The following is a 121,896-nucleotide window of genomic DNA, read 5'->3' as shown; positions in this document are numbered from 1 at the left end:
TTATTTATTTTATTTATTTATCCATCCATATATCTATCTATGTGTTATCTTTTATACTACATTATAATGTTATAGTATGTAGAATTCTTAGTCGACTATAACTTATAGACGATCAGGGTCCTGTTGCATGAGAAAATAGAAGTACATCTTTCAGTAATCTCCAATTCTTATAACTAGCTGGTTACAAAAATATTATTAGCTAGTATTTTCTCATTCAATAGGCTCCAGTTGTCGTAGTTGTCGCTAAGGGATCCTTGATTGTTAGTTCAAATTACGTAATAAGTCTTAAAAATGATAATTATAGGAAGTATACAAAAAGTTGAATGGTTAGCTCTACTATGACCTGCTTACTTGCTCGCTGTGTCAGGTCTATTCAACATCGGTGAAGTTGACGTAACCGTTACATGAGTATGAAGGAAAATAGAAACTTGTCATCATTTGAAAAAGAAGTTTTACATAATCGTTACTTTGAGACAACATCCTTTTAACCAAACCCTCCCACAAAATCTCGCTCTGCATTATATAAGTCGTCCAGAACACAACTCATCTATTCTATTCCAGAGTAGGTCCAGCTTTGCAATCTAAAATCTCAACCGCCTGCACAGAAAAAAACTAGCTCAGCCACAAAGAAGCAACTCCAACGCCCGTTATAGAAAGGGTCGGTGTGTCCTGTATAGGAAGAACAAGACGGTCCGAGATGTTTTGCCTGCAAGGTGGGTCCGTAGGAGAAGAAAAAGGAAATGTGTAGAGAGGAGGAGAAGAAGAAAGAGGAGAAGGAGGTAGAGGATGAAAGGAAGTGGTAGATAGAGAAGAAGGTGGATGAAGATACGAAAGAGATGTTTCATGACAATTTGGTTCCATAAAAAGAGAAGGAGATGTGGAAGAGGAGAAGAAGGATGAGTTGAAGAGAAGTGCTGGGAGGGGTTGGAAGATGAGGAAAAATAGTACGGTAGTACATGAACAAGCTGTACAAGATGAAGGAGGAGAAAGAAGAAGCGTTAGATAAGGAGAAAGAGATGTAGAAGAAGAGAACGGATAAGTGCATAACCAAGTGGTACAAGATGATGGAGAAGAATGAGAAAAAAGAGGAGAAGAAGATAAATGGAACATGAACAAGTAGTACAAGATTATGGAGAATAAGAAACAAATAAGTTGGCGGAGAATGAAGATGATGGTGATTATTGAAAGGAGCAGGATGAGGATAAGAAGAAGAAGATGAAGGAAGAGAAAGAGAATGAGAAGGAGGTGGGAAGGAAGATGAAGGAGTAGCGTGAAAAGAAACAAGAATTTTGAGAACAACCCATAAAAACAAGAACAAGAAGAGCTAGATGTCGTAGAGGAAGAAGAAGATTCTGATGAGGAAGAGGAAGAAGGAGAAGAAGAAAAGAAGTGAGCAGAAGAAACAGGAAGGGAACCGGGAAGGTTTTGATGTTAGTGGGGGGGGGGGGTAGGTTGAAGGAGTGCCGTAGCCGTTGCCGAGGTGGGCCGCCCAAAGTAACAGTGTTGATTACATTAGTTGAGCAAACTAATACAATTAATTTGCATGCAGGCCACGTAGGGACGCGGTTGGCTCGACCAAGAGAGGCCAAGACATTTTTGTAGAAGGGTTGCCGGGCAACCGAGCAAGGCGCAAAACCCCGTGACCGAGCCGAGCCAACTTCCATTGCAAAACACCGAACCACCACTAGTTCCAGGCCAAAGTTTGTTCGCGAAAAATGTCTTGGACCAAACTCAGCAGCGCTGCGCTAACTACTTGTCGGGCCTCTGTTTTTGTTGCTAATAGGTTTTGTTGCAAAGTTTAACTTTTGCTAATAACTTGTTCTTGCCCGGGACAGGTTGCCGGCTCGGGTATGAGTTATGGACCGCCTCGAGCCTCGAGCCTCGCTACTCGATCCACAAATCACAAGCCGCACTTCTCAAACTTCCTTTCGACTCCAGAATAACAATGGCCTTACTTCAACTCCATAATAACTACTCCAACGCACATGAACTAGTCCTCCAATACATTATTATTAATGCTAGCGCTAAACTTCTAGCCGGGCGGTGCGTTGCGAATATCAAATACCTTCATAATCAAACACATGTGTACAAGTGTGTGTGTGTGTGTGTGTTCACTCCACTAACAGTTTTCGGCAACTATGGAGCAGATGCTTCAACTCTTGAACTGCACGCTCAGTTGAGCGCGCTCAAAGCACAACTTCCAACTCGCCTATCAAAAGTCTTCATTACACTCTATTCCCAAGCACTGTATAAATGCTGCTGGATATATCATAATATATGATGTAGTAGGAAAAGTTTGGAATTTGTTTGGATGAAAAAGAAAACCCTCGAAAAATGAAACTTCATCTTTATCTATTAGAAGAAATATGTTTCAAGTATGTGAAATATGGAGAGAAAACAGTTCTGAAATTTCAAAATTAAAATTATTATGAGAGAAACAGTTACAAATTGACTCAGCTCCATTAAGGCAAAATGCAAAGAGAGCACAGTAATTTTTCCCAAAAATGGAGTTATACATCGAGAAAAGAAGCAGCTTTGAATTCAAAAACACTCTAAAACTGAAAGATTAAATATATTGCTCATTGCTTTATAAAGCAGAAAAAATTGTGAGTAATTCCAGTACAAGAAGATCTAGCATAATGTTTCCTTGCCTACAAATCCTCCAATATATTAACAATAAGATGAAATGAACAAAATTACGTTTCAAGTCATCTGTGGGTTATCACTCCTGCCTCATCTATTGGAGGAATAAGTTTTAAATCTGTGAATTATGAAGAGAAAACATTTCATGTTGATGCTTATTTTAAGAGAAAAACAGTTTCAAATTGATTTGATTCCACTACGCAAGGAGTGCAATCCTGTTTTATCTATTAGAAAAATATTTTAAAAATATGTTACATATGGAGAGAAAACAGTTCTCAAATTTCACAATGAAACTTATTTATGAGGAAACAGTTCCAAATTGACTTAGTTTCACTGAGGCAAAATACAAAGAGAGCACAATTTTTTCTCAAGAATAAAGTTATACATCGGGAAAAGAAGCTTTGAATTCAAAAACACTCTAAAACTGAGAGATTGAAGATTTTGATAATAATTGCTTTATGGAACAGGAAAAGTTGTGAGTAATTCCTGTACTGAGACAAGAAGATTCTAGCACAATAATTTTTCGCCTACGAATCCTTCAATTATCAATAATATGCAATGTACAGAGTAATTAAATAATAACGTCATTATAGTTCCACAAAATCTTTCGGACTGTAGATCAACGTTAATCATCATAACTGCAAGTCCAAATATTCATGAATATTCAAATTTATTGATTCTCAAAAAAACACTCAAAAACTTAATAACCTTAAAAACCTTAATATTACATGCGAATAATTTCAATCAAATAAACCAACATTCATCGAATATTGAGGATAAAACAGGAGAACTTTAAATCTCTCCCCAATATGCAAAGTGTAGTTATGACAAGCATATGTGTGATTACGCTTGAAGATGATGTTCAAGAGTGTGTTTCTTATTGAACAAATGATTGATAAGTGGAGAATAACTTTAAAAACATTGATTCCTCGTGGCATTCATAATGTGAGTATTTGCGGCTCTTATTCCACCAGAAAAAATCATCATTGTTCTCTTCCATAAGCCTTTCACTCAAATATCATCTCTGAATATAGGTACAATTACTAAGAATCTAGTTTAGAAGCCATTTAGAACTTCAATGACTTTCATAATAATGTTTTTCCCAAGTTTCTTGTAATGTGACGTCTAGCCAGCAGACACAATATTTGTTGTTTTCATGAGATAATTCGATAGATCTACCCTATGATTCACTCCCATACTTTTTGATAGTTGTTCCTCATGTGTTTTATGAGTCTCTATCACAGATAATATTATAGAGATTTTAGAATGATTTGGACAGGTTTGCAAGCATTTGAATTTGTATCAAGCTTATCACAAGCCAAACAATAACGTCATATTTCCGTTTTAAAAGCATAGGAAATTCATATCCAATAAGATATGTGATTCGCATATCATAATCCAAATTGATCTCCCATTATTTAGTCTGCCTATTTGATGAAAGTATCAAAATAACGAAATATCCACCCAAATATTGAAATGATTGCTCACAGAAATTTGAACAGACTGTATTTTTCAGGTCACTTAGTAATTGGTCACTTCTTGTTACCGATCAGATTGTCATTTCAAGCATGAAGTTCCAAAATAGAGCCACATAAAAATTAAAATAAAATTTTGTAGTCTGATCATCTACTGGAAGCAAGATGGGAACTAGTCATGTTAAAATTAGTGAACCTAAACCCCATTTCAAAAGTGAATTCTCATTAAATACGGAATCTTGTACGTTACTTAAGCTCCTCTATTCATTATTCAGTCTCAATACTGAGCATACAATTGAATTTTGTCAGAAATTTTTGATCATATGAAATGCAATGCGTTTTGAGAGAGCCTTCACATCTGTGAGATCGGAAAATATAATTGATTCCTCTCAAATCTCTGAAATACGCAAATTCTACTATCTCGGAATCGAATAAGTTGAAATATTATCAAAACGCATTGGGATAGTATGGGGAGAACGTTAACTTCAAAACTCATTTCAAAGATCTATCTGATAAAATGTTTTTATATTCCCTTCATAATTAGTTCTCAAGGCGTCTCTAGGAGAATAGTCTTTGGCCTGGTGACCAAAGCCAGGAGACCAGTATTTTTATCGTTGAGATAAACATGTTCACAGCGGTGATCGATCATTGGAAGTAGAAATTATTAAAAGAATAATCTCTTGAGTTTCTAAAATAACATAGGCCTACGCCCTATGATACGACAAAATAGAATGGATTATGCTATATAACTTAACATGCTCTCAGTTTATGAAGAGAGAATGTTTATGTGAAAAGTAGCTCATTTCATTATTTGTAAAATGTTCAACCTTTCTTCTAAGTTTCGTACATCTGTACATTTCCATCCCATCATGAACGTTATATTAAGAGACGTATATTCAACCACTACTATATCCATGAATCTATCTATAACCTCATCGCATTTTGTTCAATTAATTTGTAATTTTTTCACGAATGAACAATCTCATCCATGCTCTGAGAATTTCAGCGGCTGAAATATGTGTATTTTCTAGATTCGGAGCGAATACGGCTCCGAAATTAAGTATTTTTTATGAAGCTTGAAGAGTCAGGTGGTTTTTAAACTCTGACAATTATTCTGATGGTCTGTGAGAAGTATGCGTTTGATTTGTTATGTCATCAATATAGAATTCGTCAACTTCGAAGAAATTCTCAACAAATTCTACTGTAAGCATGAAATGCAGAGTTCATATAGTTAAGGTTTTTTGTGGAAACTCAATGTTTGAATGAATTTGACGTTCTTCACTTCTTCACTATTTAGTGAACGTATTTGTCTACTTTAACCGATTTCCTAGTTTTGAATGATACCTATCCTACGATGGATTCAACTCATTCCAAAATCTTAAAAACCATGTAGTTCCAATAGGCGTTTTTAATCTTCTAGGCTTACTCTAGGGTCCATCGGATGTTTTTCATTTCTTAATTAACAGATATTAAATCGGTCTCTCAAGTACCAAGTGATATTTGTTGATGCAGTATAATTATAATCGATTTACTCTGTACTTACAATATTTTAATTCATGACTATCATTCTTTATAATCATAATTTTCCATTTTTTTCAATCCTGATGAAGTTGTATTAAAGTTTATATGTGTGAAATTGATGATGAATTTTATCCAATCATTGTATTTCGTAATCTTCTTGCCTTTCAATCTAAGTAAAACTCATTCCTAGTCATGAGTTGTTCAATTACATTCTTATTCGCTCTATTCAATCTAAGTTCATGGTATTGAATTATTCCAAAACCTCGGAAAACCTCCCTATCCACTTTAGAAACTGACTTGGGAAGTTATTGACAATGATACTGATAAGGTTTTTCATGTTCTCAAATCACACTCTTACGTTTTCAACAAATAAATCATTATTCAAATGTGACCTCGTTCAAGTTAATCAATGGAAACGTTTTTTATGAGTTTGAATAATATGCCTACTGCCATCACATTCTCAAACATTAGAAAACATCATACGGATGAGGATGGAGATATATTCTCTATATCTCAAATACCATCTCAAGATGTCATTACGCTCCAAGAACTGAGTTTTCTCAATTTTCTACGTTTTCATAGAAATCTTTAATCTTTCCGTGGCCATTCCAATATCATTTTGAGTCAGAATCCAATTTTCCTTCCAAAATAGTTTCAAGAAATGGGCAAGATTTGATGAGTTTCCTATCTTTTGAGTGAGGAAATGGATGAAAATTAGGAAGTACTGGCCGCAAGTTGACAGGAACTGGAGGCGACCAACACGAACGTGGAGACAAAGGAAAGATCGTGATGAAGGAGAAACGAACGAAGGAAGGACGGAAGGAAGGCAGAGAAAGTGACGCAGTGGTCAATGGCGTCGCGGGGGGAAAGGGGTAAGGCGTCCCGAAAGGGCGCGGAGAGGAGGCGGAGCCCTCTGCGCATATACACTGCGCACTCCCTCCATCCATAACTGAGTGCTTATACGCAACGTGGAAATTGTAAAAAAAATATAAAAAAATGTTGAAACAACCAGTAAAAAAGAAGGAACACGGGGAAAACAGATAATTATTTCAGAATTAAAAGCGGAGATAAAAATTCAGTCATCGGGGTCGCATATGGGAGCGATGCTTCGCGACAGTAGCCGTGTCGGGCCTCTGAGCTCCAAGTCGTTTCGTTTCTTCAGAAAAACTGACTGACACTTTTGTTTCGGTGTGTGTTTTCGTGCCATCCAAGAAAGAACACTCGAAGGGGGAGGGAGGAGAAAGAAGAGCCGAAGAAGGAACGCCGAAGTTGTGTAGTGGTGGGGGTGGGGGTGTAGTGCGAAAGACTACCCTAAGGAGCCGTCTTTTCCCCTCCGTGCGGAAAATCTCAAGAACGCGCCGCGGTCGATATAAGAAAATGACGTCATCGTGCTTTTCTCGCACGCCATTGGTCGAGCCGGCCAACTCAACAAGGTAAGATATTGCCAGCTCTCCTCCTTATATTGCCGAAGGCGATTTCTGCCTCCTAGCCTTCTGTTCTTGCTCCTCACACCGATCGATGAATAATCCTACACAAAAAGTGAAGCTTCACTCAAGGCGGGCTGTAAGAAGCGACACACATTCAAGGAATCAAGATTGCTGCTACAAACATAGCACGAGATAAATTTCATATCGCCAGTTTACTGTACAGAATTCTAGACTGTTCATTCTGAATGCTAAGATTGCATGGTTGAATTCCCAATTTTCTATTTTTTCTTCTACTGAATAGGTCCATAGAGAAACAATAGCGTAAGAGAAACAATAGCGTATTAAGGAACAATAACTTATGCTATTGTTTCTCTATGATAAGCCTATCCGAGTTTGATCAGTTGGGACTTGAGAGGCTCCAAAAAACATTTAAAAATTCTAAATAATTAAGGATAATATTGAAATTTAGTAAATTTCTAGACCACGGTTGATAGACTTTGAACAAAATATGAATGATAAACAACGGCAACAACTGGGTGCGGTTAAAATCATGATGACCACAAAACTCGATGATATTCTTGTCCATTCTGGATAAGTTTTAGAAACTAATTTTCAATGAAAGGATTCTTTTGATGAAGGATTCCTGAGATCACAGGATTTTGTTTCACAGAAATTAGGAAAGTATTGAAATGTTCAAAGATTATCAAGTATCCATGAGCGGGTATACCTTATGCCATTTTCAAAGACAGTCATAAATAATCCAATCATAACTTAATAATTCCGGTTCGTTCACTTCCTCCATTTGTTTCAAATGAACGAATTCATTTGTTCACTTTCTACTCTGCCGATTATTTCAGCTTCTGCAATTTTGAATCTCAATAGAGTTTATGAATTCATAAACTCTTTGGAGAGTCTTTGGAGAGTGAGATGACTTTATTTATTTGGATGTAGGCTTTATTTATGTTTTGAATAGAATATTAAGAATTGTTCTTCATCCTTGGAATTGAGAATAATTTCTATGATAATATTGTTTGGTCAAGAATTTCTGCAATAATTTTTGCTGATCCGCTTCGGATTCACAATAATTATTATCCGTGGTATCCAATTACAATGTATTTGTTCTTTTCGGGAAACGAATAATTATTAATTTTCATACCTGTGAAACCGTGAATATATGATAAGATTATTCTCGTTCAATTTAAAAATATTCAATTCTCTGTATTATTTGTGGAACCCGCGATAATCCGGATGTTCGATACGCAGTTATGCAAATATTCTTACATTCGGTGATAGGAAATATACTTCATTCACAGTATCCTCACTATGTATCCACAATTTGAATAGAATAAAAATATTCTCAAATTTCCGTCATAATTTTTGAGATTGGATTTGTTACAATAAAATATGATAGCGTTGAATGAGGAATGAAAATTTGACAAAGATTTGATCGTAAATGAGGTGCAAGAATGATTAAGACTCTCTAAAATGAATTTTCATCACCTCAATTAAACCTATATAAGATTAATACAGTTTTAAGAATGTAAAAAACACCAAAAGGTAAGTATTCATTCCCTTATTAGACTAGACTGCTTAAGACGTTTTTGACAATTTCTTATCATTGTGAGAAACGTCCGAAAAGTTTTCGAAGTCGAATAATAAGAATTGTTCTTTATGGGACCATTATTGTAGACAACGCTAACGATTTAGTTATTATAATGAATATTTTCAAATTATACTAAGGAATCAAACGTGGAATATTCTTTGTTCAAAGATTTGATATTGTAGGTACCGAAAAGTAAGTTGTTGTTGAATCTCTGTTGGATTGTCCAGTAGATTTTTTAGTGGAGAGGTTTTTTTTCAACCACTGTATCTCTGATCACACTTTATTATTCCAAGGTATTTATGGTGATATTTCTGTCGACAAACTAGGAGAGAATGGAGTATGAACTCATTGGATTATACTGGTTGATTTGAATTATTAAACTTGAAATTTATTAAATCGAGTTAGCATATTAGATTTTTGATGGAATATTTGGAAATGTGCATAGCAATTTCAAGCCTATGCTGATGTATTTCAAAACTATAGAGCTGTGTTTTGCTATAGAAGTGTTTCTGTAATAACATGTACATAAGAGTGTCCACTTGTTTCGAGAAAAATTCGATAATGATTGCAGAATACAAAGATTTTTATCGACCATCTTGAAAGAAAGTAAATATTGAAAAATTTGTCCAATTTTCAGTTCAGTTTACAGAAGGTGAACTTGCGAGTCCCATTGAAATAACCAATGATCCCATTACCAATGATACTTTCATCTGTCTTATTCGATGTGTATATAGTTTATTATTTGATTGCTAGTTGGTCAAGTGAGCCAAACAGAGTTACAAAGAGAATAAGTTAACGTTCAACCGGTTGAAATCGTACAAATCTTTCGATTTCATTGGATGGGAATCATTGGAGTGATAAGTCAAGTGTATGAGATATTGGAATTATACATCGACAATGAATTGTTTGAGGAGGTTATCAATCACCATCACCGGTTATAGTATGAAGAAATAATGTCGAATAGATGATGAATCAGGAGATTCAAAAGATTGAGGATGTTGAGACAAGAGCAGAGTCAATGATTCATAGAAAAAGGTTACTTGGTAAATGCATTTTTGAAGAAAGCTACGGGATCGCATTCTATGTAAGGTAAAATTGAAGAGAGAAATGAATGCATTCACTCAAATAATATCATTATTCTCAGGAAGATAATGACTGGATATCAATGATAAAAAAAAGAGCAGAGAGATGATGAAAGATGAATCTTTGAAGTAACATGGACAATATAAGTAGTCAGATAAACAAAGGAAGTAGCTTGAAAAAGTTGTAAATCGTCGGTTAATGGTAATTGTTCATGTAAATAAGAACACAATCATCGCTTTATTGATGAACAGGAGGAATAATTTAAGGAAGATGAACGAAGGAGGACGAGGAATGAAGAGGACGAAGAACGAAGGAGGACGAGGAATGAAGAAGGATGAAGAACGAAGGAGGACGAAGAATGAAGGAGGACGAAGAATGAAGGAGGACGAGGAATGAAGGAGGACGAAGAATGAAGAAGGACGAAGAACGAAGGAGGACGAAGAATGAAGGAGGACGAAGAACAAAGGAGGACGAAGAATGAAGGAGGACGAAGAACGAAGGAGGACGATGGACGAAGGAGGACGAAGAATGAAAGAGGACGAAGAATGAAGGAGGACGAGGAATGAAGGAGGACGAAGATTGAAGGAGGATGAAGAATGAAGGAGGATGAAGAATGAAGGAGGACGAAGAATGAAGGAGGACGAAGAATGAAGGAGGACGAAGAATGAAGGAGGATGAAGAATGAAGGAGGACGAAGAATGAAGGAGGACGAAGAATGAAGGAGGACGAAGAATGAAGAGGACGAAGAATGAAGGAGGACGAAGAATGAAGGAGGACGAAGAATGAAGGAGGACGAAGAATGAAGGAGGGCGAAGATTGAAGGAGGACGAAGAATGAAGGAGGACGAAGAATGAAGGAGGACGAAGAATGAAGGAGGACGAAGATTGAAGGAGTACGAAGAACGAACAGGAGGAATATGACAAGAGTTCGAGTAATAGAAGATGGTTGAAAAATAAAATAAGAATAAACACTGCATATAACCTGATTGATAATAATCATATGGCTGATTGATAGTAATCTGATTAATAATAATAATCAAGAAATTTTGTTCTGATCAGTATTAACCCTTAAAGCATGCGCGTAGAGACAAGGAAATTTGTTTCTACTGGTACATAAGGTTTGATAAAAGAAGTCTGTTCAATCAGTTACAACAAAAAAAAACATTCAACTGCTCGAGACATTTCAATTTATCCCTGATCACAAATATATCGACTTTCCCTTCAACGAAACAACAATATTTGACTGATGAAGGAAGTCCAGACCATCAAAACACAACTGAGCTCGTCCAACTGAACAAAATAAATACAACCTTGATTACAAACCAACAATATGAAGTGACAATTGAAATGCCTAAATCTAGAACATACAACAACATGATAAGCTGGACATGAAGTATTTCAGATCATATTCCTGATGAACAATCTAATTTAATAGGACTCTTGCGGAGCACGGGTTACGTGCTAGTAAGAAATATGATGATTATTAGTACTGATAGATACACAGAGAAATACTGCAGGAAAGATTTGTTTGAAACCATTTTCAAGAAACTTATAATTCGGGGTTTTTACAGTTATAGGATTCACGAGCTTCACTTAATTTAAATTCTTAATCAACCAATGACTTATCGATAACAAGACGAACCGATTCAGACAGTACTGATACGGAACTTCGATTACTAGCGATTTCTAGTCACTCTTTTTAAAAGTAGAACACAACTTTCACACTCGAAACGCGACCGATCTTCCACTCACTGAGAATCGAATCGAACTGAATGGTACAGATCGATCGGCAACCCAAGGATCAGGTTTGATGTGGATTGTGGAGATGAAGGGCGGGCGCGACAACTGTTCGAAAGCAGTCGCGAGATCTGTGAGAACCATGATTGACCTCGCGAGATGCCGCGCTAACGGGTTCCACGAGATGTGAGAAGGTTCAAAGTTCAGATGCGAAGATCGACGGACAGGTCCAGTGGTGACCTTCCAGCATCCTGGGAACGTTGAGAGTTGCGGGACCCTTTCTTGACCAGTTTCCAGACCGGGACGGGAGCGCTGGACCTGGTCCAGAGTCAATCAATCTTGCACCCTTCGAGGGCGATCGGCATCTTTACCCCTTTCTTGATCTTTGGCTCAGCAACCCATTGTTTACTCGGTTCTAAACTTCTATTAACATCACGAAAATGGTAAAATATGCGATAAATGTTATTCTTGTGATCTTGGGGCTTTGTAAGAATAGTATCGTCCTTATTCTTGACTGGAACTACTATAATCATCAGTAGCTGTATTAACTTCGCTTGGTTTTATACCTATTGCTCTAATATTGGATTGATCAACTAAGTTTTCTTCTCACTATTAGTCCGGTTCAGCAAAAAAGCAAAATTCCAACAACTAGTAAGTAGTCATGAAATTTGTAAAATAAATTCGAGATGACTTTATTTATTTGGATGTAAGCTTTATTTTTTGGGGTGGAATATTAAGAATTGTTCTTCATCCTTAGAATTCAGAATAATTTCTATAAATAACAATATTGTTTAGTCAAGAATTTCTGCAATAATTTTTGCTGATCCCCTTCGGATTCACAATAATTATTATCCGTGATATCCAATTACAATGTATTTGTTCTTTTCGGGAAACGAATAATTATTAATTTTCATACCTGTGAAACCGTGTATATATGATTAGGTTATTCTCGTTCAATTTAAAATATTCAATTCTCTGTATTATTTGTAGAACCCGCGATAATCCAGATGTTCGATACGCAGTTATGCAAATATTCTTACATTCGGTGATAGAAAATATAACTTACTTCATTCACAGTATCCTCACTATGTATCCACAATTTGAATAGAATAAAAATATTCTCAAAGTTCCGTCATAATTTTTGAGATTGGATTTGTTACAATAAAATATGATAGCGTTGAATGAGGAATGTAAATTTGACAACGATTTGATCGTGAATGAGGTGCAAGAATGATTAAGACTCTCTAAAATAAATTGTTATCCCCTCAATTAAACCTGTATAAGATTAACCCAGTTTTAAGAATGTGAAAAACACCAAAAGGTGTAGCTTTTATTTTTTATTCAATCCCTTATTAGATTAGACTGCTTTAGACGTTTTTGAAAATTTCTTATTATTGTGAGATACGTCCGAAAAGTTTTTGAAGTCGAATAATAAGAATTGTTCTTTATGGGACCATTATTGTCGGCAACGCTAACGATTTAGTTATTATAATAAATATTTTCAAATTATACCAAGGAATCAAACGTGGAATATTCTTTGTTTCAAGATTTTATATTGTAGGTACCGAAAAATAAGTTCTTGTTGAATCACTGATTTTCATCGACTATCTTGGAAGAAAATAAATATTGAAAAATCTGTCCAATATTCAGTTCAGTTTGCAGAAGGTGAACTTGCGAGTCCTATTAGAATAAAATACCAATGATTATATTCGATGTGTATATAGTTTATTATTTGATTGCTAGTTGGTCAAGTGAGACTTAAAATATGCGATAAATGTTATTCTTGTGATCTTGGGGCTTTGTAAGAATAGTATCGTCCTTATTCTTGACTGGAACTACTATAATCATCAGTAGCTGTATTAACTTCGTTTGGTTTTATACCTATTGCCTATTGCTCTAATATTGGATTGATCAACTAAGTTTTCTTCTCACTATTAGTCCGGTTCTGCAAGAAAGCAAAATTCCAACAACTAGTAAGTAGTCATGAAATTTGTAAAATAAACTTGAGATGAGTGACGTCTCTCAAGAATGGTGCCTCGTTGAAGTAGCTTAAATAATTGGAGCAGCTTTGAAAATTTTTAATTATTGGATTTTGAGAATTATCTTGGCGTTTTTATTTTTTGTATCAACAACAATTATGGGAATAATGTTTTATGAATGATAGTCTAATGGTTTCATAAAAGTGTGATATTATTTTCCGAATAGAATATTCTAATTTTTTGAATATGACATAATTCTCAATTTATGTAACTCTATTAAATAAAAAAGAGTATAGAGCTGCAAACATTATACATTGTAGAATGTCGAGAAAAAAACTACGTGTAGGATAAATAATTGACTATGTTAAATTCAATCAGAATATTATATGAATTCGATTTGATAACTTTTAGAGAATTTTATCCAAGATCCTTCACCTAAAATTTGACGACAATCCAAATCTCAAACTGAGGATATAAGGTTCTCGTGTTATTGAAGGTTTACATTAGTTATTACATTTTTACTCTCTTATCAAACCTTAAAAATGTCCAATCTAGTTAGAAGGTTCTAGTGCTACTCTTGGACAGGAAGTTTTAATACTCATTCTTATTGCGTTACAAAAATGCTAAATTTCAACAATCTTACAAAGCTATAACTGATTGAAGTAATTATTCTTCAATTGAAGTATTAGAATTTGAAACAGTAAATAATTACAATTCATGTAATTCTCAACTGATCTAAGCCTGTCGATCGATCAAAATGATCATCCTACTGATATGAAGTTGGTGATCCCGAGAAGGGTCTCAGAATTACTCGCGATTACTTTTTCTGATGCTAGTAAGATGCTGTACAACCAGTCTATCAGGAGTTAGAGTCCGATCTTGATTATTCTCAGACCTGTTCAATCAATTCTAAAAACAACCATTCTTTTCTTATAGTTTTCTTTCACATAAGACCTCATGGTTACGTAGTAGGGTGGAAGTTTATCCCCGCTATATAGCCCTTTTCTCACTGTATTGTCGAATTCGTAAATCAATGAATAATGATTCGTGTTCTTAAGCTATTCACTGGAATTCGCTTCCACTATTCAAAATTTCCAACAATACTTCAAATTCATCCTCAATGTAGCCTACTCTGAAATCTAGTTTTCCAGTATGAGTGTATGTGCTCAATAATTGGTCGCACAGACAAAATCATCAACTTTATTTCTTATATCATTAATAGACAAAAATATATCCGATATAGGAAAATCATGATGATCAATGAGAAAACTATGGAAAACAATCTCAGCTAGAAGTCTGATTACATTATTATGATTCAACGTTTGTGTATGATTCAACGACATGGCATCATAAGCCAACTATCCATTCTATAGTAATAGGAGGAGAATCTTACAGAACAATCCACGCTATGTTACAGGCGTTGTTATTATTGGTTGCTATTAGGCGTTGTTACAGGCATTGCTATTGTTATTGGTTGGAAGAAGACTCACCCACTTGTAGAAAGTAGACTCTTTACAGTGGGCGTGTCCTGATTTAACAGGTAACACGTCTTCGGCTAAGCTTTCATTTAATTACACGACACATCACCCTTCAATAGCAGCAAAAGTGAAATGAGAATAATCATGTTCATCTCCGTAATGGATACTGGATCTGAAGAAGTAGTAGTACAGTATTAGCTGTTGAAAATTATTGGAAACTTCTTGTCAGCTCATAGCCGACATAACAAAAGAAGTTGATCATATTGATCTTGTGATAGATAATGCATAATTATTATGATCTATCAATCAAATAAATTAATAATTTATATCATCCCTTCTACCTCTTGCCGCCCAATCCATCTCTTGATGGTGGTCTGTAATAACTACGATCTTGAAATAAATACAGTAAATCCAATTCAATTGTTTATTTCAACTTGAATAAATTGATTATTCAACTTAAATTAATTATTGGCATTAAGGAACAAAGTAAAATCTCACCAAGTAGCCCATTCAACCATCAACCGGAAACAGAAGTTATCTATGGGGTCACCTTCGTCCCAAGTCAAGAATTCTCACCTCTAACCCTTCCGCCATTTTGAGGAAGTCAGCATTCTACCTGAACGCAGCGACAATGGAGCGGAAAAGAAAGTAACTTGTCAATGTGATGCATTCTTCCTGCTTTCCGCATGAATGGGACATTGTGCAGAAATGACTTGTATTCATAACAGCGGCATTAATTAGGTGCAAGGGTTTGCGCAGCAGAACAAAGGACAAGATCACTTCCTCTCGGCTCATCTCGTTCGCGCGGTAATGAGTGGGGTTCAGAGAGGGATAGAAACAACACCAAAGAGGAAGGAGTGAGTGAGAGATCCCTGTATTGCCAAGAGTTCTTGCCTGCAGTTTCTTGCGAGCCGAGGGTTCGGATTGCTCGGCAGCCCTCCACCCAAGGAAGCAATTGTTCTTCTGCCAGAGGAGCTTCCTACCAAGCCGTTTTCTTCGTCCACAAAATTTATCTTCGGTGATTCAGCTTCAAATAGGATGTGGAAGAGAGAGAGAGAGGGAGAGGGAGAGAGAGAAAGAGAGAGAAAGATATATGTAATGTACATGTGTAAGATAGAGAAGTAGTTGGGAGTGGCTGCGAACTGTGAAGTATGACTTTCCCCTTCGGCTTAAACTGAAATCGCTGTCGCTACTGGTTTTGTACCCAAGTAAGAAGCATTGCTCTCCCCTAGATATGTGTAAGGACAAAACCTGCTTCCCCGATGTTCAATCAACTGTAAAAGATTTACGTTAACGGTATAATGGCTTTGGAGATGTGATGTATCCATAAATTTGGAAGGTATCAATAACAGGGGAATGCAATTTTTTGGAACATAAATGATTAAAGATTATCATAAAAATGATAACTAAATAGGAATTGACTCTATCAAGAAGAATAATTGACACAATTTCTCATCCTCCTATAAGAGAGTATTGACAAATCCTTTTTAGATTACATGCATCCCTTGTCTTCGCTTTCAAGTTTGCAATTTGCAAATCCTTTAAATCAATGCGAAGAACCCATTTGTGGATGATCTATTTTGTGTATATTGTAAATCATCAACATTACCATAATTTTTCATTATAATCAGGCTAATAGCTTTCAAAGTTATGATGAGAATTGAGAATTAAAAATATCATCATAATTAATCCATGATAATTTTTTTCTATAATTAATTATTATTATCTGTTGATTATCAGTTATCAGTTTTATTTAACTGATCATTCTGATAATCGAAAACTCCTTCATACTCATGTATAATTCGTCCCAAAAAAAAAATCACAGGAACTTTTTTCTTCCAATTTCTTTGATGAGAAGTAGTGCTGGAGGCCCAAGATCACAGGTATCACCTTTTTATATCACTCTGGTCAATAAAATTCTTTGAAGTCCTATAACTTATATCTTACCTGACATTTCTATATGAGTCCTATATGAAAGATCTTACCAGACATTCCTATATGAAAGATTTTACCCGACATTCCATATATGTGCTCCGTTAGTACGCTACAACAACCAGTAGCTCGACAGTGAACAATACTCATCCATTCACGGCGGTCTCTTCCCTTACAATTTTCTCTCGTTATCCGTCTTCCACTGTTCCTTCCTCATATTAAATTCGACACGAAGGACCAGCGGTGGATTAGTCGTGCGAAGAAGCGAGGAAGGACGTGATAATGGAAAGGCGATGGGAGGGTTAAGCCGTGAAAGCTGGGCCGAATCTTGAATCTGACTAAATCCCATGTCTCATAACCTTTTAGACGTTTCGCCACTAAATTGGAATACAGATCCTGATAATTCTGCACGCCGTTATTGAATATCTAGCCGACGTCGTTGTTCCTTTCAGCTATCATCAACGTGAGAAAATCTCAAATCCAACATTATTCAGAGAGCTATATGATAATATATCAAGAACACAACAACAAACTGTTAGATATCGCTTTTATCTCATTAAAACTATCACCTCTGAGAATAGATCTGATTTCAAGGACAATAAAGTAGAGATTTATTGATGCTACACAACACTGTATAAAATAAATTTACTTCAAAGATGAGTCCCCTCATACTCAATACTCCATCAACATATCACAAGAGCTCTATGATTTCTCCACTGTTTGAAACTTTTACTTTAGTGTATTGATTCATTTCAGGAATCATCACAACAGTGTGTGAGGAGGATCTTAACTAATATCACACAATACATTTCAGAAACGTAATGAGATAATAGCTCTGATCATATTCTCAAAGTCTCAGATATGGATACATTCCTTAATCGTCTCTTCACCCTAATCTAAGTCTTGTAACGTTTTGTGGAATTACCTTCTACTTCTTGTAAAAAATATCTTCGTTGTTCAAATCCATGTTCATTATGCTTCTTGCTATTATTGTCAATGTTGTCAACATCTCTATGAATCATCTCCATATCGATAATCTTGTGTACAATGCGTACATATCTGTTCTTGTGCTCAATGCTCAGTTCACCTTCAATCGAATGCTATTCATAGATTTGCTTGAACGTGCGAGCTATCCCCAAGGAGCATTCCACAGTGAATTGTAGACTCTATTCCTGTGATCATGGTTGCCATGGTGACAGAGGAAGCGCAATAATGCCGGATAAAGGATGTAACAGAAGGCGCGGAGAGAGGAGTTACTCAAGGCGACGCCGAAGAGCAGAGGTGTCAAAGGGATCAAGTTATTCTCATAGATTGACTCTCACGCGGGAGGAGCGGAAGAAACAGTTCTCAGATCGATGATCTGATATACGGCTGACGCAATATCTACTCTAACTGTTTCCGCTATTAGAGATGAATCATGGGATGACGATGAAATTTATCCAGTACAAGGAGTTGAAAAATTAGTAAAATTCAATTTTTGAATGAAAACACTTATTTTCACTGACATTGACACTACTTTTAACTTCAGTTCTCTTTTTCTAGTTCGTGCACTGGACTGCAGTTTCATTACCAGTCACATTCACTACAATAATGGAATTTTGGATATATTATTCAAGAGTTCTAATATATTGATTGAGGAGTGTACTTAACAGAAATCATGATTCATCTACGGCAAATGTAGCTCAGAAAATGTAATAATTGATTCAATATCAAGTACTCGACAAATACTTTTTATTTTAAATTTGATTTAATTTTAAAGATTATTTTCAAAATTAATAATGCTATCGCATTGATAACGATAAATGTAACAATCAATTGGAATCCATTGGTTACATGAATAGGCTACTAATAACGATGAGTGTACTGTAAATTGATAATGAAGCAACAACTGGTTTCTCAGCGGTGGTTATAACAACAGTTGTTATTCTTCTCAGATGTTGGTTTTCTTATCAATTCCGAACCGCAATTATTTATTAACACACTAATTTGTTTTTTTAAACTCCGACGTGCAGTCCATTTATTATTTTTTATGAAAAAAACGAATAAGTTCACTTACTTACCAACTGGGATACTTTTGGATTTTTAGAAACTATTCTCAAATTAGTTCAAATGGACACACTGTTGAAAATGGGTTCTTGAAATCCGAAAGTAGTCCAGTCAGAAAGTAAACTAAATCGCTTATTTCATCAATGATTAACTGCATGTCGCAGTTTTAAATAACAAAAGATCTTTCCATTCAATACATGTTTTTATGCTTCAAAGGAAAGAATACAACAGACTACTAAGATGGTCTCAAGGCGAATGTTTGTTTGTCGTTTATTTGAAATACTTTGCTTTTGCTTCGCATTCCAAGGTTCGAAAAAATGCAGTAATTGGAAACTTCTGTATTTAAAAAGGGGTTTCTGCAATATTGACTTAAAAGCTTGGCCTTTTGAAAACTTAATTACTACATTTTGTCAGTTGCATTTATTTGTCATAGATGAATCATGTTAAGTAGGTACATTCGACTTCATCTCAAGAAAAATAAAACCATCAGTTTCTATGACAGATGGTAACACAGGATACAGTTCTGCCTCTATTAACACGTAAACTGATTCCAAGCATAAATCAGTTCCAACGACTCATCATAAGCTGCACATAAGCAGCTGTGCTGTTGAATATTTTGATGATGTCATTCAATACACGACTAAAATTCAGACGACGACGGAATTTCATCCACTTTTCGCAAGGAAACCCGGTTTACTTGGGAAATTGCTCTGGTCGAGCGGCGTAATGAAACGATAATGCAATCAGCCGATGTTTGATCGCATCTAATTGAAGCTATTCTAGCCGGCCGACGACATAGAGAACCGTAGCGCTGAGCGAAAGCCGACCCGACGAAAGACGCAAGAGAGAGAGAGAGAGAAAGAGTGAGAGAGAGAGAGAGAGAGAAAGAGTGAGAGAGAGTGATACCGAATGAGACAAAGTGGAAGAGTAGATCCCGTAGGGAATGTCTATCTATCCATCTACAGTATCTGCGCAAGATAATATTGCTGTTAAACTTGTTATCCGATCCATCTCTCCACTTGCTCATCCTTAGAGGCAACAAGAGTCTGCACCGTAGGCCAAACAACAGGACGCCTTGAGTAGATGTTCTCGTATGTAGTAAACTCCCATCCCTCCCATTCCAGCTCCAATATCACACGACGTCTGACAAGGATAGACGATGTTGGAAGTGTTCCAGGAAATGATGAAGATTATACACTATACAGTGACGTTGAAAGAAGAAGAAGAAGAAGAAGAAGAAGAAGAAGAAGAAGAAAGAAGAGAAGAAGAAGAAGAAGAAGGAAGAAGAAGAAGAAGAAGAAGAAGAAGAAGAAGAAGAAGAAGAAGAAGAAGAAGAAGAAGAAGAAGAAGAAGAAGAAGAAGAAGAAGAGAAGAAGAAGAAGAAGAAGAAGAAGAAGAAGAAGAAGAAGAAGAAGAAGAAGAAGAAAGAAGAGAAGAAGAAGAAGAAGAAGAAGAAGAAGAAGAAGAAAGAAGAGAAGAAGAAGAAGAAGAAGAGAAGAAGAAGAAGAAGAGAAGAAGAAGAAGAAGAGAAGAAGAAGAAGAAGAAGAAGAAGAAGAAGAAGAAGAAGAAGAAGAAGAAGAATGAAGATGAAGATGATGATGATGATGATGAATAAGGAGATGACAGCTGTGATGAAAAACGAAAAAATCACGTTAAAAGAAAGCGAGAATACATCGTAAAAGTTTTGGTGAGTGGAAAAGTATATGAATAAACAAATTGCAAAGAATTGCTGATAGATATGTGAGCCAGGAGTTTGGGAATTGAAGGTGAGGGAAGAGTCAAATAATGTTGGAAATGCAAATACCGTTGAAGAATGAATGAACAGGAGAGAATGCGCGTTTGAATGGTTAGAAAGTCGAGAGAAAAGAGTTTAAAAGAGAGATGAGAATGAAGCAAAAACCAGAGCAAGTGAAAAAGGTAGATAAAGATACTAATTGATATTGTATACAGAGTGATTCTTAATTATGATAAAATAATTTAATACGTGATAGTAGAGGTAAAAATAAGAAAAAAAGTTGTTATAAACGTAAAGTTGTTATATCCATAACAACTATCTTGTTATAAAAGTTGTTATATCCATAAACGCTTCATTAGCGAGCTATACAGAGTGAAAGATTTCGCCCGGAATTCAGTTCGTCTGGTGAAATACACCGATGCTGAATTGTTTGGGGACTAGTTTTTGAAAAACTTATGCTGGATTCAGCATAGTATAGAAGCTGTAGTGTGAGTAGCTTTTGAGAAAAAAAGTTGAAATATGCAAAAAATCTAAGTAGAAAAACACAGACTTCTACGTTTGATGCCCAATAGCGTTTGATCACTAGCGTCAGGTGATCAATTTTCATAACGGCAAGGAAAGTTGTGTGAGTGCGCCACACCAGATTTTTCATTTTTAGCTTCAAATTTAGATAGTAGATTTTCAGAGTAGTAATTATTCTGAACAACATCAATCAACTCCATTGAGGAAAAATCAACTGAAGAGTGCAAAATCTGCTACAGTAAAAAATACATCGCGTAGTACAGATTACTGCACAGATGAGGAGGAACTTGCCAAGGAGACGGAATGGGTGAGAGTAAAAAATGGGAGATTTAAGAAGAGGAAGCTGAATACTACGCTTACCCTTCCATCAGAAATCCATGTTGGGAAAACAATCAACTATTATAAGGGTGAGAAAGAACAGCAACACCAAGTCAAAAAGAGTCCCCCATTACCACCAGTAATAGTGGATGGCATTAAATCATACAAATACTTCCATGAAAAGTTGGTTAAGCTACTGCTACTTGGAGTAGGCAGATTCGAACTTAGTAAATGAGGAGGATTATAGATTGCTCAAAAATGAGTGGATAAAGAGAAGTTTACTTGGCATTCTTATGAGAACAAGCAATCAAGGCCAATCAGAGCTATGGCTAAGAAGCTACATCACTAATGTGAAGCAGAGAATATTGTGGAGGACCTCAAAGATAAAGGTTCAAAATTCTGAACGCAAGCATGAAGCTTAAATGGAGAACTAAAGAGCCACTAGATGATATGTTCATGCTTGAGTTTGAAGCAGGAGAAGATGTAAATAAAATTCACAAAATCTCCAACATAATGGGATGCAAGGTAAGAAATAGAGGCAATGAAGAAATCGAAGCTCATTGCTCAATGCAAAAGATGCCAAGCATATGGACACACCCAAAAATATTGCTTTAAAGAGTTTCGTTGTGTCAAATGTGCTGGTAAACACAGCTCCAAGGATTGCACAAAGGCAGCTGGAGAAAAGCCGAAATGTATTCATTGTGGTGGAAATCATCCAGCAAGCTATCGTGGGTACAGTGTTGCTGTCTAACTGCAGAAGATGCAAAGCAAAAATATAAAGCTCCATTCAGGACCAATCATGCAAGTGGATCGCGAAATGAGCATTCAACTCAACCCATACCTGTTTCTTTCACCGAAATAGAAACTACGAGATTGTCAGCATTCGATAAACCCTCATCATATGCTGATACTACAAAAAAAGGTCTCGATGAGAAGATCAACAAAAATAATCAAGGGGATGGAGTGCTACAAACTTTACAGCTGATACTAACCAAGCTGGAAAAGCAAGAAGCACTATTATCCTCCTTTGAAAAAAGGTTACAGAAACTGGAAAGCAGCACCAACCCGACTGGGAGCAGGAGGAAGCAATGAACCACACACTGAAAATCATGGCATGGAATGCCAATGGCATTCTCCAGAAGCAGCAAGAACTGGAATTAGTACTCCATAACGGAAAAATAGACATCTGACTTATTTCAGAAACACACATGACAAATCCTATCTCAAAATCAGAGGCTCTATAACATACCATACTACACATCCAAATAATTCAGCAAGGGGAGGTAGTGCAGTTATTGTGAGAGAAACAATACAACACACTGAAGAAAAGGAATACCAAACTGATGAAATTGAAGTTTCTATTGTATCACTGGAGCTCAAAGGATGCAAAGTGTCATTAGCAGCAATATATAGCCTTCCAAGACATGCACTAAAACATCGAGACTACGCAGAATTCTTGAAACATCTTGGAAGAAGGTTCATCGTAGGAGGAGACTTCAATTCTGGAAATACCCATTGGGGCTCCAGGATAACCACTACAGAGGGTCGAGAACTGTTTAGTGCAATCCAGCAATCCAAATGTGGAGCAATATCAACTGGAAACCCAACATACTGGCAAACAAACATAGGAAAAATTCCAGATCTGATGGACTTTTTAATCATCAAGGACTTCTCCACAAACTACATCACAATTGAAGACAGCTGTGACTTGACATCAGATCACTCACCAATCAAACTCACATTAACCGAGAGTGTTAGAATTTCTCTGTAGTAGATACACAAACTGGGAACAATTCAGACTCTTACTGGAGGAAAGCATAGATCTCAATGTACAGCTTAGAAGTAAAGATCAGCTTGAAGCGGAAATTGAGAAATTTGTGACCTCCATTTAGCAAGCAACCTGGGCATGTACATCAGAAATGAAAAGGAGGACTCAAGGCGAAAACTATCCTTCTGAAATAAAAAATCTTTTATTACAGAAGAGAAGAGCAAGAAGAGAATGGCGAAACACTGGGGATCCAAGAGACAAGACTGTGCTGAACAATTTATTCGAGCAGCTCAGAAGAGAAATAAAAAATCTAAAAAATGAAACATTTTCCAAGTATCTCACTGAGCTGACTAATGAAAAAAGTACTGACTACTCCCTATGGAAAGCTACAAAGTGCATTAAAAAGACTTGAAGCCAAAATGCATCCATTAAAAATGTGGACGGTACGTGGGCTGGAGACAATAGCCCACAAATAGAGTGCAAATTTATGCACAAATAGAGTGTGGCCGTAGTCGAGTGGATTAGATGCTGGCTTTGTAATCCAAAGGCCCGGGTTCAAATCCCAGCCTAGGCAGGATATTTTTCTCGGGCCACTCCAGTGTTTCGGATGGACACGTTAAGCCGTCGGTCCCGGCTGCCTAAAAATCAGTCGTTAGGTCATGTCAGAGGCCCTTAAATTGATCAGTTGCGACCTGAAAACTCTGACACCAGACCTGAGCCAGCCAGGTCACACGATACGCAAATTGTACACACTCACTTCAATGCTGTGACTTGATGGACTTTTTAATCATCAAGGACTTCTCCACAAACTACATCACAATTGAAGACAGCTGTGACTTGACATCAGATCACTCACCAATCAACGTTCCATCCAGGCCAATATCTCTTTTACCTGTTGTAACGTCCTTTTGAGGCTACATGTGCTCAGCTGTAATATACCAAATTCTTTATCTTACATAATTACTGCTTATTATTATTATTAGAGAAAATAAACAAAAATCAGCTAGGTTTGCAAATCATCTGGAGAACATCTTTAAAACTGATGACAGCTATAATGATGATGAACATCTGCCACATACTGTTCAAGAATCAGCAAGGATCACACCAGTCACTGTAATTGAAGTGGAAAATATGATCAAGAGTAGTATCAAAAACCAGGAAGGCACCAGGGTTTGATCTCATAACTGGAGATGTATTGAAACAGCTTCCAAGGAAGGCTCTCTTGAAGCTTACATTTCTCATGAATACATCTTTTAGGCTGAGATATGTCCCAGATTATTGGAAAGTTGCAGAAGTCATAATGATTTAAAGCCTGGAAAAACACCACATGATGTTACATCTTACAGGCCAATCTCTCTTTTACCTGTTGTAACGTCCTTTTGAGGTTACATGTGCTCAGCTGGCAGTCGGTCGGTAGAACATGTGAAGATTGAATATTTATGATAATTTGACACCTGCTGTAATAAAGATACCATATGGTCCTTACCAGCTCTTCGAGGAGCTTAATATACCAAATTCTGCTATCATTTGCTGCAAACTGCTGCTGCTTTATTAATCGGCAATATTTACCGCTGCATTGATTGGCTCCGCAATTATAGATGTAGAAGAGGCTGTAATACTGCTTCGACTTAATACTAAGACCTTGTATTTCAGTCAGTTTGATTTCAGTGAATAGGTTGAAACATTTAAATAAATCTTGAGCACGTATTATTTCTGAAGATTTAGTGATATATATATACTGAAGATATACTGTATATAGCTGATTTATCCAACTTATTAGATGAAGAAGTTGGTTGATAATTCTATCAATGTGTCAATAATAATAAATAAAAATACTAGTACAAGATTGGTAATGCATGAAGACAGGATTAAGAATGAAAAGAGCACCATTCAATCAATAAATATATAATTACAATAAAATCAACGAGCAAAAAATAATATATGAAACAAATAATACAAACACAATATAAGAAAATACACAAGAAAAATATCACAGATGGCTCAATCAAAACTCTTATTCTGCTTAATAGCATCAACTAATAACTACTGTCATGATTTTTATATCAGCATACATTTTACAGATTTCTATAGCTCAATTATTAGACTCACTCCTGCTTATCGAATTAGAATTTTATCATTCAATATTTCAATAATATTTGATATTTTAAATATAAAATCTCAGGGTTCAAGTTCGGCCGTCAGTGGAAGTTAGATAAATAATTTATCTTGTGAACTTTGAGCTTCTACAATTTTTATTATGCTAATGATACTGGTATTCAAATACATTTACTGAGCATATTTGATAATTTCAAATAGTGATATATAATTTAGCATTTAGTTCTCATATGTATTCTAAATATGACTTCTCCCTTATTTATACTACTTGTGTAATAATGTTTAAATCAAGCTTGATTTTTAAGAAAACCTTCGACGAGCTAGCTTTATGAAATTTCTATTAGTTCGTAGCACTGAGGGCCCTCTCAGTAGATTATTCTGTAACTCACGTGCAAAGATTTTTCACAAATTTCAAAGATGTAGCATGGACTCGCCTCCTGTGTCCTATGCCTTTCTGGTGGGCTGCTGTCATCCTCTCTAATGGGGATATTTAAATTAATAACTCATGTCATAAAGCAACTCCACTGAGTTAGGTTTATTACTTATTAAAAGTTTTTTGATACTTAAACTTAGATAAAAATTAATTTATAAGGGAATCAGTCTATTGCTCTCATGATGGTTGGCGTGTTGGTCGGTCTCTGGCAAGCAAGTGGGGAGTTTGTCTTCCCCTATTCTCCTTTGATGATACTTCCGATTCTAAATTTGCATAAAATTTAAATATATTTTCCTATTGGTGAATTTTAAATAATCTGCGATGACGCAATTTAATACTGTCAAATATAAGATGAATATTTCTATCCTCAACTTTTATTTTATTCTAATTATATTGTTTCATGCATTCTACAACACTTACAAATTTTTATAATTTCAATAAAGCCGACGTGGAGATTTTGAGTTAAATATTTTTAGCGCCGAGCAAATACTGTGCTCTGATTGGTGAACAGTCAGATTCGGCTCGAGTGTACAGAATGTATCAATGTGCGTAGAAAAATTAGATCTTACTTCCTTTTAATTTTTTTTATGTTTTTGTGTTTTTTATTTGCTCACATATATCAATAAACATTTATTTTTACTTTTCAAACATTCACATCCTTTATTTTGCATGCTATAAGTTACAAAACTTGTCCTCGTCTTAACGAATGCTACTTAGATGCAATTATTTTGCTAGCAAGTATATGATTAAATTGTAGATGTTCCGCTTGATCTTTATTGATATTGCCAACGAGCATTGTTTATATTGTAACGCTCCTTGGGGGGTTCCTGGTTTTTGACTTGAGTAATGCCCCAGACGGAGACATCACACAGGTATAAAATCTTACGCTGAATCCTCGGTGTTGTAATCTCAAATTTATGAGTGTGGATGAATACTACAGAACACCAGACTGAGAGATTCAATATAAGATTTAATTTAATAGTCCAAATCGCGGGAGGCACAAACTCCTGCACACCCTTGATCTGTTCAATGACTATCTGTATGAGAATAATATTCTTCGCAAGTATGAGTCGTCGTGTAGCAATTGCTAGACACTAGATTCAGAGACCTTAAATTATTACCTGTATTGTAGACAGTGTACAAAATCGAACAGGTCGAGCAAGGAACTTGGTGCATATAATTTGCGGGAATGCGCCACTTATAAATTCCGACGGTCTAGGATAGGTTTGATAGACCAAATGCCGTTCGGAAGATACTTCATAGACAGAATCTTTCCAAGTTTCAGGCTCTATTGTGTGATTATTTATACTGTAGCTGTTTCTGCTCTGTGGTAGGAACCTTTATTCCTAAGTCGAGGTAGGGCACAGATAGAAGCTGATATATTAGCAGGTAAGGACAGAGAACGTATGATCTCGATCTGACCCTACTTAATATTTCCACTTAGATCTATTCCTTAAACAAGATTTTGGTCAATTATTTCAATGATCGTTTTTGATTGGGGCTCAACAAGTACAAACGTGCCAAACACAAAATCTGAAGGGCTAAAGAAATAATCGAACTCAGGAAATAAATTATGAAATTTGTAATATAATGAGCATTAATAATAATTAATAAACAGTACAGATTCAAGATTTGATAAACAGGGTTTGAATAATTTTCTGCGGACAAGCTTATTTGAATTAGTGCTATGATGCTGGGCTATCATGCACGTTATTTTTACAAGGTTTAAAAATTCTTGAAGATAAATTATGATTCCAAACGATTTAACTAGAAAATATTACAATATTTGAAATTTAATCAGGGTCATGGTTCAGGCAGATAAGGACAGTTAAATGACCACAAAAATTACAATTATAATTCACTACTTAAGCTAAAACGCTTTCAACGTGGCCATTAATAATTAGCGAAGTAAAATTGAAGTAAATTTTTGTACTTTTCGAAGCGAAGGGTGGGGCCCCATGAAATAAAAGAGAACTCACGTGGTTTCTTTGAATTAATTTAGATTCGATGGCTCGTCCAAACTTCAATCTTCAGCATGTGGGAGAGTTTTTTTTTTAGAAATTAATTATTTCCTTCACCAATCAAAAATGAACAATAAAATTTAGATTCATGGAAGTAATCAATTGATAGAATAATTTTAAATAGAATAAAAAATATTTCATACAAGAGATTCTTATTACATTAATAAATAACAAAAAATGAATATTACAATTCTTATCAATGATGATGCTTGTATCATGACCATGCTTGCTTTTATAATATCTAACATGTTGTATATTTCCATTAATAAATTATTTTAACAATAATAAATATATTCTTATTTTGAAACTCTAATTCTTATTACACAATAATTATTGGTTTTCAGAAGTAATTATATCATCGTTTTGAAACGTAAGTTCAGCAATACAAATAATTCATTTTGACTAATTTCTTGATTGCATTCAAAACAGCTGTTCACTAACATGAACAAAGTTGTAACCTCCAAATTTGATGGTTGACTATAAACAATCTACAAATTAATTGTGATAAATAATAATTTTCAATAAATATTTCTTCCAAAATATGCCGTATAGAATGGTGCTCTTATCTCAGTCTCAGCTGTTCATAAGTATAATCTTCATTGCTATCAGGTAACAGTACATTTGATACTCTTCCTAGCCTTTGACAATAATAATATCTTCTATTAGTTAGATTTATTTTATTTCATGGTCTCAATAATTTTAAGATGTCACAATATAGAACCTAACCTCAAATTCACATAATATTATTATTATTTTATTAAATAATTGAGAAAACGATTTCCATTTCAAATTGTTAGCCATAGACTTAGAATTTCTAGTTGTTATCGTCTTATCTATATCTTTGATTGATAATATCATTGGTGACAGATATTTTTGTTATTCTGTCTGGGACCCAGTAATTCATTTCAATTAAAGAAGTTTTTATTGGTATCAAAATGTACTGTCAGACTGTAATCTCAAAACTATTTGGAAAACTGATTTCGAAAAGATTAAAGCCAATTATAGAGATTAAGAAGTTGATACCAAAACATCAGTTCGGATTTAGAGAGAAACACACCACCATAGAGCAAGTCCACAGAATCACCAATTTAATTGAGATGGCTCTTGAAGAGAAGATATTTTGTAGTGCAGTATTCCTGGATGTTGCCCAAGCATTTGATAAGGTGTGGCATAGAGGCATATTATCAAAATTGAGAACTATGCTTCCAATTGAATACACTGGAATATTGGAGTCATATTTAGTGGGGAGATATTTCAGAGTCAAGCAGGAAGACGCCTATTCAGAAGAGCTAAAAGAAATTGGAGCAGGAGTACCTCAAGGTAGGGTTCTTGGGCCAATTCTATATCTACTGTTTACTAGCGATCTACCGGAGTTGGAAAATGATACAGTGGCAACATTTGCTGATGACATGGTTGTACTAGCTCTGGGCAACAACAGTCAGGAGTCTATGAAGAAACTTCAAGATGCTGCTGATGAAATATCCAGTTGGGCTAGACTGTGGAAAATCGAAGTGAATGAGACCAAGTCTCTCCAAGTCAAATTCACAAACAGAAAATTTGAGCAAATTCCCCTAGCCATCAATAGGAAACCTGTTCCATTTGCTAACGAGGCCAAATACCTAGGCATGACTCTGGATGCAAGGTGCATTGGAAAGCACATGTGAAGAAGAAGAGAAGAAGTATTTAACCTATTATTATATTAGAAAAAAAAATGCTTATTAGTCTTTTTAGACTAGATTGCAATGGGATTTGAAGAAAAAAATTTGCAGAGGTTTGGAGCTGTATCTTCAGAGGAAAAAACGTATTGTCATCTTGTTCTTCATCAGACAAATTCCTGATCAATACAACGCTCCATTGTGGGCAGGCATTTCCACCAGGCCAAAGGAGTGGCAGCTAAGAGGCTACGCACGACTAGGACTAGGAGTGGAGTTGAAGTAATTTGATTCTCAATCTGCTGTGGGAGGAGGGGGAGACGTTGGTAGATAGGAAAGTTATGAAGCACACGATGGACAGAATTCACTGGGATAGGATGGAAAGACGTTGGAGGAGCTGAGAGGCAATGTGTGACTGAAGTAGAAGTTGAAGGAATACAGGGGACGAATTCCGCTCGAGTAGGAGGGAAAGACACCAGTAGATGAAGAAGCTATGAATGTTTATTAGAGCAGGCGGAGTACAAGAGACAAATTTTGCTGGATGAAGAAGGAAAGACGCTGGAGGAGCTAAGAGGCAATGTACAGCTCGAGCAGAAGTAGAAGGAATCGCAAGGACAAATTTGGTGGAGGAGAGAGGATAGTGCAGAGAATAACAACTACGTTGACAACGATTGTGAGAGGTTTGGTGTGATGGGGGGAGGGGGAATTTGAAGAGGAAACCGAACGAGAAACTTGGGGAATAAAGGGACCGGCATCCCTGAAGGGGCCCGTCCGCGACTAATAGCAAAACCAGGCAAGGATAATGTCGCAAGTTAGTTTGGGACAAAGCCGTGCAGCCGGTACTCCTTCCTTCCCTGCGGACCTCGAAACTATTCTGGGCTCTCCACCACACTGGAGCCTCCCCTGCCGCCGCACGCACACCCACAAGCCACCCAGAATTCCTTATCTGGCCGGGAGAGACCTTTGTCGACTGCGAATTCCAGAACTGGCTGACCGGCACCCAACTATTCCTATTGTCGAAGCGCCTCCTCGCAACTTCTGTTAATCCGATCTTTGACAGGCAATAGCGTCGCCAACTCACGGCATGCCCAACCCCACAATCATCCTGCATCTACAGCTTTCACAAGTCCAACTTCTGTCGTCATATTCAACCTCAACATTCACTTGAAATGAATGACATGAGTTCGTGCTTTGTTCGTGCAATTCTCTAGAATCTATATCCATCTTGTAACATGCAGGATGAGATGAATAGAATAATTCCTAAATAATCATACTGTTCATAAAATAGGTTTTTGTTCATGCTATGAATATAGAGAAACGGACTGCTTTGCGGATGTATGTTTCCATCTACAGTATGCGAAATACTAAGCGGCTATTCGTTTGTCTCTGCTAAAAAGTTATGGCAAAAGTCGATTCATTATAGGCCTAATGACAATTGAGAATAATACACACAATTCCTTCATCAAAATAGAATATTTCTCCTAGGGTGTCCAGTCGAATTATGATCATATGAGAGCAAAATCATTCTCCATTTTAGTATTCATATTATTATATTATATTTAATATTAGTTCAATGAAACTATTATTCTGAAGATTCATACTTCCAGATTGGTCTGTTACATTACCAACATTACCCCACGGAAAAGGCACTACTATTTTTCATATTATCCTACATTGAACCCAAGCTGTTCTACTAAAATTGTATTATTTTCTCGATTATTTCGAGATGACAACCTACTCACTCTATGTATGCTCCGGTTTTAATGGAGCGTTTAAAGTGTCTACAATCAGTACTTTATCCGGTTGAAAGCGTTACTGAAATCGGCGTGGAACAACGCTACAGGAGACAATTAACAAATGTTTATGAGAAAGACATGCTAAACCTTCCCAACTCAGTCCGACTAAACTCACTTAACTTTTATGCATCGTAAACTCACTGTAAAACATAATATCTCAGAAGAATTCCCCTCACTGCCGCAGTACTTACTTCAGCAGTATCAACAATAATCTTAGATCATTAGAACATAACTGTTCCTGTTCTTGCTTATTTGTTTTGTGTAAAATAGCATTGGTAGATTGAACATAGTCATTGTACCACAGCATTGTAGGAAGTGAAACTTTATCAGTGAAATTTACCATAACAAATTCAAGTTTCTTAGACAGTGAAGAAGAATGATACGATTTGTCAGTAGTGGGACAATAATACATTACAATAACATTATACAAATGGAAGCTACGATGATTTATTTCTTCATGATTTTTCCCTTCTCCATAGACTTTGAAGGTCTAGTCAACTTAATTAAAAAATATGTTAACATGCTTGAGTCTTATGTATGGAAAGAGTTGCAAATTTTGCTATTCTACTATCTTCTATTTATATATTTACAATAAAGTATTTTCTAGCAATGGATATTGGAAATAACAGTGATTAGATCAGAAAATGCAGGATACAATATTATCATATTCTTCTCTGATTTGGGATACTGTTATAAGTGGTTATCATCATCTACATCCTAGATAAATACAATATTATTTCAAGCAGACCAACGTCACGTTCTTGGCTTGTCACAATTATACCACTTTATTGATCATGAACATATCAAGAACATAATCTCTATGAACTACCATGCATAATATTCATGATATTTTGAACATTATGATGGCTCCTTGCATTTTTGCGTAACTTAGTTTTTGCACTCACTCCAATCATGTAGATTGTAAATAACTGATTTTCAATCATTAGGATCTCATAGCAAGTGTTATCAAGTCAATGAACGAGTATCCGTAGGCTACATAAATATTGAAAATAATTTTTTTTGAATATGTAAACCATGCAACCATGCTTATTTCGTTGCAGTGCATGTCTTTGCCAAATATCCACAATACTTGGGTACCGGGTACTTGGATCCTTGGATGAATGATGAGGGATGGAAAAGGCTGTGAACAGGCTACGAAAATTCATCCCGATCATCACTTTTTGAGATGTGACTGCCTGAAGTTTCAATTTTCGGGAAAGATCATTTCGAGTTCGGTAAAAGATGAATTCCTGAAATTCTGAGGATGATTTCCTTATAATATTGTTGATTGAATGAAGAAAAACCCTATCGAAATATCTGTTTCTCGAAAGTTATTCTATTTTCAAAGAAATGAATGAAAATAACTTTTGTTGATAATTTTTTTATAATGAGGTAACTTTTTCAGCAGCACGACAAATTTGATCAATTCAACTGAAATTTTGGAGCAAAATAATTGACCTGTTGTCATCAGGGGAAAATCCTCAATTATTGATATACAATTATTCAGTAGTGACAGAAGACAGAAGTATTCATAAGTGGACTGAGAATAATAATTTGGAATAAAATTATTCGCTTAATCCTAGCATTATTATAGATCATATAGTATGAAAATACATGATGAAGGATGATCAATCTCAAGTCTGAATGCGATAGACTTGGAATTATGTGCGATATACTGATTTATCATGAATAATATTCTTGATTCAATCACTATATTCGCTGTCTCGTGAACAACAAATTTCGAAATGTAAGAAAACGTAGACCTAGTTATGTTGGGTTCACTTTCGCCTTTGCTTCAATAATTCATATCTTCTGCTTTCAGGTGGCTTTCAAGTAAAAATGTTCACCACAGACGTAAAACAACTGTCATGGTTGATATGAATGTGTTCTGGTGGTGAACTGGTGCCTGCCGTGGAAAAGCAGAGAAGTGGTCAAGACGAGGTTGAATAATGGTCTGAATTCTATTTAGCTCCTTAGGCTGGTCGGAGTGCGTGAGTTTAATGTTATTTACGCACCCTTCTCCTGCTATGACATTTTAAACCAGAACATCAATCTTGCCCATCCCTTTACCCCTTTCTCTCCCTTTATCACACCTCGACCTTTCTCCTCTTCTTCCCTTCACCTCCTTCTTCTCCTCTTCCTTGTCTGCGATTATTCATTACTGCTGCTATCTTGTCTGAGGTTGATGCTCGGCTCAAGGCTTACCCTTCCTTCATCCACGAAAATTCTGTGGAGACGATTAATTGCCTCAGCTCACTAGCAGGCTAGCTGAAACGTTGTGCCAAAAAATATGTTCAGAATGGGTAATTAAAAAAAAGGAAATATGGCTGGTTCAAGAAGATGAGCTCAGGAGTTGGATTCAAATTTAGTGGAGAAGTGGAGGTGGCATTGTGATGAATATTTGTGACGGATATTTGTTACATTGTGACGGATATTTAAATTCGAATAATGAATCAATGCCAATAATTTATTCTGAAGTATGATGGAGCTATTCTCAACTTGCCGATTTAGAGCAAAAACACCTCTTGTGGTAGTGAAGTGATATCATGATGGATATTTTTCACAGCATGGCCTACCTCGCTTTTGATGCTGGTTTGGAGTAAAAAAAGTCCATTCGAAGACTCTCAATGGTATCATCTACCGTATTCATTCGAAAATTAACTTATGAATTTATTTTCCACTGCTCAAGAAGTATTAAATGTCAAAAAGCCTTGACTTCCATTTCCATGAAATGTTTTCTTACTGTTCAATATTTTTAAAAACTTTTTTTTAAAAACATATGTCAGCAATTAAGCACTACATCCTTCTTAAATTTCTCGCTTAAAAGTGTGAAGAGATATGAAAATAATTGATTGCGCGAGGAAGAGAGTGCAGTCGACCATCAGCTTATCAGATAAGAGCGACGAGTAATGCCGAGGGATTTGCAAAGTACATGAGACTGCTCACTATGATTTATGAAGACAAGACCGAGCGCCCGGGTAAGGGCCGGGTAAGGGCCTCGGAGAAGGAGGCGACCCTCATCCTCAGCCATCAGCCCTGAGGTGCTGCAGCTAGGACAGAAGGGAGTTATTAATTAACAAGCGGCTACAATGGCGCCGGGATTTCACCAACAACAACAACAAGAATCGAGAGAAATAGTGGTTGTGAGGATGAAAGTGTGGTGAGGTTTCTAGGAGGAGAGGAGAAAATTTGAGGAGGAGAGGAGAAAATTTGAGGAGAAGGTCTAAGGAGGAGTTGTGTTTTGGGGGTGAGAAGAGTCGCACTACCCCGTTAAGAATGTATTAGACCTTCTGATGAAACTGCAGTCGAAATTAACCAGGGATTAGGGCGCATTAAACATACATAAACTGGCAACAATAAACAGGGCTCGACACAAATCGGAGTCTGGCGACTAAACTTGCCAACCAACCGAAAAACTTGCTCTTCCCTTGACACCCGTTCATGAATGTGTTAGTGTGCGTCTTTAATAGCCCACATTAGTGGACCTGAGGATTGTGATTTATTGACTTCAAGTTTACACACTATGACTTGGAAAATAGAATATGATTTCTTGTCAATGCACTTTTCGTGCATATGTAAGCTTGCTACATCATAAATGCATGATCTAGTATTGTCTACTCTAGTCTAGATATCTGTCTAGTGCCTGACAGTTCTTACATTCATGATTTTGAATCCTACTAAATTTGAAGTTAATTGTGATTTTTCCTCCAACTTCAAATTTTAATAGTTGAGATGATTTCTCTGGATTGTGCAATAGATAACGTGAGAATTGTATTGGGAGCTCCTAGGCTGGCCATTAACGTTAGAAAATGCATGATAAACATGCATGTCACACATATGTCATACATTGTTGTGTCATCACAGCTGTGATCACTGCGAAACGCATTGAGCAAATTTTTTTTGAGGTGCGGTTATTGTAACTCCAATTTTTTGTTTGTTTCCACTTTGCTGCTCTATTCGAGGTTGACTTGTTTTTCTACCATCAAAATTTGTAATTTTCCAGTGGTTTATTTTTTGTTATTGGTTGTTTAATGTCATGTTGAAAGCCTCTCGCTGATGATGATCTTGCATGATAATGTGTGCATGTGTATGTGCATGATAAGCATGCATGACATGCATGTGCTACCATTAGTGGCCAGCCTGAGACTATTGTATTGAGCACTCTCGAGACTATTAAGACTAGGACAGTTGTATAGGAAGAATTCTAAAAAGTTAATATTGGAAGAATAGAGTATTATATCCTACTCTTATTATAGGTACCCTAACCTCAAGTAGGTATGAATATTTCAATAATAGTAATAATGACGCAGGTATGTTTCTAGCAAATAAGCTCCACTCTTTCAAAAAACTTTTCAAGGCTGCTCACCTTAACGTACAATCCCTCAGTTGCCACATTGATGAACTCAGAGCAATCTTCCGTTTTCAGGACTTCAATATAATCGGAATTTCCGAATCATTTTTGAAGCCTAGTATTTCATCAAATTTTGTTGCATTGCCTGGATATAATCTTTTCCGGAATGATAGATTAAATAAAGCTTGTGGGGGTGTAGCAATTTATGTGAAAGAAGGTATCAAAACAAAAGTTTTAATCACATCTAAACAAGAGTATTGTTCCAGACCAGAGTTTATGCTACTTGAATTATCCTTATCTAGTACTGATAAATTACTCGTTGGTATCTGTTATCGCCCACCAAAAATAGGTCATTTCACAGATTTCGAAAGTGCCTTGCTTTCTCTTATGCCTTGTTATAACCGTATACTAGTTATGGGGGATATGAACACCGACTTGAACATGACAAATCGTAACTTTGACTACTTTCAACTGACTACAATTTTCCAATGCCTAAACATGACTATTTTACCTCTCGATCCAACTCATCATACTAATGAATCAGACACACTCATTGACCTTCTCATTGTTAGTGATCCCAATGAGGTTGTTCAAGCAGGCCAAATCTCAGTCCCAGCTATTTCTAGACATGATTTGATCTACTGTGTACTTTCCCATAAGATACCCAAGCCAGAACAGAAAATTATCACTTATAGAGACTTCAAAAACTTTGATGAAGCCGCCTTCCTGACTGATGTGGCTCAGACTCCATGGCATCAAATTGAAGCATTACCCTCAGTTGATGACATGGTCAAGACTTTCGAGAATTGGACTTTGACTTTGTATGACAAACATGCACCTTATGTGACAAGGAGGATTAATAGAAAACGACGAGTACCGTGGATGACTGAAGACATACTTAAGATGATGGGACGTAGAGACAAAGCACATAGAAAATTTAAAAAGACATTTGACTTGGACAGTTTGATAGAGTATAGGAGCCTTAGAAATAGGGTTAAACAGGAATTACGGAACTCAAAGATTAGGTACTTGAATTCGTTTATGACAAACAATAGACAAGACTCTAAATCACTTTGGCAGGGAATAAAAGAATTCGGGCTTGGCAAAGAGAAATCGTATCCACAAATTGACTTACCATTGAATAATATAAATGACCATTTCGTTTCACACTCTAACCAACGCGACGAAGTTGTCATTGCTAATCACATTGATGATCTTGAAGAGCAGGTTACAACTTAGATTTACCAATCACTGATCAATTTCATTTCCATCCAATCTCAGAAGAAGACACTTTCAGAGCAATTCAACGTATTCATAGTAATGCTATGGGTGTAGACAAAATTCCTATTAAATTTATCAAGAAGATGTTATTTGCTGTTTTACCACCATTACATACATTTTCAACAAGTCACTTGAAGAAGGCATTTTCCCTGAAAACTGGAAGTTTGCTCTGGTTCGCCCTCTAAATAAAGTTCCATCACCCAATAAAGTTGAGGATTTTAGACCAATCAGTATTTTACCTGCATTGTCCAAAGTGCTAGAAAGACTCATTCATGCTCAAGTTGTAAAATTTCTAGACAACAATAGTAAGCTTCATAACTTTCAATCAGGCTTTAGAAAATTCCATTCAACTGAGACAGCTCTGCTTCGTGTCACTGATGATATAAGGTTAGCTATGGACCAAAGAAAATGCACCATCCTCACCCTATTTGATTTTTCTAAAGCATTCGATACTGTTGATCATACAGTACTTCTAAATAAGTTGGCTATTCTTGGTTTCAGTCACAACTCGTTAGTTTGGTTTAAATCCTATCTATTAGGTAGGAAACAATGAGTATCTGTCGGTGACAAAAAGTCAACTTGGAAAAACGTTATGCATGGAGTACCACAAGGTTCAATTTTAGGCCCTCTCCTCTTCACTTTGTATGCTAATGACCTTTCTTCCATTATCAAATTCTCCAGTTTCCATACTTATGCAGACGACCTTCAAATCTATTTAAGCTGTCCCATAACAAAAATTAATGAAACAGTTGGAATAATGAATCAGGATATCAATTCGATAGTGGAATGGACAAAGAAAAATGGCCTTAAGCTTAATCCCATCAAAACACAACCCATTATAATTGGATATTCTCGTCTTATAAACAATATTGACCTTGATCGATTCACAAAATTAGTGTAGACGGTAATGACATTCCTTACTGTAGCTCAGTTAAAATTTAGGCATTATTATGAATAATACTCTTGACTGGTCAGAACAAGTGAACAAAACTTGTAAAAAGGTATTCTCAGCCATGCATGCATTGAAGAAAATGCACGATATCCTCCCTAGAAACATTAAATTATTATTGGTTCAATCTCTCATCTTCCCACATTAATGTATTGTAATTCTGTTCTTAACGATATGCAAGTCACTCTGAATGATAAACTACAGCGTTGCCAAAATTATTGTCTACGTTTCGTCTACTCTCTCCAACGCCATGATCATATCACCCCAGCCCACATTGCTAGTTCAACATTAAAGCTTCCCGATCAGAGGCTTTTTCGAATAGTCAAGCTTGTTAGAGATATCTTGATATACGGTAATCCGAACTATTTTAAAGATGATTTCAAATTTGTCTCTGAAGGTAGGAGGATAGATGCTTCACATACTAGAACCGGAGAAAGTACTTTAAGGATACCCAATCATCGAACTACTATTTTCACAAAATCCTTCTTAGTCAGTGCCTGTCGTGCATGGAATGCACTTCCTGTTTCTATCAGGTCCATCGAGAGCCGAGCGAGCTTCATCCTACTTTAAAAAAACATCTTTTGGAACAAATGACTGAAACTGTCCGGCCCTAAACGATCACATGACATCCATCCCCCACCCATCCCACAAATACAAACCTTTAAACCATGTTATAGAACGAATTGTATATATATATATATATATATATATATATATATATATTATATAAACTCATGTTATTTCAATTATCCACTGCATAATGCTGTATATTACTGAAAGTTGACTTGTTTTTCTACCATCAAAATTTGTAATTTTCCAGTGGTTTATTTTTTGTTATTGGTTGTTTAATTTCATGTTGAAAGCCTCTCGCTGATGATGATCTTGCATGATAATGTGTGCATGTGTATGTGCATGATAAGCATGCATGACATGCATGTGCTACCATTAGTGGCCAGCCTAAGACTATTGTATTGAGCACTCTCGAGACTATTAAGACTAGGACAGTTGTATAGGAAGAATTCTAAAAAGTTATTATTGGAAGAATAGAGTATTATATCCTACTCTTATTATAGGTACCCTAATCTCTTTCAAGATTACTCGTTCGATATTATCCCAACCTGAGAACCAGCTTTCGACTCCCAGAACCAACTTGGGAAAGCGAGAGAATGTGAAGATGATGATCACGATAAGTTAGTTGATGTCACATGATTAATGAATGCGGATTCCGTCTGCTACTGATAGCCTTCCTTCCTCTCCGTCTCTATGATCTTATCCTTCTAGTTCTGATTCTTCTCCTACAAACAATCTCACACATTTTGCATCTCCTCCGGTTTCTTCGTATCTTTCTTCTTCTTATTTTTCTTTGCTTTGTCTTCGGCTACTTCTCCTCTTTTTGCCTCTTCTGTTTCCTTGTTCCTCCTTCTCTCCCCCTTTATTGTCTTCTGGCTGCTTCTTCAAGTCTTCCTTTTTCGCCTATTCCTTCTTATTCTATATTAGATTTCCCCCCTGGTCTTCCTTTTACTTAATATTTATCTTCTTCCAAGTTCTCCTTTACCCTTCCTTACGCTCTTCCATGAACATTCTTGTTATTCAATATATTATATTTTTCTTTCTTTCTACTCCAATCCTTCCCTCTTGCACCTCACATCTCCCTCCGCTCACTTCTCCTCCTTCTCCTCCCCACTTTCCTCTTCATCCGATGTTTTCCTCTCCATTCATTTTTCTCTCTCTGCATGATCTTCATCTCTCTCACCCACTTCCTTTCACTCCTTCAACAAATTCTCATTATTCGAATCATCTTAATCCACCTTTTCTTCTGCATTCGACCTTCCTATTTCTTCCTTCTCCACAATGGAGTATTGCTCCTTCGTGAATTTGCCTTGGCGCACAAGCAAAGCTTTCCTCCAGAATGAGATCAGACAACAGCAGAATGAAGAGACAAGACAACGCCGAAGAGAAACTGCTCGATAGAGGGTGCAAAACAAGATAGGAAGAAGAAGAAGACGAAGACGAAGAAGAAGAGAGTTGAGACAGGAACTTGATTAAAGCCCCAACCCGGAGCGAGCATTACAACTTTGGTCCGAACTGAACTGACAAATGTCGTCCAGCGGCCTCAATAGAACAGCGCTGGTATCCTCCAAAACTCCTTCCAGCTACCTCCTTCAAACATCGGTCCTCCTCTCCCCCCTCACCCCCTTCCTTTTCCTCCTTCTTCTCCTCCTCAGCATCGAACTAGTCTTCAACTTGTGCCTGGCCTGCTTGCTCGTTCATTTCGCAGATTGCAAATCACCTCTCGTGGCCAAATTGCTCCCTTCAGCTATCACCTAATCACATACAACGCAACGCGCTATGCCTATGCACAGAGTTTCTCTCTGCTCTGCTTTCTTCCCTCCACCAATTTCACTCCCTGCTCTTCTAGTTGTACTTCATATTCTGCAACAACGACGCTTCTATTCAATAACGTCTCCATTGATTATTTCCCTATTTCTTTCCATAATTATTATTTACTGTAGGTTTCCCTTATGTTCCGTAAAAAATCCTTATGTTGTTTATCAATACAACTATCTTTTATAAATATATCAAGATATATATTTTATATATTATATAAAGATATAATCCAGATTAGTAAATGAAACTAAACTTATTCATAGTTGATGAGTGTCATGATTTTTTTTGCTGAGGGTGATGCCCACATGAGCTCTAGGCTTGTGTGTGGGTAATGAGGCGGATGATAAGCTTATATAAAGCATGCCTCTCGCAATTGCGGAAAATCACAAATTGAAGTCTATTCATCTTATTACAAAAGAAAGGCTACTCCGGCATTATACTCTCTGAATGTCTTAGTCATAACATGACTAGATAAAGCAAGATGTAGCATGGAATGATGAAGACCAGAGCATCTGGGTTAGATTCATCACTATATTTGATTCAGTTGCTTCGGAATACTGAATTAATTTTTCAACTCTTTCTGCTCTATGATGTTATCAAGAAGGGCAACTCTTACTGCTCAGTGAAGTGACCATTGAGGTTAGAAATTAAATCCAACTTCGTTTCAAATTTACTGAACATGGTGTACTGCTCAGCGAAGTGATCATTAAGGTTAGTAATTAACTCCTACTTCGTTTCAAATATACTGAACATGGTGAATATAATAATCAAGGTGGAAACATGTTCGCAAACAAAGTGGATTACATTATGATGATTCACATTGTTATGAATACTCTCTGCCAAGAAATTCGACAGCTGTCATGTCACTGATACTAAGGATTGTATTCATTTTATCATGATGCTGTCGTTAATATACAATAAAACAGTATCGATATCAATAGTTCAGTTAGTAAAAGTGGATCATTTGTCGATATTAGGGGAAAACATGAATATAATAATTTGAGAAAAGTTTTGATCTGATTATATACTAAGAGAGGCATCTGAATTCATTCAGATCGAAGACACAAATGGAATAAGTTAATCGACTGTCATTTACAACATATTCTACTGATGATTCAATGAACTCGATTTGAATTATACAGTAGCTCAATTAACCAAACACCCTTCGATGTCATTTGGCCTTATGGGGGATGTGCTGTTCTCTGCCAATAAAATACGATAAGACGTTAAAAGTGGATTAGTAGGCATTTCCTGGTTGCGATAAGGGACTCTGTTAACAGGAGTTTGGGCTTCGGGTTCGGCTGTGAGGATAGGCCTACAAGAAGTGATATTACAACATGGAAGGAACGACGGCAGTCATATTATAGGCTGGGACGTGGAATTATGAAGTCCCCTGCGAAATACCATTTCCATAAAACTTGAAGGGAAGGGCTAAGCTTTCGCCCTACGACCGCCGAAAGGGAGTAATCAAGTCGTTTACTTAATTCATATGCAGGCTTCGTCTCCTTTGCCTGTGGACCAAGTGATAGCCTTCCTCACTTCCATTTCCTTCATGTCTTCCCTTCTCCACACCCACCACTCACTCCTCTCACAATCCATCTGCTTAGATATGCAAATCCGCTGCTAAGACCAACTTTCAAGAAAAATATGAGACGTGAGTCGTACCCTCCCTGGGTCCACCACCAAAACTTTGCCCGCTCCAGTCCAACTTGCTCTCATGCGCCTCCTTCATGAGGCAAGACAGCTTAATGGACAATGAATTATTATAGCTGCCAACTCCTTACGTTCACAGCTGCCGTCCTCGATAAGCCGATCTAATTGGAGCTGTGAGTTTGTAATATAATACATTTTGAAAACAATGTAAGTGGATCCTTCATTAGAAACTTGATACATGTTCTTATGATTATTGTCGTAGGAAAGCTTGGTCAAATTTGGTAATTCTGGGAGACTCTTACTCGAAGAGCTAAGAGCTTATAATCTAATATTCACGAATGATAATTTAATTGAAAAATAAAAACATATTTATTCAATTGTTGATTCAGAGTTTACGCAACAGTAGAAGCCCAATTTTCAAATCAAATCAAATCAAAGTTTTATTCATCAAAAACAATTAAAATACAAACTAGAACACTATAACATTTAATACAATCAAAACAATGAAGTTTTATGCATTGAATAATCTCTCAATATGCATAGATAATTTAATGAATTAATAATAACCCCACTATAAATGATATGTTTTGGGGAATAAGTTATAAGTTGCTTGTTGCGTGTTAATTACTATTCACAAACCTCATTCAGTGATATAGGATTACATTTTTTTATATTTAAATTAGTGAAACTTGAACTAAGTGAAACCCTAGCGTAATTGGTAGCACCCGCGATTCATGAATGGAAGTTTGCGGGTTAGAGACCAATCAAACTCATTCTTTTGCTGAGAATTTTCAACTCTGATGGAGATTATTCATGTAAATTCTACCAAATATTGAATAATTGTTTTGTTGTCTTATGTTTCCTTGACATAAATGAGATTGTATTTTGAAACACAATATTTTCTCCGGGCAAAGCACGGTTTACCTGCTAGTTTATTATACAAAGCGCATCATGATGAAATCGAAATTCAATAGTTTCTGTGAGTTGCATGTTCAATATATTTCAATTGTCACTTATGAGCTCTATTCAATACACTTTTTTTAAGTATTTGAACACGACATGCAGTCAATTATCAAGTGAATAATTAAAAATTGACTACAAAGCAGCTCGGAATGGATCAAGAAACCATCACATCACCTCTATTCAATCTTTCCAGGAATTGTGGACGGGTGTTCTGGAAACTAAATTACTTCGGAGCTTGAAAATCTTGGAAGTAGTTCTTTGATGAGTATAAGTGAATATCTGAAGAGAATTAATTATCTAAGATAGGCATATCGTAAATGTCTATTTCTTTGTATATTCTAGTATATTATATTATACTTTATATTGTAATTGTGATTTTTGGCAATAAATTCAATTCAATTCTCAGTCCTTCGATCAAGCTCTTAGTTCATCACAAAAATACATTATTTGTTGCTTTCATGTGAAATGATTCTGTTCAATTGATCGCATTATTCATTCGAAATATGAAGGCAGACATGAATTCATCCTCATTCGATTTCTACTTGAACTCTTCAAAGAACCCAAGAACCACTTCCAAGATTTTCAGGCTCCGAAATAATATAGTTTCCAGAACACCCGTCCACAATTCCTGGAAAGAAAGATTGAATAGAGCACATAAGTGGCATGATTGAAGCAGCTAGCCGTTTGGAAGAATAATTCGTGGCTTGATTGCTGGCCAGCGACGTATAATCAACGCAAATTGAGTCTTGCATAATTAGCCTTCATTCAGAAGTCTCACAGGACCATGAATCTCTCTTCCCACTTCATCCCTTAGCGACGCAGGTGGATTATTGTAAGTCAAATATTATTCAAATTGCTATCCTGCGTTTCCCTTGAATAGATAGTATTTGAATGGTATCACATATTTGGATCATGAAGACGTCAATTATGTGTAGAAAAATCATCCGCAACATAATCTATCTTGGAAAAAGTGATGTTGAAATTAATCATTTTTCCAAATGATACTTTGTGCGAGCTTAATCAACTTGATTGTATTGATTCTTGTTAAATTTTGATATCTCAATTTTGGAACGTTTTGTGTTTCAACTTCTCTATAAAAATTCTGATTTATGAATTTCAAATTTTGCCAAAATTGTACTTCATTATCAAAATGTCATTATGTCATCTTAGAGGGGAATTTCAACAATGATTGACTAGTTTATAACTAAACAGTTAATAACTTTATCCAATATCTTGGATAAATTGATTCACAATCATGAATAACAAGCATTATTTGATTGGGAGCGTTTGATATTGATCAGAGCATAATTTAAACTATGATTACATCCAAGTTTCTCAAATATATATTACAGAATGTGCATAAAATTTATTGCTATTGAGAATTTCCTGTCTGTATTTGATAAACTCTTGAATATTCAAAAATATTTCAGTACTCCATGATACCTTCCCATTATGAGAACAAATAAAAATCAAGTTGGATGGAAGTGTTTTTCAAGAGATTTAACTTTCTTATGGATAGATATATTCATCTTACAATCAATTTATTTGGCATTTCTCATTCCATGATCATGTTGTTGTTGTAAAGTTGTTGGGAATTATGAATATCATTTGCTCAATATATTATATACATTCTACTTTTCTCGGGTTTGCTTATTTAAATTGAAAATTTAATTTTCCGTAGACAAGTTTCGAATAAATAGGATCTAAATACTCGAAGTTCAATGAATGAACGACTTGCAGTTTATTTGGAAAAATTGACTCGTTAATTTATCGAATTTCAAGTGAATTTATAGCCGCAGTTCGTGATGGAATCCAAAATTGATATTGGAATCTAGAAATTCCAGTTTCAATTCTCTTCCTGATCAATTCTATTCAACAGGAATGTGGAATAATAAGAGGAGCCTCCAATTCATCTATTACAATGCAGTATTATTGTGTATTTTGCCTTTCGGAGAATGGATAATTCTAAATTTGATGTATCTGAACTGATCATTCTCGTACAAAAGAAGAATTGCCGACTTGAAGATGAGAAGAAGACTAACAAATAATGATTACCGTCAAAGACAACTAGAACAACTTGTATTCCTTGAATAGCGTCTCACCCTTCTGTAACAGGTTCTTTGTTCTTCCCTGAATATTTTCGTCAAATCTGACTGTGTTCTCATCAATATTGATGCTGGATGCTGATGTCCCGCCCGTGCTTTGGACAGAGAGGGGTGAAGCGGTCGGTCCAGTTTGGTCCAGTTATCTCTCTTTCACACACACCTCTCTACTGTGACTGGGATCTTCTCAGACTCCTGGATCTGGGGTTGAGGATCTCAGCTTCCAGCATCTCACGACCCGGTGACCTCTGCTGGTGACCGGATCTCTTTCCCACTGTTCCAGAATCACTCGACTCTGGTCCAATGATCATGGTCAGGCAAGTCTTAGGAGAGTACTGTTTCTTGTGCTCAGTCGGTAAGACGATGTCGCTGAGAGAAGAGTTAGGATATGATCGGTATAAGTAGGATTCTATTTATTTGTGATTGTTACTGAATTATACTATTCAGTTATGGAGTATCTTTGGTGAGTTTCGTGATACAATAACTACTTGGTAAAGAGGTAAGGACATAACAGTGGAGTTGAATTTTTCTGAAAATTCCTTAAAGGGTGATTTCAATAACATTCTTACTGATTATCTAATTCAAATTGCTTTCCAATTGAAATTCTATCATTATTATTGGCTACCATTATGGTAGGCCTACATGATATAATACGATACATGATATTCTGATTCATTCAATCTATGATAGTACACTATGTTAATGAGTTGTCATTTCTATGGGGAATACATTCACACTATCAGTTGAGTTAATCAATAATTAATGACTTCTATTTCAAAGTAATCTCTACAGTACAAGTAGCATTCATACTGAACAAAACATTCATCGATGAAAGTTATTTATTTAACTGAGTTCTATCACACAGTAGAAAGATAATTATTCCTATAACTCATATTCCTAATACTCCTATAATGTGTCAATCAATGAATGAGAAATAGCGCTTTGTTTTCTCTGATAACTTGACGTGTCTTAGATTTTCCAAATCAAGTGATTATTAGTGATATGTTTTGAAGGATAGTCAAGAATCTCTTAAACATAAAGAATCCAGAAACGAAATTTGATACAATTTTGTGAATATGTTAAAAGTAATATTCGTATCATGAAAGTAATATTACCGTATGCATGAAGATGTAGATAGAGTCGATACCTATCTCAATCTGATATTGTAATAATACGTGAAGAAGTTGAAAGACCTCTATAAGAATCAGAACAAAATCGTTAACATATGCTGTATGGAAAAATTATCAGGTTTGAAAGATTTCTAAGAAATATTCTTGAGCCTAATTTTCTCCTAAGAGCCTTGGGCTTAGATCAATTCTATCAACAACTTGATAATTCAATGGATCGATGGTTGGAACATAAAATTTCAATGCTAAAAAAAATGTTATTTCCAGTGGGCCCTTCATGACTGAAAGATTAGGCTACTAACATAAAGCTGTCCATCTCAAATTAACTGTTTTTATCAGTTTTCTCTTTAATGAAATAATTAAAGAAAATGTATACTTCGATTTGAGGTAATGTGAGAATTCGACAAGGAATTATTGTGTTCTTATGTCGAAACTTGTTATGCTAGCTGCTGAGCAGCTCTAGCAGGTATTGATTGGGAATGGAGCGTTGTCAGAATGATGGCGAGCGGCTTGAAGCCTTTGTATTCGTCACTTGGTCAAGACGCCCGGGGCCGACGGCCGATTATGAGGCGGCGCGGGTTGAGAGGAATGCAGGAAAAGGACCACGGAGTGGAAGTGATGGTGGGGGAGGAGGAGGAAGATCCCTCCTCTGCGGCGGTGAAGGCGAGCGAAGGAGCATTTCTTTTCTTGAGGCGTCGTGGGGCGTTAGGACGCGCATGTCCGTTGTTGCCATGACGACGCTCTCCCACCCTTCTTCAAGGCGCAAGAAAACTCTCAATTTCTTATAACTAAAGACGCTAGTATTGATTTTAGAGAGAGCGCTTTTCCTCCCTTCGTTCCTTGAACTGCTCTAATCCTTCTCCAGAGGAATTAACTGTGCGTTGTTGCTCTCCCGTCTCCTTTTGATCTCCTCCTCCTTCTCCACCAGGATCTACGTCTTCATCCTCCACGAACAAAAGCCATTAATTAGGTTGCTGGCAAGACTCTGTGAGCTTCCTTAAGAGGGAGCGTCCGTGCCAGAAGGGATGTCACCCCCGTGTGCCAAGTTGTTGCAAACATTCGCACCCGAGTCGTTCCTTGCTTTGCAAACAAAGCCTGTTTAATACAGTACTTACACGCTTCAGTTATTAGAAGTGAATCTTCTAGTTGCGAAAACATGTCGTGTGACCACCTTATGTGTGTCTAGGAATCACCCCTTCAAACACAATAAACCGCACGTGCTAAACCTGTTTGCGAAATATTTTCCAACTCGGTAGGAGGAGAAAAAGTCAAGTACGCTCACAATTCTGCATTGTTATTCAGTGAGGTACAAAACGTATAGGCTATCTGTAGAGGAAGACGGTTCTTTAACAATCAAACAGAATTCAATTCTAATATTGTATCATAGTTCAAGTTTAATGGTACAACTCCAACTGATGGTAGTATTGCTGATGGTAATATATATCCCTAACTGATGGTTGAATATTGTTGAATCCAGTTTTATTACTCATGGCAATACACAAGAAATTGGTTAGTGAGTGATAGATAAATTTTGGTTGTATGAGATAAAATTGTATTTGAGTTCCATTTTTTATTTATTCATTTAGGTTGGCACGAACAATACAAAGATCGAAAAATAAAAAATCTGGTGTGGCGCACTCACACGACTTTTCTTGCCATTATGAAAATTGATCACCTAGACGCGCATCTCAAGTCTACTTATAAACAAAGATCTGAGCCAGCTGGTGACAGGACAATAACGCTGGAGACATACGAGGTCTGCTATCTCTTCATAGTGAATCATTTGATATAATCAACAGTTGCCAACAGTTTGCAATTGGCTAATCACATTTTCTCGAATTTCGTGCTTATTTTCAATTTAAGGTGAAAATGTTACTAAACATTAGGCTAATTGTAGAGATTTCCATGCTTAATCTTTTCCACTAAAATTTTTTCGTTGAAATTGTATCTGAAGCCTGATAATTGGGAATCTAAAATCAATCAGGGCGTAGCTCCTGAAAATTTTACTGATATGGGACTTAAACATACATAAATGTTACATTGATTGATAGACATACATACACATACATTGATTGATAGAGCTTATCAATGACTATTCTAGGTATGAATTTAATCAAAATCGTTGGAGCCGTTTTTGAGAAAATCGCGAAAAACCCTGTTTTTGACTACATTTTTGCCATTTCAGCCGCCATCTTGAATTGCATTTAATAGAAATTGCTCGTGTCGGATCCTTATACTGTAAGGACCTTAAGTTCCAAATTTCAAGTCATTCCGTTAATTGGGAGATGAGTGATATCGTAGATATCTCGTGAGATACACACGCACACACACACACACACACACCACACACACACACACACACACACACACACACACACACATACACACCCACACACACAAACTTACAGACCAATATCCGAAAACCAATTTTCAAGGGGACCTTGAAACGTATAGGAATTTGGAAATTATTTTCTTCAGAAAGCAATACTTTCCTTACCTATGGTAAGAGGGCAAGGAAAGTAAAAACAGGCCCAGGCCCATTGCCCAAAACTTCTTCAATTTCTCTAATTTAGTTTCAAATAGTACAAATATTTTACATAGGTTATGTCCATTTCAAATTCTACACCAAATCAAAATCTGAAAATCTAAATTAGAATAAAACAAACAATTTTTAATTTGGATAGATTGATAATATAACTTTCGTAAAAACATGAAACAAACACTTTGAATTCACAAAATAAAGAATAAATAGAGTTATGTGTTCGGGTTACATCTTGAATACATCTATAATTTGAATAATTTCTCCGATCATTTATTAAACGACCTGTATTGGAAGAGTGTATTAGGAAATATATTTTTCATTAAATGATTAATGAAGTGACATATTTTGGAGGGAATTGTCACTCTATGCACTAAATAACAGAATATAATTGGAATTTTCAAAATTTCACTCGGTTTCAATATTAATGTTTATTTCAAGTTTCAAGATTGGCGGATGTAGTGATTGTTTGATTGATTTAATAAATAAACTTTCATTGAGATTTTTAGTGAGACTAGGCTTGACTGTTTTTTCGAATGAGACTGGCTCTATATCCATTCAATATAGTAAAGTGAAATCACCTGTTTCTATTTGAATGTCAACTAAAAATTAAGTCACAAAACATATTAACATTAAACTTCGATTGAAGTCGAGTCTTAATTATAATAACCTGTAATGAAGATTTTAGATAAATCACATTTGATCATGATGAACTCGTCAAATATAGCTAGCATACTCCATTGGGACCTCTGTCAACCTTAAATACGAACTATCCGTGAGCCTGCGTTACAAAACCCCCACCTTTTGCCTCGTTTCACACTCAGCCAGCACAAATCAAAACTGGAACAGGCAGTGTGTGGAGCACAATAGCCCAAATTTCTTACAGCCATGATTCACACACAGGTCGCCAACCCCGGGGTCTACCGGTCGTCAAAAATACCACCATGGTTCATGAACCGGGTCTCCCAGTACCCCCACACAAAGGACAGGTGGCAGATAAAGCCGGCCGTCCCATAATTAATCGCCGATGGATAATCAGATGGAATTAATTAGCGCGCGCGAACAAATCAAGAGTTGGGCACAAATCATATAGAAAAGGCGACTGCAGTCCGAGGGTGGTAGCTTCTGGACCCTATTTACTGGTGGATGGTATAGAATGGAAGCCCATGGACGTATTTACTGCGGTATAGTAGTTTTGCTTTTGATGGTCACTGGTAATCATGATGGATGACTCCACACTCACACATTCACTAATATATACCAATAAACTCACACTCATACATTCATGCCAACTACTAATAGACTATCCGTTTGTGTGAGTGCAAGAGCATTGCGTGTGTCAAATATGTGACTGACAAAAAAACTTGCTTCCTTCTCGTTCTAAAGGATCGTTCAGTAATTTGAAATTTGAAATTTATTTGCCAAAAAATTCATACATTACAAAAATTTGAAATGAGAGATTATATGAATTTGAAGATTGTACATAGTATGATTTGGTTGTATTTGATATTGTCGAAGATGTCAAACTTCAACAAATGAGATGAATATTATGCTTGTCAGCATGAACAGCCTTATATTCCCATCAAAGTAATAAAGCTCATGATTAAAAACCGTTGAATGAAAACTTTCCAAATCATCGATTATATCTATATCGAATCAGAGTTTTCAGGAATGTATATTGATAAAAAATCAATATTCTAATTCGTGAATGTTTTTAACTTATAAATATATACTTCAATAATCCTATTTTGAACTTTTTGGTATTATCTAAATTTGGGAGAGAAAAAGTCAAGGTATCCTCGGTTTTTCTTTCCTGGTATGTGCTTTTTGTGGAAATGAAATACATTAATCAATAAATAACTCTATTTATTGCTGAGCAGTTTTTGAATTGAATTTTTTTATTGCAACAGAATAAACTCCATCTATTGCTGAGCTGTTTTGCAATGGGAAGTTTCTGGAAATGTAGAAACATCATCATTGAGTAGTTTCTAAAGAATAGTGGAGTTTTGCCATCATATTTCGAATGGAAAATAACAGAAATCTGTAAATGAGATGCTCTCTAATCTCACTCTATGTTCCAAATAAAGTATTGTAACGTGCTACTTTTTCTAACAAACTAGATTTTTTTCCAAACTCCTGGTGCTTCTTGAACGAATTGAAGACAAAAGGAAAATGAGAGGGAAATTGACGATAGGCCAAATTCTGAAATGACAAAAATCCAAATATCATGTTAATAACCAAATTCATGCTAAATAACCATTCAGTCCTAGTCATTATCCACTATGTAATTAGTTGAATATCACTTGTAGAATACTCAGAAGCTGAACCAAGGACTCCTCAAACAATGGCGGAGTACAGTATAGCACACTGAAAGTGTGCAGCATTGTTGTTTGGAATCTTCACCTACGTACACACCGACAAGCACCTCACCCTAGGTGGTGGAAGGAGAAGATGAGATTCCTGTAGTGGCTGAAACATCTTTGCCCTGGATATTGATCCCACGTCTAGGAGCCGGGACCACCTTCGTTCCCCAAGGACCTTCCTTCTATTTACACTAGCAACAACTATCCCATAGCAATTTCCAAAGGTCTCCGGTTTCAAAGGCTCTCACTCTCTCGCTCCACTTTTGCTGGTCTGCCCTGCCCTGGCCGGTCGGTGGAGACTCAAAGGCTTATTTGATCAACGACGCTCATGCATCATGATAACTTTGTTCACAAGAATATCCGAGAAACCATACTAACTAGGTACTCAACTACCAGGTACTGGATAGGTAAATAGATTCCACTAACTCAGAAAACTATGAATAAATGAAGAAAATTGGATACATTTTTTTGGCTGAATGATGCTCAAATGGAATTCTCTGCGTACGTCTGTCGTTAATGTATAAATTTGAATAACATATAATGAGTGGGAAAATGTCTTCGATCTTCGCATGAACTCAGTGAAAATAGGAAGACTGCTATCATATTATTCTGTGAACAACAAAATAATAAGAAATGCAAGCATATTCTGTGTAACATCATAGTCATACTGTGTACTGTGATACTGTGTACTACATTGAACGAAAGGCTAATAAATCCTGAATATTATATTCGGGGCTGATTGAATAATGAAAAGATTTGAAGCTATATGGTTCAACACACCAATGTAAATCCAATGCAGTTCAATACCAATGTAATAGTCAAAACTCACTTGAAGGAGAGAAAAAAGATAAAAACTCTAATATTGAAAATTGCAAATTTAAAGTTGGAAGGGTGAGACTGAATGATATTTTTTTTTTTGCATAGTCATTAACCCAAATTAGCAATATAAAAATATGAAATATTCAATTCATTGTGGGAACTAACAAAAACCAATCATTATTATCCTGTAGCTGTAGCGGTACTGAGTAGTCTTGATCTCTTGATCTAGAAACCAGTTTCAACAACCATTTTTAGGGTCAGTGCAGAATAGACTTGAGAAAAAAATCGAAGAAAAAGAGCACCCTCCTTCAGAGGTCAGAGCCTGTCTGGCACGCTTCAACAGCAAGGGCAATTGAACTTGTATCTGAAGAAAACTCTAAACAATAAATTAAACAGGTTATCTTTCAAACTAATTGATGAGATAAAGTGGGATCTTCAATTTGGTAGGTACTGTAATAGGTGAGATTCATTGTACTTATCCACAATGAAAACACTAGAATACATGGTCTTATATCACAAATCAAATTTAAGAAATTATTACAAACATGTTATGACATATTTGTAACACACAGATGATACAACCACATGTTTTATGTTGGTGTCGAACGGTATATATATAGTATCCTATTATATAGAGCGAGCAATTTCTGTATATCTGTTTATATTTTTACTTTCCTTGCCCTATTACCATAGGTAAGGAAAGTATTGCTTTCCGAAAAAAATTAAGGTACCCCAATTTCTAAATTTCTATACGTAGCAAGGTCTCCTGAGTCCAAAAAAGTGGTTTTTGGGTATGTGTGTGTATGTGTGTGTGTGTGTGTGTGTGTGTGTGTGTGTGTGTGTGTGTGTGTGTGTGTGTGTGTGTGTGTGTGTATGAGTGTATGTGCGTCTGTGTACACGATATCTCATCTCCCAATTAACGGAATGACTTGAAATTTGGAACTTAAGGTCCTTACAATATAAGGATCCGACACGAACAATTTCGATCAAATGCAATTCAAGATGGCGGCTGAAATGGCAAAAATGTTGTCAAAAACATGGTTTTTTCGCGATTTTCTCAAAAACGGCTCCAACGATTTCGATTAAATTTATACCAAAAATAGTAATTGATAAGCTCTATCAACTGCCACAAGTCTCATATCTATAAAAATTTCAGGAGCTCCGCCCCATCTATGCAAAGTTCGATTTTAGATTCCCAATTATCAGGCTTAATATAGAATTTAAACAAAAAATTTTGAGTGGAAAAGATTGAGCATGAAAATCTCTACAATTAATGCTCAGTAACATTTTCACCTAAAATTGAAAATAAGCACGAAATTCCAGAAAATGTGTTTATTCAATAATGCAAACTGTTGGCAACTGTTGATTCTATTAAATCATTCACTATGAAGAGATAGCAGACTTCGTGTGTCTCCAGCGTTATTGTCCTGTCACCAGCTGGCAGATCTTTGAATAGTAGACTTGAGATGCGCGAGTACACTTGCTTACCATATCTCGCGAGAAATCTAGAAATTTTAATTGGTTCAATCAAAATGATCTGATTTGTTGAAATGAGATGGTATATATCATAATATTCAAAGTTAATCATTATTTAACAGTTCTAAGTGATTAGTAAAGTGTTATTTTGTTATTCAATTTGGTATGTGAACAATCTAAATTAAGACTTTTATGTTTTCAAATATTTGGACTGAAAATTTGACCTGAATAATTCAAGTGTAAGGAAAATAACCTACTTCTTGGAAGATCTATAGTGTATAATTCAAAATTCGGGGAAGAAACAGTTTTGGTCTGTGCCTCTTAGTCCTTCTCCAATCATTCTAAAGAATTGAGTTCTGTTTATCAATAAATAAATAATGAGTGAAGTTCGGTGCCTCGATATTATAATTAAAAAACATTATAAATTCAAGTTTTCAGACAATATTCTAATTTTTTTATTGTGATCTTGAGGCTACAACTATTTCACATGCTAACCATAATGCCATCCCCTAGCTCTTTCCAGTGAGTAACTGATACATGAGTCTCTGATTCGAACTTAGCATCAATTAGGCTTTCGGTCATCATTTGAATGTTATATCATAGAATTATACCTCTGAACATGATAATCCCAGTGGTTTGAAGTCACTTCAATTGAACATTTTAAAATAATTCTAAATGATTTATTCCATAATCTAATCAATGACGAATGATCAAGCCTATTGTAACAAATCTAATAAAATATACATTATTTATTATTATTATTCTCAAGGATTGAAACAGAGTATTGAAATCTCCACTCCACCCAATGAATGAATTATTTGAATTAGAATCACTTATTTGGATTAGATGGATATAGATTCTAAGCTAGAATCTCAAATTCAGCAGATTATTTCGATTGAGGTAACGCTGTAACGCTGAAACGGATGGGTTTTGGCTACTACAAGTTCGGATTACTTTGAAAAGTAATTCTTTTAAGTGATTCAGTTAAGTCTAGTATTTCTATTTATTCGAAATGTCCTCAAGTGGGCTACCAAAACTGGATATCAATTATCTTGAAAATGGGTGAAAATTGAGTGAACCAATAAAATTCCCTTTGATTCGTCTCATTACAAGTCCAAATTGTTCGAGTGCCTATTTCTGATTCCAAAGTGAGCGAATAATAAGTTGCATCTCTAACATACATACATCTGTACAAATTTCTCCGTATATAATTTCATCTCGCAGAATTAATGACAACAATCCTTGTGTATCATCAATTCTTCGTTGTTCAGTCGCTGAATTATTATCCCGAAATTAAATTCAGATTCACTGCTCAATTTTACTGTTCCCAAATTCTATGGAAAACAGCGCTTGTGGTTAGTGAAATACACATACAACATTATTATATTTATGCGTACAGAGAATCGCGTAACGAGCGTCAGTCGACAGAGACAATTTGAATTGATAATATCATAATTTAATTTGATTAGTCGCGATCTGAGTTCACTTTCCACATTTATATTAGTTTTGTTTTGCTAATGTGGGCCTCATGTAGTAACTTTAACAGAAGTATTCTGTCATATTCATATGTAACATGCACACTCACATCTTCATGTGAGAGTCACTGACTTTATTATTGAAATTTCGATGAAAGCTGAAATCATTTTTGATGTTGTTTGCAACTGGTAGAGCTATCTATTTTTAGTTTGTTTCGGACAAACACACGCGAAATCTGAATATGTTATCATTGCTTTTCGTGGATGTCAGTTTGCAAATTATTATTCGCTACATAAATATTTGTTCACAAGCAATTAAAGGATGGGAGCAGAGATTGAGTTCAAAACAATTTCTCTCCGTTTAAGTTCGCTATTTGAAACATATTATTTTGAGACTGAAAATAACTTGTATTCAACCTCTGTTGGAAACGTTACCCGTGTCTCTCCTGGAAAATACAGCATATGTATGTGAAAAGGAGGAGTTGAGAGAAATAGGACCAGACAGTGAGAGAAAGAGAGGGATTGACATTGAAGAAAATGAAATTGATCAACATTGAATGAAATTCAAATTTGAGGTCTTACTCCTGCAAATGTTAATATCTGTGATATGTGAAGCATGATTCGAAGCGAAAAGTGTGTGCTCCAAGTTGTTTACTAGTAAGCTTGTCACAGACAGGCCCACGACATTTATGTTTGCATTCATGGTCCTAATAAATCTGGAAAGTAAAACATGAAATAGATATAGGATTAATTATCTCATGACTAGCTTTTGCCAGGAGCTATAACTGACTTTTGGGGTGGAGCAATTTTGAGTAGTGGCTCACCAATCTATGTACGGCATTATTATATTGTAGGCTATAACTGTTCAAATAGAGCTCTGAAGGAGTAAATGAAATAAATACTCGATAGCAAGAGAGAATTCCTGTAAAGGATAAACTGATCAAGATCCCACTTTTGAACGTTCAAGTTTTATAGGTTCGAGTTTCACGTTTCATAAAAGTTCAAGTTCTCTCTAATTTGTGAATTCTTCTCTTTCCGTAAGAGTTGTAGCAATTGGGTAGATTTTAGCGATCAGCCCAATATTTCTCTATTCTACCGGATCGGAGTCGTCTTTCTGCATCAGTGATTACAACCTCTCAGTGTATTTTTGGTAAATCGGATACATAAGTTTTAAGTAAGTTATGATATAGTGCGTATTTTGTTATGATATAATAGTAAAAATATGATAAAAAATCAACCATGAACTGTACGAGAGGTTTACATTTTGTATTGTGAATTTTCTCTCGTGCCAATGATAATTTCATTTCATTTTCTGTTTCAGAGAACATGACCGCAAAAAATACAATTATGTATTCCATGACGAATATTGATGATATACTAATGGCCGCCCGATGATTTACGGGATTCAAGATGGAAATTCATCAAATCCCAGAGTATTGGAATTAGTAAGCTAATGACTTAGTTGCAAATGCTACTTGGTGGAAATTCACCACAGAATAGAGTATTTTTCGAAATGATTCACGTACTTTACTCACAAGTAATAGCGATAGTGGTGTCAATAATATCTCAACCATGATGTAAGTACTGAATTTCATATGATGTAAGTTTGTTAGCTCTGACTCACCTTCTCCGTAGGCCTTTACTTATTTCAACCGAAAAGTATATTATTCTTCAATAAATTGTATCTGTGTCTCGTCTGGAAACTATTTAATGCTGAGTTTTTAATTGGTCTAAACTAAAAGGCTCATTCTCAGTACTTCTGTGTTCCAGTCATTTCCATATTTTTCATTGAGTTCTTGAATTGTTCTCTATGTTCATTCCAGTGTTCATAGTTTTTCCTAGTAGAGATGGTTAGTCACTCCTATTCGAGGGCATGGTCTATAACAATAAATCATCAACCAATAGGAGTCCTTAAAGCTGATGCATGTGCAGGGAACCTCTGCCTATCAAAGTCTTTCGTTCCGTCTGCCATATTCTTTCTCTTGTGAATTGAACTAGGCTACCATTCTAGTTCTATCTGAATTAGAAATTAAATATTATGCTACAAATGGAAATAGCCTACTGTAAAAAAAGTAGCGCTGTCATTCAATCGTTCACGGGTAGTTTCTCCCGACCAAAGGTTGTGTACGACCTTGTCGTATATGTATGAGCAACTTGGTAGACTGAACATTACAGTCTGTACCTGAACGCTTCAAACTATAATTTTATATTTTTAACTGGATAAGAGTAATTTTCCAATTCATGGAGCTTTAAAGTATGTATTATGCAACCGACAAACAACAATAAATATTACTTCATCATGATTGAATAATTCAAAGTTTAAAATGTTTCCAACGATAAAAATGTGCTCATGTACTGTAAATACATACTATTATTGTGTTGGCTTTCCCACTTATTCGATGATTGGAAATCACCACTCAATAGATAATATACTATTCCTATAATCTCAATATAGTGAATGAGTTCCACTTGTGTACTTCCTTATGTATCATATATTGGCTATAGCTAAATAGATTTTTCGATTTTAAAAATTTATAAAATGAATCTAGAATTCCTGCTGGAAGAATAGCTTGTTCTCCAATCCCAATTTTCAAAAATATGGTTATTAAAATACAATATTGACGAATCCTCAACAACTAAAGACCCGATACATGAAGTCTCATGATTTGAAGTTCATAATACTTCTGCTAAATTGAAAAAGTCCCATAATAAGATTAGCCTAGATATGAAGGATTGAGTTCATCTGAATTGATGAAATTCATCCCTGGACTCAGCTATTGGACTCATTCCATGTCAGGGTGGGCTACAATATCCTGGTCATACAGTCTTAGGCTATTCGGTTCAAATCTTAGCAAAATCAATGATATGTAGCCTACTCATTGTCATTCCGGTTTAATTTATACTTTGTTGCAATGTTGAAAATGATATTCATAAGTGTCTTGAGATACCTATCATTGAGCCATCCCTGAAAAAATTTTACAGTAAGTAAGGTTATGATAATAATCCAGGAATATCAGAATATATTATGAATGAATTATCATGGTATTATTTTTTTTCTTATTTTTGTGACCCACAATAATGAGCAAATTACTCGTTGAGTATGCGACAGTCCGACAGTTGAATGTCGAATGACGGAAAATAGCAAAGTCTATACTCACATACGCGAATGCGCCGTGAGATGGTGAGGAGAGGGGGCAAATGCTTGGACAACGCATGTGCGGAAAAACAAGTGAAAAACTGCCGAGAAAAATAAGCAAAAGCTTAGACTAGGTCATGGACAAGGAATGGAGGCTGCATTTTTCCCTCTTTCCCTATGCGAGGAGGCAAAAATTCCCTCCTACGTCCTGCATGTTTTCTAGTGCATTCTTTCATACGTCACTCGGTCTGTATACGTCATAACCCATTCCATTATTTTTGCACATACCTCCTTACAACCATAGTAAACAGCTGGCTTTGATTTTTCCTGTCTTCATTAATAAATTGACCTGTGGCATTCCATGTATTATTCATCAATGAATTCCATCGAACGGAAAAGCTTTTCTCTAGTTTCCAGTTAGATCAGAGATAGATGACTATTAGCAATACTATACATTCAATATTTATGGTTCAATGATATTTATAAATACCAAGTTCGAAACAAAATAACTAATTGATCATTCTCCTTGAAATGTTGATTGCAGTCTCCAATTGTTTAGTTAACTCTTGAACTTCTCTGAATAGCTAACTCTTTTAATAACAAACATTGAATGCGTCGTATCCCTTTGACACTTCCAGATGAGAATATTATCTTGAAATTTGAATGAATGAGACTAGAATGTTTTCCCTTCTGAACAATGGAATGTGTTACTCAATTGATTTTGTTAGTTGAACTCATTTTCATTCTGAAGACATGGTTCCATGTCTGAAGCTGATGCATTGTTTCTTATGATAAAGCTGTTTACTACACATTCATCTCCAAGTTCGAACTTTGTATCTCAAACAATATCGTTGCACGATGGATAAAATGCAATTCTCGAATACCTATCATGGTTCAACTGTAGGCCATGGATTAGAATAAGATAATTCAATGAGAATTGTAATTTCCCAAGTTTAGTAGAACATATTAGTGCGGGATGATCAGAAAATATCATATTCAAATGGAAAAGCTTGTTAGCTCATTATAGTGGATTGTTTCAGACTTTATTATGAGCTAATAGGTGCAATTTCATTCAAGGTTCAATTTTTCATAAAAAAATGAATATTTTGTCAAGTATTTCACTTTTTTCAAAAACAGAACCATGCGAGGATTCATCGAATTCATTATTCATGCCACATTCTAATGCATTGACTATCGATCATCATACCTACTTATCCAAAATAGATTTTATTGTGTGTTGAGCGTGTTGTGAGTTTTATTGTGTTCCTTTGATTTGATGATCACTTGAAGATGACAAAGAGACTCAAATTTCCTTCTACGTTCTTTCCCAACTAAATTTTATGACATTTTTCCTCTATTCACAGAAGTACGGAGTATTGCAGAAGCCATGAACAGAATTTTACATCATATTATTCGAATATGAAATTTCTATGAACTTGCTTTTTATCAAATAATTTGATGGAGATGGTGGAATATCGAAGTTATTGAAATTCTGAAAACTACTGTGAAATAAAGAAAATACAGACAACTACATCCCACGATTGTTTGATTATAATGTTATCATAATATGGTGAGTTATGTGAATTTACTTTAACATGATGATTTGATGATTCATGATACGTAGTATTGCTTTCTATCAAAAATATCCTCTTGATTCTTGAATTTGTTATAATTTTTTCATAGAATAACATTGGAGGCTGAAAAACGTGAAGCAAGCTAAAAATATTTACTTTCAAACTGGACAACCTGAACTGGTCTTGGAAATGTTTTCAGTATTCCAGGAGATTGATAAAGCTCAGAGAATGGAAAATAAATTATGAAAATGATTTCTTTCCCTTCATCTTAGAGGTTTATTCCTCAAAAATGAGACCTCAAAGAAATAGGTCACAGATGTAGTCAATATTGTGCTGTATTGACAATAACTGTGTCTAACTTTTTCATTATTTATCTATTAATTTATTTATCCATATGCAAATACAATCCAGGTAAAAACAACAGGTATTTGCTCGAAACTGTTTCAAAGCATAATTTGGAATTCACAGTCTAAAGGTAATGCTACTTACGTAACTTGCATGATAAGTTGATTCGCACACAATTTTGAGTCCAAAAAAAATGTATCTACTACAATTTTGAATCTACCAGATTGATCAATTTCCAAATACGAATCCAAAAAAAATCTTCCTTCACAATATTGCAAAAAGTATTGAAAATTTCACTCAAATCCACAATATTATACTCATGTAGACTCTTCATTATGGAGAATTACCACATCTTCCATGTTGTGGTATTTCTCCATAACAATACGATCAAATTATTATATAAAAAAAACTTAATATTCCATTCGTTAAGCGTCAATAAACTATGAATTGAGCATCTCTGACAAAATTATCTCACTCTCCTTGTCAGACGGCTTTATTTCAGAAAAAACGTTTATGTCGTAAACTGTTTAAAAGTGGAATAATAGGCTCATAACTTGATGAATATTGAACTGTTTCTACGATTTATCAAGGGATTGAGACCTTTTCCTCGCTAAGCTTCAGCCTTAGCACCTCAGGCGAGCTTGATAGTCTGTAGACCACCACTTATTGATTTTTGAGAAAAACTGGTTATTATTTTATTGTTATTAATATAATATATTCACTGTTATTATTATTATATACTGTATTGATATTATATTATTCAGTAGAAAACACAATTTATATGGAAAACTGAGTACAATTTTTAGACAATTGTCATCTCAAAGACCAACCTGTCTATAAAAAACTTGATACATAAACGTAACTTGTAATCGGTTCTTGTGGTCAAATAATTATTAGCTGTGGCTGTGTTACTGATTTTCCCACAATGAGTGGAAATATATTCTCCTCATGTTCAGTCTTGTACATATTTTTCTTACAACTTTATCTTCTTCTTTCCATCAAGGATCTTGCCTGTTTCGACTCACAACAGTATAGATCAAATCTATTACAGCACACATTAAATCTTAAATTAAAATTGTTCTTTTTACATTATACCTTTACATTATGCCTTTATTGTTATTGCAATTATAATTTAGAGCGGTATTCTCAAGTCTTTATGTTTTTAAACATATTAATCTTATAACATAAGATGTTAAATATTACCAGATTTTATATCCCTGAAATATGAGGAATGGAAAGTGGAAACTGACTGAGGGTAAGGATCAGTAGAATAATTTTGGAACATTGATCAGACTAAAATACAATCATTGAACTGGCACATTCCAATCTGTAAGCGATTCAAATCTGAATATTTGTATTTTTTACAGGATATTCTTGCAAGAATCGATCACTCTACACCCTGTTACTACATCTCTGGGACATCTCATCTCGATTCATTCATCTGGAAGCAGAACGATCATCAACCACCTGAAACAAAACAAAAAATCATTGTACATAACATTTCTCTTAAGGTTTTTACTTATATATTAATCCAACTCCTCAACAGTGAGTGATGATCGAATAACTTTTCCTATACTTTATTTTCTATATAAAATTGAGAAATTATCAAGATATACTACTGAGAATATAAGGATTATTTTGTTTTATTATCATGTCACATTTTCATGTGAAAATAACAAGTTTCAGTCGTGGCGAAACTATGCTGATTGAGCGGTAAAATAAGGTGTGTATAAGTTGAAGAGTGATGACATTTTCTTGTGAATTTATAATTTATTTCTTGAAAATTGAGTTTACAGTTCTTATGGAACCTTAGTAAACAATATTGGGCATTCACATTAATATTGATCGAGGGTGGACACCAACGTAAGGAGAGGTGTGTTGTACATGTGTGTACACACATGCTCGTCATGCATGTTATGTCATCAGCGAAAGGCTTTCAACAACATTTTTGGAGATCGATTTTCTTCGAGATTCGTATCTTCGATTTTTTTCTCTCTCTCTCCTCTTCTACTCCTTCTTTTGCTTCTTATTCTTCTTTCAAATGGGATTAGGCCTGTTCCAACTCACATTCAGCTTATAAAGATAATAATAAATTTATGAATTTAGTTATCTCAATAATAAAAATGTAATTCATTTCCATTAATATCTCATCAATAAACCATTACCGTAGCCTGCCTATATCTTTTCTATCTACCAGCTGATACTTGACAATTTCCAGTGGGAGCCTATCAGCTGACATTCGTTCAACATTCTCTTTCGATTGTTGGTGATACCATGCAACTCTCACATTTAGGCAGAAAATATTTCTATCTCTTTAACTGCTCTATTTGAGGTTGAATTATTTCTGTATCATTATGATTCGTGATTCTCCAGTGGTTTATTTATTTTCATTTGTTGATTACTTCATGTTAGAATATGCTGCCTGTACTAACAGCTGTATATCATCAGAATCTTCTTGCGTGAATGTCTTTTCGTTGGAAGACATGTCCGTTCACATGCTCGGCACACTTGTCCTGTCGTTAGTGGCCAACCCCATTCGCGGATAAGAAATTCATGATAAAGAACAAAGAATACTGTTTAGTCAATGGAGCATGATAACAAATTAAACCATGTTAATTAAGAGAAAATTTCTTCCTCATATGTAAATTCAATTAAAGATTTGAAAAAAAATGTTCCATTTTGGACAACAATCAAACTACATATAATTATGTTGTAAAGTCGGATGCACCTATTCTTGAAGGTATGATAAAAAATGTAACTCTGGAATCCATGGAGGTATATCTCACCTTGATTCTTTGATCATTTTTTATTTTTTTAAATTTCAATAAAAACCTCCTCTCTCCAATGCAAGTCCTTCTTCTGCAGTATTCAATTATTTGTTTTTCTTTGTCATAGTTGGATTTTGAAATAGGAAAACAGATGGGATGTTGGAGACTGTTTTTTGTTCGTATCAGATTATTTGTGAATATCCATATAGCTGGCTTCCAAGAAAGTAAGAATTGGAAATATGAGAAGAGTAAGATAAGATGCTACTGAAGCAAGAGCACGCACTTCCTTGAAGGCAGCTCACTCTGTGTGTGACAATGTACACTGAAAGACACTCACGCACACATACATGAACGTGTATGGTGTGGTGGGGATAAGGGCAGGAAGCCGGCTGATGATGAAGGGTGGGGAGGGGTAGCAAAGAAGCGAATTACTTCCCCTTCGTTTTGGAAATCTAATCCAGGTAAGGGGTCAGAAAGTCGCTGGACCGGTAACCAATGTAAAATCAATAAACGAGAGAACCTCCTTGCCGTCGCTGGCGGCCATATTGATGACGTAGAATTCGTTTCGTTTTAGTTACAGGAACGGCCGTCGTCGGAGCCACCAGACGGTCGGCTCAAAGTCGAAAGCACTCTCGAAAATAACAATCAAAGGGCTCAAGACGAGAAGGACGGTAGATGAGAAAGGGCGCTGGGTCCCTTTCGTTTTTTAGAAGGAGTAAATGTAGTGGGGATGCCGCCATTTCGAGCGCGTTGAGCGGGAAGGGTTGAGAGGGGTGAGTGGGTTCTAATGAATAGCCGGGCTTGATCAGATTAAGCGCGGGACGTGAGTTTTTCGGGCGCTCGGAGGTGGGGCCACCACTATAAATCAGGGGAGCAGCATGGGAGGGGCCTGGCCGCCGTATCGATTAAAGTATCAGACGAACCAATGAGAACACGAGACTCTTCTCGGCTAATGACTACGATAATCATTTTATTTCTCTTCCATCCGCGTTCGTGTTCCTTCTCCTAGCTCCTAGCAACCACTCTGCACCCCTCACTCTTTCCGCTAAGACGCCCCTCGCCATCCACCACCCGCGTTGCTATGTGCATTCTCCTTCCATAAAAACGCACCCATAAAACACGTGAATGAAACGTAAACCAGACTCTTCAAGTACCTGCACTGCTGGAATTTAATATTCCGTCTTAATACTGAGCACAGTTTGACGGCTATGTCCCTCCTGTAAGTTTCATAGCAATTAAGTTGGACGAGAGTGAAGCCAGACACTGAGCTATCCCTGCTCGTAAAATCATCCTTGAAAACAATATAAAGTGCGCCACAACTCAACTGTCTGCTTGTTAAAGAGTTGACAAGGCTTAGATTTTTACTCCAGTACTCGATGAAGTAGCCTAATTGAAAATAATAGAGTAGAAAATAAAAAAAACTGATGAGATGAAGAAAAACTTAGCAGACTTTCTTTGATAATAATGAACATAAGAAACAACCTTTTATCGTTGTGCAGCTGTATTGTAAAAATGTCAATGCGCAACCTCAAAATTAACTTCAAAGATTCTATGTTGCATCTGCAAGAATGATACAAGTTTTTTAAGAGCGTAATGTTGCATCTGAGAATAATCTAAGATTGTGATCAATCTCGATGAAAAATTATGATTTCTGGATCCATTTTCAACTGCATACAAGATAAACAGCGACTTGAAATGAATTGGTCGAATGCAAGAGACATTTCTCTTGTCCACAGACTGAAGCTCTGTCAAGTTTCAATCATTGCTAAGTCTTCTAATGACTAAAATGTCACACAGCTATCACATATGGATTACCAAGTAGTGGAAGTTGTTATTAAATGTCTTGAACAGGAATGAAGCTGAATGATATAATAACAACTTCCATTAGTGATCAAGTTATTGTATCATAACACCAAACAAAGAAAACAATAATTTAAAATTCTAGCTCTTCAACCATTCCGTATTCGTGTTCCATATAGCAATGAAATCCAAAGTAACAATTGGATGATTATTGGAAAACAAAGCTCTTATTATCTTCATCGACATTTTCTACTGATCTCTTCATGGTAAGAAAAGGTAGGGAAGCTGCTTTTTTATTTTGTTGAAGGAGATGTTTGTAAACTGGAATAAATCAGAGTAATCACAATTAGAATAAATGGGAATTGAAGCCTGCATGCTAGTGATCTAAGAACTGTTAGTATTCCACTTTGCAAACAACGGAACTATTGAAGTAGTCAGGGGCAGATTAGACAACCGGTTTAACACGATATTGACATTGTGCATATGTGCAATGCCAATTCACAATGTTATCACTGTTGAGTTTTTGAAATACTAATAATTAGAAACTATAATTATTATCGATATAAATGAACATGTCTGATCAATATTATTTTTAATTGTTCATATGTATACTATTATGAGAGTAGTTCATTGTTCAATAATTATTTCTTGGCAATCAATCACGGGGCTTCGTAGGAACCTGTAATTGAGCATGATAATAAAGATGAATAAATTAGATCTATTTTAAATTATGTATATCTTATGGTACTCATGCCCAATATGAGCTTAATGCTCGTAAAAACAATTAGAGAGCAAGAGATGTTGAGATGACTAACCAATTAGAGTGTTTGAATATTCGAGACACTGATTGGCAAAATATAAATAGAAACAAGTAGATAAGGTAAGATAAGATCCGTAATAATAGTTTCCAAATAGCCATCATCTATTTTACCAAAAAACATTCATATTGAAAAAAATTCAATTCGATTCAAAACTCTCCATTCATGAGCATATATAAATTTGAAAAGTGTTCAGGTTCAAGCTAGGCTAGCCTACACAAACAAATACAAAAAATAAAAATTAAATTGTCTACTTAAATAGTCAAAGATTAACATCAAACTCTTGTAAAGAGTATAGCGATAGGTTCACCAGATATTCCTTCAAATTCTTTACAAATATTTGAGGATCTTCCAATACTTGCAAATTGGTTGGTAGCTTCACGAAATTCTCTGTTGTATATCCATACTTTTTCACTATTGAAATTAAACTTCAATTTTGTAAAAAAAACTTATGAAGTGAAAATGCACTTCGCACACTTTGTGCATCTTTAGTATAAAGGGCATTGTCAATCCATGAGATTTTTTTACAAAATTGAAGTTGAAAAAAATTTCTTTCCTCTGTAGATGGTTTTTTCTCAAAAATAACCTTATCTGTGTCTGTCCGCAATATGACCAAATCGTTCATTGTAAATATTGTGAGTGTTATTTCTTAGATTTGTACCGGCTTATTTTTGAAGAAGACAATAACATAAAGTATGTATTGTGTTCATATACAGTCAAGATTCCAAGTTGAGAGAAGGCTACTTTTACAAAGTCAATATTCTATTGAATGAATATTCTATGAAATATAAGATTGAATATGTGATAAAAGAAGTATATCCATAGTCTGCAGTTGGACTAAGGAAAGTGTTCCAAGTAATATTAGTGAATTTCATGATTAAGTTGTTGATCAGCAAAGGCTAGAGTACTGTTAATTATAAAGTAACAAATTATGACGCAAGAACTCTACATGTCAATATCATGCAACACCTTTGGGAAACGTACAGTAAAAATGAAAATTCCCAGGTAAACTTTCGTGCAGACTCTCTTGAATTTTTATCTCAAAAAAGCAATCATATTGATAATCATTTACCTTTTTTACAAAAATTGTGAAAGTGGAGCTTATTGAATAAGCAAGATGAATTTCATCAATGATTAAACCTATAATTACTCTACTAGTGGATTTTATGTCGGCTTGATAGCATAAGCTCAAGTGATTTTCTAAATGATAAGAGTTTTATAAGTATAGATGACTCCTAGTTGTTAATCTATTTAATAATTGGATAAACTCACAAACAACTAATTTGGGATCCATAATCTATGTATCCCAAAAAACATTCTTTGAAAATGCTCAACACACTACACTGTTACCGAGATGTAGAATTGTTTCGTAATTGAGGCTAATAATAGTTCAATTATTTGAATACTACTCAACAAGCCAAGCTATTATATCAGAACAATTGATGTTCATGTCACCACTTGAGTGAAATTATTGTATCATCATAAGAATATTACAGAGCTGATAGCGAAAGTTTTTAGTTCGTACTATCCAAATCGAAGACTATGTCCATTGTAATACTCGAACCTTTAATAATAACAAGCTGGCCCGGCGAACTTCGTACCGCTGAATAGTTAATGCATTTTATGACAAACTTTAGCTGGATTCACACCTGAGGAGGCGCGATGCAGCATTTTGCTTCCAGGTGCTTCTTGCTTATTGGTTTGAATGGAAGAGCTCACTCACACTGAATCGGGCATGGCCTGTAACGGTGTGATGAGGCAATGTCCATAAAATCAACACTTTGTATCACCAAGCCACGTCTCATCAGGTGTGCTTAGCCTTGGCCTAATCTGATGCACTACCTATATTTTTATGAAAATCATCCAACAATCGGTATTTACATGTACTGTTATCTGTATCTACTGTTATCTCAAGCCGATTACTGTTGATTTGTGTCGAAGTTTGCAGTTTTTTTTTTGGTGTGAGAGTGTATGAACGGCACAATATGAGAGACTACCAGTGTCACACAGCTTCACGGGAAAGAATTACATGAACTATCGGCTTGAGAAAACAGTAAAAGTTGCTACATAAACGCCCTATACCATGGAATATCTACTTATGCTATTGTTTCTCTATGGTCGTACGTAGACATTATTAAGAATTAAGCCGTTACATTATTAAGAATTGAAAATTTGTGAATCAATAGAAAGAAAATTGAAAAATAGATCTACCGACGGCTGTTGGATGACGCAATGATTATAACAGCTGATTTTTATTTCTGTGTGTGGCCAGCTCACAAATCTTCTCCCATAAGGATTACATGTAAACTTTGAAGGACCGTAGGAAAGAGTCCTGAAGTCGGATCATGAAATTGATAGGCCATAAACCTGGTCCTGAACATAACGAACAAAACTAAATAAAAATCAAATTCGGTGCACACATAAAAAAGTTATTGAATGTCAAAATTTGAGGCTCGATTTTTATTACTTTCCTTGCCCTATTACCATAGGTAAGTAGAGTATTGCTTTCCAAAAAAATTTTAAGGTACCCCAATTTCATGTTTTCTATACGTTTCATTACTTTCCTTGCCCTATTACCATAATTAAGGAAAGTAAGGAAAGTATTGCTTTCCGAAAAAAATTAAGGTACACAAATTTCCAAATTTCTATACGTTTCAAGGTCCCCTGAGTCCAAAAAAGTGGTTTTTGGGTATTGGTCTGTATGTGTGTGTGTGTGTGTGTGTGTGGTGTGTGTGTGTGTGTGTGTGTGTGTGTTGTGTGTGTGTGTGTGTGTGTGTGTGTGTGTGTGTGTGTGTGTGTGTGTGTTGTGTGTGTGTGTGTGTGTGTGTGTGTGTGTGTGGTGTGTGTGGTGTGTGGTGTGTGTGTGTGTGTGTGTGTATGAGTGTATGTGCGTCTGTGTACACGATATCTCATCTCACAATTAACGGAATGACTTGAAATTTGGAACTTAAGGTCCTTACACTATAAGGATCCGACACGAACATTTTCGATCAAATGCAATTCAAGATGGCGGCTAAAATGGCGAGAATGTTGTCAAAAACAGGGTTTTTCGCGATTTTCCCGAAAAGGGCTCCAATGATTTTGATCAAATTCATATCTCGAGAAGTCATTGATAAGCTCTATCAACTGCCACAAGTCTCATATCTGTAAAAATTTCAGGAGCACTGCACCATCTATGCAGAGTTTGGTTTTAGATTCCCAATTATCAGGCTTCAGATACAATTTAAACAAAAAAATTCGAGTGGAAAAGATTGAGTATAAAAATCTCTACAATTAATGTTCAGTAACATTTTCACCTAAAATTGAAAATAAGCTCGAAATTCGAGAAAATAAGATTAGTCAATTGCAAACTGTTGGCAACTGTTGGTTCTATTAAATCATCCACTATGAAGAGATAGCAGATCTCGTGTATATCTAGCGTTATTGTCCTGTCACCAGCTGGCTCAGATCTTAGAAAAGTAGACTTGAGATGCGCGGGAACACTAGCGATTAATTTTCATAACGGCAAGGAAAGTTGTGTGAGTGCACCACACCAGATTCTTATTTATGATTTAGTCCAGTCAATATAGACATAAAAAAGGGGGTGTGATTGCAATTTTTATTGTAGATCTGATTTTGTAATATATTATTTGGGTACATATGAGAAGTCCAGGACCAATTTCTTCATGCAAAATTTCTGAATACAATGAGATTATTCGGAACTCTCTATCTCCAATTAGTACTGAGTACTGAAAACAATGTCATTGTGCAAAATATCAATGTGAAGACTATGTAGTTGGTGATGATGGTTGAAGTTGAAAATTAGGTGTTTTTCACAATACAAGGAGCATTGTTGTCAGGTGTACCTGAAAATCTATATGAGATAGAGCGCTCTACCTGATCTCATATTGTAAAGCACAAAAATACGCCCAGAGGGATTACAGAGGGCGTATAATTATATAGATATTCATCAAAATTGATTTTTTTCAAATTTCACTCATTTTTGAAAACTCATAACTCAGTACTCATTAGAGATAGAGAGTTCCGAATGTTCTCATTGTATTCATAATTTCATATTCCAGAAGAAAGGCAAGAGCCAATTTTTCTGCCCGATTACGAGATTTGGCAGAAATAGCTCAAAACTGAAAAATGAGCCGAAAATACGAAGTTTTTGGGCCACCGTGTATCTAGCACAAGGAAATTTTGCATGAAGAAATTGGTTCTGGACTTCTCTTATGTACCCAAATAGTATATTACAAAAACAGAACTACAATATAAATTGCATGCACCAATGTATATAGTGACTGGACTAATTATATAGATTGGTATGGTTCATTTCCACAAATTCAGATAAAATCATCCTAATATTGTATTCCAGTTGAGGTAAACCTTCTATATCAATCAAAATAAGGATAAGAAACTAGAATGAATTATCATCACCTGTATTTATTAATTTTGATGATATGTATAGTCTCCCGTGACATTGAAGTATAATTTCATAGACTTACTGCTCATGAATATTCTGTTTATTTTAAAAGTGAGTGGAAGCTGAAAGGTGAATATTGAGGCTGTACTATATTATAATAATGATACAGCCAATATGGTTCACTAAATTAGTCACTGTCATTATCATGTTGCTGTAATGAAATTAATCAATGTTGAGAAATACGGCGTATTCTGATACAACCACTCATGACATCGCTAACAATCAATAGCCACTGATATTTACGTTATTAACGCGGCTAATTGGTGCCCAATTCAGTCTATGTATTGAAGAAACAATCAACTTGGTTCGGAAACCTTGCTTCGGGTTGAATTTGATACAGCACTAAATTGCATAGATTTGTATCAAGGCAATAGAGAGCTGAAATTCATGATGTTGTGATTATTATGGAGTGAGTTAGATGGCGACATGGTCACACTGAACAAAGAGGTCGCCTGCCGGATATTTTGAGTATAACACGAGGTTTGCTTGTTTTACTAGAGATGGGCTGTTAAATTTTGGAAACTTGACCATTTAATACAGTTGATATAGGTCGTGATGAAGATATACCAACATCTTCATTATCTATAATGATATACCTATGATAAATAGAGTAAATAAGTCCATAATCAATTTAATAAGATCAAGTCATAAGCAATATATATCTTTAATATATAATTGAGCTTCCATGAGAGTAAAATTATCATCAATTATCAACATTAAAGGATGAGCTGAAGTTTCATATTAAGTTCATGTTTGAATAATAAAATAGAGAAACAATAGCGTCAGTTTAATACGCTATTGTTTCTCTACGATAATACCCACTGTTCATCAACATATCTGAATGAGCTCATACTTAGTTTACCTAACGAAATAAGCCTCTTATCTGGAAATTCTGAACAATTGGCTATGATTTTCTTTGTAGTAAGCTAGTAAGATTATGGATTGTGACAGACATCCATATCGAATGAAAATACTTGAAATTGGTACCTATTATCACATATTTAAGCATATTATTTCTTTAGTATACGCTCTCATTTATTGAACTGAAATAGCGTGAAGATTTCCTGGTTCCATGATTTCATTTATCAAAGATATTCTGCAACTTGATATTTAAATTCGAGTTTACTGGGGTTTGATAGAGACTTTTATCTTGTAAATTCAAAAAATATCTGCAGTTAGACAATTCGAATCTATCCAATTGTTATAATTAGTGATACGTTCTGATTGATGAATTCAAATAGGATATATCAAAGTGATTTCTAATTCTCAAACTGATTATTTTGATCTATTTACAATAATAAAATAATTTTCAAACAGTTTATTCAAATTGATTTGAGAATTCATGAATTCCAATTTTGTTGTAATTGAAATATCTTATGAACTGTTCAATATAAATTTGTGTTTGATGCACCATTAACTCATCAAATAACCTGCTGATGTTATGCTGATGCAAATAAAGTACTCATTATTCCTACTTTAAAAATTTAGTGAGCAATATCATAGAGTAAAGATACTGTTTAATTTATTTGTCTCTGGTTATATGTAGGCTTGAATTAGAGTTCGACTGAGTTCTTATGCTGAGTCTTATCACCATGAAAAATACATAGTAATGCATTTCAAAATTTTAATGGGAGGATGGTATACGAAAAAATATTATTATAACTTGTAACAAACAACTAGTTGGCTGAAAGATTGATTTGATGTGAGACAGCATTGAGTAAAATAAGGGTTGAATATTGATAGAACTATTGGGTAAATAGTAAATTGATGGTGCTTGGCCTACGTAGCAGATTCGATTCGACATGCAATCATCATTGTACACCATTCATTCATTGAAGGACAACAGAAGGTGAGTGATTTGAAGAAGGTAAGTAAGGTCTTAGATATAAGACTTCGAAAATATACTCTTATAAGAACTGGAGTAATGCTTTAAATTCAGACATTTTATAGGACGAGAATGAATTAGAGTGAGTTGCAATTACCGGTTCAATCAGCATTAAGAATTCGAATTTTCAACAATTGCAGCCTAATCGAGAAATGAGAAAATACATCAAGGAGTTTTCAAGCGGAAAACAGAGACATTGTACTTCCAAAGAGCTCAATATATTAGGATTTTCATATAAAATGATGTATCATTCTGCATGAGATCTCATGGAATAGTTCCCTCATTGATGGGAAAGCTCCAATATTGGCTTCAAAATAACTGAGCCGCCATTTGAAGACCAATCCAAAGTTTGTCAAAATAATCTGATCAGCTATTCCATTATGGTTGTTATTATCAATAAGTAAAGTATATGTATTTCATTTCTATAATTAATTAGATGTATTGAATCTATGATGAAGTACAAAATTATTTACATAATACAAAAATGGAACTCTCTCAAGGGAGCCGATTGTTGATCAATCATCATAGAATGAGATATCATAATCGGTCACCAAGTCGTCTGCGAAGACAATATAAATCTAGTATTAATAAAATATCGCATTAATGTGACAAAATATGATTATAATTCATTCTGAACTATCCTCATGATAGTTGAATATGAAATTCGAGAATGATCAATTCACATTTGAAAGTAATTCATTAGTCTGATGATGTTCCCGAATGAGGTGAGGCAGTGTGAGATGAATCGTTTTTTACATTCGTGTATTACGATTTGATAACCTATGTTTTACGATATTGTATTTTGGGCGATATAAGCAATCTACTTTACTGCCATTGTGATCAGAGAGTATATAATGTGACATTACATTCTATACTCTCTGATGGTGATTGTTGGAAATTATTGTTGATACATTAAACAAGACATTGGAGAAATGATAAACAAGATAATCCATGAATATCAATAACCAATTTTATCAATATATAAAAGAGATGATAATTCATTATCTAGCCTGCCCTTAGTATATTGAATGAAAATAATCTATGGATAGTGAGAATAATTTCATGTTATTTACTACTTTTATTGAAATATCGATGAACTTAAAAAAATTGATAAATTCCTTATTCGATTACGACATAAATTACAAGACACAAGATCGACTGTAGTGAGGTCCACGTTCTAATGGCAGTATTTATTTAATATTGCTGTTGCTATTCTTGTTCATAATTCGACAAAACAAATTGCGCTATCCTTCTCTATCCTCTCAACGTTGCCAGATCATTTCTTGACCATTCAAAACTATAATTAATTAAGAAAATATTCAATCTCAATATAAATAATATTGTATATATTGAGATTTTTCTCAATATCTCATTATTGAGAAAATTTATTTTTAAATTTTGAAAAATATATCTCCTTGACAAATAAAATATAACTTTTCTCAACAATAATGAACAGTTAATAGTACATCAATATACTGGTACCAGTTATTCTCCTTAGGGGGCAGTGACAAGGCAGAGAATCGGCAACTCTCAGTCGATTGTATTGTTTGTCACCTAATAAATAGATAAACTCTGTTCTCCTATCTTCCTACTATAACGTGAATCTTACTAAAGATCTGAACTTTTGTATTAAAGGGGAGAAGTTAAGTCAAGGGAGATTATTGATAAGTTGACATGTTAGCCTATTACTAGAATACCTCAATTCCAAAATTGCACCTTTTATTATCAGCATCACATTCTAGTCATTATTTAAAAGTTGATTCCACTCCCAATAACAAAGAGTTATCCAATGCTTGAATGATTCAATCCCGCGAAGATATCATTATAAAGCGAAGAACAAGCGCGTTCCGAACCAACATCGTTATAAGATTATCAGCTGAATTTGTTATTAGATTCAATATGGCTGTGCTTGTTAATACCAATAGTGGTTTCCCAAGTATGATCAACAAAATAAGTTCAACAGAACAACTCGCTAAGGAAGGAGTAGACAACTAACTGGTCCAGTGAGATCTTCGTCTTTTCACCCTTCTCCAATCTCCAAGAATCTCCTTCTTCCAATATAGCTCCGGAAACAGTAACGCTGAACGTATTTTTCACCTGCAGGACTCCACAGCTCTTCAACCTGTAACGTAAAATACAGGTCAAGTGTGAGTCAATATAATTGCATAACTGGTTGCTAGAATAGTATTAACATTCCCTTCTTGATCGAATCTCCCTCGAATTATGTCAGGAGCTGGTAAGTTAGTCCTGATGATTTATGATTCTGAACTTTATTCAATCTTATCAAATAACATAGTGACTAGTAAAGTATATAGCACAGTGACCACAGAGAAGTAAGATCTTTTCTACATTGTGCAGAAACTCAAAGCGATATTAAACCTCTATATTTCTAAATGAATGATTTGAGAAGACAGCTATTCAAATTGCTATTAGCGTTAAGCAATAGTGATAAGTAATTGATTATAACATAGGAAATTGGAGAAATTCAATGTGATGAAAACGTTCAAAAATTCGAAAGAACCGTCACCCATTAATTAAAATAGGCTCCAAGTTTATTATCGAAGTAGAATAATTCGTAGTACAGTCAAGCCTGACTTTGAAAGAAGGCGGTTTTGAATCTTTTCAAGAGTTATATAATCTACTATTCAACTAGGATAACATCCATTGATTCACAGAAATGTATTGGATAGTAAAATGAGAAGGTAGGAATGTCTAGGTTACACAGTATGGGAAGGTACGAATATACTTTCAGAGAAGAAAATATGGATCAAGCGAATTCGCATTCAATTTGAATTTTGATAAGGGTTGGTTATAAAGTGGGGGGGGGGCTACGGATGCCCCTCAGAACCGTCAACGTGCGACTATAATATCAAATTGAGAATTATAAAAGGGTAATCAATTGAATGATAGGAATAAGAGAAAGAACGTTCTCATTCATAATGCTAGAATAAATTAACTCGATATAGGCATGGTGAAAAATAACATATATTATGGTTATTAAAACCAGAATGGTAAAATAAGAATCATCATGGTATATTCATCTTGTTTCTCAAATTATGATGTTGTCTAGAATCGAACTGACGGACAGTTTTATCAGCAAAACACAGCCCACTGCAACATTATTCATCTGCAACTTATCATAATTTGACAAGTTTAAGAATAGATAGAGCTGGTTTGGGAGACGGACAACAGAAAGTGTGGTGTGTGTCAGTTGGAGAACTGGGCGTCTAGTTTTGGAAAACGGAACTGTTGTCACGTTCATTGTTGGAAAGTGTCGTTGGGAACGCCTTTTCCATCAGAGATGGCTGAGAGTGAGCAGGCAGGTAGACACACCTGTCAAGGAGACCTGTCACGATTCTGTCCCCATATGGAGCTCTATAGTTATATCAAAGATGTATAGGTGTGTACAGGTATAGTGGGCATAAGTTATAGCAACCTGACAAAGTAGGCGAGTCCACATTAGAAGTGAACATACATACGTTCAGGACGTAATGTCGTCAGACGTGTGTGTCATATGTGTGCCATACATGCTGACGAGAATGGGTGGACACTTTGGTGTAGGCTGAATCACGCAGTTTGCATTAGAGCACTTAAACTATCCGACGTGCTTTTGTGTGTGGATGGGCCTAATGTCGATCTGAACAGACTGTTGCTCTCTTGTGCTATTTCCAATTCACTTTGCGCATCTTGCACAGCATTAAGTGCCAGCGACTGATGTTTGCTGGCATGGCTTCACCCAAATTTTGGTTTCTTACATGTTTACAACGTGTGTTCGATTAGCTTGATATGCAAGGATCTAACAAGATTTTTGTGTTATAAGATTTTTATGTTATTTAATTTTTTGAGATGAATAACATAAAAATATGATATCAGATCTACAAATGATCAAGCAAAGTTTTCAAGTGAAACTTTATGAATCAGATCTCCTTCCGTGAGGTATTATTATCACATCATGACTGAAGAGCTAAAATGACTCGAATGCTATCCTTTTATAAGATTACTCTTGCTCAGTTAATTCTTCTTTATCTTCGTCTGGCACGAATCGATTGAGAGCTTCTTTTTTGATTCGATTGGATCCTATCAAATAAATTTAAAGTGCATACCTTATTTCACAAATATAATTTTGGCTAAATAAAAAAAATATTATGGTAGCGTATCGAAGTCATTTCGAAAGGAGCGGTGTGAATTTTTACTGGCAACAGACATGAGACCTTCTGGCATGAAAACTTCTTATCATTTGTCGATGAATATCATTCCCAAACTTATAATCGTTTCATGAAAAAGTTGGTACTTCAATGAAAGCCTACACGTTTTGCTGAAAGTTGCTATCTATAACTTTACCTGTCGAAATTGTTAATGGAAAGTTGTTCTGCGAGGAACAGTGAAGCCAGGATGTTGAATGTATCAAACTTCCTCCTGGAGTTGAAGCTTCAGAGGCCTCCATCGCAGAAAGGCTGCTGATGTTGCCTCATACGCACACGTCGCTGCCATTAGACTTGGTCGTCATCAGCTGAAATTAATTTCAGACGTTGCCATGATAACGCTCCAGAAAGTTGACGAGGCTACCACAGGATACTCCCTACTGCTTGGTTGTACCTGCGAACAAAATTCAGTCCAGTTTATTTTGAATAACACTCATATTATCAATAATTCGAATGAATCTATCAAAATATCAATACAATGGGATATGTGACCATGCAGATTATCATTAACCAGTTATTGATAACCATTTATAACAAATTTTCAAAATGATATATCCCAATTCCTACTTTTAAAATTGTGTTTTCCAATGCTGTAAGTAGTATTTTTCGTGATCAGCCGATGACATTCTATCCATGTCATTTCATAAGAACTGAGTACGAGATTCACGGAAGCACCTTTAGTTCTGAAATAGGATGCATCTGCTAGATTATTTCAAATAAGTGCGGTGTATGAAACTCACACGAATATTATACAATTATATTACGATATTCTGGTATTGTTACACATTGAAGTTAACATAATATAGCTTTACTATATATAGTTGATCTATAGAGATCAACAATAATAATTACAATTATTCAGATTCGTTTTAAGTGAAGGATGCATTAAATTGAGGTTCTAATCTGATTTCATGACAATTGGACCTCTCTGATAACTCTCGATTTTCAAGAAAGTTGGAACATAATAGGTTTATGATATATAAATTCGATTGCACTGGGTCTCATCCTTGAGAAAACTCGCTGAACGACATTAAAAGGATAATTCATCCTTGGCTGAAACAGCTGTGGATAGTAAAAACGTGAGTAACTTATGTGAAAATTAAAATATCGCATCCCCGAAATTCATAAGATGACATATAGCCAGCTGTGAAATATAAACACGATAATTTTAGAGAATTTATTGTGTTCTGTTTATCAATAAATAATAATAATAACGAGTGAAGCTCGGTGCCCCGATATTATCAGTGAAACAAGCAACTCACGATCAACCTGATACAACAGTTATCTCCCCTAAAAATTAAAAATGAATCATAATTAAAATAATATCTCTCGATCTAGATCATTATCAGATCTCTTTTATGTTATGTAGAAGCAAGAAATGCGTTGCTTGAAGAATGATGTGATTGATTAGATAGTGGATCTTGTTTGTAAACCCATCGGCAACTTTCTAAGGAGAACGGAAAATTTCAGAGATTTTTCATAGGTTCAGAGATTCTGGGCTGAAAAAGAAGATAAACAGAATTGAATGAAACAAACCCTACATTTAATTCGAGGGAGTTATAGTTTTCAAATGAGTCATTCACCTCGTTTGTGTGAGTCAGTGACGGGTGGAATGACCTTTGTTTTTAAATTATTAAAAGCTTTGGAAACTGGTGCAGTGTTTCAAGGTTATGAGCGTGCAACAGTATTTCCGTTTCGGTGAACTTCTCCGCTGGCCGCCCAATGTAAACAAACTTTTTCTCCGTACAAAACGCAAAAATGCTGCGGGTTTCATAATATAAAGTTAGCGCGCTGTCCCTTTGTCGGTGACCTTGTGTTTGGAAAAAGGGAAAGAAGGAAGGGAATGTTTTTCACCTTCGAGAGGGAAGCCAAGGATTTCCCTCGTATTTTTCTCGGTCGGTTTTTTCCACCCTTTCACGCACGCACGCTCGCACGCAAACCAAATACGAGCAGCTCATTCACCTCGAAGTCTGTCCCTTTTTTCCATGGATTTGTAACCATATCTATTCGTGTCTGGCGCGGCGAGTACTATAACACCGTACACACAAATAACCCTTAGCTAAGTCTCACACATACATACTCACACACTGACATTCTCTTACTCGCATATACTCCTCCATTATGTGCATTGAAAACAAGAGCCGTCGTTGGTCGATGCCCACTCTCACTCATCTGATGAGTAAACCGTTCGAAATAACATGCTCGATTTCATTCTCCAAACTTGAACGAGAGAGCAGTCTTCAATTATGGCCGTTTCAATTGACTCGAGTTCACTTTTTCTACTTCGTCTGGTTGAAGTCAATCCGCAGATTGAAAAGACTCACTTCTATCGCACGTTCATTGAATCAGGTCTCTCTCTTCCGATATTTATTGGAATAGTTTTATTGGCTTGTTCTTGATGTTGAATAACAAAACCTATGGAATAAGTTATGAATTATAATTTTCATGAGATGAAACATTATCAAAGAAATAAAAAAAGCACAACGGTATTCATATCGCAGCTCAGTTGTAGAATTCGATTATCAAGAGACTACGTTCATTTATTTATTATAACTTTGTTATTTATCATGAATGTAATCTATTATTCGTGATTTTATTCGCCCCCAGGTTAAGTGTTATAAGCATAACATGATTCATAACAATAGGAGTTATGGATGAGCGAACTGCAGTTGGATAAAGTAATGCTATGATGTGAGAAAGAGATGATATATAAAAGCAAAAATTCCTGCATTCGGATCAGAAGAAGATCAATTATATAATTCAATTGATAGTTTCCAGTATACGTCCGTTCGTCCTACCTTGAATGTAATATTCTGAGTGGAAAGGCAGTTGTATTCATTTGAGTTATTGTATCAAAGCAATTCGGTCATGGTATCAGATAAATAGTATCGTACAGTAAGTATCTTATTCAACAATATTATTTCAAGTTACCCAACTTCGTCAATTCCAGTCATTGGCTCCATTTTCATCAGTACAGTATGATTCCAAATGTAATTCAATGATTACTATGGTATTGTAGAAAACTCTACTTTTGTACTCCATCATCTCCCATACAAGAAAAATCATGAATTTTACATAAAATTCAGTACTCTGATCTTAAATACTGTAATTGAATTACTAAATTCTTTCTGCCATACGTTTCTCACATAAATTTATGTGAGAAGTTCAATTATCCTTTTTTTGAGATTACCTTGAAAGACTGATTCAATCAAAAGCATTGCATAAAAAATTAGCTTGAAGCTTAGCCCTCATTATAATGTTTTATTTCCAAGCGAAGTGGATGAAGATTAACAAAATCCCAGTATCAGAAAAATGACCCGGTTAATTGCGTAAAAAGTAGGACAATCGTACACGCCAAGTTCCATGGTCAGTAATGGAAAATAATTTCGAAATGGGGCTGGAGGGTATGCTGAGGGAAAAAGTGACCCTTCTTTCGCAATGAGAGAAGGGTCGTGTTTCAATAATGAATGAGACTGAGCAATCCTCCAAGGGAAAGAGGTGATCCAATTTTTGTGAAGAAGGTGGAGGTTTTGATGTGGAGAAAACAGCGAAATATTTGAGGAGTTTTGAGTGTGGGAGAATGGAAATGTGTGTGGTCCTTGGAAGAAGGAAGCTGTGAAGGAAGCTTGTGTATAAATGTAGACTAGAATCAATAACCGCCATCTCTCTCTCTACACACACATTGCAATCTCCAATATGGCGTCTTCTTCGAGATCACTCAAGAACCTCCCCCGCAACCCGCACCACAACAGACCTTGCCACAACCCTCATTCTGGCGCAACCCTTCCTTCCTTACTTCACACCCTCGCAAAATTCTGCCTACCATTGATTTTCCCATCCAGAGTCTCCCATCACATCCTTCTGAATCACAAATCTTAATTGTCCCCATGTTTACTCAGCAGTAATGAGTCGAGAACGAGTCTTCCCCGAAAGAGACAATCAAGATGTACTAATTATTTGAAAGCTTTTCCAAACATATGTGATCATCAGTCATTGGTGGCTCATCTTAATGTGGAGTTCGAGTTGAATTCGAGAATTCGATGTGACTTTCATTATTCTAGCACTACTGTATATCCTATACTATTAAACGAACAACTTCTGTTTATATGTTCACATGTTTATATGTTTAGATGTTTGTATATTTATATGTTTAGATGTTTATATGTTTGTATTTCACCGAATCTCGAAAACAGCTCTCACGAAATTCAGAACATAGTAGGTTTATAATGTAAAGATTCGAATGCACTAAGTCTCATCCCTGGGAAAACTCGCTGAAGGACATTAAAAGGATAATTATTACTCATCCTTGGAAAAACAGATGATAATAATTATTTTGTCGTCTGTTGGTGATGGAATTGAGTGAGCGAGTTCATGTGTGTGGGACTGTGTCAGAATTATGACTCAGCTGTTGAACTTTTGTAATCATTCAATCAGCTATTTAGTGCCGGTTGCAAAAAGTTATTTTCAATCCTGATTAATTCCAGTAGATCCATCTTTTTTTAATGGTCTTCTCTGATTTGCTTCACGTGAAGTTAATCAGGATTGAAATTTAACCGGCTTTTTTGCAACTGGGCTTTCATGAGGGAAATTTTTGCATTCCTCTGGGAATTTACTGTGATTAGATAGAACATTTCTGTATGAATGTTATTATAATTTCTTCTTTCGTTATACATTTTATATGCTTCTGTACTCCAGAGCGAAGCTCGGTCCCCGATATTTGAAAGATGATGCATTGAATATTCATAATAATATGGAGTACCAAGGTAATCTAGAAATTGCGAATTATTGGGTCTAGAATTATTCTGTTCACGCATACTAAACTGGATACATTACTTGGATTGTCGCGATCATAATCTTCCATACTATATTTCAGATTTTCATCCAGTTTATGACTATATATATATATATATATATATATATAATATATATATATATATAACGAGAAGAAATTGTTGTCTCAATAACATGTACGGGATATGAGTTTTGTAGCATCATTACTTCTGAATTACTATGTATTGCACAAAAACCGGTTGAATTTTAATCATGGTTAATTCCACGAGATCTAATAAGAGAAGGTTATGGCTGATTCTCGTGGTATTAATAATGATTAAAACTTGACCGGCTTTTGTGCAACCAGCACTGAGTTGATCAACTTCGAATTTTTCATAAAGATTCTTAATTAACCGAGGATGGTTATAGGCCAATTTCTAATTCCATTAATCTCGAATTATAATGAAACGTTTTTGTGCTACAAAGTTTACGTGAGATCGAATAGTATTTTCATTGTAAATTATCACAGTTGTTGATACTTTTAAAATCAACATGATACTATGAAACCAAATTTTGAGCTTTCAACAGACCTTTGCGGAGCACGGGTAACACCTGCTCGTTCATTCTAAAGAACATGAGTACAAATCGTAGAAGTGTGTTTGTGTTTGAAATACTGAATTCAGGTTTGAATCATTAGATCTTCCATGACAATACAATGTGTTCTCCCACTGAGATGGTCTTTTATTTGCTACATGAATACAAAATTAAGTATATCGTGTAGCTATTATTGGAGTATTTCAATGGATATTTTTCAATCGATTGGGATAGACTATGTGGACTGCATTAACTAGAAACAATTCAAACAGTGGAAGCAATATTAAAAACTTGTCAATCGAAATCATATTCTCATACAACTTATTGAGCTTATTGACGTACAATACTGTACCTGGATAACGATAACCTGGATTTGAAAACGTAACATTGGAGCAACTTTATAATACTCTAGCCACTATTCGAGGGGAACTAAGGAACAAATACAGTTGTTTTAATCGAATACTCACTTACAGTGATAGGCCTGTATAACGGATTCAGAATGGAATTGAATGATCAGGTATGCATATTCATAGCCTAACGTGAATTGATAATCAAGGCTGATGCGGAAATCTTGGTAGTGAATCTGAAACAGTAGTTTCAAATAGTTAGTTTTAGTTTTTTGATCTAAAAGGTCAAACAAGAGTCTTACATCTAAGGAAATAACTCCCGATCTTTTGATCCAGAAAAAATAGCAGAAAACATAAGTTCCAATTAACGAGGAAATCCATGTTAAACGTGTAAATTCATTCATAGACAACACTCATCTTTCATGAAGAAGAAAGCGACTTGAGTTTCTTCACAAAAAAAATCCAATGAACATGTATGATTTCGTAGAAAAGCGAATTGCATAACTCTGAAACGAATTGATTCTCGTATTCAAAATTTGCTGAAGTGGATGTAATTTGCTCAAGTAGTCTACTAGCTATTCAAAGTGATTGATGTTAGAGTGAAAACTCAAGTAGGGTATTGATGTATCTATGTCTATCAAAATCACCAATCTTCCTATAATACAATATCAACATCATCAAGGAAAGGATAAACTTTCGACAACATGAAACTTGCGAAGCCTTTTGCGTTTCTCCACTGAAATAAAGATAAAGAAATTAATTCGATAAATTGGCTGTGTCATAAGTATAGGAAGATGAATTGAAGTGATGAGTTGAAGTTATTTCCACAAAGAATCTGTCATAGATTATTGACATTACTCACAAGCTTTACTCTCGTCCTCCATTTAAAACAATGATATCTACTGGGAATTAACTGATCTTGAGAGAGGCTTATTATGAAATTACCTGAGTTCGTAACAATAGCATTATCATGCAACAAGAGACTCCAATATTTTTTGTTCATAATATGCAGTTGACTACAGAGAGTATAGAATGTAACATTAGTTTAGAATGTAATGTTACATTCTATCCTCATTGGTTGACTATAGTTCAACAACTGGAACTATTGACTAGCAAAACGTTTTTACTTTCCTTGCCCTATTACCATGGGTAATAGGAAAAATTGATGTACCCCAATTTCTAAATTTATGTACGTTTAAAGGTCACAACTGCCACAAGTCGTTCAAAATTTCAGGAGCTACGCCCCATCTATGCATAGTTTGATTTTAGATTCCCAATTATCAGGCTTCAGATACAATTCAAACAAAGAAATTCAAGTGAAAAAGATTGAGCATGAGAATCTCTACAATTAATGTTCAGTAACGTTTCCACCTAAAATTAAAAGTAAGCTCGGAATTCGAGAAAATGTGATTATTCAAATGCAAACTGTTGGCAACTGTTGATTTTATTGAATCATTCACTATGGAGAGATAACAGACTTCATTTGTCTTCAGCGTTATTGTCCTGTCACCAGCTGGTTCAGATCTTTGGATAGTAGACTTGAGATGCGCGTGAACACTAGCGTCAGTGATCAATTCTCATAACAGCAAGGAAAGTTGTGTGAGTGCGCCAAGGAAAGTTGTGTGAGTGCGCCACACCAAATTTTTTTTTATTCATCATCTGATTTACTCAAACTACTATCGAACTATTCGATGTTCACTTTCTGACTTGATAAGAAAGAATAAAGCTGCGTTTACACCGGAGTTAATAACACTCGTTTTTAACATTTTTGTTATCAACCGATGTTAATTACAAAAGTTAATAACATCATTTTGAGTTGCGTTTACACTGGAGTTGATAACATGAGTTATTAATAAAAAGTTGTCAACTTGACTGAATCGACAAAAAATTCTCTTGAAAAAAGTTGATAACTCGTGTTTTCAACAGAAAATTCCTTGTTATTAACAAGATTTATGTTATCCATCGAGAGTCGGTAACTTTTGTTAACAACAGGTTACTATCTTCCCCGCAACCCGTTTGCCCAGCATCCCTACCCTACAACTACAGCTGTTCCCTAATAACTACAGCTCCAGACAAAACACGTGACTGAGTTATTAACTTTTGTTGATAACAAAACTAGCAGCCAAAAGAAAATGTTATCAACTTATGATGAAAACTTTTGTTTTAAACTCTGGTGTAAACGCATTATAATTTATTAACATTGGATCAGATGAAGATCATTATTTTAATGATCACACACATGTTTCAATTCAAATTTGAGGACAATTTTTTGATTTTTATTTCGGCTGTTATATCATATGAATAGTCTCGTTAAATGAAATCATAATAATTATGGAAGTCAATTACATTGATAACAAGATCTTGTTAATAAAAAGGAATTTTCTGTTAGAAACATGAGTTATTAACTTTTGTCAAGAGAAATTTTTGACGATTCAGTCAAGTTAATAACTTTTTGTTAATAACTAGTTTTATTAACTCCAGTGTAAACGCAGCTTTAGAAAGAGATTCTAGCTGTTTTTCCATGGCTATTTTCGTTTTTCGAACATCAGATAGGCTACAGTGACAAATGAATTGAATTTCTCACCTTGAATAATCCTGCAAGTAGTAACCATGATCAGAACCATCATCATCAGTAACCATCATCAGGGTGTTCAACTTAGGAAACATTACGTCCAGTCGATCATTCTGTTGTCTTCCATTCAATCACCTCCAACATCATGTAACTCGAAATTGTAGCATGCGATTCTTATGACCCTGTAATGGGAGATATAGGTCAAATTCATAAAGCATTTGCATTTATTTAAATGCATAATATTGCATTTCATTGACCGAACGTAGTGAGGTCTATGTTTCAACTCGATTTGCTTTTGTCTGTCTGTATGTAACGCGATTACGGCCAGACACGTTGATAGATTTCGATGAGATTTGGCAGGAATATTCCTTTTTCAACTGCGCGTCGATGTATACACAAGGTTTTTTGAAATTTTGCATTTTAAGGATAATATGAAAAGAAGAGGAATTCCTCCATACTCTGATATCACTATCATCATTTACTTTGAAGATAGGATCAATCAGACTATAGAATAATTATTCATGATCAAGTGGCAAGTGGATGCATGCATTACGCAGATGTCTTGCCGTGTATATTTCTATAAGGTAGGGTTTCAATATTTTCTATGATGCATGCACATCAGTATCAATATTCTCACATTTGAGAAAAAAAATCAATTGGTGATTGAAAATAAAATAAAAAATGATTGAATTAACTGAATAAAACTGAATAATGCAGAACAAATTATAATATTCTTCATTGAAAAAAATTAATTTCGAGATAGTTGAGAAATATTTTCATCAGATGGAAAGATTATCACAAAAGTGGATAAATCATCATATGGGATACAAATTCAAACGTGAACTGAGTTTATTAACATAAGTGAGTTTTTGATCTTGGAGAAAACAAATAACAGTTTTTAGGAGTAAATTATTATTCAACTGTGAATTGTGATTGAAGCTGCTATAACTGGTAGTTCTGTGAACAGTAAACCTCGCGCTCAGTGAGTTACATTGACCTGTTGCTATGTTTTCACAAAAATTAATGAATATTTTATCAATTGAAAATGTCTAGAAGGAATCCTGAATAAACATAGAGTTTTCTGTCCTATCGTACCGTAAAGTGTCGTCCCGGAATGTGAGTGTGAGCGCTGTTATCAGGTCTGGCTGCAACTGTCTACAACGTTGATGGAAAGATACAATATTTTAAAGATGCTCGATGTTTTTGAACGGTTAGTATTATAGTCAACTATCTACTAACGTTAATGGAAAGATACATTTTCAAGATGTTCGATGTTTTTGAACGGGTAGTATTATAGTCCACTAGACAGCTGATTTATGATGAATAATATTCTACATTATTGACCGAGCGAAGTGAGGTCTAAGATTCAAGTCGACGGTTTTGCATTTGTCTTAATGTTTAAATGTTTAAACATTTAAACATTTAAAAATTTAAACATTTAAACATTTAAACATTTAAACATTAAACATTTAAACATTTAAACCTTTAAACATTTAAACATCTAAACATTTAAACATTTAAACATTTAAACATTTAAAAATTTAAACATTTAAACATTAAACATTTAAACATTTAAACATTTAAACATTTAAACATTTAACATTTAAACATTTAAACATTTAAACATTTAACATTTAAACATTTAAACATTTAAACATTTAAACATTTAAACATTTAAACATTTAAACTTTAAACATTTAAACATTTAAACATTTAAACATTTAAACATTTAAACATTAAACATTTAAACATTTAAACATTTAAACATTTAAACATTTAAACATTTAAAATTTAAACATTTAAACATTTAACATTTAAACATTTAAACATTTAACATTTAAACATTTAAACATTAAACATTTAAACATTTAAACATTTAAACATTTAAACATTTAAACATTTAAACATTTAAACATTTAAACATTTAAACTTTAAACATTTAAACATTTAAACATTTAAACATTAAACATTAAACATTTAACATTTAAACATTTAAACATTTAAACATTTAAACATTTAAACATTTAAACATTTAAACATTAAGAGAAATGCAAAACCGTCGACTTGAATCTTAGACCTCACTTCGCTCGGTCAATAATGAAAGGAAAACTTGGAATAGTGAAATAATTCATCATTTCAAAGAGAATTTGATGCTCTACAAGAAGCATAAGTTTTTACAATGCATTGTTGAAGAGTTATAAGCCCTGAAAGAGCAAACGTTGAATGAAAATCTGTTATTTTAGCAATTACACATCTTCAAGAGCGAGTATCTTGGCTGTTGGGGCTATCACAAAACTCCACTGAACAAATGTATGTTCTACTCCTTACTAGTCTTAACAAAGCTGCGACGTCAAAAATTGTGTTTAAAACATTCCCTCCAAATTCCTTTGTCAATTATTGCTCTATTATTGCGGAAATGGAGATTTCACACTCTACACTAGAGCTGCTGCAAAAGTTGTAGGGAAATTCGTAAAAGTGTGAAATTATACATCAAATTAAAAATAATTCAATGCTCATAATCATCATAATTAGTAAGCTCATAATTAGCATGGATTTTTCCCATCGATTTTTAAAAAGTTATAAGAGCAAAAAATTGAAAAAATTGAAGGCAATCGTGTTTTTTCTTAAAATGTCACACCTTCAAGAGCGGATATCTTGAGAACTATAGAAGATATGGAAAGTTGTGGATGAATATTGTAGGAAATTATGTAAGCTTCAATTTTGTATATAACAGTTATGTCCGTTAGATACATAGTTTTCGAGTTATATGCGAGAAACCAAAAAATGGTACCTGTGAGCCACCCCACCCCCTAAGCACAGGGGGTAGGGGTGGGGACTTTTGATATGTTTACCTCCTTACTACCCTTAACAGAACTGCGGGGTTGAAAATTGTCTTCCAAACATTTCCCTCTATAACCTTTCTTTGACTGGACTAGTTAGTAAGCGCCCGCTCAACAATCAACAATAAATTGATATTACTGATGGATTTCATTCACAATTCAAGTTGACAAATATATTATAATTTGTGTTAATTCAAGTTAATAGGTATAATCATAGAGGAATGATAGCACAGTTCAAGGTTTAGATGAGTTGTTTCAGATAACCAATTGGAAATATCAATAGAAATATACATTCGAATGTATGGACTATTTTAGAGTATATATTATGTTATTAAGGTGTGTGAATTCGAATATCTTTTGATACTCGTGAATATGAGTGAGACTTATCAATATGAAAAGAAAATAAACAATTTCTAAAATCGAGTCCTCCCAAATTTAATTGAAGAACCATCTCATACTTCGTACTCTAAGGTGATGGCTGAGTCTCCAAGAATTGAGTTGATAACTTTTGAGTTTGAATTCTAAATTGTGTAAACGTTCCTCTTGTCGAAAGGAGAGTAAGAAAAACGTTGGGAGTAAACGTAAGATAATAATTATCTTGAAGAGAATAAATCATTTTGCTGAAGGGAAGACATGCAGAATATTCTGAATTGTAATTTTTAGCGCGGAAACTCTGTTTTCAAGGATTAGTCAGCAAGCTGAACGGAAGTCAGGACGAGATAAGTCCCACATTTAAAAGTTGATTCGTTTCTCAGACTTCTTTTTCTCTTGAAATTACATTAAAAGAATGCATGTGTGTGCAGAGTAAGAATGGAAGCACCTTGAGAGCCAGTCGGCGACCGGGTAGTTTGGGCACGTAATATGCTAATATCGTTAGAAAGGGATTATATTGAAGCTAATGGCGAGGGTGAGGGAGGTTGTAGGACTGGTTGGTGGGTGGGGGGAAGGTCTGAAAGGGTTGTTGCCTTGCCTTGCTGGTTCGAGAGAAAAGAAGTCTGACAAGATGAGGGGTGGGAGGTGGATGTCCTCCCTCCCACCAGAAAGACCCGTCCTGCAAGCCTCGAGCTCCAGTCGTTCTCATCTGGAATTCCTCATCGCAACCACCCCTTCAACCCTTTCAACCCCCTGAAAGCCTTCTGCAGCTTTCCTTCCTTCCTTCCGCGCTCCCTTGCAGGCTCATTTCTTTTCTTACCACTCTCGGGATACCACCCCCACTCCTACCCACCAACAACCCTCGACGGCTTTGCTCTCCCCCACCACCCCAAGCAATTTGGCATCTCTCACCCCGCAACCCTCAGCTACCACTTACTTGAAGAATACAATTTCTTTTCCAGCATCTCGGGGATGGGCATCCCTTCCCTTCTTGATTTATCGCACAGAAACCAGGGGTCTATATCGATTACTTGAGACGTGTACATTTTCCTCCTTCTCTCGCCCCACTACTCCTTCTTCCCTTGTAACGTTCAGGCAAGCATTAAAATTCAAATATCCTCGTGTTCTTCCTCAGCTGCTAACCCTTTCTTCCCCCTTCCACCAGACGTCTCTCAGCAGCAGCCCAGCCGAGTCCTTTCAAATAATGAATTGGCATTTCTAATCTTGTGGGGCTCTCCCCGTCCCACCAGCGTTTCTTTTCTTCTGGCTCAAGCACTTTCTCACCCTCCTTGCTCCGGCCAAGTAATTTGTGCGTCCAGGCCTTTCGCTTCCCTCCTTCATTAACACTCGCCATCAAGCTTCACTCCTCTCTTCATCACCACTAGCATAATCATCATCATCCTCATAATCCTCTCCTTCTTTTCCTAACTGTCCGTCATCATCATCACCATCATCATCTTTAGCTTTTCTTCCTGCTATTCTCATTGCAAGTCATTTCCAACAATTATTTTCTCCTGCTCCTATTTCGCTTGTGCTTTTTTCATCCGAATTCTCTGCTGGAAATTACATATCTTTCCTACCTCATATTGTAATCTTGCCTTCCTTGCTCATCAGTCTCTCCTCTAGCCTCATCATCTCTCAAAAGGATTATAATATTTATTCATTTGTATTCTGTTTGACTCGACATGTCTTTTTAACTGGTCTACTTCATATTATTTCTCAATTTATTATCCTTCTTCGCTTCTTAATTCTCCATGACTGTCTAATAGAGTATGAAATAAGTGAAATGAGTTTCCAACAGAATTTTAGATAAGAGTGCATACCAGTTCTCTTCTATATTTTGATTGAGGAAATGGAATGTTAACAATGAATCATTTGGTGCGATTAATTCTCCAGCTCATAGTTTAAATAATATCTGGGAGAGATGAATTCATGATTCTTATGTATGGAGACGTTGTAAAGGCTACTTAAATGATTCCAGTCATGAATCTAGACTGCTATAGGATCAAAGCTGTTCACAGAAGAACTATGTCTACTGTGGAATATGTGGGACTATGCTCTAACGTTTGTGCTAAGATCACAAGATTATATAACAGCATATAAATAATAAATTGACTAATTCATCACTATATAGAGCCCAAACTGTAGAATAGATTTGATAAATTTTGATTCTGGAGTGTTACCCAAGATAAGATCCCCTTACCTTGTCATTTTAAAGTGAACTGTATCATCAAAAACAAATTACTGCTATAATAGTATAAATTGAATTGATTACATAAAATTTATCACACAGAGTTAATCATTAATAGATGTTTAATTGCAGTTGCACTTCACTATTGAATATCATGAATCTTCATGTTCTGAATATTTCGGAAGATTTCCCAGGTAGTAACGCACTTCAATTGATCATTGTTCCAAGCAGACTCAATTCATATCAACTGTCAACGTCATCATTTGGTTTTCATTAGTCAAATGGGTATTTCGTACTTGCCTTGTGATATTGTTGGCATAGACAAACATCTCTATCCTCCTCTCAAACATGAGAGGGTCACCAAGATTAAATTTATGAATCGAGGATGTTATATTATGTCCTCTGAACACAATCGGTATGTAATCCATGCACTGTATACATAATTGCAATCTTTATTCTTAGAGATTGATTGTCACAATTCACAGGTGGTCGCTTCGGCTGAGCTACTTCAACAAACAAAGAATTTCTTCTCCACAATCACGAGATTGAATAGAGAATGTGCTATAAGCATATTAGCATTGATAATTTGAAACAAGATGGATGGGCTTGAGCTTGAAATTTATGTGTGAATGGGTCCAAAAACGTGAAGAAATTTCGGGAAAAATCGAAACGAAACAATTTGTATGATATTGGACTGACGGTTGAAGCACCATATTATATCCATTATTAGAAAGTTATTGAAAAAGTAATAAAAATTATATGCTGAATCAAAAATAAAGTTGATGAATGTTTCTATTCTATGTTTCTATATGACAAGTTCAAGCTAGACAGAGTGGAATAAAACAGTTGGCGGTTTTAAGTCAGAATCACTATTCTACCAGTTAGATTTTTTGGTACCTTGAATAATTTAAATCAAAGAAGGAATCATTCTTTATGGCGTCAAAATGCAAAGCCATTGTAATTAAGTGTGATAAACAGTTCAATTCCTCGATCAAAGCTTATAAACAGGGCAGTTATCTCTTACATATGAAACATGAGCATGGTCCGAGCGCTAGAAAATTATACATTAAATTGAGGATATAATTTAGAGAATATAATCGCAGGCACTTTTGCAATGAAAACCAAATGATTGCAATGTAATTAATATATCCTAGGATACATTGCACTGAATCCTACAATACATTGCACAGAGTCATGAAGTATGGAAAGTTGAAATAGGATAGAATACATTTTCAAATGATGACTGGCAAGGTATGGTCATTGATAGTCACTCTCATATTCAAACACAGTTTTTGAGAGTCGAAACTATTAGAATACTATAGGAGAAATTCAAATATTCTGAAATGAATTTGAATATATACAGAAATGAATTATTTCAATCGAATAATCTAATAATTTAATCCTAATAATTTATTAGGATGGCAAAATACCGTACAAACAAAATTCGATGTGATGTGCGGGGCTTGAGAACATTAGATAACAATAAATTTGAATCGACAACACATAATTAAGTTTTTGAAGCAACGCACCTCATTTTCCACTTTGAAGTATCAGGATACACTACTCGATACATGATGTGTTGATGTATCCAGAGCCTCACACCGACTGAGTTATACTGCTTCTTAGCAAGTGAAGCGATGTCGCTGTACCCACGCTAGTGATGCGTCACTGGGAAGCAGTGAGCAGGCATAATAATTAGTGACAACAAAGGCACAACCGGATCTGCTGCCCGCACCCTCTGGTCAGGTACCAGTCACCTTCGCTGCAAGGAGGTCAACTCAGCAACCTGTAGTCGACAAAAGTGATCACTTCTTAGCTGCTCGCAGCTTCCAACAGGTTCCCAACAATCACTCGACTCACAGATACTGTGTTCAGAGAGGATGGAATCGGAGGGAGAGCATCCTGAGGGTAAACTAACTATCTGAAATGTAACGGTCAGGTTTGTTTCTAATAACATTCTACATTCTTGCTTCGAATATTGAAACGGAATGTTTCAATGTACGCCTTCAAGATAATTGAGTGTAGAAATATTAGTAAAATGGCAAATTCACGTCATCCAGATAAGAAATGGTATAGACTGTACAGAAATCATAACCTTGTAATATCCTCACTGATAAATATAACAGAACCGACTTTCGAAGACTTCTTCTCTATAGAAAACAGAATATATGGTAGCAAAGTATTATTTTCCATTAACAGAAGAGAAAATATATTCCGACTAAGACTATCAATTCGAATCTCCATGAGTCCATCACCTATTGATTTGCTGATAATAGTTAATGCTGCAACCGTATTTGAGAGAATACTTTAGTCGATTTCCAGCAATTAATAAATTACTTTAATTTCATGAGTAAAGTTGAATTGATAACACTTGAAATTTTTTCAGGAATCTTTCCTTTCAATTAAATGAATGTTTAAATCAATATGGAGTTATTTCTTATCTACAATATTTTCCACAATTCCTATTTAACTTGAATGCATCATTTGATTCTGAACAGAGAAATATCAACCTGAAGGAATGGAAAAACCCGAAACGTTCACCCTTTTTCCTTCATCATCAATAATGTTCGAGTCTACTTTCGTGTCGATACCAACATACACTTGCGTTCGAGAAACAACGTAGGTGTCCTTGATCATGGAGGGGAAGATCAAGACCAGTTTTTCAAAATAACTGTAACTGTCTGTATACAGTAGGCATGAGCATTCAACTTCCCCAGAAGCAGTCCAACTCGCTAGACGGGTTCACCCTCTCAGCACTTGCTTTGCTACGGCGTAAGATTGTGTCCAAGACAAGTCAGAAACATATTCCTATTATTGTTCAATTTTTTCAGATCATTGAAAATCTCAGGTTATTCTAGCTACTTCGAATTCTTTGGATGATTCTAAGAACTCCTTTCCTAGTTTGAATTGCTCAATCAGTCACAAATGCAAACAGTATAATTTCCATGTTATTCACTGCTACTATTTAGTATTTGATAATAATTGTAACTGTGAGTAGGTTTTTCACTTACTAATATTTGTTATCAGTTAGAATAGAATTTGTTTATGGGGAAACCCCTGATACAGTGAATATAACCTTTTTTTATATTACCTTTGGGGCTTCATTTAGTCTATGATGATAAACATGTATTGTGCATGCGTGGGTGTTTGCTACACCAGTTATGTTATTTTATTTCGATTTGTTTGTACAATGTTTGTTTTTAGTCGAATAAATTATTATTATTATTAATTATTAAAATTATATGATTTTTTTGTAGGAATACTGAATGAAATTATCAATCACATATATATTGCGCAATATAGTCATGAAGTTAAAAGTGTTGAGGTTCAGTTTCTCATGTACTTGAATTTTCCAAATATATAATATGCGTCGATGATGATCCATATTGGTGACTCATGGTTCAGACTAAAGATTCTAGAGCTAATCCTATTCACTCATAATATATTCTCTTTATTATAAAAAAATCACCCAGGTTCGCTTATTCGAAAGGATAACTGATGGCTTTGATGAGTCCAAAACTTCTTCATTGAGTTATATGACTGATTCAAATCTTAAACATTTTTCATGGTAATGATAATTCCTGAAGTCATGAATCATCCTCCGATAATAATGCTACTCTTTATTGAAATTAAACTTTCCTTTTAAAACAGGATTATCACCTGTTACTTCCTTTTTCAAAATTACATCAATGAATAAACAATTTCAATATCATATTCTCTTGGCGACGATCTAACATTCATCAATATTACTATGAGTAGCTCTTAAACTTGATAGCAAACGTGCTATGTCGTACCTCCAGCCAATAAGTAATTGTTCGAAACCCACGATAAAAGAACATACATTCTCAATTAAGAATGGACCAATATACATCAATGATCGATATCATTTTATAATACTTAATTTCAGCTTTCTAACATTATCGTGCTGTAGATCGGCCGAGCAAACCCGATAGGGAATTTACGAGCAGTCTGAGGCTACTTAGCTGATTTATGTCGTGTCTGCGTGTGTGTGCGCGTGTGGGTGTTGCAGCCAGATGGAGATGGGATTCGCAACGTCGAGGAGCCCAGCGCACTAGATAAGTGGAGAGTGGGAATGGAAAATGGGTGGATAACGAAGCAGCAATATAGAGAAAGAGACCAAGTTGGAAGAGCTAGCTGAAGTGAGATTCACTTTGAAATGTCAGAACTCCTGCTATATAACATCAATGCTTCTCTTCCAACCGATGCTGACAGGATCTCACTATAGCTATTTTGCAGAGCTAGAGTTTGGTGTGGTGGAAAGGGGAGAAGAGGTGGTGCTTTCTAAGCGATTTGGAAATAATTATTACATCTCTGGCCGGGCTCTGTTATCTGTACACCCCCCTGCAACTTCACATCACCACCCCCGCCACACCGACGGAACATTTCGGGGAGCAAAGTCTCTCCTCCACGTTGTCCACTCCACATTAGGCTTTATTCCTTATCTCTAATGCTCGACTAGGGCTGTGCACACACTCGTACATCTCTTAACTTAAACAACTACCCTTCCATGCCGATAGGAGGATCGGCCACCAGCTGACAAGACTCGTTTACAACACACTCACACAAACTCTACACACAACCATCACCACCAATCTCAACACTGGAGAGGCGATAGAGTGGAACCGAAATGCCAGAATTTGCCGGTATGCAATGCTGGGTTGCTGGCTGGCCTGTCTATGTCTATGTAGGCTGTGTGTGCTAAGCTTGTAGAAATAAGTTCGGCGAATAATTGGACGAGAGGATGTGCAGTGAAAGGGGGGAAGACCCTGGAGTGGTTCGATGAGTAATGCTTCTTTGACCTTCTATGTAATGGAATTGTTCAAAACTATTGTTTTGTACAAGGATCTCATATTCAGAAATCTAGTCCAAATATGAGATTTAAAAACAGTTGGAGATTACATGAGTGTTGAGTAGCATGCCTCAAAGGGAGCAAATGGCTGAATATGAATATCTCTTCAAGATCACCCAGCATTGGAATTTATAAGAGAAACTCTGAATCTATTGTATAGCCTAAATGAGGTAGAAAGATAACGTTCTCTAAAGTATTTAGTGATAGAATTTTCAATTAGCATCTGTGTTTGTATTCTTTCATTAGTAATATGAAAAACACGTAAATCTAAAATATGTTACAAATACTGTGCTGAAAACTATATGGAATAATTAATGAGTGTATATTCTTCATACATTTGAACATAGTTTTGAATTAAATTTCTTCCACTTCATGCGCAGCTATTTTGTTATAGTTCAATGATTGTCCTTTAGGAATTCATGGAGAGTTTAACCAGAGGCGAATAATATAAGTTTCAAGGGTATCTTTATTCTATGGTTTAATGCTAAAAGAAGATGAGTTTAATCTGGTCGAGCTTGAAAATAATTTTCTTAATATTCTGAGTTTACTGTGAGCGTTAATGAGGAAAGTTCAATCATGCTGCGGGACTTTCCATCTGCATTAGGTTATTGCACAAGCCATTGTATTCATGAATAACAAATTATACGTCGAAGCGAACGTGACCAGAGTTGCACTTAAAGAGGATATTTCTCGAGGAATGAGAGGGGTGCATGAGAAGAGGAGAAAAATGAGAAAGAAGGGAGTAGAGATGATAAGCGAGCAGTATTGCATTCCCCAAGTCGCCAAGCAATTCATAACTTAATTCGGAATGAATTCAACTTTCAGTACATCCACATCTATTTTAATGGAGGACATTTTAGTATTTCTGGGGACTAAATTCTCTATTCAGAACTTTGAAGGATTTCAAATATTTCTTCAAATTAATCATGAATAGTTTGTCTCTGATCCTATGTAGGAATATTTTATTCGTTCAACGCTCAACTGCTCTAGAAAATGTTATGACGATGTGAATATGAAGAGGACAATTAAAGTTCACTCTAGTTTTCTTCAAACGACAGCAATCAGGGAATTGAATGGAATATCATGATATCGATGTAAAAGTCATTTAGGAGTTCAAAAACTTAAAAGGTTCCGATTGGGAACAAGTTGATGATGATGCTATCGCATTGTAAAAAAAGGCTGATTAGACTTTATTGATGCGGTGCAATGATACTTCCACAGTAGACTTAAATCAATCTCCTAGAGAAGAAGCTCCTCTCAAAACTCATGGGATAAATGCTTTGTCTGTGATATATCAGAGAAAGTAAGTGAATTAATATACTACTAGGTCGAAATTAGTCGGATTCATAGGAGAAGTTTCTGACTACTTAGGCCCTATCCTCAAATCTCATGATCATTATTTCTATATTACAAAATTAACTATCTTAAGATTATTTCTATTCCCATTTCAAGCTGGCGAAAACGTCTTTTATTGGAAATTTACATCAATATTCACATGGATATCGTGTTATTATTATAAACCTCATGTACTTGTGTGAGTTTCAAAATCATATATCACGCTCATTAATTTCAGAATCTGGTGCGTGGTATCAGTGCAGAAGAGATAACCTTATTGATCATGTTTTCATAGATACATGATATTCAGATCACTGTTATGAGAGATACATGAATACTTCCTACATTCGTCTTGAGTCTGCATTTACAGTTTCTGTCATAGTTCATCGTAGAACTATCAAGATCAGATCATACATAACGTTCTCTTTATCAATCAACCTCCAAAGATAGTCCTCAGAATTATCATCAATACAGCTTGATTGATGACATTCAAAAGGACCATCAATATAAAATCAAGTGAGAAGTTCTTCTGATCGAGCTTTGGTTGATAAATTTTCTCAATTAGGGATAAAACCAGTATGGACGATTTGCAGAAGGGTCATCAGGAAAGGATCAGATAAGAAGTTCTCCTTATCAATCAAGCTCTGATGCATACGTTCATATGCCTGTGGACCTGTGTTAATCATAAATAGGATGATCATCACTTCTAACTTGTAGGGAATCTGACATCGAATGCCATTCAGGATGGTTCGGTGTGACTTTGATGGAAGGTAAGGTTGAGGAAGCCTGGAGGGTAGAGCTTGTCAGGAAAGCGATTTAGGAGGGTACTGCATGACTTACTGCAATGGAGTAACGCTTTAGTGGATAAACGACGAAACTGTTTGGGAAAGCGATTTAGTCAGGTACGGTACTGTATGACTTTGACGCGATGTGAAGGAAGCCTGAACCGCTTGCAGCGAGGACGGAGATTAACCGGAAGGCGGGACGTGACTTGTGCAAGTTGGCGAGGATAGCAGCGAAGACGATGATAGATCGTGACGTAGCATGTTACAGGTGTTATCGGCAGGTTCTTTAGATTGCTCGTCCATCATTCTTATCAACAGTCGAACGGTGGCTGGTCGGTGCCACCGACGCCATTAATAATATTATTCCCGAACGTTTGCCGAGTGAACGCCGTCGACGGAAGTTGAGGCTCATCCATCAACCTGCTTCAAGTTATTCTCATCAATTCAACTCACACCATGCTTTTCAACCTGTCCTCTCCCATCCTTTTCGGTACCGCCCATCCCAAACACTGGCACCTCCAAAAGTCATTATGGCCTGTCTGTATGGCTACCAACATTAAATACTCTATTAAAGCCTCTACAACACATCAGCCTTCTCCACAACAGCTCTTGCTCTATCTCGCTTCTCGCTTCTCTCCCACTCTTCACATCTTCATCCCTAGTTTCTCTCTTCACCTTACAATGTCTGTTTATCACACAAATCAGATCTTCTCCCGTTATGTTTCTCACATTCCTCATTCATAAATGGTGTACAATTTGTCTTTACCTCATCCATCTACTCCTGCCTACGCATCTACTCCTGCCTACGCATCCACTCCTCGATTCAATATCCACTTTCTTCTTAATTCTAATTACACTTTTCGTCTTAGTCCAGGCCTATCTGCTTATGTGTGGGTTATGTAAATCATTCTATTCTGCTGAACCCAAGCTTATTCTGTGACCATTCATAATTTTTATATAAAAATTATTGAATCTAGTGCCCTTCCCGCACTAGAATAAACTTTCATTTCCAAATCATTTCCTTTCTTTCTTGATTTTTCATCCAATTTGTATTCAAGCATGAATTCATAGGAATTCACAGTAATTTAATACATATATTTTCGAATTCAATTAATAACTCCTAGAAAATAGAAAAGAATTTGATTTCTTCGAAATGGAAGAATAGAAAAAGATCCTTCGAATCTAAGAAAGCCGATTCATCTGAAATCTCCAATGCTAATTCATCAATGAAAAACATATCGTTAGAAACGCTGAGGAATCTGTAATAGTCAGTACAGTATGAGGAAAATATAGAATGTTAGCAGCATAAATGGAATTATATTTTCCCCATATTTTCTACACTAGTCATTCTACACTTGTACAGCTCCATATCCATGTGATACATATTGCTAATCTTCATTCAACACAAGCTTATCATTTTACCAACAGAACTTGTCAACTTTGTTCAATTAGAGATTTGATGTTGTGTTGCAGTTGACCTGCCGACTTAGGCTATCACTGACCAGCAATCACAAAGTGGTAGAATTCACCGATTTAGTAAATGCGGCTACTTTCAGCCGAGCTGGAAAGGATAACGAAATTAATGAAGCATCTCGAATAATTTACAGCCGACTGTTTTATCAGTGGAACGTCGACCTGGCAGAGTGACGTCACATAATAATGTCACTGCCATTTAAATCTTGCCGACGTTTTTTGATAACTGCAGGGCTCGTAAACGCGATTTATTTATTATTAGACAAACGTTGCCACGTGAGAACTCCGACGAATTCACCTCAAAGTGAGATAGGCGGGCTACAACTGGAGATTTATATATTGAATTACGACTTTCTTTCCAGTGATTTATATTCGAAAGGCAGTTGAAGTGTTGAATAAATTCCCTAAGCCTCGCCATAACTTAGTTTATATGTATGCGGATAAATTCTCCTCGCTGCGAACGAAATGCCTTCTGGGAGGTGAGAATGGATTTACGACAACTGGGTTTTGGTCCTTGTGTAGTTTTCAGAACTAATGGTGTGAATTGGACTGCAATGCGGATGTGGTTCATTTAGCAGCTGAATACCTCAGCTCTGGACTTGATTGATTCATGACAGGAAAGTAGCCGGATGTCTCTAAATGAATCGCCTAGTGCAAAATTATGCCGTATATCAGTGTGATGTAAAACTCTTTATCATATAGAACATGAAGGGATTATGCTTGCGTTCAGTAGAACCAACATGTAACTCGATTTGAGATTTGAGTATCCTATTCCTAAGGCTACTGGGCAGAAGTTCTGTTGAGTATGAATAATTGGATTATGTCAAATTTAATACTGTATCGGAGTATTATCATATATAATGTCAAATTTATGCAATATTTAAATTAGGTGAACGCAATAGAAGAATCTTGAATACCTAGAACAGGGAATTGGAATGGTCTTATTTCAAATAATAAAAATGTATTTTGAGAAGGCTATTTGTTGACGTGGCGAAGTTTAGACAGTAATGTCAGCTCTACCGCCCAACTACGAACAAAACCTTGAAGAGGAACAGAGCACTACGATTCTTAATAATATAGACGAGTTCATTCAGCTTTCGAAGAAAAATATAACATTCTATGATAATGAATAGAGTTAAATGGATGTAAGGATAGCATTTCAGCCGCTTGCAATCTATTTTCTTGAAGGTTTAGCAGCGATCCACGTTAGCGATCGTTAGAGGAGTGATTCCTCCTGGAGAGGAGGACTGGCACAGCCTTCACTTTGTAATATTGCATCATTGTTTTCTTACTTACTTTCTTTGCAAGGGTTCGAGTGGAACTGCTCGCTTTCGGAGCGATGGTTCCTCGGTTCGAATCCCGATTCTTCCCAATTTTTTTGTTCTTTATTTTTTCCCTCGAAACGTATTATTATCAATTATTTTTTGAAGGAATTTGTTTTCATTACAATTGAACTTGGATTTTATCAAATAATTATTTTTAATGTAAAATTTTGCCACCAGTACAAATGAAATGGACTTAGTCTCCATGCTGTAGTGCCTATCATTGGATTTCATAAGAAAAACGCGAATAGATCACAATAAAATAAGTAATAATTTATATTCTTCAGTTATAATGTACTATCAGACACAAATTCGCAGTGAAACGAATATTTTAGGTATTTTGTTTGGAATTGGGAAAACAAAAGGCTGCCTGATTCAAATTGAGGAGGATCTCATCAAGACCTCCTAAATACCGGACCTGCGGCTGTATGAAAATCTAGGTAAAATGGCGCCGATAGTTGGTGGAGTCTCAACTCAGCTGACACTGATATTCTGTCATCAGTTTTTAGTATTTAGTTGTAGTTAAATGGAGTTTGTTTACAAATGTTACAGGCTTTATAATATTTGCGAGTTTTATAATTGATCAATTATCATTCTATAATTGATTATTTAAGATGTAATAGAGATTCAAATTAGTTTTTTTTTAGTATTCAAAGTGGTCCTAAATGGTATTTAAGAGGTCCTGATCTAATCGGTACTAAAATTTATTGATGTATTGAAAAAATCAATATGATTCTGTGGGGTTTCCAAGTATTGTTCGCTCTATCTAATAAATAAATAAATAAATAATAAATAATAAATAAATAAATAAATAAATAAATAAATAAATAAATAAATAAATAAATAAATAAATAAATAAATAAATAAATAAATAATAAATAAATAAATTATGTCTTCTTCAGTTATCTATACTATAATAAAGGAAAGAACTGGCTTATACACGTAAGAAATAGGGAATTATATTCGACGCATCATATCCTCTGAACTACTCAACTGATTGATTTGAAATTTTGCAAATAGATTCTTATTAACCGAGGATGGTTATATGCCTATTTTCAGTTCTTCAAGATCTCATTACGTCAAGTTCTCAATTTGTCATGCTTCCAGTTGTTGTATAGAAGCAGCTGAAAATTTCTTTCAAAAGGGACATTAGATGATAGGTATGATTGGGCATCCTATTTGAATAAAAATAACTGATTTTCTGTCGCATCAAAATTTTGTTCCGCCATTTTGAATTCAACTTCATTTTTTTAAATTGGGAGGTAGTCATATGACAAACTTAGAAGACAGAAAACTAACGTCGGTCATATGCTACATGATTTCGATACAGAATTTCAAGAGAAAATAAATGGTAAAAACCGCACCGATTTCTCAAACCGTTCAAAAGTTATTCTCATTCAAAGATACTGATAAATCATTCACCTATCCATCATCTTTACTATAATAATGAAAAGAGCTGGCTCATACACGTACGTGAAATTATGTAGGAAAATTTTGTTTGACGCATCATCACGTCTGAACTACTGGACTGATTGATTTTAAATTTTGCATAAAGATTCTTTATTAACTGAGGAAGATTATAGGCCTATTTTCAAATTTCGAATTTTTTATTACGTCAAGTTTTCAGTTTGCAAAGTTTTAAAAAAAACCCTTCCGAAGCACGGGTCACCTACTGATATTTCATATTTCTGTCCCCTCATTATGTGACCTAGGTACTTTAATCTCCGTTCCTCAATTTCATCTATGAGCTCTGGCCTTTTCTTCATTGTTCTGAGAACCTCTTCATTGTTTTGTTAAATGGTCTGTCATTCTCAGCATTCTGCGGTAGGTCCAAAACTCAAAGGCTTATATTGTATTCTCTCTTCACATATTAATTTATTCAAGGTCCATGCTTCCATGCCATATAACAGAACCTGATTTACACTACAGACTCTATTACATGAACCGGAGGGGAGAAGAGATGTTGAAAGACAAAAGAGATGACAATTATAGTTTTCTTATCAAAATAATCAACAACTTATGTAAATATCAATAATGGTTCGGAACGAGCTCCTTGAAAGCAAGAAGAGGAGGAAGTTCAATGGTTATAAATAGCTAGAATTATTCATTCCAATTATTTAAGCCGATCTCCTGGTGACAAATGATTTTGTCGGAGATGGCTTAGTTGTTGAAATTGTGCTAGGCCCTGAGGTCTGCGGACTTGAATCATATCAATAATGTGATCCTAATTCTAGTGGTTTGAGGGTCTTGGAAATAGAAACATAGATATGCGCTTGACTGACTGCTCTTATAATAATGAAAATATTACAAAATACTTCTTTACATGGATAATCAAATAATCAATCTGTCTTTAAGAGACCAACACAACATGTCTTAAAGAGATCAAATACTCATGTCTTTAAGAGACCAAATACAATACGTCTTTAAGAGACCAAATACTCATGTCTCTAAGAGACCAAATTTACGGGGGCACATCTGATATTGTAGTGGGGGGTATCAAGTACTTATCTAAGATCTGTCGTCCTCGAGTCCGGTGTCCAGAGGGTGATGGATGAGGGTGAAGGGTGATGGCCTCCAGGCATCGGGCTAGTGGCGTCAGATCGAAGATCGTCCTTCAGCCCCGCACGGCAAGGTCAGATGTCCGATATCACCGGCCATCTCGGTCGGCGAATTCGTGAGCCATCGTTCGACAGCAAGGCATATTTACAGCTCGATCCTCGAATGAGTATTCAAGAATACACACACACACACAAAAAAAAACCTGCAACACAAGTCACAACTACTTAGTAATGCTAGAATGAATAACATACTAAATATTGTATTCAATAAGAGACCAACACAACATGTCTTAAAGAGATCAAATACTCATGTCTTTAAGAGACCAAATACAATACGTCTTTCTCATGAAATCATCTAATGAATACAATACATACAGTTTACATTGAAATTTTAATTAACATCAGAAGAAATATTATAGGTTTTAATTGTAGGATTTGAAATCTAAGTTACAGAGTTGCAGTTGATGTACAACCAGTGAGTATTCCAAACTTTACTCACAATTACAAAAGGTCAGAGATATAAATGACTGTACCAATAAAATAAAGAGTAGGAAGATACTCCATTTAGTATAACTTTCTTGTACATTAGGATATCGACATACATCTCAGATGTAAGACTACAAAATTGAGTAAAATTATAAAATCAAAAAATAATTAATAACGAAAAATCGTTGAATCAGGGGCTGCTACCTGATACATACAAGTAAAATTATCAAAATAAAGACAATACAACAATACTATAAAATATTCATTACGCACCCTTAAATGGGTTTTCGACTGTTACTAATCCATAGCCTACAATAATAATAAAGTGCAGCAGTCAACCGCTCTGAATTAAACAAAATACTTCATAAATAAGTTATTGAAGATAAGATAAGCGATTAAAAACTGATGAAATACATGATTCCCCATTATATAATTCTAGTCTCCAGGAGAGAACGAAAAGCAAGATGAGTATGTCATGATTCAATCAGACAAAGATATAATTTAGCTCAAAAACATGTCTGTACTCTACAGAATCTAAAAGCGGTCTCTTGTTCAGGTCTCCAAGTCGACCGAATCAGGCTCGAAAAATAGGTATCAGGGCTAGCAATATTATTCATTAAAAAATACCAAATTACAAAGGACGTGGTGGGGACGACAATAATTTCCCTCAATAGAACGAGAAAGGAATAAAACCAACAAGGACAGAATGCAGAAAAATTCCCTGTCAAAGTGGATGACTCATGTATGAATTCAGTATCCAAGATGTTGAGGTGTAAGTCTGCTCATCCTCACTTTTAAAAATAATCAATTCACAATTTTCCCCATATTTGAAATAATATTTTTGCTCAGTTTGTATGTTCAGTCTCTAGACTTTTATAATGATATTTTTGGAGGAGATCGTCAAATGTACAGTCAATTACGAACAAGTGATAGTCTCCATGTGAAGAATATTTGAGCAATTTCCCTCCGTTATTTGAAATAGTGGCAGTAATAGAAAAATAAATTTTTTTAGTTCTCAATTTTATTATTCCCACGAATCACCACACAAGTTCAAGAATAGTTGGGGGCGCCCAGACACGATCGATGAGCCTCCAGAGTGAGAGAGAGTGAAAGGTGAGGGTCATGACCTTACGTCGGAGCGATGACTCTGGGAGAGCATCAACATGCACTTTTAGCAACAGCGATCATCGCATGACAGTTGGTTCTACTTGCACTGAGGTGCTGCCCTGTTATTATTTTCGGACAAAACTACAGGAGCAGCAACGACACTGTCTTTGCCCATTACGTTTCCAGCTGAACATTATTATTTTCACCCTGACGTGAGAGCAGGAGAAGCAGTGGGAGACGCTTTCCCCTTCGCCAAGTCCTTGTTATAACTTGTGACATCACAGGAAGGTTCAGACAGCCGACAAGCAGTTGAGAATATGCTTAGTGTCACTCTAGCAGCATCCATTTGTCCTGCCTCATCCATGTGAGTGACCTCATCTAGCCTTCAATGCCAACATCCACGTCAAATTTGTTACTGTTTGAATCGAGTCAATGTCAGACGATATTGTGTTAGCAGGAAGTGGATGACCTGGCTGCAAATTATTCCAGAAAATTTGAACTCGCTCATACTTCTAGGAGCTAGAGACTAGTCAATTTTATTGCAGACTAGGCGTTACTATGAAAAATAATAGAATCACACTTCAACTGGAATAGTACCAAATTAAAGAGATCAAAGAATCCTTCATAATCAACTGAGGCCTGCTGCTTGTTTTTCGTTTTTTATTTCGTAATACTTAACCTAACACTTTTATAGTTAATAGTTTATTCAAATAGTTTATAATAACCAGGAACTACTTCAATATTTAAATACATAATCTCTAACAGTAGTTTACTCATATAAATTTATTAATCTGAGATCAATTATAAAGTTAAAAATTGCTGAATGTTACAAAGATTATCTGCAGAATAATTTGAATTCGAACATAAAACATTTTTGGAATTATATTTCTAGTAAACGAGAATCTAGAGTGATGAATGATTGTTTTGAGTTAAATGGTTGTAAATACACTGGATCAGACGTATCTCAGGCATTTGCAGATTACTTTTCATCGTTCTATGCTAGTATAAAAAGGGACAGTGATTTCTCCGGAAATGACCTACCTCACCTTGATACCAATAGACCCACTTATAACATTGATACGCTGATTATCCCTTCCATTTCAGATGATTGGGTCAGCTCTGCGGTTGATAAGCTAAAAGCAACTCGCTCAGCTGGTCCTGACGGTGTCCCTGCTTATATTATTGAGGGTTGTAAGGATATTCTATTAAAACCTTTACAATATATTTTCAATCTCTCTTTAAAAACCAATAAATATACCTACTAAATGGAAAAATGCCCGTATAACGCTCATTCATAAATCTGGTAAACCCAATTTAATATCTAATTTTATATTTCTATATTGGATGCACCTGCCAAAGTATTTGAATCTATTTTATATAATATAGTATTCAATCATGTAAAACACGTCATATCACCTTTCCAACATGGTTTCATGCCCCGAAGGTCTACTGTAAGTAATCTGTTAACATTTACTCAATTTGTCTCTTCTAAAATAGATAGTCAGGATCGGGTGGACGTGATTTATCACGATTTCAGTAAAGCTTTCGATTCAGTTAATTTTGAAGTTTTATTGGAAAAGTTAGTTACATATGGGTTTTCAACTGATTTGATCAAATTTTTCCGCAGCTACCTATTTGATAGATTTTCACTCATACATTTCAATAGCTATAAATCTGCTGACTATGCAAATACATCAGGGGTCCCTCAGGGTTCGAATCTTGGGCCTCTTTTGTCTTTACTCTTAATAAACGATCTTCCCGATTGCATTATTGCATCTAAGATCCTAGTGTTTGCAGATGATGTAAAATTGTATAAATTAATGAGTGTTGAAGATTGTGCTCAGTTACAACAGGATCTTGATAGAGTCCATCTATGGTGTCATAGAAATAAACTCAAATTAAATATCTCAAGAACCAAGTTTATGGTTTACACGAGACAGAGGAATTATGATCGTTACGCTTACTCATTAGCAGGCATCAATCTAGAGTATGTCAATAGCATTCGAGATCTTGGAGTGTTTATGGACTCGACTCTTGATTTTAAAGACCAATTATTCAATCACGTTCTTAGCAGTGCTAATAGGCTACTTGGTTTTATACTTCGTAATTGTACTGTTGGATGCAAGAAGGGCTTCAAGTCACTCAAGCCCTTTTTGCGTAAAACGCTTAAACCAATTCTAGCTGGTTTTCTGTACATGCCTGCTAAATCTCGTTTCTGTATCTTTAAAACTGACTGAGTTATGAAAATTTTTGTGAAGCACTGTTGGTCAACCTATAGCTTGTTGGCCTGATGCGTTTGTTTACAAGTTGAGTTGAATAGTTTCTGTAAAAGTAAGGAGAAGTTTCCTTTTAAAAGTTAATTTTCTATACAATAATAATAATAATAATATCGTGTGACCTGGCTGGCTCAGGTCTGGTGTCAGAGTTTTCAGGTCGCAACTGATCAATTTCAGGGCCTCTGACATGACCTAACGACTGCTTTCTAGGCAGCCGGGACCGACGGCTTAACGTGTCCATCCGAAACACGGGAATGGCCCGAGAAAAATATCTTGCCCGGGCTGGGATTCGAACCCGGGCCTTTGGATTCCAAAGCCAGCATCTAATCCACTCGACTACGGCCACTCCGTAATAGAAATTATTCTATTTAATGAGTTACTGTTCAATCAATATTTATTGAATTTTATAGTAATCAGACCAGTTATTGTATGACAATGATGATGATGATTTGGACATTCCAAGTGATGAAGAAATAATAAGAGCACATGAACAAGATTAAGATTTTAAATTATTCCATGACTTTTCAAATATATGTATTTTCATTTCAGTTGACCATCTAATCAATTTTCCATCTTATAATCAATAGAAATTATTATAAAACACATTTTTTTGTGTTCTCATTTCATTTTATGCAAGAAGGGCCTGAAAAGATCTTTTTTGAAATGATAATTACTCATTATTATACAAATAGAATTCTCAATACAAAAGAAATAATGAATAGAAAAAATATTAAATTTTAATGCAATGGTTACTTAAGTGATACATCTTGACTGAGAATGAAAAATTATTCTGTTCGAAATGTTTCAGGGCATTTTTCTCAAAATCTAATTTTTGGACTCGGGCCCTTCTTGCATCCAACAGTACAAATCAAAACCTTTTACTAGTTGTGATGTAAGTATGAAACTGTTAAATGCACTGGTACGGAGTAAACTTGAGTATGCATCTATGGTGTGGGGTCCTGCTAATGTAACTGATAGCTACGAAATTGAAAAGATTCAAAATAGATTTCTAAGACACCTTTTCATCAAGAAATTCCGTATCTTCTGTCCATTCAATTTCCCAACTAGTGAATTGAGATCCTTTATTAATATCCGGTCATTGCAGGTGCGGAGATCATTAAATGCCCTATTGTTGTTATATAATATCTTGAATCATAACGTCCATTTACCATATTTTATCAGCCTAATTAATTTCAGTGTATCATATGCAAGACCTAGAAGGAATATATTGTTTGAGATTCCCTTTGCTAGAACAAACCATCATTACAACTCATTTCTTTATAAAACCTTACGACTGTTTAATAGCTTGAATGAACACATTGATCCTTTTTCGAACTCATTCAATGAATATAAGAAACATTGTGAACTGAATCTATCATAAGACGCTCGTTTTTGAGATGAATTGTTTTGTAAACTCTGGCTGGAACTCTCCTAGTTTAAGACTTTTCTTTTTCTGTTTACTTAGCTTTTTTTATTAGTTATTATTCTCTTTCCTGTAATCTTTAAATAGTTTTTTTTTCAATTTATTTTCCTCTAGAATCTTTGGAAAGGATTGTTTCACCTTCTTTCTTTTCACATTTTTCTTTATAATAATGAAATTAATTTGATTATTCTGAGTAAATTCTTTTTGCTTTCTTTTCACATTTTTCTTTATATGAATGTTATTAATTTGATTATTTCAACTGTGTAAATGCTTTTTGCTTTCTTTTCTCTATTTACTATATTTCAAAATGTATATAAGTTAAATTGTTGTTTCATTTGATTGTGTAAATGAGGCTCTTTATGGATTTCTGTGAGCCTTTGTATGTAAAGAAAATGAATAAATAAATAAATTGTAGTCAATAATTTACTTGATTAATATCAGATCTGCTCTTATTACAGTGTATTTATAGAAAACTATTAAAAACATATAAATAAGAGAAGTAGCTCTCTCATATTATGTAATAATCTCTGTTTTTTGTTCAATGTAATTCAATTTTCCAAATTATCTGAATAAATAATGCTTTGAAACCTATATTTATAAAATTGAATAATAATTTTCCTTGACATTCTACGTACACGGACTTAATAGCCTCTGATTTATTTTAAAGTTCATTTTCCCAACTATAAAACCCTTAGTTGGATAATAGAGAATGGTTCTTCTTAAACTGGACTTTTAGAATATAACCTGTTTTTGTATACTTCAAGCCTAAATACTGTTTTCTTATAATTTATACTTTTAGGCCCTAAATTTCCAAACATTTGATCTATAATTCCTATTCATCTTTTCTTTCTAGTATATTTCAAGATTTCATCGTGAAGCTTCTAATATTCTATAGATTCTCTTAATCCTGTTTCAATTAGATTATTCGTCTTTTAGTGGGCCTGATACTCGCGTTTTGTCAGACTCCCTTATTCCCATGCATCCTGCATTCACATAATTGCTTATATAGCTTACATATAATTATAGATAGCCTACTTATTTCAGCTATATTTGGCTGTTTAAGCAAAGAAGTTTATGTCGTAAATTGTTTTGTTTTTTTTTTACTTTGGTCCTTGCAAATATTGTGCTGAGGTAAAATTTGTGAACTTGGCACAAGCTTTGCTCTGGATTTTGGTGGTCGGGCTTGGTCTGCTGGTGGACAGAGCACGCGCGATCATACATTGATAGCGAAATTTCATGGACTGTAAAGGAGCCTGTATAAGGTAGATTGTTTGGAGGGGGGAGTGTAGGGAATTCTGACTCTTGCATTACGAAATAATAGCAGAACTTATGTCTTTTTCTATCAACTGTATTTCTATTGTTTCAGAGAAGAATCTTATTCCTTATCAAATAAATTATCTCCTGCTGCGATAATCAAGTATCTTCAATTCTTCACTTTAAATATAGCATTTTCAACATTCTTTCTATTTTAATCGCAAAGCCATAGTTATTATAACCTTATTCAATCTCTAATAGTATGGACCTCAACATCTCTTAGCATATTTTCCCCTCCAGTTCAAAACACAGTGGTTTGTGATATAATTTATAATCATTCAGTACTGCTTCTTCTTACCCAACACTACTCTTTTGTGGAGTCTTAAGTAATTTTTATAGAAGCTTCTAGATAATAAATTAAATAATAGATTCCGACATTTGACATTGATTGACTTGATTGTCTCAATTGACTAATAATAAAATATATTCAAAACCTAATTGAGAGAGCAGTTTCTACTTTTATTTGTGAATAATTTTATTGAATTGCATGGTGGGTATTGCTTATTGTTGGTGTTGGATTATTTTTTTTTAACTCATGTGTTTTCCCGAATAACTGTATTGCATGCTACATACATGCATTTGAACTGTGTTTGTCAAATTAAGTGATTACCTAACGAAGAAAATTATTCCCTTTCACTGGTTCTCATGATGAATTGTTCTTGTCATTGATCACTAATAGAAATAGTTGCTACTGGTTGTCTCTTCGTTTTTCCCCTCTCACTGGTTTACATCAATCATTGTTCTTGTCATTAATCAGTAAGGGAAAGTATTTGCTGTTGGTTGTCCCTTTTTGTTTTGCTGGTTGCTTCCTGGTGTTAGTATTGTGCTAGGAAAATTTATTTATTATTCTGCTGTCCACTTCTTCCTAAATATGGAGAAATTCATACTGGGTATGACTAATAAAGGTAATCCAAGATTAAGTTTCAATAGATATGACTATAGGAAAGGTTCATCTAGAGTTAACGGAGATGTAACATGGAGATGTCTCAATAAAAATTGTTAGGCTCAATTAATAACGGTTAAGGATTCTAAAACGATATTGGTTGCATCAAGCTCCAGGGTTTATAGTCATCCTGCTCCACTTCAAGAACTAGATGAGAGTAGTGATGTGTCTCAGATATTTTGTTCAACGCCAAGTATCACAACCAATAATGATACAGGTGTCATCCGTGACTCGGTCTCTTTGGATAGAGTTGATGGTGCCGACAGTCAAATTGAATTGTGGTGTGCTGGCACGACAGGTGACGGAGCTTGTGGCTGCTCTGCACTTATTCGGAACCTGATTGATGAAAATAATAATTTGAAGTCAGATAACCTACGGCTTGAAGAACAGTGGGAGGTGGCGATTGATAGGTCTATCTCTAATGATGTTCGTATCATGGAGTTAACTGATTGTCTGACAAAGCAGTGCAGTGATTCGAGTACACAGACGGATGTAGTCGTGGGTGATAAAACTGTTGATACTCCTCTTCTGTCGGTGTAGCGAATGAGACTAGCGAATAGTGTTGTTTTGCCTCTTGGATTGGATATTGATAGCTTGCAGCTGCTTATTGAGGGAAATTGTAGTTTGATGGATCAATTGATTGCCGTAGGAGAGGAGTTAGAAAAGGCAAGTGAGGCGCTTACTCGTTTGCAGGGTTTAAGCGATGATCTGGGGAGTGGTCAGCATGATTCTGTCAGTGCTGGTTTGGTAAATTGCTCTCTATTCCAGGAAAATCCTTCGATTGAAATATGGTCTCATAGACATGGTAGGGGTATAAATGAGCTGTTGACTAATTGGTTACCTTCCAATACCAGATGTTATTCTTATGTTGCAATAGGGGCGCCTCTTGAGATTCTGATTGAAAAAAATGTTAGATAAGAGGGAGATTGGTGAGACAAAAAGAGGTGATTTTGTTGCTTTGATTGGGGGCACAAATAGTTTTGCTCATGATTCTTACTCTCAGAAAATTGTCCAAAGTTATAAATAGCTACGGTCATACCAACCTCATTCTTGGCACAGTCCCTTACAGATACGATCTTCCATGGAGCTCTGATGAAAATCGTTTTATTAGTTGTGTGAATGGGGCTATAAGATGTATTCCTAATCATTACCCGCATTTGTCAATTAGGATTATTAATTTATGGAGCTACAATAGATCTCTGCATACCAACCACGGTCTGCATCTCAACAGAAAGGGAAAGCTGAGGCTAGCTAAGGATTTTCTGAGTATAGTTGCTGAGTTAACTTTGACAAAAAATAGTCCTCCTTCTTAGAGTATTGAATCTTTCAGTCTCGTGAATGACAGGTCTGCACACGTACGCATGTCACCAGCTGGCCAGTCTTCATCAATGATTGATGGACAGGTTCTACAAACTCTTCAAAATTCCAGTATTTTTTTAGAACCGGTAACCTAAGCCCAAGTGGTGGGTTAGATAATTTGGGCAATGATGCTACTACCATTATGAGTCTCAACATTCAGGGGTTTATGGGTAAGTTTGAGTCTCTGGAAGCTGCTTTAGTGACTGGAAATTGGCAACCAGCTATGATCTGTTTAAGCGAGTACTGGCTGAAGAGGGATAATTGTGGGGTTTTGAGCTCTCTTGAGGGGTATTCAGTAAGATCAGCATTTTGTAGAGAAAGTAAGGCAAGAGGGTGAGTTACAATCTTAGTTAGGGATTAATTTTTCTGTCACGGTCAAAGAGATCCAAGAGTCCAAGGGATTGAGTGGTAGTAAAAGAGAATGTTCTGTTGTAGTATCTCTCTTTAGAAAACCGGATAGTTTTTTGGATGACTTCTTATCGCGACTAGATACACTTATTCGCAGATTGAGTTAAGATGTCATGCAGCAGAATGTTTATCTATGTGGTGATTTTAATATCAATGTCTTGGATCATTACTCGATCCAGTGCAAACAGTTCATTAATGTGTTCTCTTCTCATGGGTTTACTCTTCTGATCAATAGTCCAACAAGAATTCAATCAGGGCCGTTTTATACTACATCAACTTGTATTGACAACATAATAATCAATGTTGTATCTGAGGGCGTTGTGGGTGGGAAGATTGTTTTTAATCCTCTAGCTGTGATTTGTGTTTCAAGAAGTTTTTCTCTAGATTCAATCGATGCTTCATGGAGGCATTTCCAATCAAAACCATGAGGATTAAAAAGAATAGTTCAATGAAAAAATTGTTGACTCCAGGTTTCTCACTTAGAACAAAAAGAGAGTTGTTAATGTCTATGAAGAATGATACAAGGCGGGATCCTAGCTTTCATTTATATGTTGAAAAGTATAGTAAGGTACTGAAAAAAACAATTACTTTGGCCAAAAAATGTATCTTGATAGTGTGATTTAGCATTCGGATAATGTTACAAAGGCTACTTGGCAGGTAATAAGGAATACTATGGGAAATTCATCTTTCAAAAACGAATGCCCAAAATTGTTTGTGGATGGAGTTTTGGTTGACAAGCTTGTACAGGTTGCAGAATGTTTCGATGAGCACTTCAACAGGAAATCCAAAGCACATAGTTGCAGCTCAGAGGACATTAAAGAGTACCTACAAGCCTTCAGACAACATAGAATAGAGAATAAGTTTAATAGGGGTATTGGACAGTTCAGATTTCAACCATTATCGGAAGGGCAGGTTCTCAGGATGGCATTCCTATATTTATCATTAAAAAGTCATGTAATCTCATACTAAAAGCCTCTAACATACTTGATTAATCTCTCTTTTGATACTGGACATTTTCCTGATTTGTTGAAATATGCTGTTTTGAAACCTTTGTACAAGAAGGGGGATAAGAATGATTTTCAAAATTCAAATTCAAATTCAAATTCAAATTCTTTATTCAAAAAAGAAAATAATTATACAATCAAATGCATTCCAAAACTCAAATACAATATTGTTTCCTAATTTCTAAATATGAGTTCCCTATAGGCTACCCTGTGTGGGGACACTTGAATATACAGGGTGTTTCAGAAGTAGTGTCGAGAATTTTAGGGTATTGTACCTGGATGCTAGGAGACTACAAATGTCATATTTGAAGTGTCCAAAACTCAGCGGTTATCCTTATAGCTGCCATTTTGTTTTTTTCACTTAAAAATTTTTATCTCAAGAACGAAATGTTGTATTGATCTGAAATTTGGCATGAATATTTATGCTATAAAGACTCAACTATAAAAAATAAAAAACATTTTTTCGTTGAAATTTTTCAAAATGGCGGCCATTTTAAATTTTTGATGGCGAATATCTCGAAAACCGTCCATTTTACAGAAAATTTACAAGAGACAAAAAAGTTAGCAAATATTTTCACAATTCCAATGATACCTAATTTATTAAGATTGGTCGAAGAATAACAGAGAAATTAATTTTTTTCGTACTACATGCATGACCACTTTTCACCATTTAAAGATCAATATTAATTTTTTTTATAATTTCATGAAAACCGTTCTTATTACAGAAATATACAAGAATAACTTTCCTCCAAATTTTATTTTACATTGAAAAATATTAATTTCACTCAAATCGGTTCACTGATACTAATGCAGCAATTGCTCAAAATGCCGTCCTTCAACTTGATTACACAATCTGCACCTTTCAATCATGGACCGTCGAACTGCTATAAAAGCATTTTCATCATCTTGAATGGCACCTGCTGCAGCAACCACTCTTGCCACAAGGTCTTCTTCGTTTTCTACTGGCGTGCTGTAAACAAGGTCTTTCATATGGCCCCAGAAAAAAAAATCTAAAGGGTTGAGGTCAGGTGAACGTGCGGGCCACGGTACTGGTCCACCCCGCCCAATACACCGCTGAAGATAGGTCATGTTCAGAAAGTCCGTAACAACATTTCCGAAATGAGCAGGGGCACCATCATGTTGAAACCAAATATTATATCTGTTTGCAAGAGGCACATCTTCCAAAAGTTCTGGTAGTATGTCTCTTAAAAAAGTAATGTACGTGGGAGAATTCAGACGATTAGGAAGAATGTATGGTCCAATCACGCGATTACCTAAGATACCCGTCCAAACATTCAGCGAAAATCTATGCTGATAACCACGCACTTTGACCTCATGAGGATTGTCTAAGGCCCAGACGTGACTGTTGCGAGAGTTGAAGATTCCTTCTCTTGTAAAGCTGGACTCATCGGTAAATAACACATTTTCTAGAAAATTTGGTTGGATAATGTCTTGCTGAAGAAACCAACGGGCACAGTTTACTCTTGCTCATAGTCGCGTTCAACCAATGAGTGAACTTTTTGAAAGCGGAAGGGGTGAAGTCTTTCCTTGTTTAGTACACGCCACACAGAAGAAGCACTTGAATTGATTTGCTTTGCAACTGCTCTCGTACTCGTTCTAGGATTGAAATCGAATTTCTGCAATACTTCCTCTTCAAAAGCAACATTTCGAACTGCTCGAGGCCTACCAGCAATTACCCTGTTCCGTTCAAATGAACCAACTTCTCTCAGCCGATTGTGAGTTCTTGTGAACACCTTGTCGGAAGGGAGACGGCGGTTGGAAATGCAGCTGCATACATTCTTCTTGCTTCGGTCGCATTGCCAAGAGCTGCTCCATACATGAAGTGAATATCGGTGTACTCCAGCGAACTAAATTCCATTACAATAATTAAATATTTGTGTAGAAGCAACGTAAGAAAATATTGAAACTGGAAATTTAAGATAGAAATAAGACCTAGGAAACGTGAGACTAAGAAATAGGAAGCACTACATCTGGTTCTTTACTTTTAATGAAACAACAATACTTTTACAAGACAAACATTATCATCTGAAAACCATTGTAAAATCATCTGTTTGCCCATATGGAGCCATACCGAGTTTCAAAGCTTCATCTTAAATACATCTGGAATTAAAAAATTAATATTGATCTTTAAATGGTGAAAAGTGGTCATGCATGCAGTACGAAAAAAATTAATTTCTCTGTTATTCTTCGACCAATCTTGATAAATTAGGTATCATTGGAATTGTGAAAATATTTGCTAACTTTTTTGTCTCTTGTAAATTTTCTGTAAAATGGACGGTTTTCGAGATATTCGCCATCAAAAATTTAAAATGGCCGCCATTTTGAAAAATTTCAACGAAAAAATTTTTTTTTATTGTTTATAATTGAGTCTTTATAGCATAAATATTCATGCCAAATTTCAGATTAATACAACATTTCGTTCTTGAGATAAAAATTTTTAAGTGAAAAAAACAAAATGGCAGCTATAAGGATAACCGCTGAGTTTTGGACACTTCAAATATGACATTTGTAGTCTCCTAGCATCCAGGTACAATACCCTAAAATTCTCGACACTACTTCTGAAACACCCTGTATATAATAAAATATTTATATACAAATTTAAATATGATGCTCTCATCTCTCTCGAAAGTTTTTGAACAGGCTTCTCATACTCAGCTCAATAATTTCTTTGAAAAATCTTCTATTTTTTGCAAGTCACAGTTTGAATTTAGAAAGGGCAGATCCATTGAAGATGCTGTTTTAGAAATTAACCAGGGTACAGTTAAGGCTAGGGATGACTCTGAACAGGCTCTGTGACTTGTCGGGAGCTTTTGGTAATGTTTAACATGATCTTCTATTGCATAAATTGAAATATCATGGTGTAAATGGGAAGGAATACTCATTGTTCCAGTCATATTTATCGGGGAGGTTCCACAGAGTGTCAATATCTGTCTCAGGGAGTACCGCAGGGTTCAATATTGGGTCCCCTCTTATACCTGGTCTATGTTAATGACATCGAGAGTCACGTCAATTTCAAACTCTCTCTTTTTGCGGACGACACTACAGCTTTAATCACCAGTAGGAACAGTGAATGTTTGATAAGAGAGGCTGAGAGGTGCCTTGCTGAATTAGATTCGTGGTTTGTTCAGAATAGTCTTAGTTTGAACTACAAAAAAACTCAAGTAATTTTCTTTAGTAGAGAGTATAACAGTTTAGAAATAAACTTGAATACTCAGAGTAGAGTTGAAACTTCTGATTCCACGACATTCTTGGGTCTGATGGTGAAGAGTGATTCGAAATGGCAGCAACATATTTCTCATGTCACTAGTAAATTGAATAGATCCTTGTTTGCATAAGGAGTAATGGCTAGAGTAGGGAGTGAAAAACTGTTCTTTTGGTATATCACGCTTATTTTCTGTCAGTTATGAGATATGGAGTAATTTTTTGGGGAAAAAGTATTGAGAATAATGGAATATTCATACTGCAGAAGGAAGCCATTAGGATAATTTATAAGATTAATACAATGCGTTCTTGCAGACCTTATTTTTACTTTCCTTGCCCACTACCATAGGTAAGGAAAGTATTGCTTTCCAAAAAAAATAAAGGTACCCTAATTTCAAGTTTTCTATACGTTTCAAGGTCCCCTGAGTCCAAAACATTGATTTTTTGGGTGTTGGTCTGTGTGTGTGTGTGTGTGTGTGTGTGTGTGGTGTGTGTGTGTGTGTGTGTGTGTGTGGTGTGTGTGTGTGTGTGTGGTGGTGTGTGTGTGTGTGTGTGTGTGTGGTGTGTGTGTGTGTGTGTGTGTTGTGTGTGTGTGTGTGTATGTGTGTGTGGTGTGTGTGGTGTGTGTGTGTTGTTGTGTGTGTGTGGTGTGTGTGTGTGTGTGGTGTGTGTGTGTGTGGTGTGTGTGTGTGTGGTGTGTGTGTGGTGTGTGTGTGTGTGTGTGTGTATGTGTGTATGTGTGTATGTCTGTGAACACGATAACTCCATTCCTAATCAACCGATTGACTTGAAATTTTAAACTTAAGGTCCTTATACCATGAGGATCCGACAATAAGAAATTCAATAAAATTGAATTCAAAATGGCGGAAAAAATGGCGGATAATTACTAAAAAACCATGTTTTTCACGGTTTTCTCGAAAACGGCTCTAACGATTTTCTTCAAATTTATACCATGGCTAGCTATTCATAAGCCCTATCAACTGACATGAGTCTCATTTCTAGGAAAATTGCAGGAGCTCCGAATATTCTTGAGAAAAATGGCGGATAATGACTAAAAAACCATGTTATTTACGATTTTCTCGAAAACGGCTCTAACAATTTCTTCAAATTTATACCAGGATAGCTATTTTGAAGCTCTATCAACTGACATGAGTCTCATTTCTAGGAAAACTGCAGGAGCTCCGTTATATTCTTGAGAAAAATGGCGGATATTTACTAAAAAAAAAGGTTTTTCACGATTTTCTCAAAAATAACTTGACCGTTTTTTTTTCAAATTCATATCCTGTATAGTTATTTATCAGCTCTATCAACTGGCATGAGTCTCCGTTCTGGGAAACTGATGGGGGGTCCACCCCATCCTTGAGAAATGGACTTAGTAACCTCCTTCTCGTGTAGGTAGCGCAGTTCATAAAAAGAACACATAGTCGAGATATTTCATTTGTAGAACAGCTTTTTTGACGACTTTAGAAAAATTACGACTAAAAGAAATAATCGAATTTCACAATTACACAAAGGAAAAAGTACTCTGAAAACAATTATATATTAGATTTAGCAATCTTCGTTTCAAGAAATAGATGAATGTATGAGGAGAACCAGGTGAGTCATTCCCATAATACAAGATTCAGAGGTTTTGTTCACCCACACCACAGACTTAGCCTGCTGGAGGGTGGCCCGTTTTATATGGGAATGAAAATATTTAATTCAATCCCATCTCACATAAGAGAAATTGATGGCTTGAAGGAATTCAAAAACACACTCAGGGAATTCCTTATTGTATTGTGTCCGTAAGGGTTAGCAGACTTCCTTGTTGAATAATGTTTGATTGTATGTTATGTGGGATCTTTTGTGCTGAAATATGAGTAATAGTAGATATTAGATTAAACTTTGACGTATCATATACTGCGGGATCGTTGCTCCCTTAATGCAGTTCAATAATTGTGACGAACAAGATAAGTGAAGTAAAGTAACTTGATCAAAAAATTCTCATTGGAGAAACACTAAAAATTATTCATAAAACTTATCATTTCTCATATAATAATATGTTATGATAAAGATCTGTGCAATTGAAAAGAGATTTCATGATACTATCTACATTTATTTATACGTGATACAGCGATTCATCTCATAATTATTGATAATTTCACAGAAAACCTTATCCAAATAATTTCCTTTGCTTAGATCACCTATTTCAGATGTTGGATATTGATCAACACCGTTCTCTTTCTTATTCAATATTCACTGCTTTAGCTGTCTTCTAATTCTGTTAATATCTGTGGAAACCTCTTCATTTTTCTCGCATTACCTGTATTTTACTCATAATTGTGATGCTTAGGAGACCAAATTCTCAGTAGCTCCTCGATAATAATGTTACCTTATCATATACAATGAGATAACGCATATTAAATTCTATCAATTCTTGTTTCGTATTCCTTCACAAGGCTTGATGATGGAATGTACAAAGTATTGCAAAATCAAAGTCTTATTTGCAGTTCGCTTCCGACTATCAGAGGGGAAGGTTGTGATAGCTCTAACTCGGTAAACAATCGACTGTTCTAAGTGCGGAAATAGTTTCCACTCTGAGTGCTTTCACATTGGAAATATGGAAATTTACGAAAGATGGGAGGAAGGACGTGAAGGTGTGAAAGCTGTAAAGACGTTTCTCACGCACAGGTATTGCCTAATGATAGTGGTGATAAAACATTAGCTAAAGCCATATCGGATTCAAATGAAAAAATTGACATTAAATTCGAAAACATTGAATCCTCAATCTCGAATTTGAAGACAGAAATCACCGCTTGAATGAATACCGTTAAAAGTGAGTGTGAAAAGGTTAAAAAAGACTGTGAGCTCATCCTATCTGGAAATTCAATCTTAAAGAAACAGCTTGGACTGATACAACAATACACTAGATTAACTAACAACGAGATCTCTGGAGTGCCGAAAACTAAAGAAGAGAATGTTTATTATATTGTTAAGAAACTTTCAGAAATTTTAAAAGTGCGTTTCGACCCTTTCGACGTTTCTATAGCTCATAGACTTCCGAAATCAAAAGACGCTCCCCATCCATCAATAGTGGTTAAATTCAATTCAAGAAAAGTTCGTGCTGAATGGTTGGACTCTGCTCGTAAACTCAAAGGAATCCAGGCTAACTTACTTCATGAATCATTTAAGGATGGAAGAGTCTACATAAATGAACACCTCACCGTCGATAATAAAATTCTACTTGGGATAGACAGGAGTTATGTAAAACAAAAGAAACTGACGTTTGCATGGGTTCGAGACGGAAAAATATTCATCAGAAAAACTTGCGACCGCCCTATTAGAAAAATACTGGATACAGCAGATCTGGACTAGGATTGGTGAAGTGGACTCATTGATTGAACAGTAAGCTGAGGAGAACTCTTATATAAAATACATATTCATCTATATATATTTTTTTCTATATCCTAAGGAACTCTTCTACAAAAAGGAATACAAACACAAACTCATTTTTATTCTATTTTTATTCCTCTCAAGCGAGGATCGAAGTTGAATTCTCTTATTATTTTGTTATTCTTTCTTGAATTTCCCGCATAGTGAACTTATAGTTCATGTATACGGTTTTTTCTCAACAATATAAATATTATTTAATTTTCAGTCAATGTTCTATTTTATGTTTGAAATTAAGTAAGCAATGAAATTTTTGTTCCAAAGTAGATGGTTATTAATTTATTTTTATTTTTTCTTCCACGATATTGTAATAGATCAATTAAGCAAGGAAATTGCAGGATGACATAATTTTCCTTCCATTTTATCTATTACTATGCACAGTTGATTGTGAAAATTGATTTATAAAATCGTTGGGAGCTAGGCTATTTTAAACGCGTGAAATATTATTCATATTACTACATATATTAATTCAAACCTAAATATTTAACTCTAACTACATTGTTGGAATTAAGGGAATCAATTAAACTACAAACTTGATGCTTGATTTGTTTGTGCAATGAACGACTGTGTAATTTACATTTTAAACGATACTAGCGAATACAAGCTATGCACGTTCTAGATGATTTAACTCATTTTAGGCATGTTAGTTGTAATGTATTCGATGATTGTTGTGTGTATGGTGATTTCCCAAGAGTGATTGAGTTGAATGGTTTTAGTATATTACACATGAATATTAGAAGTTGCAATAAAAACCACGAAGAATTTTTGATTTTCCTTGATAGTATAGTTTTCAAATTTGATGTTCTCGTGCTGGCCGAGACATGGATGTGTGATGATGATTATTTAAATTGTTTGGATAAATATTTGGCACAACAAACAACTACTAATACAACCAAAACGATGGCATAATAGTAGACGTAAATTCGGAGCTTTCTTCATCGTGTAATGAGGTGGAAGTTTGGGGGTTGCGTTGTCTCAACTTGAAGTGCGATAAAGAATACCAATGCTATAATTTACTTTGTGTTTGTCGCTGTTACGATGTTGACATGGCCGGTTTTATCGATGGATTGGAGGAAAGATACAATCGTACTGGTAATAATAATAATAAGATAGAGGTAATTGTCGGTGACATCAACTGTGATATTCTCAATGAACAAACTAGCAGCCTAAGCAACAGGTATCTTGACGTGCTTTATGAAGCCCGCTTTGCTTGCTGCATTGATTCTCCGACGAGGGAAACTCATTTTTCTTCTTCATGTATAGATGGATTGGAGGAAAGATATTTGTTAGACACCCAGATACTAATTCTCTTTTTCCAGCAGTATTTAAAACCGATATCACGGATCACTAAGCAATAGTATAAAGCACTATAAAACATAATAAAAATAACAATAGCTCTCATATTCAAAACTCCAAATTCAAGAAAATTGATAATGAAAAATTCTTTAAACTTCTGGCCGAACAGTCATGGGATGAAGTTATCTCTCCACAGGATCCTAATTTTTGTGCTGAGAATTCATGGAGCTTATAGCTCTTCTCCATCAGACCTGCTCTACAACTATAAATAGATGTAATAATAGAGATAAATTCAAAAAATTAAGGCCATGGATTACAAATGAGCTTATCAGATCCATAGAAAAAATAAATAGATTAAGCAGATTAATTAAAAGTCAGCCCTTCAACCCCAATCTCATTCATCAATATAATGAGTATCGCAGTATGATGGGTAAATTGTTAAAAAAAAAACAAAAAAATAATAATTCAAAAGGAAACTATTAGATTCAACAAATAACCCCAAACATTTTTGGAGAACAATCAACGTTAAATTCATTTGCTATATCTAACGTAGACTTGGGATTGTTGTCGCTATTGTTACATTTTGTGTAATCATGAATAGGAAAAGAAGCAGTTTTGTTGCTGGACCATATCAGGACCATATCAGGGTCCTGATATAACAATCCCAAGTCTACGTTAGATATAGCAAATGAATTTAACGTTTACTTTTCTAATGTTGGAGCCAGACTAGCTGATGAGATTAAGCAAAGAAACCAGAGACTTGGAGCTCCAGTCCAACCTGTCTGTCCTCCTGTCCAACAATTCGTCTCAAGAGAAGTGTCAGAGCAGGAGGTTAGACAGTGTGTGGCGGAAATGCGCGGAGGTTCTGCTCCTGGCTGCGATGATATATCGGGTTATTTGTTGAAAAATGGCATAGATTTTGTTACTATTCCACTTTGTCATATTATTAATTTTAGTTTTAATTCAGGTATTTTTCCCAATATTTTCAAATTGACTAAGGTTATTCCTCTGTACAAGTCAGGTGATAAGGGAGATAAAAATAATTACCGTTCAATATCCTTACTGATTGTATTCTCAAAAGTTATTGAAAAATGCTACAAAAACCAACTATCCTAATATTTAAAAATAAACAAATTATTATCTGATTGCCAGTTTGGATTCAGGAACGACTGCAACTCTTCCAACTGCTTCTATCGACTAAGTGACTACTTGAAAAAAGTAATAACAAATATATTCTTTTGCTGTTTATTGACATGGCAAAGGCTTTCGATTCTATCGATCGCGCAATATTGCTTTATAAATTGAAAAATATTGAGATAATTGGCGCTTCTCATGATTGGATCGGAAGCTACTTGTCGGGTCGCAAACAAATAGTGAACATAAATAGTCCATTCAGTTATAGTCACAATGGTGGTAATAATGAAAATAATAGCAATAATATAAATAACAACAATACAAATTGTGTCAATGGTGAGGTGCAAAGTATCGATTTTGGGGTTGTCCAAGGAAGCATACTGGAGCTCATCTTATTCCTTATATACATCAATGACATTATCAAATCTGATATATCAGGTAGAATGCTACTGTTTGCTGATGATACAGCAGTCTATTTTGAGGCGGACAGCTGGATGGAAGTCTATGAGAAGGCATCCAGAGACTTAATTACACTTAAAAATTGGTTTGACGACAACATTCTTAGTATGAATGCGAAGAAGACCAAAATTCTTCCAATATTCCTTCATAAAAACCGCGCCCCTAATTTACTGCTAAAACTACATTCTTGTGGTCAGGTGTGTAATGATGACTGTGATTGCCAGGTGATTGAATCGGTCAACGA

The 121,896-nt window shown here is 35.3% G+C and overlaps 2 long non-coding RNA genes across 5 annotated transcripts; one reads left to right on the top strand and one right to left on the bottom strand.

Moving 5' to 3' along the window:
• Positions 1–6,540: 6,540 nt before the first annotated feature.
• LOC120350984 lies at positions 6,541–61,458 on the top strand. 2 transcript variants are annotated; one of them, XR_005571141.1, is made up of 5 exons: positions 6,541–7,072; positions 33,107–33,275; positions 56,092–56,347; positions 59,271–59,476; positions 61,193–61,458. It is a non-coding gene; the product is annotated as an uncharacterized LOC120350984 (long non-coding RNA). The 2 variants fall into 2 exon arrangements; XR_005571140.1 differs by lacking the exon at positions 33,107–33,275 and having other exon boundaries at positions 6,551–7,072.
• LOC111064209 lies at positions 61,190–92,723 on the bottom strand. 3 transcript variants are annotated; one of them, XR_005571142.1, is made up of 5 exons: positions 90,979–92,723; positions 84,059–84,228; positions 75,903–76,157; positions 73,558–73,683; positions 61,190–61,292 (listed from the first exon to the last, which is right to left on the bottom strand). It is a non-coding gene; the product is annotated as an uncharacterized LOC111064209 (long non-coding RNA). The 3 variants fall into 3 exon arrangements; XR_005571143.1 differs by lacking the exon at positions 61,190–61,292 and adding an exon at positions 81,595–81,710 and having other exon boundaries at positions 69,536–73,683; XR_005571144.1 differs by lacking the exon at positions 61,190–61,292 and adding an exon at positions 81,599–81,710 and having other exon boundaries at positions 69,536–73,683.
• Between the last annotated feature and the right edge of the window lie 29,173 nt (positions 92,724–121,896).

This window comes from Nilaparvata lugens, chromosome 4 (assembly GCF_014356525.2).
Source record: "Nilaparvata lugens isolate BPH chromosome 4, ASM1435652v1, whole genome shotgun sequence".
Lineage (NCBI taxonomy): Eukaryota > Metazoa > Arthropoda > Insecta > Hemiptera > Delphacidae > Nilaparvata > Nilaparvata lugens.
Note: the sequence above shows the minus strand (reverse complement) of the source record. Positions and strands in the feature narration are given on the sequence as shown.